The following is a 142,745-nucleotide window of genomic DNA, read 5'->3' as shown; positions in this document are numbered from 1 at the left end:
CAGCGCCCATTTCCACGGAGATCCACGTAAACGCAACAGCGATTGGAAATGGAGGAGCTACTGAACACGATGTTATGTGTCCGAGAAAGCTCAAAAACTCACTGGTCCTCCTGTTTTTTAATTGCAGTCCGGATGCAGGAGTTTTATCACTGAGTAGAAGTGTAAAATATTTTTTTACAGACATCTCCCTGAGAAACTAATCCCATAGGATAGGGCTAAAGACTGTATACACACACGCACACTCTCTCACTCACACACTTTCTCAGACACACACTCTCTCTCTCTCTCTCTCTCTCTCTCTCTCTCTCACAGACACTAGACCAGTTTGTCTCAATCCTGGTCCCACATGAGGCCCACACTGACCTGCACATTGTAGTGGAATCCTTACTTCAACAACCAGACAGTTACAGTGGCTTGCAAAATTACTCATACCCGTTGAACTTGAGGTTGTAAGTGATGGACCAACGTGGAATGAAAATGATACATGATTTTTAACATTTTATTCAAATAAAAATCTGAAAAGTGTGAAGTGCAAAAGTATTCAGCCCTACTATCAATATCAATACTATGTAGAGCCATCTGTCACTGCAATTACAGCTGCAGGTCTTTTGGGGTATGTTTCTATCAGCTTTGCACATCTAGAGACTTCTAGAGATGTATGTCTTTTTTTTTTTAATAGCTCAAGCTCAGCCACATTTGAGCAATATAGTGGGGGCCAAGTCAATACATTGAACTTTTCATTATGTTCCTTAAACTATTCCTAAACAACAGGCACCATGAAGCATCTCAGAGTATATGTGCTGATCTGTGATCAGATCTCATCAGGACATTTTTTTCTGAGTCAGGGTTATGTAAATGTAATGTACCCTACATTAATCTGTGCAGCTCTGTGCAGGTACAACCCTGGACTAATAACAGCAAGCGAACAAATCATTTACTGTACCGGTATTGTGAATGTGTCGCTGGAAATGAAAATGATCTGACTATAGAGCCAAGCCAAGCAGTTCACACATGGACAAAATGCTGCTAAACCTGTATCCATATGACTAAGCCAGCAATTAGTCAAACCTCTTCATGTCTTGGGCGTAATAAACCGTTACATTGTACCTACTTCGTTCTTTTTATTGACGTTGGAGGGATTTTATTTACACTTTATGGGAGGAACGTGACAACTATATGTATAAAAGTAACTACAATAAAATATAATATCAAAACTGCTGCACAAAATAAATAAGGCCACACAATTAGATATTTCACTTGCCCCCAGCATTGAGCTGTAGAGCAGGAGAACTGTGTTCTTTGGAATTATGGTGCTCCATCCAATACTGCTGGGATGAGTTGGGGATAAGCTTCCAACATCATGACCTCAATAAAGCACTTGTTACTGAATGCATTCAATGCTCCAGAACCTAGTAGAAACAGTCCCTGCACCCTTTTATGATAATAATAATAATAATAATAATAATAATAATAATAATAATAATAATAATAATAATAATAATAATAATAATAGTAATAATAAATCAGTAAAATAAAAGTTTAAAAAAATAGTTTTCAATTTTTTCTCAGACCTTTTCTCTCTTTTAAAAAAAGGTTAAATGTATATTCTATGCCTTATAATCTAAATTCTCACAATACAAAAACTTATAAAAACAATAAAAAGGGAGTAAAAAATAAATAAAAAAAATAAAATGCTAAATAAAAGTCCTTGTCGCCGTGTTTCCGGCCCCTGCTCCGCAGCCCCGTGTATATGCGCTGCGTGTTTCCGGTGGGCTCTCTCTTTTCAGGTCTCGGCTTCACCATGCCTGTAAGTGAGACTCCGCTATGGCGCCACATGGCCCGCTTTTAACCTCTCCCAGCTCATCCATTGCGGGCTTTATCGCGCTGCTGCGGGGTTTAATACTCGTGCTCTGCGTCGCCGTGCCCGGGACCGATAAACTCCGCTGAATTCGGAGTTTTTGGCGCTAAAACTCGGCGCTGACACGCGGGCTGATAAGATGGCTGCGTTAAAAACATGGGCGAGGGGTAGGAGCCGCGGACGCGTCGAGCTCAGACTGTTATATCTGTGATTATCTGTACAGTAGGTTCAGTTCCGAGTGATGTAGAGAGTTACACCTGGTTTGTTTGGATTGTTACAGATGATATCCGTGGTTTATTGTGCACTATAATGTTATATAGGTATAATGAAACTAGGTTAACCAACAAAGCAGCTTGACTAGCTAACGTTAACTAGTTAGCGTTTAGACTAAATTGTTTGTTCCACCTTAAATGATGCAGCAGTTTCAGTTTGGTTTCTGTTTATTCGATTATTAAACTGAGAAAAATCCCAATTAATTATTTTAATTTAATTTACAGTGTCAGTGGTTTATACAGTCTCTATCGAAAAGAAAGTAATTTGCAATAATTCTCTTTCCACCCTAAATGGTGCAACAGTTTTGTCATTTTGATGTATGTAAATTCGATTCTTAAAGTCGTTAAAACCCTGTGCCATTATTCATAGGGTTTATTGCCGTTCAAAAGCATCCGTTGTTTGGAAAGAGTCTACTGAAAAGATAGGAACTTGCTAAAATTTTCGTTCCACCTTAAATGGTGCAGCAGTTTCATTTTAGGGTCTGTAAATTCGTTTATTAAAACTTGTCTAAAGCCTATTTAATGAGTAATATTTTCTTTACGTTTAAATTAGCAACACTGGTTTAGAGTATTAAAAAAAGAAATTTTGTTCCACCTTAAATTGTGCATTAGTTTTGTCATTTGTGTCTAAATTCGATTATTAAACTTAACGTTACATGAAATGCATGATTTATCGGTGTTCTTTACGTTTAAAAAAAGTGACAGTTGTTTTCTTTTGAAAAGAACGGAACTTGCCAGAGTTTTCATTCCACCTTAAATGGTGCTGCAGTTTCATTTTGGTTTCTGTAAATTCGATTAATACATTTAGGAAGGCCTCAATGTATTATTTACATGTTTTCTTTACGTTTAATATACAGTGTCAGTGATTCATAGTGTTAAAAAGAAAGGAACTTTTCAGAACTTTCATTCGACCTTAAATTGTGCAGCAGTTTTGTCATTTTGGTGTCTGTAAATTCGAACTTTTGAACTCCAATACATAATTTAACGTTATAGGTTTTCTTTACATAAAAAAAAGTTTCAGTGGTTTTCAGAGAGCACTTAAAAGAGGAACCTAAAAAAGTTGCTCTTTCTATTCCACCTTAAATGGTGCAAAATTTTCCTTTTGAGGTCTATAAATTTGATTTTAACGTTATGATGATTCAAATTTGAAATTATTTCGGTTTAAAATAAAATATTAGTTTGGAGAGTGTATTTGAAAGAAATGGACTTGTCAAAAATTTTCCATCTTAAATTGGGCAGCACTGACAAACCTGTACAGTAAGAACACTTTCGGTAACCTTCAATAAAGCTAACCTATTTAATATATCTTACAGGCTTTGTTTACTTCAAGTTATCTTTTACTGACATGCTGCAGGCCCTGTGACTGGTTGTGGTATAGTCTGGACCCTGAAGCCTCAAATTATGAATAAAAATACAGCTGAGCTTTTCCATTATGGCTGATAAGTTAACTTGAACATTTTAAGGTGGAACAGAAAATTTAAAACTTAAGTGGTGTTTGCGTTGTTAGAGTTCCATTGTTAGCAATTCCACCAGAGGTATTTTTGTTCCTGTAACTCTGAATAGGGACTTGGCCTGCTCCCATTTTGTGTTTCACTTTAAATGGTGCAGGCAATACCCAACTCCACTTTGTTTGTAGGTTTATCAGTGTATAATTGATTAAGCTTGGACTTAAGACATTCAATTTAATGCTTTTCTTTATTCCATTTTAGCTCGCTAAAGACTTCCTGCACCCCACTCCAGAGGAGGAGAGGAGGAGGCACAAGAAGAAGCGACTGGTACAATGCCCCAACTCCTACTTCATGGACGTCAAATGCCCAGGTTGGTTTTTAATTTTGGCGGTTTTAAAAAGATTAAGGTCTAATCCCATTTCTCTCCTGTGTGCCTCTACCCCTTATTTTCAAGTGTAACTCTACCTCTTAAAACAGCATTAGAGAATTGGGACAAACCCTTAAGCACCTGATGCATCATCAGGAGAGCTAAAGTTCAGTGACCTAGCTGCTGCTGCTGCTTAACTAGTTAACTTTATTAGGGCTTTATCGTATGTCTTCAAAAAGGGGGCAGGTGACTATTATTGTCCATTCCTTAATTCCTCTATTATAGGAATCTAAATTCAGCATTTATTGGCTTTTTTCTTCTTTTTTGTTCCACCTTAAATGATTCAGCCTCTGCTGTCTGTTTCAGTGTTTAAGGTGGAATGGAAAACCTGGCTTGTTAGCTAGTATCTAAGAGAAACTTCTTGAGATCCCCCCCCCCCCCCTTTTTATGAAGATAATGGCCCCTATAACATTAAAACTACAAATTACAAAAGGAAAATGCACAAAAAACGAGAGTTTCTTTGGTGGCTTTGGCTACTATCTTTCCACGGATTCTCAAAGCCCAATTTTGGAGTGTGTCTCTGAAAAATCTTAGTTTAAAAGGCTGTATATCCTAACTTACACACAATAATCGGTACACCCCTCCCCTAGGCAAGCACAAGCAAAAGGGAGTCCAAGGGGTGAAATGGGATTGGGCCAAACTCTCTTCTAGTTGGACTCAAGTCTCATCACTTAGGACTTTAGGATACTTTGTGTTGTATAAATTCCATACTGCAAATAAAGTAGAGGCTAACTACACGTCCAAATGTTTTTAACCACCATCTTATTTGAACAAAAAAAAAAATCCAGATTTGCTGCTGTAATTTAAACATTTTGATCTTTCTGTCTGCAGGATGCTATAAGATCACTACAGTATTCAGCCATGCTCAGACGGTGGTGTTGTGTGTAGGATGCTCTACAGTGCTCTGCCAGCCCACCGGAGGGAAAGCACGTCTCACAGAAGGTACAACACTTCTACATTTCCATTCCTAGAATGTAGTGTTGGTCAAGTAATACATTATTAGCTTTACCTAACACACTTTCTGGGGTTTGAGTGGTGCTGCCCTCCTCATTTGACCCCAACATCAGAGTGTCGCAGTCATCTAAGGCTGGGGTCACAGAAAGCACAAAATGCCTTGCTCTTTCTGGATGGGGTCTGTTACAATTGGCAGTTTTTTTTTTGTTTGTTTTCTAAGCATATTTAACTATTTTTGAAGTCAATCGACGGCTGATATTGAAGCTGCTTCCTGTTTGGAAGAACAAGACCATCTCGTCACAATAATATAATATAATAAATATAATTAAATATAATAATATTCTGACATTTAGTGGTATTTTTGCGTTAACGATACTCTTTGCAATATGACAAAACACCCCTAACTGATATTAAAAAATCTAAGTTTTATCAGATTTGTAACAGAAGTCAATGATCCAGTCATGATACTGACAGTGCACTCCAAATATCTCCATATATCCAGGATTAAAGTTAAATTAATGATAGTGGACAGATATAATCTGTCTCTAGTAGATATATAATGGGAAATCAGAACAGCGTGTGTGTGGGTTTTTTTTTTTTTTTTTTTTTTGCTAAAAACAGTAATACAAAATTAGATATTTCAGGGTATAATATTCATAATATTAAAAAAAAAAAAGTTGGCGGTATTATTGTGCATGATACGATATGGCACACGCCTAGCTGGCAGTCACATCATGGTCACACCCCTTTAAATATTACTAAATAGCTCCTGTAAAGTGTTCAAAACTTCTTCCTGCCAGTTCACTAGCATAGCTAATTTTCCATCCAGCACTAAACACCATTGGGATTAGGAAAAGACTAGAATTGGGGGCATTTGGGCTAAATTAAATTTGCTTTGGACTGTGTTGAAACAGGACTGTACAATGTTGAAATTTAATACAAAAAAATAATTGAGAAATGAAGGCGCTTTTATAGATGCCATTACACGTATTTCATTCACCTTGTTTTTGGCACAGTCAAGTCAAGAGGCTTTTATTGTCATTACATCTGAGTACAGGTACACAGTGTGATGAAATTACGTTCCTCCGGAACCATGGTGCAACATAGAACCACAAGCAATAGACAACATAAAGTGCAGGAGTGACGACAGTGCAACATAAAATTATAAAATTATAACACTAAATAACAATAAATACAAAAGACGAGACAATCTAAAGACAGGACAGTGCAGTACCGATACGGTATAATAAAGTGTATAGTGGGGATAAGGTGCAGAGATGTGACATACTGTAACATATAGAACATATATAATCACAGCAGTTACTGAGGTAGAGTTTATAGTTTTTAAGAGTGCAGCAAATAAAGTCATGTCAGCCTCTGTGTGCTGACTGGGTGTGTGTGTGGGTGAAGTTCAGTTCTTTGTGAGTGTAAAGGGGGGGGGTGAACAGTTTAGTTTTGTGCGAGTGTGTTGGGTGAGTGGTGGGTGGGGTGGGGGTTCAGTTCTGTCTCTGTGCGTTGAGAAGTCTGACTGCCTGGTGGATGAAGCTGTTGCAGAGTCTAGTAGTGGAGGCTCGGATGCTCCTGTATCTTCTGCCGGACGGCATCAGAGCGAAGAGTCAGGAGACTTTAAGAGAAATTGTAGTTCAGTTTTTGGGCTAGCCTAGCTCAGTTGTTAACTTCACCATTAGATCATTTGAAAGATTAACTTTGCCCATAAAATCTTAATTTTCTAACAAGGTTTATTTTAAAGGAAGGGTTTGATAAAAAATGTAAAACATGAATGATCTGTGACAGAAGGTACAGTGGCACAGCTAAGACCTGTTTGATATATGCTGTATGCATGCCTCTTTAGTTTATAATTTAAGTGAAGTGTTTTTAAGTTGCAGTGCATGTTGTGGTTGTTGTTACTCTAAACTCTAAATTGTTGTGCGTAATTATACATAGGTGCATCTCAAGAAAATTAAATATTGAAAAGTTACTTTGTTCAGTAACTTAGTTTAAAATGTAAAATGTTTTATCTGGTTTATTTTTCATGATTATGTTACAGCCAATGAAAACCCAAAAAAATCAGTGTCTCCAAAAAATTAGAATATTTAAATAAAACCGATTGGTACTTTTGGCAGTGTGCCAAATCCTGCTGGAAAATGAAATCCGCATCTGGAAGCATAAAGTGCTGTAAGATGTTGGACTTGATAAAAACACAGCAGATGATATGGATAGTTAGCTAATCTATCTAACTGAAGTAATGGGGGTGTCTCGTTCTCTCTGCAGGATGCTCATTCAGGAGAAAGCAGCACTAGTCTCTCTAATCTCTGAACTAAGATGAGGGAGACCAAGTAGGGGAGACTGGATTGGACCTCAGCTTTTCAGTGCCTGTCCAAGGTGGACCTGCAGCTCTGACCTGAATTGGTGTGAAGCTGAAGGCCGGATTAGGAAAGACCTCAACGTGATGCTGAAGTCGCTGTAAAGCTTAACTGCCAGTGCTGTCTCACTTTTAATTGTTAAATAAAGACTGGTTTTTGGCTACATTTGGTTCTTGTTTTTGTGTAGCACGCTCTATTCTTCCTAACGGTTCCTAGATGCTTTGGTTCTCCAGCGTTAAACACTAGCCAATTTTAGGGTAAATAGTGTGCAAGTCTACTCCAGAGGCTAAATAAAAAAATAACTATGAAGAATTGAACACTTTAATTTTCATGAGAGTATTCTTACAGGCTTCGTACGGTCATGAAAAACCTGGAAAAGTCATGGAATTTAAAAATAAAAATTTTCAGGCCTGGATAGGTTTGGGAAAATTAAAATACCCCATGAAGTTTTAGAACAAATTAATGGAATTGTGCTCTACAAATCTTAGCTAACCTCAGCTCAGAGTTAATTTAGCCTTGCACAGTGGAGCTCTCAGGATCGCACACATTTTTATTAAAAATTATCATTAATTTTAGTCCTACTGTAATTTTTTATTTATAGTTTTAGTTTATTTTTCTGTTTTATTGTCCATGTCTGCACTGATGTTTTAAAAATCATGGTCAAATTTTCTTTGAAGGCATGGGAAGTCATAAACATAATGGAAATGTATTGGTCAAAAAGTGTATGAACCTTGTTCTTAAATGGAGTTTTTCAGAAATATATATATTTTAATTTCACTACTTTCTTCAAGTCTATCAATTTTAACAAAGCCTTTTGTGTTTTACTGATCTGAGGTTTAGATTTAATTTTTTTCTTTCACGGGAATCTGTGCAGGATGTGACCAAATATGGCTAAGAGGTTGAAAAATGATCCTTGCAAATGAAACATGGGTGTGGCTTGATATCCAGACAAAAAAAATTAAAACTAGTTTTGGGACTACTTTTACATTTTACTCTACACCTTATCCATGTCTTGGAAAATGTCCCTTTAAATTCTGAGAAGTGAGTGCTGTTAAAAAAAGCCTTTCAACAAATACCAAAATATTATTTTCTGTTTTGTGAGATCAGTTATTTTTCTTTTTACATAAAAAAGCACAATAGCACTTGTATTGAAACTTTTATTTCTTCAGTTGTGGATAAAAACATCAAATCTGTAGGTGTGTAAAAGCAAGGAAATCCCTTAAGATGGATGATGGTCAAGAATGTCTAACTCCAGTGTGATCTTTTAAAGAATGTTACTGTCAGAATGAGGTAATGTTTCAGACTGGCGCAGAGAGTAAACTCGTCTGTGGAGAGGATTTGATCTGCTTGTTGCTGCTGGGAAGAAGCAGACCAGAAAATAGTTTAGTTAAAATGGAAAATACCATCTTTACACCAAAGCTAATTGGTGGTTGCATTAATGTTTGCCTGCAGCATGGAAGAAAATCACTTTAGTGTTGGGGACAGAGGGGGTTGTGTGTGTGTGTATGTATTAGGGCTGTGACGATAATTTTATTACCGCAATACCGCGGTTATGGGACGTCACCGCGGTGATGAGCTCATTACCGCATTTTTTTATGGCTGTCAGATCTGATTGACTGCGTTTTGAGCGGTAGTAAAATGCTCCATATAAGCACAACTGTGGTGAATTCAGTATTAATATGTCAAGTGTAAGTCCTACACTATAGGGCTGTGCAATATATCAAATATATTTTGATCGCGATAGATATTGGTGTCAAACGATCTCAAAATCTTCATAATATCGAATATAAAAATTTTGGTCATTTATCTGTGCTGCCGCTGCACTGGCGCGGCAGCGAATGGGTTAAGCAAAACGCGGTGCGTGGTACTCATTGAGGTCAGAACAGCTCTGGAGTCTCCTGCTCACTTCGTCTCCATTGAGGCTGCTGAAGAGAGTGAAGATTAGCAGCACTAATATTGGCTCGGAAATGGAAGCTACAGGGCAGGCTCAGTAAGTTGAGAAAAAAGGAAGAAAAAGACTCAGAACAGAAGAGAATCATCTGCAAGATTTGCCGGAAAGTGGTGTCTGCACCTCTCGCCAACACATCAAACTAATTCACCCACCTCAAGGTAAACCATAGAGCCATGTAAGGTGTTCCGTGGTCACATTTTGAGAAAGTAAAATATATTAATTCATTGTCTGGCTGCTGGCTGTTCTGCGTGAGCACCGCGGAGAACGCGCGGCATTGCGCCTTAGTCTTGGTAAAAATAGTAAGGTTGGTTGAAGTGTAGTTCAAACAGCAAAGCAATGATATAAAACTATAACCACCATCTTTACTGAAATGTTGTTATCTGACCAAGTCTGAGGTAAAATGCGCTGCGCCTTGTCTCTTTCACAGCACGCGGAACTGAGTTCAGAACCGCTACAAATATAACCATATAAAACTCAGTTCAGATAAATAAACTTCAGATGAGTAAGGACACGTAAAGTGAAACAAAAATTGTCAAACATAAAGGACAGGTTTCTATTATTTTAAAATGGAACTAATGTCTTTTTTTTGGTCGGTTGTCTCTTGCGAGCCGATTTCTTAACGTCACGACATTTTAATCAACATATTATATGACGCGGGTCCCGTCAGGATATCTTGCGGCACAGACAGAACTGAATTGTTATTGGCGGGAACAGGAGTTTAATCAATCCAGAGGATGTGGGAGCACATAATAAATAGTTAAGAAAATTGTAATAATCACGCAGTGATTCTCATGCACGCAACAAAAAAACCCTAAGCACAAAAAAGGAGCGGAGAATGGACCGACACGCGCACACACACACCGATTTCTTTTTGTAATGTGGTAAGAAACGTGACCGCACTATTCAGTGCGGTTTTAATAAATATTTTTTTTAATTTTAAGCACTAAATGTAATTTATTAAATTTATTTAGGACCGCGGGGCAGGTGCGGCAAAACTGTGTATGTGGCGGGCTGATGCGGGATTAAAAGAAGGATTTTTTTTGCGGAACGGTAACGGGACAAAAAAGAAATGATGTCTGAATTAATTTCCTCCAATCGAATATAATTTAACAGGGTTTAAGAATATAAAATAATTTATAAACAAACGAAATATTTAATATTGAGCTAATAGCCCAAGTGCAAAAATACAAAATCTGTAATACTCTGCACAGCACAATTCAAACGAAATAGCCGTAACGCAGCTGCGCTCCTGCCCTGCGATGCAGCCGAAGCCTGGTGTGAGGCAGCAGAAATTCTGGGGTGAAAACTACATAACTACACAACATAAGGAGACATAATGCACTCCAAATATTCAGGAGGGAAGTGAAATAAATGATACTGTACAGATATAATCTGTATCTAGTAGATATTTAATGAGAAATAAGAAGAGTGTGAATAAAAAAAAAAACAGACGCCTATCACAGACTTCTTGAGCCTTGAGCCCGAACGGCCCGAGGAAAGGGGTGAGAAATATATTTTTTTCGGGGCCGGGGGTCAGTGGAACATTTTGCTGTGGATTAATTCGTCTTTTTTTTTTAAACGAATATTAGAATATTCGCTACCAATTACTGCCGAATATCCTGAGCTCAAAACCGCTATTCGGGCCAGCCCTAAAATAGATCTATGGATGGAGAAGGGGGAGGCGGACAAGCTCCTCCTTCAAAAAGTCTGCTCGGAAAAAGACAGGTTAGCTGTACAATGACGAATTATACAGGCAGCATATGTTCACTTGTTATGCTGTATTTATGGTTTATGTAGAGGTTGTATGTAGGCTGTATGGTTTGAAGAATAAAGATTTGTTACCAATAAATTTGTGGTGTTTTTTTTTTTTTTTTTTTGGGGGGGGGGGGGGGGTGTTTTGGGGTCTCGCGGTTAACCGCAATATCGCGGTGATGCATTAGTTTTTTACCGCGGTTATAAAAAATCAATACCGCCCCAGCCCTAGTATGTATGTATATATGTGTATGTATGTATATATATATGTGTGTGTATATATATATATATATATATATATCAGTTAAAATTTATTTCAATGCTCTGTAAGTATAATTAGAAAAATATAAATATTACTAAATTATAGGATAGTTTTAAATAACAATTAAATGTCAAATGAAAAATGTAAAGTAAATTTGTAACATGCTAAAAGTTGTAGTACAGTATATTAAAATATATTTTGATACCTAACAAAGTAGACCAGAAGTGTGCTACTTACAAGAAGCATATATATATATTTGTACTCTAATGTAAATAGATCACATATATTTAACATCAATTCTTAGTACATTCCTAATATATTGAGTGTATAATAAATAGTGGATACAGTTGTAATACATATGAAATGTATTCATATATAAATTTACTGTGAGCATATTTAAAATATGGGGATATATATATATATATATATATATATATATTAGTGTACATGAAGTAGTTTAAATGTTTAAGTATATTTAAAATAGCTCCATTTTAGTACAGTTAAGTACACTTAGCACAATTTAAGTAACTTTTGTACTATTTTATACTGTAATTAAAGTATAATAAGTATAAAAAAGTTGTTATATTTTAGCACTCTTTAAATATACTGATTAATAATAATTAATGTGGCTACAAGAACATTTCTGTGCACTATAGCATAATAATAATAATGCTTAGTATACTTTAATCGAAGTTTTTTTCACTAGAGCAGCACTGCTGGTAGATCCTGAAACATGCTCAATTGATGCACATCCTCCCAAAACAAGTCGCTCATCTCCCAATCTCTTGTCTTGTCTCTTGTCTGTTGATTACACTGCTTTTTTCACGCTGCTTTAGAAACGCAGAACAATAATTATGTGTAACACAGCATTAGATCTACAGTAAATGTGATCTGAGGGAGGGTCTCCTGCAGCTGCTAATGTCCCAGCAGTGCAGCGAGAGCAGATAATGTTAAGTAAAGCCTGCAGGAGACAAAAGCAACAGCGCAGCAGCCGTATGATTTTATTGCACATCGCGCTGAAAGAGATGAAGGCAATATAATCTGAGCTATATTCGGAGGGAGGCCTGAGGCAGTATCATTTACATTCTCATATGCTGCACGCCAAATTATACCACACAGATTCTGACTGCTTCATCCATCAGCTTTAGCCAGTTTTAGATGGTGTAATATGTGCTTAATTCTATGCCATTATCTGTATTTGGATTTTTTAGATATTAGTTGCCAGATTTCAGTGATTTATTCCAAAAATTTCAGATGCTGTGGACCATCAATGGTTGCAAAAGTACAAAAAACTGACTTTAAACTCTCCAGTTCAGAGACACCACATTAGAAGTGACATTTATTTAGTATTTTAAGCTGTTTTTTGATGTGCAGTATACATAGCACAGGTGTGTACACAGTTACACAAGAAAAAAAGTGTTTAAAAAATTCTGTAATTGCCTGGATTTTGACTAATTACACCAATTACAATGTGTTACAATTACAGTTGAATGTCAATTAAAATACATTAGTATGTTTTTCATCTTCTCATCGTTCAATAAAAACCCTATCCAGATCTAAATCTCTCCATCCAGAGAGGGAAATTTAGTTTTACACTAGCTAAAAATCGTTAGTACTGTACAGCTATTTATGTTCATAAATAGACAGAAACTAGCCTTTGTTTCATTTTCAAAAGTAATTTAAAACTTTATATAACTCTACATAAATCTTTACTGTACATGAAATAAAAAAATAAATAAAAATAATGTGTATGAAATGTTTGAAGACAGGGGGAGTACAGAGAAAGGACAGAAAAAGAGGAAAGACAGAGGGAGGACAGAAGGAGAGGAAAAACAGAGAGAGGACAGAAGGAGATGGAAAGACAGAGAGAGGACAGAAGGAGCTGGAGGGCAGAGGGAGGGCAAAAGGAGATAGAAGACAGAGGCAGGACAGAAGGAGAGAGAAAAAAGGGAAGACAGAGGGAAAAGGGGGAAGAGGGAGGAGAGAGTTAAGACAGGGAGGACAGAGGGAGATAGAAGGCAGAAGGAGGGCAGAAGGAGAAAGAAAAAAGGGAAGACAGAAGGAGAGGGAGGGCAGAAGGAAAGAGAAGACAGAGGGAGGACAGAATGAGAGAGAAAAAAGGGAAGACAGAGGGAAGACAGAGGGAAGAAAGAGGGAGAGAAGGACAGAGGGAGGACAGAAGTAGTGGGAAGACAGAGGGAAGACAGGACAAGAGCAGGATAAAAGTTTCTAGATGCATGTGGTGACTGTGAGGGAGATTAAACTGTCCAATTGCTCCCCCTTCTGGTGAAACACTGATAACTGCAAAACTGTCCCTCTACTGGTGGATAGAGGGAACTGAGGGACAGAAAGAAAAAGCAAGAAAGAGAGAATGAATTAGAAGAGTGTGTGAGGTGATGTTTACAAACATCTGATTAAACAAATAAAATTCATTTAAATAAATAAAAATCCTTTCTCTCTCTCTCTCTCTCTCTCTCTCTCTCTCTCTCTCTCTCTCTCTCTCTCTCTCTCTCTCTCTCTCTCTCTCTCTCTCTCTCAGAGGATGGTTGTTAAAGTTGTTTTCTGCCGAATATGGAACAAGAGTCTTTCTCTCTCTCTCTCTCTTTCTCTCACACACACACACACACAGCTCATGATGCAGGTATGCTGTTACTATGGCAACTGACAACTTTTTTATCATGGATGTCACTCAGTTGCTGAACTGAAGTGGTAGGGGACGTGAGCGACTGAGTGAGCGAGAGAGGAGTACTCAAAACTGAGGCGACGACGAGAGAGAGAGAGAGAAAGAGAGAGAGCACCAGACTGCTGGTTGTAGCATAACAGCCTTAACACTCGGAGGAAAGCGCAGCGACTCGGTTCTGATACATCAGCTCACAGACGCAGCCTTGTGCTGATCCACATCACCCTAGGAGTGATGAGGGGAAAGAAGAGCACCATCTACTGTCTGTACCCACCCAGAGAGAGCAAGGACGGTTGTGTTCTCTCAGGGCTCTGGCAGCTGATGGCAAGCTGCATGATCGGGATTCGAACCAGAGATCATACCCAATCATATTGGTAGCATTTTCAGTATTTTATGAATAGAAAATGTGATTAAGATGCCTTTTATTGCCAGGGATTTAGACATTAATTGTATATATTTAAATTAAATGGCAAATTTACACTGTTATACAAGTAAACAAAATAAATATCTTTACCATTGCAATAAATGGGAAAATAAGAATATGGCCGAAAGCATGTTCAGTCTGAATCCACTGAGCTACACACAATTCAGTCATTTATAACATCTACATCAGTGATTGGTTCTCCCATTTCTTAGCGCTGCTGCAGTTCTGCGCCCCCCCACTTCTGATTCATTTCACATGTGAAGTACCTGCAGAGCTGAATCAGATTCATTAGAGCAGGGAAATCACATAACTGTGCAGCTATGAGCTTCCTGGAGCTGTTATTAAGAAGCACTGCTCTACACTCTGACCGTGGACCTGGCCTTACAGCATCAATTTACTCAACCATCTAGTTTACATAATGTCCTCCTTTCCCCCAATTGTAATAGATCAGCCAGAACACGTGCAGCGCACACTGCTGATGCAGCTAACACGAAATAAAAGCTTACAGCCATCAATTAGCTTTACACAAACTGCACGATTGTATTGATCCAGCCTCACCTCAGACAAAATTCTGCTGTTAAATAGTAGTAGTAGTAATATATACTAATATATACAGGAGTTGGACAATAAAACTGAAACACCTGGTTTTAGAGCACAATAATTGATTGTGGTGACGGACAGTTTTGGTGAAAACAGGAGAGTTGAGGTGCACATTGAATTCTGAATTCGTGATTTGATCAGCCGTGGTTTTATGTTTTTTTTGGATACAATCCTGGTTAGCACCCGAACATCCCTTTCAGACAGCTTCCTCTTACAGCGTCCACAGTTAATCCTGTTGGATGTGGTTGCTCCTTCTTGGTGATATGCTGACGTTACCCTGGATACCGTGGCTCTTGATGCATCACAAAGACTTGCTGTCTTGGTCACAGATGCTCCAGCAAGACGTGCACCAACAATTTGTCCTCTTTTGAACTCTGGTATGTCACATAATACCATAATGTTGTGTACATTGCAATATTTAGAGCAGAACTGTGCTCTTACCCTGCTAATTGAACCAACCTTCACACTCTGCTCTTACTGGTGCAATGTGTAATTAATGATTAAAGATTGGCCACCAGGCTGCTCCAATTTAGCCGTGAAACCTGAAATCCCACACTAAAATGATGACAGGTGTTTCAGTTTTAATTGTCCAACCCCTGTATGTATATATATAAAAGTATCCCTTATGAAAAAGCCGTCCTGATGCACGGACATAATACAAATGCTGACAGCATCTGCAGGACTGATTAGTCAAACAGAAAACCCTGGAGAAATAAAACAACTAAATATAATTTAAAAAAAAACTTTTTGACCTAAAGTGCTCCTGTGTAGGACGGAGAGGGACAGTGGAAGGAAAGGATGTACCTGATGTAAGTGAGAAGACGCCTGCTGGTTTAGAGTGGACGTGCAGAGATGTCCAGAACTGGCAGAAGGTCTCCAATTTCCTTCCTGTGAGAGCGTGACTGAATCCAAGTGAGGGTCATTTAGTATAACAGGGTCACTGTGTTCCTGAAGGTGTGTGTCAGAGTATACCAGCATATCTCAAAATATTACTTTATTTCAGTAATTCAGTTCAAAATGTGAAACTCTCTCACATCTAGATATTGTATAAATGTATTAAACACACAGAGTGATCTATTTTAAGTTTTTATTTATTTTATTGTTGTTTATTATTATGGCTTACAGCCAATGAAAGCCCATAAGACCAATTGATACTTTTGGCAGTACTGTGGGCAGCGTGCCAAGTCCTGCTGGAAAATGAAATCCACCTCTCCATAAAAGTTGTCAGCAGAGGAAAGCAAACCATGTCATCATCAACAATAAAAAAAAAAACATGTCATCACCAACAATCAATATTTGGTGGAATAACCCTGGTTGGTTTTTAATCACAGTTTTTTTTTTCATGCATCTTGGCATCACGTTCTCCTCCTCCACCAGTCTTACACACTGCTTTTGGATAACTTTATGCTGCTTTACTCCTGGTGCAAAAAATCAAGCAGTTCAGTTTGGTGGTTTGATGGCTTGTGATCATCCATCTTCCTCTTGATAATATTCCAGAGTTTTTCAATTTGGTCAAATCAAAGAAACTCATCATTTTTAAGTGCTCTCTTATTTTTTTCAGAGCTGTATATGGATGAAAACCTGACTGACATTTCTGTCCGGTTCTCATACACATATAGGAATGATTTGGGTTGAGAGCATCATCTACCCACCGATCAGAAAAAAACAAAGCTAACCGTGCTCTCTCTCAGACTCCGGCTGCTGATGGCCCCTTCATTTACCTAATTGTTTCAGGTGAGCTACTATTGGTTCCAAATATGTATGGATGTAACTTTATTTAGTACCACTTTAAAATAAGACTACCTTTATAAAGGGTTTATAAATGGTTTATGATTAGTTTACTAAGGTTAGGTTGTAAATGTCTTACAAATCATTAATAATCATTTATAACACATACGTACAGTAGAAAGGGCAACAATGAAAACCTGTTGTTTGCTAAATAGTGAACTATATTACACAGCCATCTATATTGTTGCCCTTTCTACGTATATGTGTTATAACTGATTATTAATGATTTTGAAGGCATTTAAAACCTAATTAGTAACCATTAATAAACTAGTTGTAAACTATTTATAAACCTTTATAAAGGTAGTCTTATTTTAAAGAGGTACCCTTTATTTGTATATTGAGTCACTAGATAGCACTGTATCTGTATAGACTTCTGTATAGATTACAATTATATCTCTACCACATGTCTTCTTTGTTTTTTTTTTTTTTGGTTACTAGAAACTTTTTTTTTTTTGGTTAATATCCTAATGTTCTGCTAGTTCAACACTTTTTCTTTGTCCTAGTTTTTTTTAAAGTGTATCCCTCAGTTCTTGAACAATGCACAAGATGCACCTAATGAAGGCTTGCTGTGGGTCTGTTTAATAGAGCCAGGTGTTTTTTTTTTTTTGTGGATTATGTCTGAACTACATCAGAACCACGGTTAGAACTGATATTCTGATATTATAATAAATGAATTGCAGAGCTACTGTCGTCAGCATGCTCAGCTAATGCTCCCCTGTTGATTCAAGCCTTCTAAATGGGACATGGATAACAGCCAAAACCACTACAGAGCGCTCACAAGTGCCACCCTCCACATTCTGTGTCTGTGGTTTTTTTTGTGTGGTGTTTTTTTACCCAACCAAATGCTTGGTGAAGTGGATTTCTGGCATCTGAAGCCTCGATGCCAGCACTGCGACATTTACTCTCACACTGTCCCAGTTTACAGTGCCACAGCCTCCTTATATCTACAAACACAGAGACAAACCAAAATTCTGGTTATAAAATATATAAAATATTTAAAATATGACCACATTCTCTGGTTTTAACCCTTGTGTGGTGTTCATATTTTTGTTACTCGTTTACTTTGTTATTTGTATTTAATTCAGCAAAATTAAGCAATTTTACATTAAAATGCTTTACACATGCTCGCTTCACCTAAATTGCAAGCAATATAAACAGCTTACATGGTTAATATTTGCCCTTTACCTTTCTTATGTTACATTTCTTCCAAAAAGTGCCACTTTTTTTTTATTAGTTTTTAATAAAATGTAAAAAAAAAAATGAATTAAACTCAAAATATGAGTAGAAAATTTGTTTAGTTTCAAATTTACAAATGAAGCAATGTTTATTAGCAATTGGCCAAACATACTGTATGTAATATAAATGTGTAGGGGGGGGGGGTGTACAGTGTGTGTTTATCGAAAATGTGTTTTGATATATGTTTTTCACAAAAATTGAGCCAATGGCAATGAGTTTGAGTTAGAAAAAATATTTTTTTAGTATCATTTGATGAAAAAAATGAAAACGGGTCCCACAGACCCGAACACCACACAAGGGTTAAAGGAGAACTCTGGTGTAAAATGGACTTTAGTTGTAGTAAAACATGATAAAAAGTTCTTATCTTTAATGAATAGCACACCTCCGTTCTCCCACTGCGTTCAGAGATCCAGACATTTTAACAGTTTGTCCAAAAAACCCTTCAGACTGGGCGTCATGGAGCATAATTTTCACCGATAAGTCCAATAAAGCTTTTTACACCGTTATCCAGCAGCTCAAAGTAGCTCCACACCTCCTTACTAGATTCTGGAGAGCCCTGACTTTTTTGAAACGAGGCATTAGTAACTTAAAAATTGAAAACCTATAATCAAGAATATAATAAAGAGGAAGATGGATGATCACAAGCCATCAAACCACCAAACTGAACTGCTTGAAATAGATTTTTTTGCATCAGGAGTAAAGCAGCATAAAGTTATCCAAAAGCAGTGTGTAAGACTGGTGGAGGAGAGAGAACATGATGCCAAGATGCAAATAGCAGAGAAACTCAGAGAAAATGATTCAGAAACTGAGGTGGTCTCTTAATTTTTTTCCAGAGAATATACACACACGTGTGTGTGTGTGTGTGTGTGTGTGTGTTACTTGTGTAAACAGGCTAGTTCTGCACGGCGTGAATTGAGGTATATCCTGCCGTGTGCGGCTGCACCAGGTGGCTGCAGAGATTAGGGAAGAGTCCAGGATGGCAGGGTGGCGAATTTGTCACACGGTTTCACCGCCATCATCACGTACTGCAGAGAGCGAGAGGAGAGGAGGCAGGTGAAGAGACTCACATGGAGAAAAAAGACAGCCGGCCGCTAACAGATCCAGTGCGTCAGAGCAGTCTGTGTTTAGAAAGGAAATGCTGTTGTGTCTTTTCTTTAAGCTGTTTCAGTTCAGTCAACACAGAAGCTGATAGTTTGAATCATCTTTCACATAATGCTAGCTTCTTTTTACAGCATTCAAATCATGTATATCTATATACATACATGTATACATCTATTTACATACAGATTTCTTTCGCTTTTTTGTTTACACTGTTCAGACCATCAGAAAAGCATTTTTAACCCTTGTGTGGTGTTCATATTTTTGTTACTCGTTTACTTTGTTACTTGTATTTAATTCAGCAAAATTAAGCAATTTTACATTAAAATGCTTTACACATGCTTGCTTCACCTAAATTGCAAGCAATATAAACAGCTTACATGGTTAATATTTGCCCTTTACCTTTCTTATGTTACATTTCTTTTAAAAAGTGCTACTCTTTTTTTATTAGTTTTTTTAATAAAATGTAAAAGAAAATGAATTAAACTCAAGATATGAGTAGAAAATTTGTTTAGTTTCAAATTTACAAATGAAGCAATGTTTATTAGCCCTTGGCCAAACATACTGTATGTAATATAAATGTGTAGGGGGGGGGGGGTGTACAGTGTGTGTTTATCGAAAATGTGTTTTGATATATGTTTTTCACAAAAAATGAGCCAATGCCAATGAGTTTGAGTTAGAAAAAATATTTTTTTAGTATCGTTTGATGAAAAATGTTCAAAACAAAAAAGATGCAGGACCTTCAGACACTAAATTTTAAGAGTTCAGAAATCAATATTTGGTTGAATAACCCTCGTTTTTAATCACAGTTTTTGTGCACCAGTCTTACCAGTCTTACATGTTCTCCTCCACCAGTCTTACACACTGCTTTTGGATAACGTTATGCTGCTTTACTCCTGGTGCAAAAATGATCATTTAAGCAGTTCAGTTTGGTGGTTTGATGGTTTGTGATCATCCATCTTCCTCTTGATTATATTCCAGAAGTTTCAATTTGGTAAAATCAAAGAAACTTGTATAGCTCTGCTCTGATTGGTTGTGCTCAGAGTCCCCATCAAACCCCTCTCATCTACCTCCTTTGAAGTGAACTGGAACGTGAACTGTGATCCATCTGTGTCTCAACCCCCCCCCCCCAGTGAAAGCCCCTAGTTCTCTAATGTGCTCGTGGATGGGACTGGATGGAAGAATTTGTGAAGAAGACACAGTGTGGTTATTAATATGGCTGCATTTAATTATGGCACAAAGCTACCATTAGTAAAACCATTAAGATAACCATTAGCGCTACCATTAGCCGTGCTATGATTGTAATTTTAAGCGATAATAAAAGCTGCACCTATGACAGATGAACCACATGGCCTGCGCTGTCGTGAACATGAACCATCAAACAATACTGTCGCCCATACCGTCTCCAACGCCCGTCTGTCTTATTACTCTTTTACTTTTTCCTTCTTTTACTGCTAAAAAAGAGACTGATTATTATTGAAGTCACAATTGTAGATATTTCTGAACAAACACTTATGTTTGTTGCTTGAGAAAACTGAGTAAACATCCACAGTGCAGGCTAGAAAAAGTAAGTGCAATAGAGACCCACAATTAATTTGTTAGTTTGTTTTATGTCGCATGTCCATGGATCGGATACGTATCCGACTTAGGACCACATATAAAAGTGACTAAAATCTGATTTGAATTAAAAAATGGATTTGGCACGTTCACACAGGCATGAAAAAATCAGATCTGAGCCACATTAAGCAAAAAAATCTGATTTCAGTAAACATTATTTATAAAAATTTATCATCATATCCAGACTATTAATTACTACAAATATGAATGTTTCAGTTCATTAATATCTCTGGCCTTGACTTACACAGCCCTCTCTTCAGATTTTGACACAGCATTTTAATAGCATAAAGTTCAGGACTCTAACTATTCAGGACTATTCTTTAGCTAATTTAGTTGAGGGTTTGGGTCATTGTCTTGTTACATGACCCAACATTTCTTCAGATTAAGTATTACTGCCCTCACATTGTTTCCTCAATTATTGCTAGGTGTCCAAGCCTATGCTTGATGCTCCCTCCACCATGCTTCACAGGTAGGCTGAGGTTTTGGCGCAGTGTGTAATGTTTTCTTTTTCTTCCAACCATAACAATGTGCAATTGTGGTAAAAATGCACACTTTTGTCCAAAGACACATTTCTGTCCATAGAACATGTTCCCATTTCACCTACATCAAAGTCTTAAAATGTCTTCTAAATATCTCAAAGTCTCGTCTGATAAATCCGTTCAGCTTTCGTCTGCTCGAAAGCAAAAGTCTGCAGCTAATGTGTTTACTAGCAGACAGATCTGAACATGCCTCAGGTGTGTTTTATGCTGAGTGCAGTGGTGGGTGTGCAGGTGCACGAGGGTCAGCTCACTCAGGTAGGTGGGCTCCACCACGTGCACATCAGAGCGAGGGAGGTGGGACACTGACTCATCCTGCACACCTGGGTCATCGCTCAGTTCAGGAGAACACAAAACAACACACTCGCCTCTTCAGCAGTGATAGGACAACTGCAGGGTCTTCATAGTGTGTGTGTGTGTGTGTGTGTGTGGAGTTTTTTTTTTACTGTATTTTAAATTAGTTTTAAAAATGTGAAAAGAAAATTGACAGTTTACATGCCTCTGCTAGTGTTTCAATAAAATGGTTTAAAACAACAAAAATCAATTTTTATTATTTAAGAAGTCCCACAAAAACAGGCTATTAAAACAATAACAATACAGTAAAGTTTTTTTTCCTTTAATTATTAAAGAGAAAAAAACATATTTACTTACTTTTTCTAATTAACAGTATCCAAACGATACATCTGATTTTTTTTCTGATCACTATTATAAAAAAGAATAAGGTCAAATATAATATAATATATTATACCTACTTGAACTACTGAGTGGACTAGTGAGTGAACTATTGCGTGGATTAATGGACTACTGAGCTGACGATTGAATTAGTGGACTACTGGACTATTTTGTGGGCTAGTGTTCTACTAAATGGACTATTGTGTGGACTAGTGGACTACTGAATGTACTATTAAATTAGCAGAACACTGAGTGGACTACTGAGTTGATAGTGGACTATTGTGTGGACTAGTGGACTACTCAGTGGACTACTAAATGGACTACTGAGTAGACTAGTGGATTACTGAGTTGATAGTGGACTATTGTGTGGACTAATGGACTACTAAATGGATTAGTGGACTACTGAGTAGACTAGTGGACTACCGAGTAAGTGAGTGTACTACTAAGTGGATTAGTGGACTACTAAGTGGAATAGTGGACAACTGAGTGGACTATTAAATTAGTAAACTACTGAATGGACTTCTAAGGGTACTAGTGGACCACTGAGTGGACTACTAAGTAGACTAGTGGACTACTAAGTGAACTATTAGACTATTGTGTAAACTAGTGGACTACTGAGTGGACTAGCGGACTACTGTATGGACTACTGTGTGCATTAGTGGACTACTGAGTGGACTAGTGGACTATTTTGTGGGCTAGTGGACTACTGAGTAGACTAGTGGATTACTGAGTTTGATAGTGGACTATTGTGTGGACTAATGGACTACTAAGTGGATTAGTAGACTACTTAATACTAAGTATAGTGTACTACTAAGTGGATTAGTGGACTACTAAATGTTGTGGACTACTGAGTAGACAAGTGTACAACTAAGTGGATTAGTAGACTACTAAATACTAAGTATAGTGGACTACTAAGTGGACTACTGAGTGGACTAGTGAGTGGGCTATAAGACTACTAAATGGACTTCTGAGAGTACTAGTGGACTACTGATCAGTGCAACATTCCACAGCTTCCACAGAACATTTCAAAAGTTATGGGACACAATACAAATTAACAAAGTTCCTGTCCCATAACTTTTGGCATGTTACTGTAGGTCTCAGTGGCGTACACTGACAATAAAACACACTATTTATCAGCCTGCTTCTTAAGAATATCCCATAAGTGAGAATAAAGAACACAGGGGGGGGGGGGGATGGGGGTTAAAAAGACGACGACACAGCACAGTGGTGTTATATAGATATATACTTTATTAATTCTCTCTGTTAAAATAAAATTACAAAATAATTTCAACCTCAAACTGAACCTCCCTTAGCAATAGTTAACGTTATTAAAGTCGGTATCGATATAGCGATCGTAGTTGTCATGACGAATGAGAAGAATGCTATAGTAGTATCGTAATAGTAAATATCGGCTAGAACTGCGTTAGTAATCATTAACGGTAAAAAAAAGTCGAGCGATACAAAGCTAGGTTTCATTTAACAGCATAATAATGTACAATTGTTTTTTTTTTTTTTTTTTTTTTTTTGTTTCGTTTTTGTTTCCAAGCGAGTTTAATTCAGTATTCCGGCCACAGGATGTCACTATGAGACAGGTCTTTTTGTTTTTTTTCCCGCAGAATGGTCTCAGTAGAAATGGGGTCAGCAGTAAAATAGTCTCTTATTCCAAGACACCATGATAACGGATTAAACTCCACTCACAGTAAAACTGACTCTCACATTCTACAGTTGAGCAGCTCTCCTGGTTCCACCTCCGGCGGGCAGTTTTTGTATGTATGATCAGTCCACTGGCTTCAGTTTCCTCTCCTTCTCTTTAAATGGCTGTGAGTCTTATCATCCAGATCCAAACCCCCCCTCTCTTCTTCTTCTCCTCCTTTCTTTTATAACATTCTTTAACATAACATTTACTTTTTTTCATTCATTTCTGTCCCTCTGATTGTTCTCGCCATCATCCCTCGCCTTGCCATGCCTTCCGCTTTCAGACCCCTTCACAGGCGAGGCTGGAGTCGGCTCCTCTTTATAATTCTCTATATAATGTACCATTACACCTTAAAGGAGAAGTCTGGTGTGAAATTAAATTGGGTTATATTGAAACATGATGACGAGTAGGAACCTTCATAGAATAGCCTACCTTCATTTACCCCAAGCATTCCCAAATACAGCACTTTTATCCAATGCTCCTGACAAACTTACAATGCTAGTGATTGGGGCATAAAGTTGCCCATGTAAAGAATATCACTACTTTAGAAATATATAATAATCCACAGAATTATTTTTGATAGTTAGTTTGGCTTAATTTCAAGATGACGATGCATTAAAGAAGTAACTACAGGTACTGTGTGTATAATCAGTGTAATGGACACTTAATAGTGTGTGATATTTCTTCTTTCTTGTGTATTCTTTCACTTCACACAGATTGATAGCTATTTTTGCACCAGAATAAATAATTATTAGCCAATCAAACAGCAGATTAGCCCAACCCACTGCAGTGGAAAACTAAAAATCAGCACACTGAAGTAAAGCATGGTAGCATCCCAGCTAATGTGGCAGAGTAAAAACATTTTCCCACATTTGTGAAAATATATATAAATATATATTTATATATTGCCTCGTTTTACATGTCAGAGCTCTCAGAATTTTACCAATAAAATATTTAACTATTTTGAGCATGCTAATGCTGTAAAATGGTGATTTTTTTTGCATGGGTAATTCTATGCCCCAATCACTAGCATTGTAAACCTATTGGGAGCATCGGCTAAAAGTGCTGTATTTGGGAGTGCTGGGGGAGAATGAAGGTAAGATATTCAACAAAAGTTTGTACTCGTTATCATGTTTCACTAAAACCCAAGTCAATTCCTCACCGGAGTTCTCCTTTAAAGGACTAGTTCAGAAAAAAAAAATTGAATGGAAATGATTCATCGTTGACCCCCCAGATCCAGGTCCATCATCCAAGACATGTTTGAGGTCTGACCTGTGCCTTTGAAGTTTAGAACGGGAGATTGGTGTTAGGCTAATTCTGCTAACAAACACTGGAATTAGGATGCTATAAAATGTAGCACTGGAAATACACACTAAAAATGTCTCTTTATTCAATTAAACTGCATCTAGATTGTCTTCATTTCCGTGGCACAGGCAAATTCAATGTGGTTTAAAACATCTTAAAGCCCTAAAGAACCTAAATCTGAGGTTTATTTTAATATATGTTGATCTGGCTCTGTTGGTAAAATCACAAAGTATGATTTATAAATATAAATATCTATATAAAATTAAAAATCAAGACGTTGCGTCACCCTATCTTTGAGTCTGAGCAACTTGGAAAGCAGGAAGGCTGATGCTAAACAAAAAGATGAAGAGCAGAAGCTAAAGAAAGCTGGAGAGATAAAGCTAAAGATAAAGTTAAAGTAGAAGGGCTAAAGCTAAATCTAGAGAGCTAAAGTTAAAGCTACATCTGGAGAACTAAAGTTAAAGTTAAAACTGGAGAACTAATAATACAGCTAAAGCTTGGGAGCTAACGCTAAATCTAGAGAGCTAAAGCTAAAGCTGGAGAGCTAAAGTTAACAAAACAAAACTGAGCTAAAACTAAACTTGCCAATCTAAAATTAAAGACAAAGCTAAACCTGGAGAGGAAGTGAGAGGGCTAAATCTAAATCTGGAGAGATAAAGTTAAAGCTAAACCTGGAAAGCTAAAGCTAAACTTGGCAAGCTAAAGTTAAAGACAAAGCTAAAGAGGGAGAGCTAAATTAAAGCTAAAGCTTGAGAGTTACAGATAAAGCTGGGGAGCTGAAGTTAAAAAAAAAAAAAAAAAAAAAAAAGCATTTTTTGTCATGTACTTAAAGAAATCCAAGTTCAAGTCCAGTGTTTGTTTGTTTGTTTGTTAGCAATATTAGCTTTACATCTCCCATTTAGAACTAAAGTAGACTCTAACTTAGTGCAGATATTAGATGTTAATAGACGATTGATCGTATTAGAGAATCTTATTGAATCATCTGGGTGCATCTGGGAGGAGTGATTAATCATGTTCATTTGATATATATATCTATATATATATTTTTTTTTTTAACCAAACTGATCATTTAAAGAAAGGAAAGTTTTGAAAGGAAAATTTCGTAGCAGCTCCAGCTTCGCCCCATTTGTAGACAGAGCACTTTGGTAGCAGGTATAATTAGAGAATGTGTAATTGTATGTTTGTGTGTGTGTGTGTGTGTGTGTGTATTGTGTGTGTATTGTGTGTGTGTGTAGACAGACAGTAAGACTGTGTTGTGTGTGTATGTGTGTGTGTGTGTGTGTTTGCATGTATACATTCATGAGAACAGTGTGTAACAGTTGTCTTTCATGTGGAATTACATGAAATATGGCAGTTTCTTCTTTAGCGTTCCTGTGCAGGTGAGCGTCTTCTCCTCGAGGAACGAGCTATCTGGCAGTGTTCCGTGGTGTGACTTTAGTGCATCGTTCGTTTGCGTGTGTGTGTGTGTGTGTGTGTGTGTGTGTGTGTGAGTGTGTGTATGCCTCTGACACACAGTGGATTCCGTCTCCCGTGTCTCTAAGAGCAGGCATCACGTGTGTCTCCGTGTCTAAGCATTTTCAGTGTTTCGTATTATTTATTTGTTATTTTATTTTTTTTTATTTTTGGACAGTGCAGAGTGCCACTAGTCACGTGGTATTGATTGGAACTCTCGTTAAAGGGATGCTCGTTAATACACAATTAGCAGTTAAGATAGAAAATACGTCGTAAAGATACAAAGTCACTGCGGTTAGTTTTCCTGATGGAGGGAGAGACACCTTTTCCTCTAATTAGTGCAGATTCCATTAAAGTATTTGCCATTCATTTAATTACTGCCTCTTATCTCTCTCTCTCTCTTTCTCTCTCGCGCGCGCTCTCTCTCGCTCCCTTGCTTGCTCTCCCTTAATTTTACCCCCCCTCACCCCCATGCCTCATACACACCATCCTCCTCTCCCCCTCGTCACCCTCTTATCTCTCTGTGCAATTCATTTATGCAATTACCACCTTCGCAAACTCTCTCAACTCTTCTTCCAACCTGAATTTTCTCTATCTATCTCTCTCTCACACACCTTTTATTAATACCCATGCGTTCATTTCCAGCTCGGCTAAGGCTAATCTCTCCTTTCACTCCATTCGTTCCCCCTTTCAGGCAGGTTCCACACTGTAATCGAATAGCCGCTCAGTCAACAAAGCTAATGTTGCTTAGAATGAATAAGACTGAGGTCATGCCAATTGGTGGTGGCTACTTTACCATGTCCAAAAGTGTGTAGACATCCCTTCTAATCAGTGGATTCCCAATTTATTGATGAAAGACCTAAAAAATAAAAAGGCATTGCTTGTTTAAGCAATAGAACTTGAAAGGGAATGTGTTATCGTGGATAACATCGCGACCTTGAGTGTTCTATCGCTTTTATACAGCAGCTTTTTTTTACTAATTGAAGAAACAACATAAATAAATAATTTCTAATGAATATGCTTTAATACGGACTAAGCCTTCCGCCAAAAAGTAGTTCCATAACAAGTTCTGCCTGTTAGCTGGGTGGTGATGTTTAGCTAGCTGTGCCTGTAGGACTGTGGTTAGGTTAGCGCAGCTTGCTTTAGCTTAGCATTAGCTTAGCTTAGTTTAACCTGGCTGGTTAACGTTCCGGCTATCAGACTGCGCTGTGGGCGAGTGTGCCTTGGCTGGGCGCTAGCCTGTGCTAAGCTAATGTTACTTGTCTTGTGTGTAACGTTACATGCCGTTACTCAGCAATGCGTTCGTGGAGTGGTACAGATTTAGTGTGAGAAGGCCGTGCTGTTATCTCAAATATCAACACGGTTAAAACACTTCTCAACCAATCAGATTGAGAGGAAGGAGCTAACTGTTGTATAAATAACAAGATGCCATACGACAGCTAGAGTCACTTTCTTTGAGTATAGTTTTATCCTTTATCCTTCATATCCCTCCAATTTAAAAGTAACAAAAAGTTATCAATATATTATCTATTTTCTCTCTCTGTGTTTGCGTACTTTCCAAATATATGAAATATTGCCGAAAATATCTGTTTGCATCAAATTTGATGCTTGGATGTGAACCGCCATAACCAAAGCTAGCACTAGTGCTAATGCTGCTGCACCCAGCCTTAGTGGAAATCTGGAAATCTAAGCCTACTGTAAATAAACGGAAGCATTTTTCTCACCCAAATAAATGGTTTTCAGGAGATAAATCTGTGTAGATTAACATCCCCTGTTCCTTACTAGTGACGAATAATGCGCCTCATAATCTGGTGCGCCTTATAGTGCGAAAAACATGGTAATTAAATTACAGCAATGTAATGTAATTGAGTGAATATAAGCTGTTCCCTGAGCAGAGTGCAGGTGAACTACACACTTCTGGACAAACAGTTTAGTAGTTTCTATTAGTAATTAGCCATGTTGGAGCTGATCTGATTGAGATATTGAACTATTCCACCACTTTGGCTCTGGCTCCTGCCTCTCTCTCTCTCTCTCTCTCTCTCTCTTTCCTTTTTGTCTCTTTTTCTCTTGTTTATTCAGATTCTACACTTCAATACCCGTGCATTCCTTTTTTTTCCGAGTTTGGTTGAGGCTCCACCTCCCTCTCAATCTTTCTTTCTTTCTTTCAGTCAGGCTCTTTTTTTCTTCTTATTTTGGCCCCTCCTACAACTCTGTTTCAGCCATTTTCCACATTTTGCCATGGCCAAATCCGAGACCCCACCCTTCTCTCTTTCTTTCTCTCTTTCTCTCTCTTTTTCAGCCAAGTTCCTCACCATAACACCCATGCATTTCTCCCCAGCTTGGCTGAGGCTCCACCTCCCTCTCTTTCTTTCTTTCTTTCTTTCTTTCTTTCTTTCTTTCTTTCAGTTTGCCTTGGCCAAGTCCGAGACCCCACCCCTCTCTCTTTCTCTCTCTCTCTCATTCTCTTTCTCTTTTTCAGCCAGGTTCCTCACCATAACACCCATGCATTTCTCCCCAGCTTGGCTGAGGCTCCGCCCCTCTCTCAGCAGCTGGAGGTGCTGGTGTTGGGGTTGTCCTCTTTAGAGGCTGTTGTGGGGACAGTTGTGGGTGGGACGGGGGCAGGGGCAGGTGTGAGGAGGGCAGTGGGCGTGACCGGACTCAGGGCCTTGGCGTCTCGCTCCTGCAGCAGGTGGACGAGTGCGGCGTGCTGAGCGCTGAGCGTGGCCGTCAGGTGGGCGGGCAGAGCGCTGAACCCGGCCGTCAGCTGCTCCACCCTCTGCTCCAGACTCAACATCTGCCGCTCCAGGTCCTCGCTGCGGTCGTTCAGCTCCGACATCAGCTCGTACATCACACTCTGCATCTGTGAACAGAGACAGAGAGACTTTGATTTTACCAAATTAAAAAACCTTGATGGATGATCACAATCCATCAAACCAAGCTGAACTGCATGAAGTTTTGCACCAGGAGTGAAGCAGCATAAAGTTATCCAAAAGCAGTGTGTAAGACTGGTGGAGGAGAACATGATGCCAAGAAAAAACAGGGTTTATCACATCAGGGTACTACTTTTTTGCTGTTTTTAGCATTTTCCTTTATATATCTACTAGAGACTAGACTAGAGATTATATCTGTCCAGTATCATTTATTTTACTTTAATATATGGATATATGGAGATATTTGGAGTCCATTATTAGTATTATTAGTATCATGACATTCTGGATCATTGACTTCTGTTACAAATCTAATACAATTCTTCTATTTTTTTAATATCTCAGTTAGGGGTGTGCCATATCCTATAGGGGTGTGTATCATATTGTATGCAATAATAAAATGTAATTTTTATTTTGTTACACAGCAGTGTATTCTTGAAATATATATATATAAGTGTTTTGTCATAAAAAAAAAAATCTTGAAAAAAATACCATGCAATATTGTGAGAAATGGTGTGTAACTGATTTAGAGAAAATGTATTTGTTTTTAAGCATTTAAATCAGCACCGCACTACAGTGACATCTAGCGGCCTCAATCTGTCCTCAATATAGCACAGTGTGTAGTGCAGACTGCTCCCAAGTTCTGCACTCAGTTTTCTATTTTCGATTTTAGCCTTAAATTATCAGACAGTTGAATTTATAATTGAACGTTACACAGACCAGACTAGCCAGTGTAAACAATAGTGCAATATAAAAGTATAAAAGTATACAGGCTGATTAAGTAAATAAGCACACCAGTTCTTTATAGTTCGGCATTGGTAGGGGGGTTAAAGTGTGTGAAATGTGAATGACAGTAGCAGTAAAACACAATAACATTGTACTTCAAAGTACAATAGACAATTAAAGTGAATTTTAACAATGCTTTTTTTGCGTATTCTGAACTTATGTGGTAAAATATGTTGCTGTTATAAAATGTAAACATATATTTCCGAATAACAACTTTTCAGATTTTAAAAATCTGATCCAAAAATTCAAATCTGATTAAAATTTAGACAAAAGTGGAAGATTAAAGGTATGTATCTAAAACTGATTGCACACTTTCTGTAAAATCTATAGTGTAATTTCACTTCACTCCTCAAATATCTCAAATATATTCACCTGCTATATGATATATTTAGCTGAAACTGCTGATTTGAAAAAAAAAACAAACAAAAAAAAAAAACTATGATTTATAAAGAAAAATCATGAAAATTTTCAGGGGTGCCCAAACTATTTCATACCACTGTAGATAAATACTAGGGGTGTCACGATTCTCTAAATCCTTGATTCGATTTTATTTTCGATTTTAGGGTCACGATTCGATTCGATTCTCGATTTTCTTTTTCTACAGCAGAGAGGCCTATACCAGTTTTAGATTAGTCTATGGTCAGCCATTGGTTTGATTCATCAAATTTACAATATATTATTTCAAAAGGTGGGCTTGACATAAGTGATGCAAAGTGATACAAGTGATCTGTAATACACCACATTAGGCACTAATGGTCAAATTTAAATAATTTAATTAAGATATATATGTAATGCCATCTAGTGGCTTTTTTGGTAGCAGCAGTGTGCGCTATTAAAACAGCAATGTGCAACATAACAAAATAAATAATAAAAAAACTCTATCCTACTATAACAGTTACACATAAAAAATAAGACTTTTTCGGTCCCTGAGAATGAGACGTTTTTTTCTTTAATAAAGATATATTATTAACTTTATCTGAGAGAAAGATGCTCCTTAAGGTACCAAAACTATTAACATATTTGAGGCTAGACAAAAAAACTGTGATTTTGTTATTAATGTCATTCTCTGGAGGAAGGGCTGCTCTTTAAGCTACAGTGCACTGCGCCATTTGCGGAAGGGATCGTCGACCCTCTTTTTGACTTCGAGGCTCGAGACCATGACATAATTTCGATCGATTTCGATGAAAGTATCGAAATTGTGACACCCCCAATAAATACTGATTTAAGTTTATCAATTTTGTATCGCACTTATTACTATTATCAATAACATTATATTAGTTCACTGTGATTCTGGATGTTCTTTTGATGGAGGAACAGCAGTTTATAAGGTTCACTCCATGTCTCGAACTCTTATTATTCAACGATACCAAGAAAACACACAGTTTGACTCGTCAGGATGTGTAAGACTGACCCGTGTGACAGCTGTCGCTAACGCAGGGTTTATCCAGCAGCCTCTCTGCTTATCGTGACTGAACGCTTGACAGCGCTGCTGCTAATTGGAACCTCGCTGCACTTTTGTCAGGGGAACCTGAACCATTAGAGTACAGAAGGACAGATGAAGAACATGCGGAGTCTCAGACGGTACAGTATGTTATTGCAGACGCCCCGTGGGAGGCCGCCGCAGCGCGACCGTTTTCGGCCTCTACTGTAGATAGAGCACTTTGAAGAGGAGAAGAGGAGATTATGCGATGGTTATGAATAGTCTCCGGTGGGCGGAGCCTGTCGCTCTCGTCGTCTGACACACGTTATCACACGTAGGCCTGTATTGCTTTGGTTTCTGCATATGTATCTGCAATTATCAGATTTTTCAGACTATAAAGCTCACCAGATTATAGGGCGCATTAGTAAGCGACACTAGTAAGGATGCCTAGATTGAAGAGAACAAGGGTGTCGCCATGTTCCCTTTAATAGGGCCTAAAAAACTGTAATTCTTAAAAAAAAAATTAAAAACATTTTCTTTTAAAAGTCAAATCGAGTGCTGAATGTTAATCTACACAGATTTCTCTCCTGAAACAACATTTATTTGGGTGAGAAAAAAGGCGTTTCCTTTTATTAACAGTTTTAAATGAAGTTTCTCCAGCACTAAGGCTGGGTGCAGCATTAGCATTAGCATTAGATAATTACCGCATTGCTAGAGGTTCATCCCACGTAGCTTGTTTTAACACGATAAACACACAGACTACAGTCAAATATATTCGCTTCTGAGCGACGAAAGAGCTAGCAGTTAGCGCTGTGGTTAGCAGCTAATGCTATTGCTGCTGCACCTAGCCTTAGTGCTGGAGAAACTTCACTGAAAACTCACTTTTATAATGCTGTACTTCAACAGAGTGGCTTTACTGCTCCTTAATACCTGACTGGTAGAATTCATACTTAAGACGCACTGTCGATTTTTGGGAAAATGTAGATTTTCTGTGCACCTTATAGTCTGAAAAAATGATATTTCTTCCATGTTCTTGGTTAACATTATGTTTCTTCATTAAGTTCCTTTTTAAACCTAGGTATACTGTACTTAAACCCAATGTTTTTCTTTGTTCTGTGTAGAGACCTCCAGAGACCTTGCTAATGCATCATCGTGCAGAGCTTCTGTAATGTGCCATCTCTCAAAATATGTAAGAAACGTACTTCACTTTTTTACTTTTGGTGGTGGTTGATTAAATGTAGTCTAAAACAGTTTTTTCGTTTATTTGTAAAACAGTTTTGTGTGGTAGTTAGTGGTGTTTGTTAATAGCTAATGCCTGTATGAGCTGAATAATTGAGCACTCTTGAGAGGGGTATCCATTCATTGGTATTTAACGTCTATTACTCCATGAGTTGTTATACCTGTATACATACACACTACCATTTAATATCTGTCTATGTTTTGTTGTCTCACACTTTCTACGACCGACCTCTCATTCTCTCACTCTAATCATGTCTCTATCTGTCTCTGTGTACCTCTCTCTGTATCTCTTTCTCTCTCTTCCTCTCTACCTCTTTCTCCCTCTCTCTCCACACTCCCACAGTCGTCCCTCTTTTTAACACTTGTTCCGGTTGCTAGGAGACGAAAAGCCACGGAAACAAACGGGTCAAACGGGAGGAGTAGAACGCTGAGATATATTTGGGCAGGCAGAGGTATGTGTGTGTCGTCAGGTATTAGCGAGCTACAGTATGGATCACTGTGGTGCGTGTTCTATTTTGAAGATAGTAAAAGGACATTACGCACAGGCCTGACTATAAACCATGACTATAAACCACTCACTCTGCTGTGTGTGATTGAGTGTGTTTGACTGTGTGTGTATTAATGCCGGTGTGCACACGGCGTGAGCGTACGTGTGGGCGTCGACCGTCTCTCGACACACGTAATGTGTGTGGGCTGCTGTGTGAAACGTACGCAATGGTACGCATGTGTGCTCTCACCTTGGAAAGGTCCACCAGTGTGTTGGCCTGGTCACTGAGCTTTCTCTGCTCCATTTTTACACTTCGCAGCCTGAAAACACACAAATATACAAAGTATAAAGTCATATATACATTTCCAAGTAATAACATATGATATATTTTTTTTAGATTTAAAAAAATCAGATCCAAAAAGTCAAATCTAATTGATTAAAAACTCAGAAATACAGATTTAGACAAATTTAGAAGGTGAAACAATAGATAGATTTAAAGGTATGTATCTAAAACTAAAAGCATCACGCCCCCTGTAGTAAAGGAGGTTTTAATATTTAGATATCAATTCATTTTTAATATAATTTTTCTGTTGGGGTGCCCAAATTTATGCACCTGCCTAATTTATTTGTATTAATTTATTATAATTAATGCTAACTTTCTGTAAATCCTATAAACTTCATTTTACTCCTCAAATATCACTGTGTTCGTCTGCCATATGATATATTTAATTAAATCGTGATTCAGGTTTATCAATTTTGTGTCTCACTTATTACTATTGTCAATAAAATTTTACTATATTTTTTTAAATGTACAAAAAAATGTAAATTTTTTTAAATTTTACACTTCGCAGCCTGCAGTCACAGTGCATTATTAGATATGCCTCTACCTTGAATGTATATATATATATATATATATATATATATATATATATATATATTTTTTTTTTTTTTTTTTAATGCATATATAATTTCTTTATAAATATAATATTTGTTACAGAATCATTTAATTTTCACTAAAATCAACAGTGTGCCTTATAATCTGGTGCTCCTTATGTATGAATTCTACCAGTCAGAAATTAAAAAGCAGTAAAGCCACTCCACTTAAGTACAGAGTTATACAGGAGTTTCAGTTTAGTTCTCCAGCAGTATTAGCATTAGCTGCTAACCGCGCTAAGTGCTAGCTCTTTTGACGTTGTTCAGAGGTGAGTATTATCAGCCTGTAGCCTGCTGCTAGCCCCGGTTAGCACTGCTGGAGCAGCATTAGCATTACCGTTAGTGGTTAGCCACTAATGCTAATCCTCCAGCTGTAGTTGAAATCTCGAAATCTAAGCTTACTGTAAAAAAAACGGAAGCGCTTTACTCATCCGACTGAACAGTTTTTAGGGGGGAAATCTGTGGAGATTAATATCCAGCACTCGTCTGACTTTTCTGAAATGTTGTTTTTTTTAGGATTACAGTTTTGTTTACTTAACTTAGCTTAGCTTTACAGGTCTCGCCAAGCAGCGATGAGACCTGCTGAATTAGAAGGGAAACTGCTGAATTGCGACACTCCTGTTCTTTACTAGTGTTGCATAAAATGCGCCTTATAATCCGGTGCGCCTTATAGTGTGAAAAATATGGTATGTTTACTATATTTCAAGTCAAAACAACCAATAAATGCAACCAATTAATTTAAAAAATGATTGAAAAAAGATACAGAAAAAAATTCAATCTTTACAGCTATATGCAAGGCTATGCAACCCACTGTAACACCTGTTAGACCACCAACACTTTTAACAGATGCATATTTCACACATTATTTCACAAATTATTTACAGATACAGAGAAAATGAGAACCCTAAATACCTGGTCCCTTTAAAGACCTGGTAGACATTTAAAGGGACCCTGTAGGAGACCCCACCCACATATCCCATAGGTCTGTGCAGCATTCTGTAGTTTTCTATTAGCTTCTCTATTATTCCTAGTCTTATTAATGTTGTAATGTCAAAAAGATCTTGATGGGCGTTTTTTCTTTTTTTTTTTTTATTTATTTCCCATTTGTTCCCATTCCCCCTCCTCCCAATTTATCTAAGTATGTCAGCTGCATATCCCCCATCACTAGTGATGCCAAAACACAAGCACACGCCTCCTCAGACACACGTGAAGTCAGACTCCACCTCTTTTTGAAGCAGCTGCTGATGCAGCATTGCTGAGTAGCATCACAGCGCTAACGCTCGCAGGAAAGTGCAGCAACTCGATTCTGATACATCAGCTCACAGATGCAGCCTTGTGCTGATCCACATCACCCTAGAAGTGATGAGGGGAAAGAGAGAGCGCCATCTACTCTACTGTACCCACCCAGAGAGAGCAAGGCCAACTGTGCTCTCTCGGGGCTCCGGCAGCTGATGGCAAGCTGCATGACCGGGATTCGAAATAGCAATTTCCCGATCATAGTGGCAGCGCTTTAGACTGCTGGACCACGCATGCTAAAATGATGATGATATTGATAATTTAAGTCATTCAGTTATTGCATCATTCTATAAATATGCTTTCATGCCTGAGTCCAACTTCTTACCATCCTACTATGACACATATGTCTCATTAACCTCATTAACATCCTGCCTGTGTTTTCATTTCCTTTATTATGTTTGCTGATGTGAATTCCTCTCAATGGAGACATCAGCATTAACCCACACTTACGATAGAGCTAAACATTCAGCAAACAGGCTTATGAGCCTGTGGGCTTCCTCCGCACGCTTACAACAAAAAGGATTGAAGCCATTTAGAGAGGATGCTCTCGGCTGGTGTCTGGATCCAAAAACAGGCCACCAACAAGGGGATTAAAGCCCTAAAAAATATGCGTTTGGCAGCTAGGAGACAGGCAGGGGAGGACGGACACACTAGGCTAACAAGTTAACTTAGCAAGGAGAGCGTGATGAGCCAGGCAGGACAGCCAATGTAAGCATTCCCGAGATGAGCCATCCATCAGCATAGCGGGTGGCGTAATAGCCGCCGCTGTGTGAGCCTAGCCCTGTCTGCTTTCAAAAAGAGAAAGTCTAGGCGTAGGTCCAAATAACATAGGAGGTGACCCATTTTTATTGAAGGGTAGCTACCAAAAAGCTTCATGACGCATTCATAAGTATTAAAAAGTGCATATATAGAGTGAAACACTATATCACCAAGAGTATTCGCTCACCCATCCAAATCACTGAACCAAATCACTGTCATCTTTGGCAATATAGTCTTTTTCCATTATTCCAGTGCTGCGAAAAATATATATTTACCCTCTTACAGATATATTTTGTTTTTGTTTTTATGTCATACTTACATTTTACTTACATTTTGCAGATTATTAAACAAATTTAAACATAAGACAAAGACATCCTGTATGAGGCGCTTAAAGAGACACTAGTAAGGACTAGTAATTACACTAGTAAGGATGAAAAAAGTCATTCTTAACAATTTGCACAAAAAAAGGGCTGGATCTTGATCTATGCATATTTCTCTTCTGAAAACAGTTTATTTGGATGAGTAAAGCGCTTCCTTTTTTTTTACAGTAAGCTTAGATTTCCCATATTATTTTGCTAAGGGTGAGTTTTCAGTGAAGTTTCTCCAGCACTAAGGCTGGGTGCAGCAGCATTAGCAGTAGCTGCTAACTGCAGTGCTAGTGGGACGTAAATGCTGCCCAATAGCACTAGACAGAGGAACTTTTTTCCAGAGTTTTTTGGAAACCCAGGGCGCTGAATACAGTCCAATATACTCACCTCTAAATGGCTAAAAAGCTAGCGCAGTGGTTAGCGGCTAAAGCTAATGCTGCTGCACCCAGCCTTAGTGCTGGAGAAACTTCAAAGAAAAATCACCCTTATAATGCTGTACTTTAACAGAGTGGCTTTATTGCTCCTACATACCTGACTAGTAGAATTTATACATAAGGTGCACTGGATTATAATTATGTTATATATCGATTTTTTGAAAAATGAAAGGATTTTAAGTGCGTCTTATATCTGTTTTAAATGATGATTTCATTTATTAAGGGAAAAAAAGCTAATAAAATAATAAAACATACAAAGTCAGTCTGGAAAAGGTTACAATCCCATTTCTAGAAGGTTATAGTAGAAAAGTTAATACACACATTTTATCAAAAGCCGTTTTTGCTTTGTTTCTGCTCTAGTTTGCTAAAGGATTGCTGCTGCTAAACAGTGCTAATTCTCACAGTAGGCTAGGCTAATCCACACGGCCTCCTCACACAGACATGGTGTTAGGCCCCCGCTGTCCTGTAGGTGCCAATGGACTGACAATTAGCTGGCAGGAGCTAAATCCAATGCTCTCAGGCACCTGAGGGCTTGGCTAGGTCAGCCGAGCTAACTGCTGTGAAAACCACTCTACACAACTGGTGCACGGCGCTCGCTGCATGTTCTGAAGCCCAGATGGTCACAGCTAAAGCTCAGAATTAGCAGACTAGATCCAGCCACACGGTCAGCCGGGATGTGGTCGTCATCGCTGTGAGGTTATTTTGTCTGTTGCATGTGAAGGGCATAACGGAATCAGTCGATACAGCTGTATTTATATTATTATTATGCTACAAGTGGGCTCAGAGTCACTGTCTTGTTGCATGACCTACTTATAGTTAAGCTTCAACCCTTAGATCCTACATCTTACAGGAGAATGTCCTGGTACAGTCCAGAATTCATAGATCCATCTATAAATAGCATAGCAAGGTGTGTTGGACATAAGGCATCAGAGCAGTCTCAAGCTCTAATGCTCCCACCCCCATGTTTAACAGCTGGGAAGTGGTTCTTATATTGGAATGCAATACAAACATAACACTCCTGTAGTGTTTTTTGTCACATTTTTAGGTCCTGTTTGGACAGGATCATGATTTATTCAATTTTTCTCAAGTTTGTAAGTTCTTGATGAGGTATTTTAATGCGAGGCAAAGAAGATAAAGTATTAGGGGATGTGAAAATGCAAAAAATGTACCTCTGTTGCCATGGAAGCGATGGGAACACCTGAATTCTATGACTTGGATGGATAAGTGAATACCTTTAGTAGTATTAGCATAAATCATCACCTTCAAATTAGATAACCATATTTTTCAGACTATAAGGCGCACCATCTTATAAGATATACTATCAATGAAATTTATTTTCATACATGAGGTGCACCGGATTATAAGGCACACTGTCAATTTTTGGGAAAATGAAAGGATTTTAAGTGCACCTTATAGTGCGAAAAATACGGTAAATCATTAACTTTGTGCTCAGGGTCATTGTCTTGTTGCATGGCCCACGTACAGTTATGCTTCAGTCCTCAGACACATATGCTATAACATTTTCTTCTAGGATTTTTTAGGATGTCAGAGCCCTGACACAGTCCAGAACTTTTTTATTTTATATCTGAAACCATTTTTAAATCATCCATCATGGTGGATTGATGTTGTTTTAATCTCCCTCTCGGTGGCTGTAATGCAGCACCACTCGGAAGCTGATAAACACCTCAGAGTGAGAGAGTCAGCCAGGCTAAAATAGAGCCTCCTCACAGGGGGTTAGTTTAAAACATGCCTTAAACATAATGACTTAATGGCTGTGTATAAGCAAAGACAGCACAGCGCAACATCCATCAAAGCTCATAACATAACTCCGCTGGCTGGTTTCAGTATGATATGATATGTAACTCTCTTTTTTTCTCCTCTTGACTGTCTTTCCATCTCCAGTGTACCAGTGTATTCATAAGTCCAAGCTATATTGGCATCCCAGCAGTCTTAAGCTCTAATACTCCCGCCCCCATGCTTAACAGTTATTGGAATGCAGTATAAACATTATGCTTTTCATTTGTCTGCCTTTCTATCATGCTTCTGTGTTCTTTCTGAGAGTATTGTCCTTATTTGTGCTAATATTATTCTTCACAGGTCATTATTTTTTTAAGGTCTGTTTGAATAGAATTTTAAAAATAATTTTCATGTTAATTTTCTCAAGTTCCTCAGGGGTGTCCAAACTACGGCCCGCGGGCCATTTGCGGCCCCTTTTCCTTTTTTGTACCGGCCTGCGAGGTATTTTAGAAATAGAATGAAAGTTGTTAAGCAGGTTTTTATAATGTGAGATTCAAAGTTTGAACGCTAGGTGTCAGAAACGGGCCAAAGAGTCTAAAAGCAGAGAGTGTGCATTTCTAGCGCAGAAAAACAGGCCAAAGAGTCTAAAAGCGGAGAGTGTGCATTTCTAGCGCAGAAAAACAGGCCAAAGAGTCTAAAAGCGGAGAGAGTGTGCATTTCTAGAGCAGAAAAACAGGCCAAAGAGTCTAAAAGCGGAGAGTGTGCATTTCTAGCGCAGAAAAACAGGCCAAATAGTCTAAAAGCGGAGAGAGTGCGCATTTCTAGCGCAGAAAAACAGGCCAAAGAGTCTAAAAGCGGAGAGAGTGCGCATTTCTAGCGCAGAAAAACGGGGCAAAGAGTCTAAAAGCGGAGAGAGTGCGCAGTTCTAGCGCAGAAAAACGGGCCAAAGAGTCTAAAAGCGGAGAGAGTGCGCAAGTTGCCGTAATTAAGGAGTTTAATATTAAGAGACATCATGAAATGAAACATCAATTTGAAAAATCTTAGATTACACAACACTGTCAAAGATAAAGATAGTAAGTCAAGTAAAATGGTGTGTAAATGAAATAATCAGGAAGATGTATTATTTAAAGTGGTATATTTCATTATTTGTTTTATTACAGAGTCTGTGGCCCGTGACTTCAAATATATTTCTCCTTCTGGCCCCCAACAAAAAAAGTTTGGACACCCCTGGCCTAGGCCCTAAAAGAGGCATTTTGCAGGTTCTTAAATTTTTTTGGAAGAGGAAATCTCAATATAAGTAGAAGAGATGTGCGTGGTTACAAAATCAATGCACATATAACCTCCAACAGTATCTTGTGGCCACAGATAAAGAGGTTTGTTCACATGCCTAACATTATGGGCTCTATTGGTACCAATTGGTCTTATATAATATTTTAATTATTTGAGCCATAATCATTAACACAGTAATCTATATAATATATGAGTTTTACAGTTTAAACTGAATTAGTATAAAGTGCCTGGAAAAAGTATTCATACCCCTTTTATTGTATCACATTTTTTCTTGTTACACCCACAAATTTAAATGTGTTTTATTGGGATTTAATGTGATAGACTCGAACAAAGTAATGCATAATTGTGAAGTAACAAGAAAAAGACAAATGAATAGTTTTTGAAAGTGATGCTATGGATGGAATGGCTATGTACTGGCTGCACTCACTGGTGGATGGCTTGCAGGAACTTCCTCTGGTGCTTGCGGACGCGGGAGTGGTCAATTTTCTTCATCAGCTTCGTGTGTTTGTAGATGAGCCAGGTCTCCCGGAGAACGTTGGCCGCCGCATTTTTTATCTGTGGGGAAAGTCAGCAAAACAATGGCGTTAGCAACAGTCCCCCCTGAGGCCTCCATATTCCCCAGAGCCACGAATACAAACATTCACCAGCCCAAAAACACTCCTCCTCTTGAGTGATGGTGTCCCTCAGGGCTAACTCCTTGAAGTCCACGCTTATTAGGGAGTTATTAGTCCTGACCTCGCTCTACATAGTGAAATTTTGATGCAACATCAACTGCTTGAAACTGGTGTTGCATAATATAATAATATAAGACCTTGCTGCAAACCACCTGAGTATTTACTGATAGTTACAGTATCTTACTAAAGTCAGTACCCTGCTCACATTTGTGTAAATTGTGTAGTTTATTATATTGCTTCATTGGATTGAACACCAAATGTACAGGGGTTGAACAATGAAACAGAAACACCTGGTTTTAGAGCACAATATTATAATTTATTGTGGTGACGGACAGTTCTAGTGGAAACAGGAGAGCATCCACAGTTAATCCTGTTGGATGTGGTCGGTCCTTCATGGTGGTATGCTGACATTACCCTGGATACCGTGGCTCTTGATGCATCACAAAGACTTGCTGTCTTGGTCACAGATGCGCCAGCAAGACGTGCACCAACAATTTGTCCTCTTTTGAACTTTTGAACTCTGGTATGTCACCCATAATGTTGTGTGCATTGCAATATGCAAATATTTAGAGCAGAACTGTGCTCTTACCCTGCTAATTGAACCAACCTTCACACTCTGCTCTTACTGGTGCAATGTGCAATTAATGATTAAAGATCGGTCACCAGGCTGCTCCAATTTAGCCATGAAACCTAAAATCCCACACTAAAATGAGACAGGTGTTTCATTTTCAGCTCTCGGCTTACGTAGCTTTACTGCGATATCCAGTCCCCGGTCTACAACACCCAGGATGCACCACACACTGACATCACTCTCGTTCACAATCACATGACACTGCACCCGGAAGCCCATCACCTGAATATTGACTTCTTGATTTCACCTGTTACACAGACTATACTTTTATACTTTTAGTAGTTTTAAAACCAGAACTTTTACAGTTTTACTTGAGTTAAAAGCTCGATACTGAGTTGATACTTTAACTTTTACAGAAGTATTTTAAAACTCTTGCATCTATACTTCTACCTGACCCCAATACAAAGCGAGACATTCCACGAACTTCCTTTAGCCCAGCTAAAGTCATACCCTACACCCATTCCTGGTTGTTGTTTTTTTTTCAGCTGGAAAACAATTTACTTTATAATTTATTTAATTTTTTATTTGATTTAATTTCTACGGGTTAAGTGCAAACCATTTCCTTCACAAGTTCTGATTGAATTTTGGTACAGAGGATTCCAAGTGATGAAGCTTTTCAGGTGTTTTTTTGTTCTAATCTTGCAGGAAACACAGTTTGCACAGGTGTACCACAGTACAGGTAAGAACTGCTGTCGCCATACCTTTTTTTTCTAGTTTAAAGAAATGAATGGACCTCTCTGATGTCTAAGGTTTGGCCCTGTAATGCAGGAATGTATGTATTTAAATAAATTAAATAAACCAAGAATAAATGCTAAATATATTGGGCTGATGCTGTCTGCAATCTAACACAAGTTAAAGAAATGTAAGAAGCACTGTTTTGTTCTTGGAGCTGTATATATATATATATATATATATATATATATATATATATATATATATATATATATATATATATATAAAAAAGCTATTGATTTCACTGTAAAAGTGAAAAAAGACCCGCTTTTCGAGTTCAAGGGAGCAGATTTGCTCACCGATCATGTCTGCGGCAGATCTTTTTAACCATGCACTTCCCCTCGCCAGATAAAAGCAGATCAGCCATATCGAGCCAGAATTCCCGGAGGGCAGGAACCTCTCACAGCTGTGATATCCAGCATGGCAGTTTCATTCATTATGAAAGCAACCGAGTGAGGGCGGGGGTTCTGGAGGGGGGGGGGCTTCTGTAAGAATCTTTGAAAACATGACTACTGGTTCGAGTCAAATGTCAAGGCAGATTTAAGTCTCTTTACTGTGCTGAGTGTGTCAGCGCTAAAGCTAGAGCTAGAGCTTTCGCAACTCTTACATGTGGCACGAGACAAAAAAGAGAACGAAAAAAGGTGAGAAATGGGGGTTTGAAATAGAAATGATCGTGGAACTTCAAAGGGGTGCCACTCCGAGAGGAAAGAACAATTACATTCCTCGCTCTGCGGCGCAGCGAGGACGAGCCTTCCCGCTTTTTAATAAGCTCCTGATTTGACGGCGCACCTCCGGCCATCGGGCAGCAGGAAGGCATGCCTAATATATTTTCCAGGCCAGCAGCTTCAGGTAATGTTCACATTAAACCATCAGAGTGGAGAATAAATGTATAAATGTGATCTCAGTGGTTTTGAGCATGGTGTGATTGTTGGTGTCAGAAGGGGCTGGTTTGGGTTTGAGCATTTATAGAATCCGTCTGCTGATCTTCTGAGATTTTTAGCTCTACAGTCTCTAGAACATGTTTACTTAAAGTGATGTAATAAAAAACACACATACAGTGAGCATTAGATCTGCTAAAGGAAGCACCTTAAGAGATTTAAGAGTTGGATCTGACAAAAAGGCTACAGTAGCTCAGATAAATACTCTGTACAATTGTGGTGAGAAAAACAGCTCTGTGCTCTTATTTTTTTTTTATATTTATTGATTTTATTTCCCCTAATTTCTCCCCAATTTTGCTTAGCCAATTACCCACTATTAGTGATCCCCCAACACCAGGAGGGTAAAGACTAGCAAACACCTCCTCCGACATATGTGAAGTCAGACTCCGCCTCCGAGTAGCATCACAACGCTAACACTCAGAGTTAAAAGCGCAGTGACTCGGTTCTGATACATCAGCTCACAGACGCAGCCTTGTGCTGATTGACATCACTCCAAGAGTTTATGCGGGGAAAGAGCGCCATCTGCTGTACTGTACCCACCCAGAGTAAGAGCAAGACCAGTTGTGCTCTCTCAGGGCTCTGGCAACTGACGGCAAGCTGCATGACCTGGATTCAAACCTGCAATCTCCCAATCATATTGGCAGCAATTTAAACCACTGGACCACTCTGTGTCCCATATTTTACAACTCTTACAGTTGTGGACATGCTCTATGTGACTGGCTGGGTAGATGGCACTGGCATCTGTTGGCTGATGTTTCCAAAGCTGTGGATCTGGTGCTTTCTTTTGAGTGTAATGAGAGCATTGCAACTGATAGGAGGAGCCCTTCTAAAAAAGTGAGGTAATTGGCTCAGCTAATTTAGGGGAAAATATTAGGTAAAAATTACAAAAAAAGAAAGCAAAACATGCCCAACCCTGCGGAAGATGGTCTACAACAGCATGAGACCAGATCAGGTTTAATTTCTTTCAGCCAAGAACAGAAAGCTGAGGCTGCAGTGGAGACAGGTTCACAAGAACTAGACAGTTAAAGACCAGAGAAACAGAGAAGAATCATGATTTCTACTGAGGCTCACAGATGGAAGGGTCAGAATTTGGTACAAACAGCTTGCGTCCATGGATCCAACCATCAAGAGTCAAATGTCAAGGCTAATTTGAGTCTCTCTTCCATGTCTGTGTAACTTCAAAGGGGTGCCACTCGATACAGGAAGAACAATTACAGTCCTCTGTCTGCAGTAAGGGGAGGACAGCGCCTTCCCGTTTTTAATAAGCTCCTGATTTGACGGCACACCTCCGGCCATTGGACAGCATGAAGGCAGGCGAGCGTTTTTTGTTTTTTTTCCCAGGCTCCAGATTTAGCACGGCAGCGTTTTGATTAATTAGCAGAGGTCAGTGTTTTTAATAAAACAAGTGTGAGAGTTCTGCCCCCGACCGCAACAGAGGTTTAATTTAAGAGAGAGAGAGAGCGCGAGAGAGAGAGAGAGCGAGAGAGAGCGCGAGAGGAAGAGAGAGAGAGAGAGATGGATTATAGAATCATCAGGTCCATATTAACAGCTACTCAAGAGCAATCCCTGGGAGCTTCTAGACACCGGTCCCAATGCAATTGTTCTATGAATAGCTGGATGATTTGTTTTCCAAAATGCAATATACCACAGACTCACAACACATTAAGCTACCATATGAACACCCTAACGTTTTCATTGCATTTGTTTTATCTAAAGCTCACCACAGAAATTAATGAACCATTATTCAGTAAATATCCCAGCACAGGACATTTACAGTGACGTTTTTTTTCTGAAGGCATAGAGAGACGCTTTTACTCACAACAGTAAAACAACTGCAGTAGGGATGAAGTAGGGATGCACCAAAATAAGACGTTTTGTCCAAAAGAAAATGAAGCATTTTTCGATTTTTTAATTGTTTTCATTAGACTCCAGCATAAATAGTTTTTTGGTTTTGCTTCTAAAAGAAAGGCATTTAAACTATTTATTAAAAAACACTTAGGACCCTATTGTATACCCTGCATAAGGCACGTCACAATGCTCTTTGCTACCTTACACCCCATCAACAGTCTATTTTCACACCTTGCGACTGCACTGTTACAATAGCGGCAGAGTTTAGGAATAAATCTACACTGATGGCCGTGGTGTTCTGGAAGTATCTTGGCAGTGGAAACACAGGAGCTCCACTGACTGATTAAAACCCTGACAACAGTCAATCATTAGAGTTCATTCCTATAGGTGCTTCCCGCGCTCGTACACACACAAAGACACGGACGCATTGTAGAGCGCAAACTCGACTTTTAACTCAACAATAAATGGAATAAAGTATAAAATAACATTGCTGTTCCTTTAATTAAATGAGCTGCTGGTGTATCTTAACAGTGTGAACGAGCAGCTCAGTATCTGTCTCTGCTGAGACAAAGCACGAAAGTGGCGCGCTGTTAAGATACGAACGTGCCAAAGTCAGAGCTCACCCGGCTCTTAAAGGGAATGAAAGCTGGCACACTGATTGGTTTATTTAACGTTACGCCCAAAACACACAATCCTCAATTGAGTGGTGCATTATAGATCACTAAAATAGAGCCCAAATATATATTATACTTTTAATATACTGATAGATAAACCTACAAAGCACAATACAATGGTTGTAGGAACGTGTAATGTGGACTGATAAAAAGACTAATATTAAAGGAAACACTGCAATATGATTTAAAATAAATATTTTCGGATTTCAACAAATATTCACTGCATCTCTTTTTTTCTTAGTGCTGGGAATCAAAATGTGAATGTTGGTAGGAAATCTCACGTTTAAGTTTTACGCCTTCACTCCAGCTCCACTCCAAAATGATGACTTTTTTAATTTTACGATTTTACAGTGATCACAAAAATGCTTAACAAACCAAAAATATATTTATTTTTCAGATTCCTCAAGATAACCCCCCTCCTTCCGCTGGAGCTTCACACAGTCTTGGCATTCTCTCAAGCAGTTTCATCAGCAGCCACCTGGGATGCTTCTCCAGCAGACTTGAAAAAGATACTCAGAGGCTTTCTAAGACCTTGCTGGCTGCTGAAAAGGATGTCTTGGACGATGTTTAAAAAAAGACGTGTTTTTCCCACTGAGATAAACTCATACCTAGACGTAAACAATTGTCCAGATTTTAAAAGGCTTGAGTCTTTGGGTCAAAATTCATTCAGACAGGTTGCTCAGGATGGTTGCGATGAAATCTTATGTGAAGTGAAATTTTGAAATTGAAATCTTATGTGAATTACAACATGGAACAGAACATCCTTGCTATTCATGACTATCTTATGAGAAATTGCTGTCAAAATTTGAGGTAAGATCATTAAATATTAACTAACTCTGCTGTTTCTAAGCATTAAGAAAGTCTCGCACCAATGGGAGATCCTTCAAATGTAATGAATTTGACAAAAAATGGTTCAAATGTAACAACCACAGGGGTTGGACAATGAAACTGAAACATCTAATAATTGATTGTGGTGACGGACAGTTCTGGTGGAAACAGGAGAGTTGAGGTGCACATTGAATTCTGCGTGATTTGATCAGCCGTGGTTTTATGTTTTTTGGATACAATCCGGGTTAGCACCCGAACATCCCTTTCAGACAGCTTCCTCTTACAGCGTCCACAGTTAATCCTGTTGTGGTTGATCCTTCTTGGTGGTATCTCGCTGACATTACCCTGGATACCGTGGCTCTTGATGCATCACAAAGACTTGCTGTCTTGGTCACAGATGCACCAGCAAGACGTGCACCAACAATTTGTCCTCTTTTGAGCTCTGGTATGTCACATAATACCATAATGTTGTGTGCATTGCATTATTTAGAGCAGAACTGTGCTCTTACCCTGCTAATTGAACCAAACTTCACACTCTGCTCTTACTGGTGCAATAATGTGCAATTAATGATTAAAGATTGGCCACCAAGCTGCTCCAATTTAGCCATGAAACCTAAAATCCCACACTAAAATGATGACAGGTGTTTCAGTTCCATTGTCCAACCCCTGTATGTATATGATTGTCTATGACTGAGAGATCATCGCTGGATTGAATCCCGGTCATGCAGCTTGCCATCATATTTTAAAGTATGATTTTATTTATTAAGGTAAAAAAGCTATTTAAACAAACCTGGCCCTCAGTGAAAAAGTAATCACTTAAGTAAAAACATTTGCACAGACAAAAGATTAGTTAGATTAATCGGAAAAAAAAAATACTCATTAGGAGAGCCAAGTGGTCCAGGGGTCTAAAGTGTTGCAACTATGATTGGAAGATCGCTGGTTCGAATCCCGGTCATGCGGCTTGCCATCAGCTGCCAGAGCCCTGAGAGAGCAAAGTTGGTCTTGCTCTCTCTGAGTGGGTACAGTACAGTAGATGGTGCTCTTTCCCCTTTTCATCACTTCTAGGGTGATGTGGATCAGCACAAGGCTGCGTCTGTGAGCTGATGTATCGGAACCTAGTTCAAAAAATGGGTGGAGTCTGACTTCACCTAAAAGTTTACCAAATATATATGAAATTATATAAAAAAATTAACTAATCATGGACGCTCCACACAAATGAGTCACTATTCAAATGTGAAGAAGTTATTAAGTGTTGTTGGAAGTAGGAATGCAGTTTAAAGAAAATATTTGGTCAGATATTGTCCGCAATTTTATGACAAACAAAGACAAATTTTAGGCTATATTACAGAGTTTCAATGTTATAGTGTAATGTAGAGTTTTTACAGTATACATTCCTTTTGAATTTAGTTTTTGAAACTGTTGTTTGTTTGTTTTCATTTTCTCACATTTACTTTCCAGCTGCAAGAGGATGTGAATAGCTTTGCTCTCTTTCAGAAATAATGAAAGCTAACATACTCATATTGAATTAAATGTCGCTGCAAATGCTGATAAATGGATCTAAAGAGGACTGTACATAAGCTGTGTTTATCTGTCGCTTCTATTCCGCTGTAAAAGCTCGTTAAATGGGTTCAATCAGATTAAAGGACAACTAAATAAAGAAAACTAAATCTGAAATTAAAGAAAAAAAGGATGAGACAAACAAATTGATTTATCAACAGCGTTCGGTGCAAAAATAACTCACAGCAGGGACCTCGCCACTCCCCGTGAGGAAGATGAGAGTGTCAGATTGACAGGAAATGATCCATTACGCATTGCACAGCAGTGAATTAGCACAGAGAGTGCTGAATTAAACACACTCAGTCCTACAGACTCTACATTTACAGTGAATAACTGTAACAACACATTGCATGCATATGGCTTTTTAAAATATGAATGACGGCAGTTTACCAACAGTAATCATAGCATTTTTTTTTCTTATTTAACCCTATTAAATCTATTATTCAATATAGTAAATTATTCAACATCTACTGTAGATTATAATTGAGAAATTACTCAAAACCAAGAATATTTAATAACCCCTATAAGTAAGTCGAAGTCTATTATGCATTTTAGTGCTAAATCTGGCAACCGGGCAGGCCCAGTATATGTTGCAATTTTGTGAACTCTAATGTTGGAAGTCCTGCCATAAGAGGCAACACATGTGTTCTGTATTACATATGTTCTGTGCATATATAAGCATATATGCTTAGCTTTGAATGTTGCATACGATTATGACTCCCAAGATTATTAAACCAGAAGTTGGGTCAGTGTGTTGCTCTACAGCTAAGGAAGAATTGAAATGCTCACTACGAGGTCTATAAGGCACTATAAGGCGCATTATGCAACACTAATAAGGTACACTGGTGTCTTCATATTTTTCTTGTAATTCAGGGGGGGGGGGGGGTTCTACCATTAACTAAGTTCAGTAAGGCTAAGCTTAGTAACCAAAACTGTAATTCTTAAAAAACATTTTCTTTTAAATTCAAACGAAATTTCTCTCCTGAAAACTTACAGTAAGGTTAGATTTCCCGATTTCAACTAAGGCTGTGTGCAGCAGCATTAACATTAGTGGCTAACTGTGATATTAGCTAGCAGTTTGTCACACGTAGCTTGTTTTAACATGGAAAACACGCAGACTGCAGTCCAATATACTCACCTCTGGAGAGTGAAAGAGACATTATGACATTTTTAGGGCGTGTTAAGAGGTTAAAATCTGTCAACTGGGCAAAATGTGTTTGAGCGCACTGTAGTGGCATGTCTTGCAGTCACTGATCTCTCACCAGGAGGTACACTACCCAAAAGTAGCCTCTGAGATGCTACTGTTATAGGTCAGTGAAGAGCTCCCTCTGTTGCTGGATGCTGGTAATGCAGTTTGAATTCACTGTTTATTTTTCACTGCATTTTTACAGCACTTTCGGTGAGTTTATAATAAAATATCGCATCACGATAAGGATAAAAATATGATGAATCATACAGCCCTACTCTGAACTTTGGGATGCTCCACATCGTTTCTTATTGGCTCGTTCTCCGGAGCGGCTTCAGGCCCAGAGCTTCATGCGAGCTGGTGAGTCCTCGCTGAACGCCGAGAGACGAGAGGAAGGAAACACCCACCATTTTGTCACGCAGTTCAAGATAAACACACTGCGCCTCGCCGTCGCCACGGCAACAGGTCCGTCCGTGAGGTAATCATTCCATTATTCAAAGTTCCAGCGTTTTTTTTTTTATTTTACCCGAACAGTTACGGATGCTCGTAACCATAGTAGCGGCGGACTCTGTGCTATGAAGTGGAGGAGTGCAGAAACACTACACACACCACATATCGATCTCACACACACTCTCAGCGTTAATCCACCAGACTCGCTCGGAGGAGTAGGATAATGAACTTTTCAAGAATTCTCTTCCCTTCATCTCTCCCTCCATCGCTCACATCCCTCATGCAGAAATCTGACATATGTCAATGCGTAGATTTAAAAATAAATAAATAAAAGACCACTTTAGTTTCTGAATCAGTTTTGCTTTCAATTTTGCTATTTATAGGTTTATGTTTGAGTAAAATGAACATTTTCTTTTTATTCTATAAACTACAGACAACATTTCTCTCAAATTCCAAATAAAAATAGTATCATTTACAGCATTTATTTAATTGCAGAAAATGAGAAATGGCTGAAATAACAAAAAAAAAGATGCAGAGCTTTCAGACCTCAAATTATTCAGCAGGTCTCACCACTGGGTGGCAATGGTGGGGCCGTAGCATGTAGCAAGTAAAGATAAGCTAAGCTAAGTAAGCAAAACTGTAATTCTTAACAAACAACTTAATAAACTTTTAAAGTCAAATCCAGAGCACTGGATATTAATCTACACAGATGTCTCTCCTAAAAACTGTTTATTTAACTGAATAAAATGCTTCTGTTATTTACAGTAAGCTTAAAAAGCTTAGCATTAGGGGCTAACTGCTAGCGCTAGCACTCCACTAAGGAACGCAAAGTGTTCCAGTAAGCCAGAGCAATATTAGCAAGCGGTTTGTCCCACGTAGCTTGTTTTAGCATGGTAAACGCACAGGCTACAGTCCAATATACTCGCCTCTAATGCTAATGCTGCTCCAGCAGTGGTGGCTGGGGTTATCAGCAGGCTACACACCAAAATACTCACCTCTGAATGGTGAAAGAGCTTGTGCTTAGCGGCTAATGCTAATACTGCTCCTGCCTCAGTGCTGGAGATCTTAACTGAAATACCTGTATAACTCTGTACTTCAGCAGATTGGCTTTACTGCTCCTTAATACCTGACTGGTAGATTTCATGTTCATGTTCTCCTCCACCAGTCTTACACACTGCTTTTGGATAACTTTATGCTGCTTTACTCCTGGTGCAAAAACTCAAGCAGTTCAGTTTGGTTTGATGGCTTGTGATCATCCACCTTCCTAATAATTTTCAAGTGGCCTCTTTTGCCTAAGAATGCTAAAGAATGCTGCATTATGGGATATGTGGATTATGTGGATGTGATTTCTGAGTTGCTTGTCTGTTCACACCGACAATTTTAGCCGGAAGATGGTCACGATTATCACCACCCACTGCAATATTCACAGTGGGTGGTGATGCCTTTTATGATGTATTCCAGGAACACCCGTTACACTGTGGTTAGAGAAAGGATAAATGCCTGCACAAGTTCACAATTGGGATGTTCCTTCCATCTGACTCCCACTGTCAGGCCTCGCTCTTATTCTGATCACGGTCAGTAGTGATTTTTGTCTTGGAACTCTCCCATTGAGACAATTTTCACCCAGTTTCTTTCATATTATCGAATCATAAGAATCATAACCCTCATCTAAAGTCCTGTAGTTCTTGTAAATGTTGTTCTGGGTTCTTTTGTGACCTCCTGGATGAGATGTCCATGCCCTTTTGGAGTAATTTCAGTAGGCCGGTCGCAATTTTGTGAGTTTACTCTTACTTTGATTTCTTGGTTCTGCTTCAGATCTGGTCTGGTCAATCAGGTCTGGTTGTGGCTAGTAAAATTATTGAATATTTGAATATTATCAAATGTTTACACATGACAGTTATCAGCGTGAATCTTCATATTCAGAATTGTTAAAAAATAAATGATTAGCTTATCAGAATTTAAACACTAATAAATTGCTAGTTAGAATTAAGAATTTTAAACCTGACAAACGTTTATCAATCGCAGATCATGTTTGCCAATGTGTTCATTAGCATTTACAAATATGTTAGCAACTTTTCAGTTCCTTAAAATGTGAAAAACTGGGGCGCAGAGTGGTCCAGCGGTCTAAAGCGCTGCCACTATGAGTGGGAGGTCGCAGGTTCGAACCCCCGCTCATGCAGCTTTGCCATTAAGCTGCCGGCCACAAATTGGCCCTGCTCCCTCTGAGTGGGTAGATGGCGCTCTCTCTCTCCCCACATCACTAAAGGGTGATGTCCACAGCACAGGGCATCTGTGAGCTGATGTATCAGAACCGAGACGCTGCGCTTTCCTCCGAGCGTTAGCGCTGTGATGCTGCTCGGCAATGCTACAGCATCAGCAGCAGCTCGAAAAGAAGCGGTGGCTGACTTCACATGTATCAGAGGAAGCATGTGTTAGCATATAATGTATTATATTATATATTAATAATTGTATATATTATGATATGAAAATGTGTTTAATAATCAAAAAAAGTATGACAACAGAGCACATTCTGGCCTATTCTGTCTATCAGACATCAACCCCCCCCACTGCCCCCCCTTCACTCGGAGGGTATTTAAGGCATTTAGCACTCCCTCTTGAGGAGCGTTCCACTACCCACCCAGGAGCACTTCCGCACTTTCCTTTTTTTTCCGTAATTATTGATCACCGGCTCTCCTCGCCGTCTACAGCGCGGCCATGATGTAGCCTACATATTTGATAGGGAGAGCTATTTTTGAAACTTGGGACTTTCAAGTGCATGAAAAATTGAAAAGGACCTAGAGAGAGGGAGAGAGGGATGGATGGAGGGATGGAGGGAGGAAGAGAGAGAGAGAGAGAGAGAGAGAGCACTAGCGGCTGTTACGCAATGCTATGATCTAACTGAAAGATTGGTTTGGACTGTTGTCTTCACAACACATCACTTCATGAGCCGGGTTTGATGTGCACACACTGCTCCCGGAGCTCACGGGCGAGACGTGCGGGTGCTAGCGTGAGTGTGAGAGTGTGTGTGAGGGTGTGTGAGGGTGAGTTTTGTTTTGGGGTAGTCGTAATCGGATTTACACAGTTCCCTGCTCAGCCCAAAAGCAGCCCATCAGCTATGAGTGTGTGTTGTTGGTGCCTGTTGCTTCCTTAGGCTAGTGATATACTCGCTGTTTTGGCCTCAAGTTTGCCTAGACAACCAGTTGCACTGTGAACCTAACTGTTCAAATGCAGTGTATCGCTTCTGCTTTTCATGGAAAACACTGACAACGAAACTGAAACACCTGGTTTTAGAGCACAATAATTGATTGTGGTGACGGACAGTTCTGGTGGAAACAGGAGAGTTGAGGTGCACATTGAATTCTGCGTGATTTGATCAGCCGTGGTTTTATGTTTTTTGGATACAATCCGGGTTAGCACCCGAACATTCCTTTCAGACAGCTTCCTCTTACAGCGTCCACAGTTAATCCTGTTGGATGTGGTTGGTCCTTCTTGGTGGTATGCTGACATTACCCTGGATACCGTGGCTCTTCATGCATCACAAAGACTTGCTGTCTTGGTCACAGATGCTCCAGCAAGACGTGCACCAACAATTTGTCCTCTTTTGAACTCTGAACACCCATAATGTTGTGTGCATTGCAATATTTTGAGCAGAACTGTGCTCTTACCCTGCTAATTGAACCAACCTTCACACTCTGCTCTTACTGGTGCAATGTGCAATTAATGATTAAAGATTGGTCACCAGGCTGCTCCAATTTAGCCATGAAACCTAAAATCCCACACTAAAATGATGACAGGTGTTTCAGTTTCTTTTTCCAACCCCTGTAGAAGGCCCCTTCGTATGCAGTTTAATTTGAAGGACGCGACTGATGTATCCTTCACAGTCTTTGGTTAACCACAATTCTTTGCACATGTACACAAAGCCCAGCCCAGCAGTCAGGGTGCATGCTATTTTCTATAAACATGTGTAAAAATACACTGCACTGAATGTGTTGCTTATACATGCAATACCCAGGATACCCATCTCGAGAGTATACTGTAGTTTAGAGAGTTTAGAGAGTATTAGTACACTAACCAGATTCCCATCTTGAGAGTCCAGGTGGTTGTTATGGTATACCCTTAGTGGTTGTTATCATATTCCATGTGCTTGCTAAGTTGTTGCTTGGTGCTAACAAAGATGTTGCTAAGGAGCTGCTATGGTATCCCATACATAAGTGTGTGTGTGTGTGTTTATAGATATATGTATGTATGTATGTATAATATGTTTGAGTGTACCCGTTTGGTGAGCTGTGTATCCATCATGAAGTTGTGCACATGCTTCTCGGCCTTGGTCAGCTCCAGCTTCCTTGCTACCACAGCAACGACCAATGCTGTGCAGCCTGCGCCCTGAAAGACATGAAGACAGAGGGAAAGAGAAAAAAAGAGAGAGAGAGAGATGAGAGATAAGAAGTGAACAAAGGACAAAGAGCAAACAAGCAAGAGAATATGTCCAAAGGAAGGAACAGTAGAAAGTGCTTTTGATTTCTCTTGACAGGGGTCCTAGACTAAGGACGCAGACAGGAAGGAGGGCGCGAGAGAAGGACGGCAGTGAGAGTTGACAGTAAGAATCAGTGTTAAGAGTGCAGTTGCGCAGTTTTTGCATTAAGGCTTCCAATGTCTGCTTAAAAAAACTGCCAAAAACTATGACCCTTTAAGCCTAAATCTCTTTGTAGCAAAAGTAATGGTACTGAATTTAGCCTAGCCTGGATACTGTGTAAACTGTAGGCCTAAAACATCACACATTTCCCTCAAACTGTGTATAATATACTCACCTTTGAGACTTCTGACATTTAATGCCATACTATTTTCTATAAATACAGGTAAAATACATTGCACTTAATGTGTTGCTCATATCGTTTTACTCAAACCTCGAGAATATATATCACTAAGTACAGTGAGTATCAGGACACTAACCAGATACCCCTCTCAAGAGTAGATTACTTATCCCAGTACAGTGAGTATCCTCAGAACACTAACCAGATATAACCCTCAAGAGTCCATCCCTCAACATAGTATAGTGAGTATCCTCAAAACACTAACCGGATACTCCTCTCGAGAGTATATCACTCAGACCAGCACAGTGAGTATAAGGACACTAACCGGATATTGCTCTCAAGAGTCCATCACTCAGCATATTATAGTAAGTATCCTCAGAACACTAAACAGATTCCCCTCTTGAGAGTATGTCTCTCAGCTTAATACAGTGAGTATCCTCAAAACACTAACCAGATACCCCTCTCGAGAGTATATCACTCAGCCTAGTACAGTGAGTATCATCACACTAACTGGATACCCCTCTTGAGAGTATACAACAGTACAGTGAGTATCCTCAGAACACTAACCAGATACTACTCTCGAGAGTCCATCATTTAGCGTAGTATAATGAGTATCAGAACACTAACCAGATACTACCCCTCTTGAGAGTTCAGGTGGTTGTTATGGTACCCTTTGTGGTTGCTCTTATATCCCAGGTGCTTGCTAAGTTGTTGCTAAGTGGTTACTAGGGTGTTCCTAAGCAGTTGTGATGACATTCTACGTTTTTATTACATTGTAGTGATTAAGTTGTAGTGCTAGGTGACTGACGGTGTTTGTTCAGTTGCTGTCATATCCCAGGTGGTAGATGAGGTGTTGCTAGATGGTTGCTATGGTGTTCTGTGTGGTTGCTTAGGTGTCGCTAAGAAGCTGCTTTGGTATCCCACGTGATTACTAGGCATAGATAAGACAGCAGCCATGCAGGACCTACATTAAGAGTTTTTTGAGTTATTAATGGATTACTAACTAGATACCCCTCTTGAAAGTCCATTATTTAGTACATTCCAGGAGCCCTGCACGATGAAGCATTGTCAATTTTGCCCAGAAAGGTTAATGTGACATCTAGCCTCGCCCTTTATCAGCGTCAGCAATCAGCCAATCAGCTGAAAGATGACTGCCAATCAGTATCAACCTATAAAAACATTGATTGTCGTCTAATTGAAAATTACCCAAATGTGAAAAACTCACTTAAAATCACTTCGTAGCTTGTAGCTCCAGTGCTAATCTAAAAAAAGCAAAGTTCAGACACCTTGTTTTTGCGTTTGGTTGTTCTGCAGTCAGATTAAGCTCTACTGTACCCCTGTTCCTCCGAGCTCTGAGGCATCTGCTTGGATCAGAGTGATTAAGATGCCTCTGCTCACTTCAGAATTCATCCAGCAGCTTCTGCTATCAGTCACGTCATCAATAAAGATGAACGATGCGGTTCCACTGGCAGCCAGACGAGCCCATGTAGCATGCTTTATAGATGAGGTGCTTTGGTCTGGATCATGAGCCGTTCTTTTTTCTTCTCCACACTTTCCTCTTTCCATCATGGAGGCAGAAGTTAATCTTCATTTGCTGGGTTAGTAAGTGGCCCGCCCAGAACTCTACAGACCTTAAATGAACTTTGATTTGATTATCCGTAGGTTTTCTGTTCTTTTTGTTTTGTTTCTTGACCAGTGTACCAGTGGTTCACAGTGGTTCAACATAACTTCATGAGGCATTAAACCGCATCAAATACCCAATATCTGTGCATTTGCATCATCAGTTCACACTTTACAGTTCTGCAACCACCAGGTGCTGAGGGGGAACAGATTTTCTTGGCTGGTTGTCTGGTTCAAATTGGGGTCTGGTTCTAAATTTGGCATCAACATTGCTTCAGGCAAAGCCAGAACAGTACCTGCACTTTTCCTCTTTTGCAGCGATGCTTTTGTAAGGTGTGTAGCATGTGGTTTTGCATTGTCCTGTTGAAATGATACATTATTATCCCATTATACATACATGCTTTATGCTTTTCAGATGAAATTCAGAGCAGATTGTAACAGATGCCATCTTTAATTGGTTGGTACTTTTTTCTTTTTTTGGGAATGTTCAGTTTTAGTAAAAGTTTGGAGTTTTTTTTCCTGAACTGTTGATTGAAGGTGTCAGACTGTGCTCTTTTGCTATTATGTAATGAATCTGGATTTTAAATCTGATGCAAAATGCTATTTTAAAGCATTCTACTGAAGAACATACAATATGGCTATAGTATTTTCAGAACATTTATTTGATTTGTGGAAGATCATATTTGAAAAAATAGGGACGAGGGATGGATCTATAGTACGTGAATTTTTATGGATAAAATTTTCGATCACAAAACAACAAGAGTTTTTCAAAATAAATTTTTTTACAATTCACAGAAAAACAATTCATGTTAACAAGAAACATCTTGAGATATGAATTGTTCGTCATATCGCCTATTTAAAGCTAGCTACTTTATTCCAAGTGGTTGCTAAGGTGTTCAAATTATACCAATTGTAAGTTCCGACCCTGCAATGTGATTGGCCTAGAGGCGTTCTATGAGTGCCGTTATCAGCTGGTAATGCACTGTAACCGAAGCTCTCCGTGTATTACTCCGCCACATACAGTACAGGTAACCAAGCAACGATGCAGCAGCGCTTACAAGCCAAACAGCGCAGCTACAAACAAAGCAAAGCAGCAATGGAATTTTAACTCGCAGAGTTAAGCGTTTTTAACCAAACAGATCACTCAGATTTTCTCGTCCTCTTTAACTCTTTTAAAATCTTTCAATAAACAGTGGTAATTAAACTGTCTTATAATCTCAATAAACGTTATAGCACTCCCTCTCGTTTATTATTGCTTAATTATATACAGTCATAGTAGCCGTGCCATTTACAAGACCTATATATAACTAAGTTTAAACTAAGTTTCTACATTAAGCCTTTTTTTGAGTTGATAATCCTGGAGGAAAAAGAAGAAGAAGAAGAAGAAGGAGAAGTCAAACTGATAACTCCACCAACTCCACCAAGAAGAACGGTCAAATGTTCAACCGGAAAAAAAGGTGTAAGAAGAGAATGACAGGGGATTTCTGGAGTAAAAGGAGTAAGATAATGCCAGAGGGAGAAAATGAGGAAAAGAAAAGCATGTCAGAAGGAGGAGATAAAGCGACAGAGCACCAGAGTGGGTGGTAATGAGGTCACCAAACTGATAAGACGTGAATTTGGATTAAAAAGTGGCGACGCAGACTTTGGGTACACTCTGAACCTTGAGAGGACACGTATAGGGCCGGCGTGTGCGCGTGTGTTCGGGCGCACGTGAGCTCTTGGCAGATTAATGGACGATGAGCTCTGGACGCCACTTGTAGGACGTGTACAGAAGCTCTTCCACCAGTAATCGCAGAGAGAAAGAGAGAGAGAGAGAAACGAAAACAAAACAAAAAGCCTCTTTTTCTGGAGCACTCTGTCCGTATATTCCGTATAGAGCGCTAAATAAATCATGATGCAGAAAACCCTTCCAGGCCCTTTCTGTGTATAGGAGGCTACTGTGCCACGAAGAATCGCCTGCCGGAGAAGGATTTCCCTCAGTCTTCAGAGACCAAACACTTTCCCAGTCCAGAGCTGCCAAATTTTACAGTTGTGTTGGACTCAGACTGAAGTGGGTACTAAGCAGCAGCATCACTGCTTTGTTAAACACTTCAGAAAAAAAATGGTGAATTATGGGAGACTGGGGAATGAGGTTAAATAGGACAGTTTCGTAATTTAGGGACTAACAAATATTTTTGCTAACTTCTAGTTTTAATATTTTCCTTATGTCATAAATGCTAAAAAAAACTGTCAAGAGGAAGATGGATGATCACAAGCCATCAAACCAAACTGACCTGCTTGAATTAATTTTTGCACCAGGAGTAAAGCAGCATAAATTATCCAAAAGCAGTGTGCAAGACTGGTGGAGGAGAACATTAAACCAAGATACATGAGAACTGTGATTAAAATATTGATTTCTGAACTCTGAATTCTGAAAACTTTATGAATATGAACTTATTTTCTTGGCATTATTTGAGGTCTGAAAGCTCCGCATCTTTTTTGTTATTTTCATTTCTCATTTTCTGCAAATAAATGCTTTTTATTTGGAATTTGGGAGAAATGTTGTCTGTAGTTTCTAGAATAAAACAACAATGTTCATTTTACTCAAACATAAACCTATACATTCAGAAACTGTGAAAGTGGTCTCTTCATTTTTTTTACAGAGCTGTATATACCATGTGCCCAATCATAAAAATCCATACAAGACTAAATTGCACAAATGAACACAATCTGGGCTTGTATGCAGTTTTATGATCAAGCAAGTTTTTTTTTCTCAGAATTTCTGCTCCGATACTTGAGCTAACAGATGCCTGTGTTGACTCACATCACACTGAAAGAGCATGGCCAGCTGTTCTCTCTCTCGGACTCCGGCTGCTGATGGCAATCAGCATGATCTGGCTTATCCTCAGATCAATGGCAGCACCTTATTCCACTCAAACACTTTGAGCCCCTGTTGAAGATCATTTTAATACTTGAAACCAGAAGGCTGATCTGCTCTGTGTTCTGATCATCATTATTTTTAGCACAGTTTCAGGCCTTCTGTCGTAATTCATGCAACAATGCTCTTCAACGCTCGTATTATATACATCGTAGACATGCATGTATGCAGCTGCACATTGTCTATAACCCTCTGGTTGAAGCGAGTGTGACGTCAGAACAGATGAGAAGATCATAAGATCATAAGCTGTACTTCATCAAAGCTTCTGGACATACTAGTGCATCTAAAAAAAATATAATACATAGTTTATTTCAGTAATTCAGTTGAAAATGTATATAATAACTCATATTATATACATGCATTAAACACAGAGTGATCTATTTTCAGTGTCTCAGAAAATTTGAATATTATATTAGACCAAGCGTTGCCATTGTGCCAAGTCCTGCTGGAAAATGAAATCTGTATCTTCATAACAAAGTGGACCAACACCAGCAGATGTTAAGAAATCTCTCCATTAAAGCATCACTGATTGGTAGAAACTTCACATCACTAGACCTCAAGCAGTTTGGGCTGTGTGTCTCTCCACTCTTCCTCCAGACTCTGCTCCATTGATTTACAAATAAAATACAAATTAAAAAATGTACTGATGATCAGTGATGGTTTGGAGAGTCATGTCTGTCATCTGCTGGTGTTGATCCACTGTGTTTTATTATTGAATCCAAAGTCAGTACATCTTTTATGGAGATGCGGATTTCATTTTCCAGCAGGACTTGGCACACTGCCCACACTGTGCCAAAAGTACCAATTGGTACTTTTTATAATATAATATTCTAATTTTCTTGAGACACTGATTTTTGGGTTTTCATTGGCTGTAAGCCATCATAATCATCAACAATAAAAGAAATAAACTCTTAAATAGATCACTCTGTGTGTTTAATACATCTATATAATATATATGAGTTTCACATTTTTAGACTGAATTACTGAAATAAAGTTTTTTTTTATGTTTTTTTTTTTCTTGAGATCTAGCTCTAATTAGGGGTGGGCAATATTATATCGTATACAATATATCGTGACACAGAAATATCATGATATTAAAAATCCATATCGTGATAATAGAGCTGTTCTATCTTAAAAGTAGTCTATTATTTACTGTGAAGCTTTAGGTGTATTTATTGTATAATTGTTTTAGTTTGCAGTTTATATGCATGCACTAAATATTCTGCAATATTATTTGCTGCATTATATTATTTTATGCTATATTATTTATTTTGCCACATTATGATTATTCTGTTATACTATTATACTATATTCCTGAAATGAATGGATTATTTTAGTTTTCCTTTATCACCAAGTATATCGTTATCGCCAAAATACCCTGAAATATTGTGATATTATTTTAGAGCCATATCGCCCACCCCTAGCTCTAATATGATGGGAAGTTTTATCGCCGACTCTGGTCAGCCTGGACATCACCTCTTCCAACCACCTCCCTCTGGTAGAAGACTCACCATCAAAGCCTGCAGAGCTAGACATGCTAACAGCTTAATCCCCCGGAGCTGTGGCATACATCAGCCGCAGTGGACCCATCACACTTTAAATGGAACTGTGGAAACCCAGGAAACCCAGCTTACTACAGACCAGAAATCTAGTATACCACACACAGCTACACTACATGGACACAAGTTTGTGGAAAGCAGCTTATTTCAATATTTTAGCTGAAATCAAGGGTTAAAAATGAGGACTTTGACCCCAATTTGCTGTAGTTTTTTGTCTCTACTGTTCTCTAGTTTAATTTTTACACGTATGTGCACAATGTAAAAAATTATAAGGTCATATCTGCTAGTATGTTCATTTTTTCCATGCCTTAGACTACAGCAATACATACATTTCCCTCTGGGATCATAAAAAAAAAAACACTCTGCCCAACTGATGGAGTGATGATATAGGGGCCATCCATATGATTTGGGTTTCCAAGAAATTGTGACTTGTCTTTCTGGATAGGTGGGTTGGCAATCAGATGATCAAAGTTGTCCTAGTGGGTTTAACTAAGATAAAAACAGCACAAAAAATGATCTCCCCATCTGCTGACTAGCCACGGACAATAGGTATAGATCCCTCCCTCAGAAGAAGTCTGTTAGCTCAGCATCTCAGACACTGTGCTCAACCAAATCCAAAGTCCAAAATGTTGGATCTTTAACTGATCTAGTGGGTGGGGCTCTGGTTCGAGTTGGTTGGTGCCAGGGAGGTTCTATGCACGTTTCCTCATTGTGATATCACAATAATGGAGCCACTCATATGACTTATAATAGCATATGATTCCTGACACCAAACATAACTTTTTTAATTGATTCACAGAAAACGGATGGATTTGTATGTCCCCTTTAAAAAAGTTATTTTTTTAATCCTTTTCCAGTAACGGCCATTTTTAAACAGTTTAAAACACCATAAATGACAATGAACAAAATTAATTATAAGAAGTGTTATCATGCAATCAAAGCCAAGAGTAATAAAAGTGATGACTCAGTAAATCTAAGAGAAAGAACTTTATACCTGTATAATTTAGTCAAATATTTGAGAGGTTTTTGACATCTTTTGCTTCTTTACATCCATCTATCCATCTACTGAGATTCATTGATTAATTAATCTTGAAGGAATTAAATGAAGCTCCATCACTCCAGAGATTTGTGGTTGATTTTGTGGTTCAAATCAAATGCTGGGCACTTTATATCCCTCTACCCTCTGCTTGGCACCAGGCCACAGAGTGACTGTCATAGCTTATCTCATTCTGTTGTTAATAATATTGTTGTGTATGGAGAGTAAGTATAAGCTGTGTATGCCCTTGACCAACTTTCAGCGTTTCAGAAACGTATGTCGAGCACCAAAGGATGTCAAATAATTCTTGGATGTTCGACTAAATTAAAGCTAAATTACTTTCTTTAAGATTTGCTGAGCCATCGCTTTCATTCTTGGCAGTAATTGCACCCAAGAACTTCTTATAATTATTATCAATGACTAGATCCACCTATATGATGAGCATTTGACCTGCTCTTTCATTTATAGCTGCTTTTTTCTATGCTTTGAACTGTTGGAAATGGCATTAAATGGGTCTAGTTTTACGAAAAACATTTTTAGTCTATTTAATTTCCCAAACACTTTCTAGGACTACTTTTAAGGATTATCTGATTGCCACCCCACCAATCCAGAGAGACAGAGGCCGATTATTCTCTCAGACTCTCGGTCACAGAGGACTCTGGTATTACCTGGGATTAAACTCAAAATCTCCTGATGTTAATAAAATATGTTCTTTGTTTTTTTTGCATTTTCTTGTAATATATTTATTAATTCCTGGGAAACTCCTGCTGTGTTTGGGTGAGCATTACCACACTGAATGCCAGCCCTGTTAATGTCTCTCCTATTATTATTATTACTGTATTTTTCGCACTATAAAGCGAACTAAGCGGATTATAAAGTGCACTATTCATAAACGTCTATTTTCTGGTGACAATTTTAATACATAAGGTGCATAAGGTCCAGATTTTAAGGCACATTTTATGCAACACTAGTAACTTTTATGCAACACTAGTAAGTAGGAACAGCCGTGTCTCCAAGTTTTCCTTCGGTAAAGCTAAGCTAAGCTAAGTAAACAAAACTGTAATTCTTAAAAAAATACATTTCAAACAAGTCATACAATTCAAAAGTGCGCTGGATGTTAATCTACACAGATTTCTCTCCTAAAAAATTGTTTATTTGGGTGAGCTAAGATTGTCAGCTTCCACTAAAGCTAGAGCATTAGCATTAGCATTAGAACTATACACTGAGTGTTCTGGTAAGCCAGGGCGATATTAGCTAGTGGTTCATCCCTCGTAGCTTGTTTTAACATGGTAAACATGAAGGCTACAGTCTGATATACTCGCCTCTGAACAGCAAAAGAGCTAGCACTTAGTGTGCTTAGCTAATGCTAAAGCTAAGCAGTGCTAGCCAGGGTTAGCAGCAGGCTACAGGCTGATTATACTCATCTCTGGATGACCAAATAGCTAGCGCTTAGTGTGGTTATAGGCTAATGCTGATGCTGCTCCAGCAGTGCTAGCCAGGGTTAGCAGCGTGGTACAGACCAATAATACTCCCCTCTGAATGGCCCAAGAGCTAGCACTTAAGTGCTTTGGTTAGAGGCTAATGCTAATGCTGCTCCAGCAGTGCTAGTCAGGGTTAACAGCAGGCTACAGGTTGATGATATTCACCTTTGAACGGCCAAAGAACTAGCACTTAGCATGATTAGCGTGGCTAATGCTAATACTGCTGGAGAACTGAACTGAAACTCCTGTATAACTCTGTATTTCAGCGATTTTACTGCTCCTTAATACCTGACTGGTAAAATTCATATATAAGGAGCATCAAATTATAAGGCACACTGAACATTTTGGGGAAAATTAAAGTTTAAATTTTAAATGCACCTTATAGTGCGAAAAACTGCGGCAAGACTGAGTTTCTTTTTGCAGAGTTTTGCAGCAACCCAAGATACGTACGATAATACTCAATAAATACATAAATAAAATTAAATCAATTAAAAATAGCAAACTTAGTGATCTGAAACTGTATCAGAATAAAATAAAAATATTCTATATCAGTAAAATTAGAGACTCCATGATGCAACAAATCACGTTCCAGAAGAAATATCAAGAATCGAACGGCTGCGAGGTCTGAGGATTTACGTCAGCAGCGCTGTCGGAAAACGAAGAACAAAAGAGGAGAGAAAACGAGACATGAAAGGCAGAACTGGACGCATGGTTTCGAGTCCATCTTACCAAACAGAACAGATTTCCCTGGCATTCCCCTCTTCCTGGCACCCAAATCCAAGCACCAACCTGCCCCTCCTCACCAGCCATTACAATCACTTTCAACAAGGATAGAAATCACATTCTACAGTCTCTCCCTCTTCATCTCTCCCTCTCTCTTTCTCTCGCTCTCTCTATTTGTCTGTCTCCCTCTCTCCCTCTTTCTCTCTACTTGTCTCTCCCTCTTCTGCTCTCGCTCTTCCTCTCACACTATCATTCCCTCTGTCTCTTTCCCCATCTGACTCTTTTTCATTCTCTCTGTTATTACTTATTCTCTCTCTGTTCGTCTCTCTCCCTCCCTCTTCCTCTCTTTCTACATCTCTCTCGTTCTCTCTCTTTCTCTATTTGTCCTTCTTCATCTCTTTTTTCCTATTTGTCTCTCTACTTGTCTCTCCCTCTTCCTCTTACTCTGTCATTCCCTCTGTCTCTTTCTCTCTATCTGCCTCTTTCTCCGTCTTTTTTCCTCTCTGTTTCTTACACTCTTTCTTCACCTCTCTCATTCTTTCTATCTGTCCCCTTCTCTTTCCCTCCCTCTTCATCTCTCTCTCTCTTTCTCTCTGTACCTGTCTCTCCTGCTTTCTCTCTCTTTCTCTTTCGCTATTTGTCTCTCTCCCTCTTTATCTCTCTCCCTCTCACTTTCTCTCTGTTTGTCTCTCTCCCTCTTCCTCTACCTTTGTCCCTCTTTCTCTCTCTCTTGGTCTCTCTTCTTCTCTCACTACATGTCTCTCTCCCTCTTCCTCTTTTACTTTTCCTCTTAAACTATCCTTCCTTCTGTCTGTTTTTCTCTATCTGCCTTTCTTTCTCCCTTCTTTTTTATCTCTTTGTCTGTTGTTCTCTTTCTTCATCTCTCTATATGTCCCTTTCTCTTTCCCTCCCTCTTTCTCTCTGTCTGCCTCTCTTCCTCCTTCTTTTTCCTTCTCTATCTCTCGCTCTCTTTCTTCATCTTGTTCATTCTCTCTATCTGCCCCTTTTTGCTTTTCTCTCCCTATCTTTTTCTCTCTCTCTATCTGTCTTTCTTCCTCTTCCACTTCTCTCTTTCCATCTCTTTATTTCTCTCCCTCCCTCTCTCTCTCTCTCTCTCTCTCTCTCTCTCTCTTTCACTTTGACTTCTTGCTTTCAATCAGGATGTTATTCCTCCCTTTAGCCACACTTCTATTTCTTACGCTTTTCTGAACTGTGCACACACACACACACACACACACACACACACGAGAAAGGATGGAACATGCGCATCCTGAAAAATTCTGAAACCCTTCCAAGTTGTAGTTTCTCTTTGATCTATGTAGGTCTGTGTGTGTGTGTGTATTGGTGTGTGAGTGTGTGTGTGTGTGTGTGTGTGTGTGTGTGTGTGTGTGTGTGTGTGTGCATGCTAGCGTTTGTGTGTGGGAGAAGTAGGAGAGGAGGGTGGAGAGTCTGTGTGTCAAGGTGTGTGTTTGTGTGTGTGTGTGTGTGTGTGTGTGTGTGTGCACTTGTATATATACACTTCCTGGTCAAAAAAAAAGCAAAGCAAGTAGGAAAGAGCCTCCCATTGGATAATAATTACCACATGGGTGATTTGCTTATGTTTTATCTGGCAACAAGTTATTTAACCCTAACCGATGCAGGGAGTAGCTTCTCACTGGTTAAACAACCATGTGGAAAGCGGTTTACACACACACACACACACACACACACATTAGCAGCCTGTTCGTGAGAGTGTGTTTACCATGATGCCGGTCAGCAGACACACTCCTTTGCCACAGTAGGTGTGAGGTACCATGTCTCCATAGCCTATGGAGAGGAAGGTGATGGAGATGAGCCACATGGCTCCCAGGAAGTTGCTGGTCACGTCCTGAGCATCATGGTACCTGAGAGAGAGAAAGAGAGAGATAGAGATTAGTTATTTTAGTTATGAACACACCAAAACACCAGGTTCTAATACAGAGATAATTATATAGGTCAGGGGTTGGCAATTAAGTTTGGCACACGGGCCACAAAAAAAAAATCTGTTTTGTAAAGTGAAGTGTAATGGGATGGAGTGCAACAGACTAGTAGCTCTCCAGCCCAGAGGGTTGTTGAACCCAAAAGCAGAACAGTTGATCTCAAAGCAGGTAAACTCAAGAAAAAAAATATATATATATGTCGTTAGGGTCGCGGTCCAATACACTACCGCTGCCCCGGCTAGTGAATTGGGACACAGCAGGGAAAAAAATGCCCTAATAAAGAGATATGGAGCCCAAGAACGAGCGGAAAAACGAGAACGGATGGAAACTAAGAGAGACAGGGGAGGAATGTAAACAAAAGCTCACCAGAGAAGCAATTTATTATTTATTTTTTTTCATTATCGTTCATTATAGGTTACACACCGTCAAGGGCCAGACATTTCATGCTTGCTTGTGCCTATGGTCTGACCCCTGATATAAATCATAAATCAATTACAATGGTAATTAATGTCTAATTAACCTTAGCAAATTGTTTATGTGTATATGAACTGTTTATGTATGCACTGATGTTAATTGATCAATTGTTGTTCTTTTTTTCAATTATTCAATTCATTAATTCATGCTTTGGCAATACTGTAATTTACTATATAAAGCTATATAAAGAGAGAGAGAGAAAGAGAGAAAGGGAGAGAGAGAGAGAGATTTACAGTGCAATGTTGTTACTAAAGTAGTTCTTGCTGCACACATCTAGAAACACAGGTCAATAAGCAATTCAGGTGGCGCATGATTAGAGAACAGCTTCAACTCTGGGATGTTGGTGGATTTCCTCACATTAACTGCTCACTTTAGGTCCTCCCCCGACATTTCCATTGGATTAAGGTCAAGACTTTGACTTGGCCCCATTCCAAAAGGGTCCAGCATTTTTAAAGCACTGTCACTATTATCGGGAGGCCGCTATTATCGCTGGCCGCTTCGAATCCCGGTCATGCAGCTTGCCATCAGGTGCCGGAGTCCTGAAAAAGCACAATTGTTCTTGCTCTCTCTAGGGTGGTACAGTAGATGGCACTCTTTCCCCTCATCACTCCTAGGGTGATGTCGATCAGCACAAGGTGTCTGTGGGATGGTGTATTAACTAATGTAATGATGGTAGGCCACACCTTCTACAGATTTTAGCTCTGTCCCAGTACTTGGTGGGATACTGTCACTGTAAAAGCTCCAAACCTGCTCTGAAACCAGTCCTCAGGGACATCCAGGAGATTGACATTAGTGCTGTCCCTGTCTTTTTGTTTGTTTTTTGAGTTGGATTTGAGTTGGAGCAGTTTAAAAACCACTGTATGAGAATCCAAACTAGCAGGATGAAATCGACTATGGCGACTTTGGGAAGAAAGATTGGGAAAAATCCAAATAATTCATTGTAAAATAATTCTAAACAATAATAATAATGAGGAGGAACTTCGGAGGGAACAGGCTAAAAAAGGATTAGGTATAAAAGGGAGTTCAAATACTGGAACATCCTCACTCCCGCGAGAAGGGGAACCCCTGATTGTGTTTACTCTTTACTCCCTACTGACTCCAGCCTTTCTGTAGATAGACAGTAATGGCAGTGGTATCGCCACGCTGTTTAATTTCCCAATTCCCAATTCCCACGCGGCTTACTTTACTTGATTTGTTTTCTCACAGACGGTGCGCACTGTTCTTTCATCTTCAGCCCCAGAGTGCACGGGGGCTCCGATCCTGTCTTCCTGTGAGTTCCAGCCTGAGTCTGAGCATCACGTCCGAGCCCCCCGAGCAACGGCACCTCCAGGACGAGGCGAGGAAGCTTTGCTGAGGGCTGGTGGGGGGCTTGCTGGGTGGATGGAGGGGGGTTGGAAGCAGAACGAGTGAAATTAGAGCACATCCCTGCAGACAAGTCTGGCCAAGGTGTCTCTATAATTGGATGGGAAAATTCTAATGAGATCATATATATATATTCCATATATACAGTGCTGTAGAAAAAGTATTTACACCATACAGATTTCTTTATTTTTCGCTTTTTTGTCATTCGAATACTTTAAATAACGATTAAAAATAAAAACTCACGTAACCACTTAAATAGAACCTTTTGCACACACCAAGATTACACAAAAGATTAGTTACATTAATCAGCCAATAGAAAAATACTTTCGATTAAGGGGTGCAAAATGGTCATGCAATCTAAAGCATTGCAGCTATGATCAGGAAGTTGTTGGTTCAAATCCCGGTCATACAGCTTGCCATCAGCTGCCAGAGCCCTGAGAGAGCACAATACTTCTTGCTCTCTCTCTGGGTGGGTACAGTACAGTAGATGGCGCTCTTTCCCTCGTCACTCCCAGGGTGATGTGGATCAGCACAAGGGTGCGTCTGTGAGCTGATGTATCAGAACCGTTTCGCTGCGCTTTCCTCCGAGCGTTAGCGCTGTGATGCCACTCGGCAAAGTTCAAAAAGAGCCGGGACAAATAGATCATTTCAAATTATAATTTAAGAACTGCTTTTTATATTTATATTTCTTTTGTCTGGTGTTAAAACGTGTTTGTTAATCTGACAATCTGACATGTAAGTATGATATGTTGTGACTCAAAACACAAATTACACTTTCCAAATTGTTCAATGTGTTCAACAATTATGTTTAAAAGAAAAGAGAAAATCTATAAAAAATGGATAATTACATTTATATACTATGTTATTAATAAAAAGGCAAAACAAATAAAATAAGCTAAAGCAAACAAGAGATTCCAGCAGCAAAATCCACAAAAAAAAACACACGCAAAATCACAACAATGAAAGCACTTTGTTATATATTTTTTTTCTGTTTTGAACATATATATTTGTTTTGATTCTTAAAATTTGAATTGCTTTACTTGATTTTATTTTCTGTATAAAACGTTTGGAACAAAATGAACTCTTTTTAAGAGTTAAGCTGTTTAAATTACATTCAAGTGTTTGAACAGGATGTAATTGGTGAAATAATGCCTGTCTTCTCTAAGTATATTGTGGCCCCTAGATCCACCACTGGATAATATAAAATGAAGTTAAGCAAATAAAATTTAGCAGGAGTGTGAGGGGGGAGGGCCTTATGGGAAAAGAATACTGTGTCTCCTAACACCTTTGGAATATATTTTTATATTTAAAACAAATATGTAAATAATTTGACCAGTAGTGTAAAGTAGGTATGCATGCTATTGTTTACATCCCGCCCCACAGCAGCAGCAGCAGCAGCAGCATCTACTCACTTCCTGCTTTAACCTGGGGAATCCTCTGCTTTCTAATTAATGCACCTACAGTGTAACAAGCACTCTGTTGCTATAGCAACACCCCGGCACAGGCAGGGACACCTACGCTATGGCCTGGGGGCCTGATTCAGCCTGCAACCTTTTTAAACGGCAACATGGGAAATATGGGCAAAGCGAGACACGGGATTGGCTGACAAGTTGGAATGCGTTCATGTTCGCAGCAGAATGTAATGTTACAGGCATCTCTAAAAGCATTCTCTCTCTCTCTCTCTCTCTCTCTCTCTCTTTTTGTCCATCTCTCTCTCTCTCTCTCTCTCTCCCATCTCTTGCTCACTCACTCTCTGTGCCTCTCTCTTTCACTCCTTTTCCACCTCTCCCTACATGTCTGCCTTTCTCACTTACCATCTCTCGCTTTCTCACTCTTTCTCTCTACATGTCTCTCTCTCTCTCAGTCTCTTTCTCTCTAAAAGTCTCTCTTTCTCTCTCTATCTCTTTTTCTCATTCTCTCTCTCCATCTCTCCATATTAGTCTCACTCACTCTGTCTCTCTCTCACTCTCTTACTCACTCCTTTTGCAATTCTCTCCATCTCTTGCTCTCTCCCTCTTTCCTCCTTCATGTCTCTCTCTCTCTCCATCTCTGGCTCACTCACTCTCTCATCTCTTTCTCTCTAAAAGTCTCTCTCTTTCTCTCTCTATTCCTCTCTCACTGTCACGTTCTCTCTCTCCATCTCTCGCTCTCTCACCCTCTCAGTCTCTTTCTCTCTACCAGTCTCTGTCTCTTTCTCTCTCCCCCTCTCTCTCCATCTCTCGCTCTCCTCTCTTTCTCTCCACATGTTTCTCTCTTTCTCTTCATTTCTCTTTACAGCTCTTTCTACATTTCTGTTTACATGTCTCTATCTTTTTCTTTCTCTCTCTCACACACACTATCTCTCTCTCTCTCTCTCTCTCTCTCTCTCTCTCTCTCACCTCTCTCTCTGTCTCTCCCCCAATCTCTCTCTCTCTCTCTCTCTCTCTCTCTCTCTCTCTCTCTCTCACCTCTCGCACACTCGTACGGTCCAGGCCGCGATGATCCACAGGGAGATGCTGAAGACCAGCAGCACTGTACCCGGGCAGATGGTCATCAGGGTCTTCATCACAAACCGTGTGTTAAAGTGCACCTAGTGACAGAAACACACAAACACACACAATCATCAGTAACCGTAACACAACTGCACAACACTTTCTCATCTACTCAGGTCTTTGTATTTTTGATAAAGGCAATAATATAAACAATTTGTGTTCTTTTTCTTTTAAAAAAGCCGTAATTTTGAAACATAGGGTGGAATCATTTTTTGGTAAATGACTTTGTATGAGATCTAATGATATTTTAAATAGAATTTACATAGAGTCTTTAAATAATGGTCTGTTTAGTGATGTGAAAAAGTACAATTGTTTTGTCAAAAATTATAATATCATTAAAAAGTTACTTTATTTCAGTAATATAGTTTAAAATGTCTAGTTCATCTCATATATTATAGATTTATTACATACAAAGTGATCTATTTTAGGTTAATTATTTATTTAATTGTTGGTGATTATAAGCTTATAAGCCAATTAAAACCCAAAAATCAGTGTCTCAGAAAATTAGAATATTATATACGAGCAAGTGTTTCTTTTGGCAGTGTGGGCAGTGTGCCAACTCCTGCTGGAAAATGAAATCTGCGTCTCCATAAAAGTTGTCAGTAGCAGAGGGAAGCTGTAAGATATGAAGTGCTGTAAGATTTTGTGGGAAAACAAAACTGCACTGACTTTAGACTTGAAAAAAAAAACCCAAAGTGGATCAACACCAGCAGATGTCAGACATGTCTCTCTTTATCCAAACCATCACTGATTGGTGGAAACTTCACACTAGACCTCGAGCAGTTTGGACTGTGTGTCTCTCCACTCTTCCTCCAGACTCTACTCCCTTGATTTTTTTTAAATGAAATGTAAAATTTACTGATGATCAGTGATGGAAGTTTTGTTTTCTCACAAAATCTTACAGCACTTCATGCTTCCCTCTGCTACTGACAACTTTTATGGAGATGCGAATTTCATTTTCCAGCAGGACTTGGCACACTGCCCATACTGTCAAAAGTACCAATTGGTTTTATATAATATTCTAATTTTTTTAACTTGCCTATAAGCTCACTCTAAGCACTGCAGTGTCAAAGACAATACGTTGGAGTCGGCCATATCAGTCTAAATCATTCTTTAAATCAAGTCTTTATCTAAAATGTATTTATTGTTCTTGGTAATCTGGTGTCTTCCCTCAGAATAGTACAGCAATCTCAACACTCAACACTAGAAACTTGCTTTTGGGTCCAAAATATTTTATGACTATTTATTTTTTACGATGAGTGTGTAAAAAATAATGCCTCAGGTAAAGTCTTAAAGCTCATGACCCCCCTCATTGTTTAAAAGCAGAGTTTATATGAGGCTGAACAGTCAGAGAACACTCTCTCTCCAGTCAGGATCAGCAGCAACATGCTAACTGCAGGGCACGCGAGGTTCGCTAAGGACAGCCCTCCGACTCCATCACATCACAGAGCTGCCGGACGGGGCCGGTCGTTTATCACCGTGTCTTAAAGACTTCAAACAAGCACGTGCGATGATGGAAACCATCAATCACTCGTCTCAACAAGGAGTCTGACAGAAGCTAACCTACTGAAAACAAGCCCGGCCATCAATCACCCAATCACTCATAGCTGGAAAAATAGGCCTCCGCTCCATAAATCATGTAGCGTTTCTGAGCACAACTAAGTTCAACTCAATTAACTCTCCCCGCTGACACTGACCTCGCATACAAACGCTCAAAAGGCTTTAAAAGGTTCATTTGGCTCAAAAATGTTACTTACAGTTCCTACATTTTACACCATATGCAGCCAATCCGCTGAAAGAACGTGCTGCCTGAAGGTCTTTAGTTCTGCAAATCTTTAGATTCACAGTGGAGCTACAAGGCCAGTTAATATACAATCAGGGTTTGGACATATTGAAAAGATTTGTGCAGAAAAAGGAGAAATAGAGGCGTGGCCAGACCAAGGCTGACCAGCTTAGTTCTTGACGAACACAAGGTATTACAAGGTTTTAATTTGAGTTGATGGTTTAGCTGGTATCCCATGATGATGTTCAACCTGACCAATATGACCAAGACTACAGTACCAAGATTACCAATAGGGTCGAACTGCACGATTAGTACCACCAAGGTGGCTGACCAGCATTTTGTCACCTTAAAACCACAAACTTTCTAAAACAATTACAATTATGATTTTCATTAATGTAATGCTTAACCCGAAATCCTCAAGATTTAGTGCTGTAATGTGAGGCAGACTATTGTTGCCTGTTTAATGGGGTTACATTTCATACAAACACGGTTTAATATATATATATATTATATATATTATATATATTTTTTCAAAGTCTTGTGGTATATTTTTTTCTGTGGTACAGTTTAAATTACCACATGAATCAGACAGAAACTCTCAGTATGACAGGAAACAAACACTCGATTCTGTGGTAAAATACCACTGAATTAATGAGCTGTGTGGTCAAGCCTCGGCAAATTACCATAAAACAGGAAAACTAAGCAGTGAATCATGACTGAACAAGAAATTTACGTAGTAAATTATCATAAAACTGGAGAGTTTTACCAACATTGATCAATCAAACAATAATACCGCCAACAATCTGGGTCTTATTGCTATCAGAGGCACACAGCCAATCAGCTATTTCTCCCTCCTGCCCCACCCCTAAACCCATACATCACCCAGTGCCCCTCCCAAACTTTCCCTTCCATTTTTTTTGCCTTTTTCAAATTTGAGCAAGTACATCTCTACCAGCTTTCCACATCTAGAGACTTTTTTTTTGGTTTATTTCCCTATTCTTCTTTACAAAACAGCTCAAGCTCAGCCCTGTTGGATGGGATTTAGGGATTTAGGTCAAGACTTTGACCAACACATAAATATTATTTGGTCAAAACCATTCCACTGTAGCTCTGTAGCTCTGGCTGTATGTTTAGGGTCATTGTCTTGCTGGAAGGTCAACCTCCATCCCTTTTTTAAGTCTTTTGCAGCCTCCAACAGTTTTTCTTTTTTAGGATTGCCCTGTATTTATCTCCATCCATCTTCCCATCAAGAAGAAAAGCATCCCCACAGCATGAGGCTGCCACCACCATGTTTCACAGTGGTGGATGATGGGTTCACATGCAGCTGAGTGTTACTTTTTTTTCCGCAACAAGGTTTGCATTTTTTCCGCCAAATTGGGCTTGTTTGGAAATTTGCAGATGAAAATTCTGGGGTGGCGGGATGCATTTTTTTTGGGCTACTTTTATCTCAGCCACCAAAAAAAAAAAAAAAAAAAAAAAATCACAATGTAACCAGATGTTAAAAAAATAAATAAAAAAATTAAAGAGCAGAGAAGAGAGCTCAAGAGTGGCAAGAACAGATATGTAAATAAGTAAAAGTAATTTTTTTGCTAATTATTTTAGTATTAAATGTTCTTGACTGGAAAATAAAACTAATAATAATAATAATACAATAACTAATAAAATAATATAATAATAATAACTAATAAAATATTAATGTTACAATATTATTAATAACTAAGTTGTACACTCATTTGATTCGAAGGTGTAACACACAGCTTCTGAAGGGCGGGTTTTAGACTGACTTTGGGCTGGATATTTTTGTTGAACCTGGCAACCCTGATGCTTAGCCATGGCGAGCATTAGCAGTTCCTGTTTTGTGTTCCCAAGAAAAGCTGACCTTGACAAAAAGTTTTGGGAGTTAAATGTACAGCATTTGCTCTGAAAATAAGGAAAGAAAAATGATAATTTAAATGTAATTTTAGAATCACATTTTAGAAAACAATAAAACATGAGCAGAAACAATTTCTACTTAAATCATTCCTAAACCTCTTTTTCACTAAATTCCCACATAATAATTATTATTATTATTGTTTTCTCTAACTGTTTTCCTAATATATCTTGTTATTTTGAGCAATGGCTGCTTATTGTTTTGTTACACAATGCAGTCAATTATTGTAGTTAATTAATTAATGTGGATTATTTCACTATAAAAGAGTTTAGGGTGTGTAACTGCCACCAGTGGAAATGTTGCTGGTCTGCGCTGCTGCTGCTGCTGCTGCTGGATTTAGCTGATAAAGCTCTGCAGAGAAAATGTGTCATTAGTCTTTATATGATTCCTTATATAGAGGTAATTTGTAATTTATGGGTGTGGATTAGAGGTGGGACAAAATATCGATATCACGATATATTGTATAATTTCGATTTGCGATAATGTTTGTATATAAAAATGAATATTTATATGTTGATATTCACCACATTATCATTACTGATTAACTTTTTGTATTGTTGTATTTGCTTAGAAAAAAATAAGAAAAAAATAAGAGAGCACTTAAAAATGATGAGTTTCTTTGATTTTACCAAATAAAAAAACCTCTGGAATATAATCAAGAGGAAGATGGATGATCACAAACCATCAAACCATCAAACTGAACTGCTTGAATTTTTGCACCAGGAGTAAAGCAGCATAAAGTTATCCAAAAGCAGTGTGTAAGACTGGTGGAGGAGAACATGATGCCAAGATGCATGAAAAAAAAACTGTGATTAAAATCAAGATTATTCCACTAAATATTGACTTATTGACTTATTAACTTTATAATAATTATTATTATTATTATAATTATTTAAGGTAAATAAAACAACCATGTTTATTTTACTTAAACATAAACCTATAAATAGCAAAATCAGAGAAACTCTCTTAGTCATTATTATCATTATTATCACCATAATGTATTATTTATATCAGTTATTCTAGTTATTACAGTTTTTGTTGTCTTGCATATTTATATATTTTTTTGTTTTTATCAAAGGTAATTAAATAATGTTTTTATTTTTAAATTCAAATCCATGTTCATTGGAAATGCTTGCCTAGTTTAAGGCAAAATAAACATTGATTGATTCATTGATTGATTGACTGAGTGCCCTATTGATTGATTGATTGTGATCACTGTGTTCACTAGCTGTACAAGATGATTAGCAGTGACCCCTCAGCAGAAATAATTTTCTCAGAACCCGGAGTTCTCCGGTTCTCAGGAGTTGTGTCCCCGGCTGCTGACCTTGTTGAGGGCCCCTATGCTCCGTGAGGAGGCGTCGGTGAAGAGCTTGCTGTGGAGGAGCATGACGCGGGCGATGAGGTAGAGTCGGAGGAACATGGGCACAGACAGCACCATGTCCAGGTCTGCCTCCGCCTGCGAGGGGATGTAGGTGAAGGCCAGGCGCGCTCGCCACACGAACTTGAAGTCGCCCGGCACCGGGTGCACCGCCGACACCAGCAGCTCCAGAGCGATGAGCAGCACCCGCTCCATCGTCATGGCGATGCGCCAGTCGTCCGCCCCGTTGTCGATGACGAAGAGCTAAAAGGAAAAGAGAGAGAGGAAGGTGAGGGTTAATAAACATGAAGGTGGTGTTTCTTTTATTTACAGCATTTATCTGACACTCTTATCCAGAGCATCTTACAAGTTTATTCCTGTTACAGAGCGGGAATTGAACCCCAGTCTCCCATATGATGGAGTAGCTCTGCGCCACACCAACCACCACTGCGCCACACCAACAGCAAAGACTGTCTGGGATATTGATAAAGAGGGACGCAAGGTAAAATACCAAATAATATCGTCATATAATTAATGCAAGTTGAGCGTAAAAATGAACTTAAACCTGCCATTTTTCTTATCTTTGCCAGCTACTTCCCATCTCTGATACACAGTCAGGTAAAGAGCAGTTCGAGTTTAAATCTGCTGCTGCTACTGAAACATCCTAACATTATCAGAAAGCTTATTGATCACAGGGTTGTGGGTTCAATACCTGTGTTCAATTAATTGCAACTGTTGGTCCTTCAGAAAGACCCTTAACCTCTCTGCTTCATGGTGCTGTAGAATTGTTGACCCTGTTCTCTGGATTGTAAGGTTCGCTATCAATTTCGAACGTCTATTTTCTGGTCTATTTTCATATATAAGGTCCACCAGATTACAAGGGGCATTAAGCCACACTAGTAAGGATGCCTACATCGAAGTGAGCAAGGGCGTCGCCATGTTTCCCTTCTAATGGGGAAGAGCTGGAGGAAGCACCTAAGTTAACAAAACTATAATTCGTAAAAAAACATTTTCTTTCAAAGTCAAACGAGCACTGAATGTTAATCTACACAGATTTATCTCCTGAAAACTCTTTATTTGCGTGAGTAAAGCGCTTCTGTTTATGTACAGTAAGTTTAGATTTACAATATTTTGTAAAAGGGTGAGTTTTCATTGAAGTTTCTCCAGCACTATGGCTGGGTGCAGCAGCATTAGCATTAGTCGCTAACTGAAGTGCTAGCTGGATGTAAATGCAATTCGATAATTGTTTTAATCCAATGTACTCACCTCTGAGCAGCAAAAGAGCTAGTGCTATGGTTAGCGGCTAATGCTAATGCTGATGCATCCACCCTTAGTGCTGGAGAAACTTCACTGAAAATGTACCCTTATAACTCTGTACTTCAGTGGAGTGACCTTACTGCTCCTTAATACCTGACTGGTTGAACTTATACACAAGGTTATAAGGCGCACTGAACATTTTTTGGAAAATTAAAGGATTTTAAGAGCCTTATATTCTGAAAAATACAATACATAACATTATTAGATCAAACAAGACACATAAACAAGAAGATAACAGCCCAAATGTTCATATCTATTTAAATGTCAGTAACAAGCTTGTTAAAAGATAATTTATATCAAAAGCACAAGGATGAAGGTGCAAATTTAATATCAGCTCAGTGCTTTTTTTCCTCACGTATTGGTGTAAAAGCATTGTAATATTGATATTAAAATATTGGAATTGAATGAGATATTTTGCCCTGTATGCGCACAGACACAGAGCAGAAAATTGGCATGTCAGACACATCCTATTATGAAATACCATCCTCGTTTGGAGGCACCATTAAAACCTTTTTTAATAGTAAAGCGTTACCACTGGAATCCCGGTCATGCAGCTTGCCATCATCTGCCGGAGCCCTGAGAGAGCACAATTGGCCTTGCTCTCTCTGGGTGGGTACAGTACAGTAGATGACGCTCTTTCTGCTCATCACTCCTAGGGTGATGTGGATCAGCACAAGGCTGCGTCTGTGAGCTGATGTATCAGTGCAAAAAAGTTCAGCTGGAATGAGCGGTGTGTATTCCGAATTCGAATTTTAACGCACCTCATCAGAGCCCCGAAAAGGGCGGAGAAAAAAGAGAAATGGGAGTGAGCGCTTACATAAACACCCTCCGAGCCAAATCATCCATTACACTTTTAATGGAGACTTCAAGATTCGGAATTAATAATTCAATTCGACTAATCAAAATACTCATTAAACGGTGCTTATGAAATTAAAAAAGGGGAACACTAAAGCGCTTGCTCTGTGGCGGCGCAAGTAAAGCAGATTGATGGGAACTCGCTGTCGGGGCCTTCTTCCATCTTCCCTCCAGAAAACCAAACAGGCCGACGAATATGCAAACATAATTCTCTTATTGTAATATTCTGAGACAGTTATATCACCTACTGTCTCTCTCTCTCTGTGTCTGTCTCTCTCTCTCTCTGTCTGTGTCTCTCCTGGTTCTCTCGGTGTCTTCAGCCCTGGGTCAGGCGCTGACTGAGGAAGCTAATTGTGCCGCTCGCCACTGTAGCCATGCTTAGCGGTAATTGCGAGAGCTAAAGTGGTTTGTTTAGCTGATGTGCGGAGAGGGAGAGGGTTTTTCCCTCCGCCTTTTGCACACACACACCTTTTTTTACACACACGCACACACATCTATACACACACACACACACTAGCAGCAGAAATGCTAATGATTACGGGGGAGTCCTGAGAGCCGTGTGACGGGGCTGATCTCCATACAGGCGTTACTGTATTGTTTTGATTAGCTTTGTCTTGTTAGTGTAGTTGTGTATTAGTCGTCTGTCAGCATTCACACACACACACACACTAAACACATCTAAACACACAAACACACACACACACACGCATCTCAAGGGGTCTCTTTGGCATGTAGGTGGAGTATGTTTCATCACTTCACTCATGCTTGGTAGCCAAATCTGTGTGTGTGTGTGTGTGTTTAGATGTGTTTAGTGTGTGTGTGTGTGTGCTAATTAAAATGCTATGTTCTGGAACACACCTTACGTGTGTGTGTGTGTGTGTTTAGGGGGGGGCAAGCACTGTACTGTACTGTCATACAGCTATAATGTGTGTGTGTGTGTGTGTGTGTGTGTGTGTGTATATATGTGTGTGTGTGTTTTCTGGAAAAGCCAGCCTTGTCATGGTGACTGTTGCCTAGGCGACAACATCAAAGACCAGCCAAGCTTAATTAGGGTCCCTAGTGAGGGAGAGAGAGAATGACTGAGTGTGTGTGTTAGTGTGTGTGTGTGTGGGTGAGAGAGAGAGAGAGATATGAAGGAAAGTGAACAGGAGAACAGAGAAAAAGAAAGGAGAGAAGCAGGAAAAGGAGAGACAGAAAGATAAGGAGAGAGGAGGAGAAGAGGAGAAGGTAAAAGGAAAAAGGAAAAAGAAAGAAAGATGGAGAGGTGAGGAGGGCGAAAGGACAGAGATAAAGTGAGAGAAAGAACATCATAAAAAGGGGGTTAAGAGGGAGAGAGAGAGATTGAAGAGAGGAATTGGAGGGAAAGTAAACGTAAAAAGAGAGAGAGAAGTGAAAGAAGTTTGAGACTGAGACAGAGAGAGAGAATAGAGAGAGAGAGAAAAGAGAGGGGAAGGTAAACAGCTAAGAAAAGAGAGATAGAGAGAGACAGAACAGGAAAAAATAGTTTGATAGAAAGAGAGAGTGAACAGGAAATACACTGAGAGAGAGAGAGAAATAGAAAGAGAGAGAGAGTGCAGGGGAAAGGAGAGGTGGAGTGAAAATAGAATGTTGAAGAAGAAAAGGAGTAGAGGAGAGATGGAGAGTGAGGCAGGGCATGAATGTGTGTGTGAGTGTGTGAGAGAGAGAGTGAAAGAGAGAGAGAGAGAGAGAGAGAGAGTGGGTGGGTTATGATAGAGAGAGGAAGGGAATGTTCTTTCATTCTGAGTGTGTGGGTGTGCAGGAGTTTGGATCAATGAATTGTGAATGTGTGTGTGAGTGTGTGTGTGTGTGTGTGTGTGTGTGTTTTACAACATCTGCCGTGCTGCTGGAGTGTGTGTCGTGTGCTGAGCTGAAGTGCAGGAGAGAGAGAGAGAGAGAATCAGAGAATCAGAGCGGAGCGGAGAGAGAAGATGAAGCTCCATCGTCCATCATCATCCTCCTCTCCTCCTCTCGCCTCTGTCCCTGCACTCGTCCCTCTCGCGCTCCCCGCTCCTCCCTCTTTCCTGTCGTTCCTTTTTTGGGGCCCGATCGCCACCGGGATACGCTTAATTATTAAATTCCATTAGTGAAGGTAATCGGTCAATGTGAACGACAGAACCGGCCCACCTTCCTCCATCATCACTGAGAGAGAGAGAGAGAAAAAGAGAAAGAAAGAGAAAAAGAGAGAAAGAGAGAGAGAGAGAAAGCCAGGCCCTCCCATTAAATAAAGGCCAGAGCCAATTAGGAAAAATTGGGAGAGAAAGGTACAGACCAGAGGCAGGACGAGCGAGGGAGCAAGGGAGAGAGAGAAAGTAGGAAAGAAAAAGAGGGAGAGAGAGAGATTGGGGTGGAAATGGAAAAGATTAATGGAAATAAATGAGGAAGAGAGAAAAGGTGGGCCTGAAAAAGGAGTAAGAGAAAGAGTGAGAGAGCAAGAGACAGAAAGAGACAAGAACAAACAAGTGAAATTAAGGAAAGAAAGGATATAAAGAGAGATGAAGACAGAGAGTGGAGAGAAAGAAAGAGAGAGAAGAACAGATGAAAGAAAGGTAATTGAAGAAAAGATATTAAATGAAGAAGAGGTAGAGAAAAAAGATAAATAAAAAAATTGAGAGAAAGAATAGAGCAAGAGAGAGATAGGGAGAGAAATGGAAAGAGAGAGAACGGAAGAAAAAGAGAGAGAGTAGGGTGGAAATGTGAAAGATTAATGGAAATAAATAAGGAAGAAAAAAGGAGTAAGAGGAAGAGCGAGAGACAGGAAGAGTCAGAGAACAGGTGAAAGAAAGGATATGGAAGAATGATAAAAGGATAAGAGAAGGATAAAAGAATAAATAGAGAGAGAGAAGAAAGTAAAAGAGGGAAAGAAAGAGAAAGACAGATTAAATTAGAGAATTATTTGATGAGAAAAATAGAGTTAAAGGCAAAAAGAGGGCAATGAAAAACAGAAGAGAGAGAAGACAGAGAGGAAAGGAAAGAGCGAGAGAGTAAGAGCTGAAAAGAGACGGAAAACAGATGAATTGAAGGAAAGAAAGGATATGAAAAAGGGTAAGAGAGACGCATAAAAGAATGAATAGTGAAAAGAAAGTAAAGAAAGGACTTAGAAAGAGAGAAGAAAGACAGAAAAAGTAGGAAGAACAAATGAATGAAAGAGAATTGAAGGAAAAATATTAGATGAAGGAGAGAAAAAGAGAGCAATAAAAAACAGAAGCGAGAAAAGAAAGAGAGGAAAGGACAGAGTGAGAGAACAAGGGATATAGAGAGACAGAGAACAGGTGAAATGAGGAAAAGAGGATATAAAACAGAAAGGGAGGAAAGGACATAGAAAGAGAGAAGAAACAAAGAAAAACAGGAACAAAGTGGAAAAAAAGGGAGAGAAGAACAGATGAATGAAAAAGAACTCAAGCAAATATTATATGAAGAAGAGGTATTTAGAATAAGAGGGCAAAAAAAACAGAAGAGAGAGAGAGAGGAAAGAGAGAAAAGAGCAGAGCAAGGGTAGGAGGGAGAGAGAAGGAAAGAAAGAGAGGGAGGGGTAGAAATGTGAAAGATTAATGGAAACAATTAAAGGAAGAGAAGAGAATTAGGCTTGAAAACAGAGTAAGAGAAAGACAGAGAACATGGTGAGAGAGAGACCCATAAAAGAGAGGAAAGTGAAAAGAAAGGGAGGAAAGGACGAGAGAAAGAGAGAAGAAAGAAAGAAAAACAGGAAGAAAGTGGAAAAGAGAGAGAAGAAGAACAGAGGGATGAAATATATAAAGAAAGAACAAAAATATATTAGATGAAGGAGAGGTAGGTAGAGAGGAAAAGAGAGCAATAAGAGAGAGAGAAGAACGAGTGGAAAGGATAGAGTGAGAGAGCATGAGAGGAAGAGAGAGAGAGAAGGAAAGAAAGGGAGAGGTAAAAGGGTGGAAGGACATGGAGAAGAGAGAGAGAGAGGGGGAACAGGAAAAAAGGGTAGAGAAGGAGATAAAAGGAGAGTGTAAAGAAAAAGTGTAAAAGAGATGAAGGAGTGAATAGAGGGAGATAAAGAGAGATAAAGAGAGAGAGAAGAGTTTGTTTTCATGGTCTTGCTCTGTTCTGTCAGAGATGGACACCTCTGTTGTGATAAAGGAACAGAACTCCCCAGAGCATCACAGCCCAGTAATCAGTCAAACACAAACACACACACACACACACACAAACACACACACAAACACACACACTCACACACACATTAAAATCCCTGAAATGTAAAGCTGAAGAGGTGCCAGGTATTCCTAATCAACCCAGAATACCAATGAGGACAGTCCTGATATCTCTGCACATTCAGCACAGTAACACACACACACACACACACACACAGCGCCAAGCTGGACCCTGGTGTGTATCCAAACACAGCTTTACTTGAACACGTTCCAAACCCAAACACAGCCCGACCCGACCTCACTGAGTCAAACCAAATTCTGTCTGAACTCAACCCTACCACATCATCAAGACAGCGCAACGAGCGCCGAACCCCGCCTGACTCAACCTGCGTCATCACGTTAAAACCTTACCTGACCTGAAGCTCCGAGTCTGAACCTTAACTGAACTGACCCGCGGCATCACATTATAAACTTTTTGAGTACAAACCCTACTGGACCCAATCCACGTCATCAGGCTGTAGGTTTAAGACCTAACAGATCCAATCCACATCATCAGGTTGTAGATTTGAACCCTAACTGACCCAACCCACATCATCAAGTTCAGAGGTGGAATTCTACCCAACCTCAAGTTCTGAGTCTGAGCCTTACGCAATCTGATCCATCAGGTTGTAGGTTCAAGCCCTAACTGACACAATCCACATCATCAGGTTGTAGGTTTAAGCACTAACTGACCCAATCCACATCATCAGGTTGTAGGTTTAAGCACTAACTGACCCAATCCACAGCATCAGGTTGTAGGTTTGAGCCTTAACTGACCCAACCCACATCACCAAGTTCAGAAGTGGAATTCTATCCAACCTCAAATTCTGAGTCTGAACCTTACGCAATCTGATGCATCAGGTTGTAGGTTTGAGCCCTAACTGACCCAATCCATATCATCATGCTGTAGGTTTAAGACCTAACTGGCCCAATTTACATCATCAAGTTTAGAGGTAGAATTGATATGCAACCTCAAGTTCTGGGTCTAAAACTTAAACAGTCTGACCCACAGCATCAAGTTCTGAACACAAACCCTAACTGACCCAACACCAGGGTCACTAAGCATCAGGTTGTAGGTTTGAGCTTTAACTGACCCAATCCACATCACCAGGTTTTATGTTTAAGCTCTAACTGACCAACTCCACATCATCAGATTGTAGGTTTGAGCCCTAACTGTCCAACTCCACATCATCAGGTTGTAGGTTAAAGCCCTAACTGATCCAACCCACATCACCAAATTCAGAAGTGGAATTCTATCCAAGTTCTAAGTCTGAACCTTATGCAATCTGATCCATCAGGTTGTAGGTTTGAGCCCTAACTGACCAAACACACATCATCAATTTCAGAGATGAAATTCTACCCGAACTCAAGTTCTAAATATGAACCTTACACAATCTGAACCACAGCATCAAGTTCTAGTTTTAAACCTAAGTTGACCTGACCTGCAGCATGAGGTTTTAAATACAAACCCTACCTGACCCAATCCACATCACTAAGTTCTGAAGCAGAAAACCAGAAAGCATGTGGAGGTGTTAGTCCCACATATACAGATTACAGTTTTCCGAATCCCATGCAATTCTAGTATGTTAAATATATATATATATATATTGTTTTACTATCCAAAAATATTGTACGTGTTGTGAACAAACGCTTTACGCCGTGTTTAGTAAACCTATAAATCTGTGTCTCAGGTTTAATGAACAATGTCAACCAGATGCAAGTTGTAAGCTTCCTCCTCAGCTGAAATCATTTCTCAGGAGCTCAATAAAAGCAGGGTTGCTATTTCAGTTTTTTTCCATGCCCGGACGCACTGTTTTCTCCCTCTGACGAATAATTGGCTTTAAGCCTGACTGGATGGGATTTGGGCGGGAAACTTTCTCTGTAATTGCTTCATTTACAAGCGAGACATTGCCAATAAAAGTTAATAAAACATCATTTACAGGCTTAGGCTGGAAAAGATGTAAACTACAGTGCATGCGTGAGATACATTGATCACTAGCAATAACATAGTGCCATCCCATTGAGAGACTGTAGAAACAATGTAGGTACTAAATCATTGCATAGGTCATATTTCACGCATTGCAAGCATTTTCATATACTAGTGCATCTCATATATTATATAGATGTACTACGCAATTATTTATTTTATTGTTGATGATTATGATTTACAGCCACTAATCTGTATCTTAGACCATTAGAACATTATATACAGTAAGACCAATTGGTACTTTTGGTGGCAGTGTGGGCAGTGTGCTAAGGTAATCCTGCTGGAAAATGAAATCCACATCTCCATAAAACACTGCACTGACTTTGGACTTGATAATAAAACACAGTGGATCAACACCAGCAGATATCAGACATGTCTCTCCAAACCATCACTGATTGGTGGAAACTTCACACTAGACCTCGAGCAGTTTGGACTGTGTGTCTCTCCACTCTTCCTCCAGACTCCGCTCCCTTGATTTTTATAAATAAAATGTCAAATTTACTGATGATCACTGATGGTTTGGAGAGACATGTCAAGGTGACTGCAGCATGGCCTCTATCCACATGGTTGGGCACGTGCTTGTAAACGTGAGGATGTGTGGAAAGCTGTGCTCCTCAGTCCAGCACAGTTTTGCACAGCAGATATTTCCAGTTACAGCTGAATTCACGCTTTTAATCCCAGAAACAAATGCTCTTATTTACATTTTAAAAAGCCATTTAAATGCCTGATTAAAGGGCAGATTACTGTTGTTTTGCCCCATAAACTGGCTGTTTTCGGGCGGTTTGAATGAGCGAAATATGATCAGAATTATGTTAATTAACACTGTAACATAGAAGCATAGAACAATTTTTTTATTTAAATAATTTTTAAGAACAGCTACACACAGTGCTGCAAGTCAAACGCAGAGGAGTTCACGTGCGAGAGAGAGAGGGAGAGACACAGAGACAGAGAGAGAGAGAGACAGAGAGAGACAGAGAGAGAGAGAGAGAGAGAGAGAGACTTGTTGTGCCGAATCCAACTCCCTGCTAAATCCGATTCCCGCTTCGTGGACAGAATCGGCACAAATAAACAGCGACTATAAATAAATTATTTTTTTCACTTACAGTTTTCGTATTTGGTTCGTTTTCGTTAACAATAATAAATGGTTACTTAGCAACAATGTGATTTAAAATGACTGAAATCACAATAACCCTAAATAATACACAGTTAGTTCCATGTATCGAGGAAAAGTCCACATTCAAGGTAATTCACTGTGGAATTATGCAATTGATCAAATCGATCTAAAAATAGCAATGCTAACTACTGACGCCTAAAAAAGTTTCTCTTCAAATTTCACTTAATAACAGTCTCTAACAGTCTTTTTTTCAATTTTAACAAGATTTTTGCTAGTATTTCCCCACGCCCTTGACTGAAGGGAAGGAAAAGAGAGGAGTAAGGGCGTGGATCAAACTCCCAAATTTACGTTATAAAACTCCACTAATGAGAAGGAAGACTGATGCACAAAACAGCCCTCGGAAACGGCAATCATCCGCACGGGCTGCTTCCAAAAATCCTTTCCCAGCCCAACCTTGCACTCAAAGATAATTATGAAATTGGCTTCTTGTAACGCCAATGATTCACCAAACCGTTTAATAGGCTTTAGCTGAGGCCGTGAGGCTCATGAATCTCTTTCAATGTCACTCTGTAAGGATCAAGGAGGAGCGGCGGGAGGGGGAGCGTAAACTTAGCTCAAGTTACGGCGCCGCTGGGCGCTGAAGGAGGGACCGCTACTTCAAAAAGGTAAACAGATTTATGTTGTTTTTTCTTTAGTTGTAAATCTCAAAAAGACCCGCTTACGTAGTTTCTAACACTGTATGACAACTGGATCCAACCAGAAACCTCCTCCTCATGACTCTGTGACGGAGGCCTCTCGACTGCGATTGGTTATAATTAGCACTTCAGTACATTCTGAGATTTCCTCCTCTGCTGTAATTAAAACCCTCTTTTCACTCTGATTGGTTTCGTACACCACCTTGTTTGTTCTGAGACCTCCCACTGCCTGCGATTGGTTCTAATTGCCACTGTGTTCGTTCTGAAATCTTCCCCTCCATGTGATTGGTTGCAATTACTGTGACTGCGGGGGTGCTTTTGGTGTTTTTAAACATGGCGGTGTCACTGCTGGACTGAGAAGAGACCACCCACAAGCTTCTTGTGGGCATTATGCTATTACCAATAAAGAAGAACTAGAGGATAAGTGCTAGATATCGAAATTTCGATAAAAAAAGCACAGACCGAAATGTCTTGGTACTAACGAGTACTGGAAAGTAAAAAAAAAAAATAAGAAATTGGTGTTTTTAAATCACACTACACTATTATTACTGTCCTTTTACAACAATACTGAGAAATCCCAGCATAAAAAAATTAATCATGATTTAATATTTAGTAATATAACTTAATTTTGTCAATCTAACGCTAATATTTCTTAAAAATAACTCAAACACTGAAATGCATCCAGTAATATGCTTCAGGAAAAATATGTTAAAGTAATATCCGGTACCGGATTATATAAAATATTGCATATATTGCTATACTGTAAGCAAGCCGATACATTGCGATTTTTATTTTAATAAAAAATCATATCATATTCATAAAATTTGACTTAAATAAGAAAAAATATATTTTGTATGTAAGAACAGTAGGATGTAATGAAAGACACCACTGCCATCTAGTGGGTGGGGTTTTAACACAACTCTAAATGAACCACTGTCTTATACTAATTTTTATTATTTTTTTTCTATGTAAACTATGTATTAAAAAATCGAAACTAACTGTAGTTTTTGAAAATCGATATAGTTTTTTATAGTTTAAATTTTGCAATACCTAAATATATCAATATATTCTTACACCCCACAGTGCAGGAGTACATTATGCTGACTGGAAGCTATAAAAAGGATGATTTAAGTTCTAGGTCAATCCAGGTGGGATTAGTTTCTAAGGGGTACGTCTGTAAAAAATATTTCACACTTCTACTCAGTGATAAAACCCCTGCATTCGGACTGCAAATGAAAAGAAAAAAAACAGCAGGACCAGTGAGTTTTGGGCTTTCTCGGTCACATGACATGGTGTTCAGTAGCTCCTCCATTTCCACTCGCTGTTGTGTTTTTAATGTGTATCTCTGTGGAAACACGTACCCAAAGTGTAATTATGGTGCGTGGCAAAGAACCAATAGCAATTTTATTATTATAAGTGAGGTGATGAAACTCAGAGGTGTGCGTCCGGACAGGAGTAAAATTACTGGAGGACCACAAAAAAAAAATCAGCGAAAAACATTAGATAATTCAGCCTGTAATTTTTTCCTCAGAGGGAGTCTGAGAAAAAGACGTACATGGTCGTTCTGGACAGGAATAAAATCACAGAGGACGCCCCTTAGAACCTCCTGAGAAACGAATCCCTCCCAAAGAGACACAATTAGTTTGTTGATGGGCTATTTTTGGATTAAGGGTGATAATAAATTAGATTTTTTGACGACACACGGCTCCTTCAAAGCATCAAGTCTTGTATTTATAAGCTGCTTCTAAATGTCCACTTCCACTGTCACAGCATGACACCTGTTATTGATGGCCGTGTTCTTTCAGAACCGATCAATAATCTATATCTAATCATGTGATTCTTCCTCCTGATTGTCTCTTCCTCCGTCTCGCTCTCCGCCGCCTGCTGCTGATGATATTCTCCCCGACTTCAACACGACGCTCCTTCTGCCATCATCCATGCTCTCATTTTCATTCAACCAGGTCACACACACACACACACACACACACACACACACACACACACACACACACTCTCTCATCCTCCCTCCAGAAGTGAGCTGACAGCATCTGAGTCAAACCCAGGAACAGGGACTCATCACCAAGGAAACACATCACACACACACACACACACAGTCACAGGAAATACACCATCCAGCTAAATGAGCTCTACACACACACACACACACACACACACACATACGTAGGTGCACCAGTTTTACTTAATATGAGGATAAAGCTAATCATGAGTAATCATGATTTAACATTGCCAGAGTTAAGGTTGGGTTAGGATTAACATTGGGATTAACATGAAGATTATAATGAGGATTAAGGTATAGTTTAGAAATAAGACTAAAATTAAGACAAAGTATGATTATGTTCCAGGTTAGGACAGGATTAAGGTTAAGGTTAAGGTTAGGTTAAGATTAGTATGTTTAGGACTGGGATTAAGATTAGGGTTAAATAAGGTTAATTATAAAGATAAACATTAGTATGATTATGTCATGGGTTAGGATAGAATTAGATTAAATTTAAGGTTAGGTTAAGATAAGTATGATTACAGTTAGGATAGGATAAAGATTAGGATTAAAATGAGAATTAAAATTAGGGTCAAGATTAGGTTAGAAATAGGACTAGAATAAGGATAAAGTGTAGTATGGTTATGGGTAAAATAATGTTAGTATTAAAATTAGGTTTAAGGTTATATTCAGAATAGTATGGTTAGGATTAGGTTTTAACAAATTTACAGTTAGCATTAGTGAGTTAGCCTTCTTAAAATTAGCCTGTTTCTTTTTTATCACATCTGCAGTTAGCATATAAGTGAGTTAGCTTTCTTAAAATTAGCCTGGTAGATTTTTTTTAACACATTTGAGTTAGCATATTAGTGAGTTAACCTTTCATAAAATTAGCCTGTTAGTTTTTTTTACCACATTTGAGTTAGCATATTAGTGAGTTAGCTTTCTTAAAATTAGCCTGGTAGATTTTTTTTAACACATTTGAGTTAGCATATTAGTGAGTTAACCTTTCATAAAATTAGCCTGTTAGTTATATTTTAACGCATTTGTAGTTAGCATATTAGTGAGTTAGCCTTTCATAATTTTAGCCTGTTAGTTTTTTTTTAACACATTTGAGTTAGCATATTAGTGAGTTAGCCTTTCATAAAATTAGCCTGTTAGTTTTTTTTAACACATTTGCAGTTAGCATATTAGTGAGTTAGCCTTTCATAAAATTAGCCTGTTAGTTATATTTTAACGCATTTGTAGTTAGCATATTAGTGAGTTAGCTTTCTTAAAATTAGCCTGGTAGATTTTTTTTAACACATTTGAGTTAGCATATTAGTGAGTTAGACTTTCATAAAATTAGCCTGTTAGTTTTATTTTAACACATTTGAGTTAGCATATTAGTGAGTTAGACTTTCATAATTTTAGCCTGTTAGTTTTTAAAAAACATTTAACATTACAATATAAGTTAGTTAGCTTTTTTAAGTTTAGCCTGTTACTTTTTTAAAACCTTTAACATTTATTTACTAGATAGTTAGCGTTCTTAAAGTTAGTTTTTAGTCTTTTTTTAAACATTTAATGTTAGCATATTAGTAAGTTAGCATTTTTAAAGAGACTTAAAGTTTAAAGTCTATTCTTAGAATCGGTTTATTTAGTTAATTTAGAATAAAGTTGTATATTAAATAATCAACTTAAATATAAGTCTCTATTAACTTTGTGTTTTGATTTAAGGACTATGATTTTTGTATGAGAGCTGTAAAAAATACTGTAGTATCTATAGCAACACTGCTGTCAAAAATTAACAATCACACCCCCCCCCCCCCCCAACACACACACACTTACACACACTTATTACATTTATTTTATACACTGCTGAAGTAAATGATGGTGTGATACAGAGCGATACACAGTAATTAGGTGTCTATTATCCTAAAGCTTCTCATTTAAAAAAAATGAAAAAATCATGAGGAAAAAAAAAATCCTTAATAAAGTGATTCTTACAGTCAAACCCTGTCAAACCCACAGTCAGCCTCATTTCTCTTTATAGGCTACGTATTATAAACCCTGGGGGCCAAATCCAATATGATACGCTAGACTGCGCATGAGAAAAAGACTTGTTTCTCGTAAAAAGCAATTATTATTTCAGAGGGAAACTTGTTTGTGATTGCTATTGCATTTCATACAGATGAATATACAGAAAATATCATCAAACTGACTGAATAAAAACGGGTATTATAAGCGCGAGCCACCATGTGCATTAATGAGAAGAGTAATGAGGGGCTTAAAACAGTTAAACAGGTGCAAATATGTGTATTAACTGCTGTTTCTGCTGACCTTTTTAATTTATGACCGGCACTGATAAGGGTTAATATTAAAAATGTCTAATTTTATTTATTTATTTATTTTTTCAATACTTCCCAATTTAGCTAGGCCAATTGTCCCACCCATTTATCTGCTAGTCAGCTGAATATTTTCCATCACTAGTGATGCCACAACAAAAGGAGGGTGAAAACAAAGCACATGTCTCCTCCGACACATGTGAAGTCAGACTCCGCCTCTTTTTAAACTGCTGTTGATGCTGATGCAGCATTGCCGAGTAGCAGAACAGAGTGCTAAAGCTCGGAGGAAAGCGCAGCGACTCTGGTGGTTCTGATACATCAGCTCACAGATGCAGCCTCGTGCTGATCCACATCAACCTAGGAGTGATGAGGGGAAAGAGAGAGGACCATCTACTCTACTGTACCCACCCAGAGAGAGCAAGGCGAATTGTGCTCACTCCGTCAGCTGATGGCAAGCTGCATGACAGGGATTCGATGGGATTCGAACCAGTGATATCCCGATCTCCAAAATCCTGATTTTGTAACTTAGCAAAAAGAAATAAAATGATGAAATCATTTATCTTATCACAATATTTGCCAAGGCGAATTTTTAGCCAGTTCTTATTTTTCAGAACAAAAACTAACTGTACTGAACTGAGACACAACCCTATTCCATTATATCAAATTCTGACTTTGGGGGTGTGAACCCACAACCCTGGGATCAGTATGTCTTTGCAAATACAGTACCAGCGTTAGAAAGTCATTATTGTTAGAGCACAGCACACCTGGAATTTAGAGAGTTAATGGCATTGCTCAAGAGTACAACACTGCAAGCTTAGCGAACCCGGGAATTGAACCCACAACCCTAGGACTAGCATCCCTTTGCATATATAGTATCAGCTTAAGAAAGTCATTGTCAGAGCAAAGTGCCCAAAGGAACTTATAGAGTTATTGGCATTGCTTAAGTGTACAACACTGCAAGCTTAGAGGACTTGGGAATTGAACCCACAACCCTAGGACTAGCATATATATATCCCTTTGCATATATAGTATCAGCTTTAGAAAGCCGTCATTGTCAGAGCAAAGTGCCCCAGGAATTCATAGAGTTATTGGCATTGTTCAAGAGTACAACACTGCAAGCTTAGCAAACCTGGGAATTGAACCCACAACCCTAGGACTAGCATATATATATATCCCTTTGCATACATAGTATCAGCTTTAGAAAGTCATTATTGTTAGAGCTCAGCACACCTGGAATTTAGAGAGTTAATGGCATTGCTCAAGAGTACAACACTGCAAGCTTAGCAAACCTGGGAATTGAACCCACAACCCTAGGACTAGCATATATAGATATATCCCTTTGCATATATAGTATCAGCTTTAGAAACTTGTCATTGTCAGAGCAAAGTGCCCCAGGAATTTATAGAGTTATTGGCATTGCTCAAGAGTACAACATTGCAAGCTTAGCGAACCTGGGAATTGAACCCACAACCCTAGGACTAGCATATATATCCCTTTGCATATATAGTATCAGCTTTAGAAAGCCGCCATTGTCAGGAAAGTGCCCCAGGAATTTATAGAGTTATTGGCATTGCTCAAGAGTACAACACTGCAAGCTTATCGAACCTGGGAATTGAACCCACAACCCTAGGACTAGCATATATATCCCTTTGCATATATAGTATCAGCTTTAGAAAGCCGTCATTGTCAGAGCAAAGTGCCCCAGGAATTCATAGAATTGGGCATTGAACCCACAACCCTGGGATCAATATATCTCCTTGCATATACAGTTCCAACTTAAGAAAATTGTTGTGATCAGAGCAAAGCGCCCCTTTTAGAGAGTTCAGAGAGTTAATGGCATTGCTCAACACTGCAAGCTTATTAGACATGGGTATGGAACCCACAACCACCACACCTCCCCCATATTAATGCAACACACATTTTTATCCAATCCTTATTTTTTCAGAACCAAAACTATACTGAGCTGAGACACAATTATATTCCATTATATCAAATTCTGACCTTGGGGATGTGATCACGCTGAGCTACTCTAGCTCTAGCTTTTTACTGTCTAAACTTGTGCTGATAGTTATACTGATAGTTTAAACACGTCCTCATGACAAAGACGGAGTCAGGCAGGCATAAAGTGATAACGTGAGGATTTACACAGGAAGTGACTAATGGTAAATGTCTCTCTGTCAAGAACTTCACTTCATTAGGAGGATCATTCCAGAGAGATTAGCATAGAGATTAGCATACAGTGTTTTATCTCTCGTTCTCTCTCTCTCTCTCGTTCTCTCTCTTGCTTTCTCTCTCCTTCATGGCTGTACATCATTCTCGTGTTTCTGTGTGTGTGTGTTGTGTATGTGTGTGTTAGACACTGAGTCATCTGGGAATTATGTGACATTTTATCTACAGGAAGGCGCACGAGTGTCCTTTATCAATGAAAACATCTGCACGGCTAGCATTCATAAATGCCGTGTGTGTGTGTGTGTATATATGTGTGTGTGAGACAGAGAGAGACAGAGAGAGAGAGAAAAAAAAGTGTGTGTGTCTCAGTGTGTGTGTCTCAGTGTGTGTGTACTGGCTGACTGCTTGCATGTCTCTCCTCTCCACAAGGCCTTTTCAGAGCCAGCGCTCCTATTAGCATAACGCTAACGTTCAGCTAAACTGACTGGAACTTCGCTAAAGGCAAAAGCCCTAAAACAGCGTGACTCAACAGTCCTCTCCTTCACCACTGAAACAAAAGGCAACATGACTCAGGCCAAAAATAATAAAAAAAAAAAGCATAACTCTCTGAAAAATTTGAAGAAAAGAGTGGATTTCTTTCCCCTGCGTGGATCTCGAACCGCGGGGACGAGCACCGGTAACGGAGTGAGGATGGGTTCAACACGGGGTTCCAAACATCAGCTGTTTGTTTCTCTAATCTGTTTGTTCGCTCGTTTTTTTTTTTCTCTGTTGTTTGTTTTCCGCAGCTTCTCTTCGCTGTTTTACAGAACGAGGCCGGCGTTAATTTCTCCGTATCTCTTTGATCCAGCCTCTTTCCGCAGGCCCTCGAGTGGACGAGTGAAGTTTCTGACGTTTTATTGTGATCTGCTTTCCTCTATTAATAACAGGATGCCCGGCTGTTGCCGCTGTGTTTACTCAATAAGTAACAGAAATGATTTAACAAAGCCCGAATTGTTTTAATAGAAAAGGTTTTGTAATTTGTAAATGTCAGAAACTCACCACACGAATAGGAATGTAAATCACGCTGGTTTTATTTTTCAGCAATAAAAAAAAACAAAAAACATTATTTTATTGGGCTCAATCAGCCCGGAGCTTCTTTTCTTTCGATTAAACCAGAGACTGTAAAAAAAGATGGACGCCATGTCGCCGTTCCCATTCGTTTAATTAAAAAATGAAGCCAAAATCTTCCGCCATGTTGGCGATCCTGAAACCCGAGTCTGTAGAGCGCAGTAGAGACCAGAGGAGGGAGAATAAGACTGTGGAGAGAGACAGCCTACTCATTTAAATAACCCCGCCCCTGAGGGCTGCCTCCATAGAGCTATACACAGTCTATGGTCCCACCCCGGCTAGGTGTAACCCAGCCCTTTTACACACCAATAACCACACCTTTTTAAATAGAACTGAATAACGTTTTTAAAAAACGTTAAAAACCCGAATTCTGTGGAGATATAAAAAATTAAATAATAGAGGTAGAATTACAGTATATTGAAAAAAAAAAAAACGTGAATGAAATTTGTCTGTTTTGCCTGTTTTTGAAACCTATGGGGATGGGTGGGGTTACACAGCGTTCTGCAACCGAACAGCAGGGGGCGCCCGACCTGTGGTGGCTTCACTTTTGAGAGACGATGCTCTGTCCAGATATACACAGTCTATGAATTAAACCTAGGCTAGAGAGATGCTAAGCTAACATTTTATACTAACAAACACTTGGACCTAATTTAATCACTACATTTCCCAGAATCCTCAGCACAGGGATCCAAACATCGGCTTTTCCTCTAATCTATTTGCTCTGTTGTACTGTACCAATATCTTCCTAAACTAGGTTATACAGCTCTGAAAAAAAGTTTCTGAATTATTTTCTCTGATTTTGCTATTTATAGGTTTATGTTTGAGTAAAATGAACATTGTTGTTTTATTCTATAAACTACAGACAACATTTCTCCCAAATTCCAAATAAAAATATTTTAGTCATTTAGAGCATTTTTTTTAGCAGAAAATGAGAAATGGCTGAAATAACATAAAAAGATGCAGAGCTTTCAGACCTCAAATAATGCAAAGTAAACAAAATCATATTCATATTCATAAAGTTTTAAGAGTTAAAAAATCAATATTTGGTAAAATAACCCTGTTTTTAATCACAGTTTTTTCATGCATCTTGGCATCATGTTCTCCTCCACCAGTCTTACACACTGCTTTTGGATAACTTTATGCTGCTTTACTCCCGGTGCAAAAATTCAAGCAGTTCAGTTTGGTGGTTTGATGGTTTGTGATCATCCATCTTCCTCTTGATTATATTCCAGAGGATTTTAATTTGGTAAGATCAAAGAAACTCATATTTTTTAGGGGTGTCTTATTTTTTCCAAAGCTGTATATCCAGATTGACCATGCTAACTCTTGCTAGTTAGCTTTGGGACTTGAATCCTCAACACGGGGTTGCAAAAATCATCAAAATTATAGCACTAGGCTGCATATTCACTACAGTCAGAAATAGCTGCACCTTAATCACTAATGTGCATTACATACATTTATATGTATTTATTGTATTGATTGTATTGACTGTCTGTGTCTGCTGTACTTGTTGTATATGCACCTTGTGTTTTGTCTCACACTGATGCATATTTAATGTCTGTCTCTGAACTAATGTCTATCTAATGTCTGTCTGTTACTGCACTGGAGATCAAGCTAATAATAATAATAATAATAATAATAAGGTTATGTTGAATTAAATTAAATTTGGTATCTGATCTTGTTTTGCTTTGTCTGTTTGGTTGTCTGGTTTTGTTTTGCTTGTAATTTTTTTTTTACTTTTAGTGCTCTGATTGGTGCCTAATCCTACCTATACCTTCATTATTTTAAATATTAGAAAATATACCACAGTTAGTCCCGACCCTGCAATGTGATTGGCTGAGAGGCGTTCTATGAGTACCATTATCAGCCGGTAATGCACTGTAACCAAAGCTCTCCATGTATTACTCCACCACATACAGCACAGGTAACCTAGCAACGATGCAGCAGCGCTTACAAACCAAACAGCGCAGCTACAAACAGAGCAGCAATGGAACTATTTTAACTTGTGGAGTTTTTATAACCAAACATATTGTTTTTTCCCTACTTTTTAACTCAAAATATTTTAATAAATAGCGATAATAAAACTGTGGTATAATCACAATAATACACTTGAGGTTTTGGGCTATAATGTGTAATATTGGTACTGCTGTGCTGCAGTCGTAGACAATTACTGAAATACTGAAAGATATTGAATAAAGATATTTTAATTTTTTGAGATGCACTCGTATACTGTGTCCTGTGTGTATCTCTGTGTGTATTTCTGTGTATATGTGTGTGTGTGTGTGTGTGTGTGTGTGTGTGTGTGTATGTGCATGGACTTTTACCTGCACCTCTCGAGCATGGTAAGCAATGATGAGGCCGAGGAGGATGATGGTGGAGAGGCTGATAAGACACTTCAGCGCCAGAGAGTACATGGAGCTCTGCAAAACACATTACACACACTGTTAGTCATGTTCACACACACACAGACACACACACACAGTAAAGAGCAGAATTCAGAGAACTCCTTTCACAAGTTTAGTTTCTGGCTTAAGTAGCCTTTTAAGTTCTCTTTAGGGGTTGGACAATAAAACTTCTGAAACATCTATTAATGTATTGTGGTGACGGACAGTTCTGGTGGAAACAGGAGAGTTGAGGTGCACATTGAATTCTGCCGTGATTTGATCAGCCGTGGTTTTATGTTTTTTTGGATACAATCCGGGTTAACACCCAAACATCCCTTTCAGACAGCTTCCTCTTACAGCGTCCACAGTTAATCCTGTTGGATGTGGTTGGTCCTTCTTGGTGGTATGCTGACATTACCCTGGATACCGTGGCTTTTGATGCATCACAAAGACTTGCTGTCTTGGTCACAGATGCTCCAGCAAGAAGTGCACCAACAATTTGTCCTCTTTTGAACTCTGGTATTTCACCCATACTGTCGTGTGTATTTCTCTTACCCTGCTAATTGAACCTTCACACTCTGCTCTTACTGGTGCAATAATGTGCAATTAATGAAGATTGGCCACCAGGCTGCTCCAATTTAGCCGTGAAACTTCCCACACTAAAATGACAGGAGTTCATTTCAGTTTCATTGTCCAACCCCTGTAATGTAATATAATGTGATAATTAGAAATTTCTGCAGATAAATTTAATAAAGCATCCAAAGCACATTGCAGAACAAAAATTGGAGAAAATTGCAATTTAACATGCATTTTTCCAACCAACGTCTTCCAATCTCTGACTCTGACAAATGAAAAACGTGTACCTAATGGCTGTATTGACTGGACATCTAATGACTTTTGCACTGTACCATACATCTTCCAATCGTCCTCCACCCCCCACAAAATATATATATATATATATAGTACATGTCTTCCACACATAAACACACCAACACACACACATAACCCCCACACACACATAACACACACACACACAAGGTCGGTGTCCTGTGGTTCCTCTAATAGTCGCCATGATTGCTCCGGTCTCGTCTTGATAAACGCAACAGTGATGTCTGCACCACATATCAGCAGGGGTCCAAATAAATCACCCCCCCCACCCCACTCCGACCGACAAACACACATTCTCACGCCCACACACTCTGCTACACACACTCCTGTACACACACACAGATAGAGAGAGAGATTGGGTCATCTAGCATCTCTCTCTCTGCTCATCTGACAGAAGCGGAGGTGATATATCATTTCCTGCCCGAGCCCCAGAAGCTTCCCAGTTGAACTCCAGATAATATTAGAATGGCCACCTGTGGGCCTAATTTAAAGCTTTGTTTCAGAAGCCATTATTCTGCCGCCGGCCGCAGAAGCGCCGCCGCTCCGGGGAGCTCAGGGCACTCCGACTCTACACACTACACTCCCCATAAAAAAATAATCCCCCCCTTTCCTCTTGTTTTCCTCACATTTGGATCGTTAGCGCCTCAAGTTCCCCGCTCTTAAACGAGACCATTCTTCATGGGGATGTCAGGCCTCGGTTATACGGGAGGTTTGTTAGTCCTGGATGCTCGTATTGCTCGACGAGTGGTGGGGAAAATGGTGCTGTTTTATCGTGATCATGGTCAATAACATGCCTGAAAAATGAAAGCAATGGTGCAAAATAGGGCAATGTTACATTAACGTACTGTTATTGGTATCAAATACACATTTAAAAGTGAAAATATGGTGCAAAATGAGAATATTTTGTTGTTATGGTGATCAATATAAACATATAAACAATGGTGCAAAACACAAAGTACATTTTACCTCAATCATGATCAGCCACAGGCTTAGAAACAATACTGGTGCAAAATTACTACTATTTTATTGTTATGATGATCAATATCAGGCTTAAAAATGGAAAAGGTGGTGTAAAATGAGTATATTTTTTTCAATCATGATCAGCAACAGGCTAAGAAATAACGATGATGCAAAATTACTATATTTTATTGTTATAATGATCAATATCAGGTTTAAAAATGGTAATATTTGGATAAAATGGTTTGGATGACTTTAGTATTAATCTACTATGAAGAATATAAAAAAAAAGAAAAAACACGGAATTTAAAGTGTGTCCATACTTTTGGTACTGTTTCCATGATGAAGTACATGATGAATGCCGCAATAGAAATGCTCGTAATTAAAAAAAACAAAAGCACACGACGATTAGAAATGATTATTGTTCTGTTCACTGTAGTCTTGTTTGTTCCACAACCTCCCAATGTTTTGATTTTAACATATTTTTGTATTTACACACTGAAATCAGTGAAAACAGAAAGTGGATTGGATTAGGAAAATGTTTTTGCTGTTTTTGTGTGTGTGTGTGTAAATTAAACATGCTATTGTTAAGACTTTACTGCTTAATTACCACACTTCAGGCTGTATTAACTACTATGGGGTGGGCGATATGACCATAAAATAATATCATGATATTACATGATATTTTCGCGATAACAATACTCTTGGTGATATAACAAAAATGAACACTGAATAAAAAAAAAATTATAATACGATATAATCTGTCTCTAGTATACAGTGTGCAAAAAAAAAGCAAAAAAGCATTTTTTCTGGGTATAATATCATGATATTGTTCACGATATAAAAAAAAAATTGGCCAAATATGATATGGCACACTTCTATTAACTAAATCAGGGGGAGCGTTAAATGGCATCAGATGGAGCAAAATATATTTTACACAATGTCTGTTCAAATTAAATGAAAAAAAAAACAATGGGGTAATCTTATTTTTTTATCTTGTATTATAAACTGTGCACCTGCACCATAAACCCTGACGTCCAATCAAACCAAGCCATTTTGAAGAACATTACACAAGTGATATAAAAGAGAGATATGAAGAGAAATACAGAAAGAGAGAGAGAGAGAGACTGAGATAGAGACAGAAAGAGATAGACAACTATACTGTGTTTTTTATGCAAACCCAATATTGTGTAAATAAATAAGAGTGTCAGAAAAGCAGTGACTAGAGGGTTTTCCATCCACCAAGTTTTTGCGCATTTTGAAAATGCGCATGAAAAAAGCTGGATGGAAAAAGTCAAAAATTCGAAAAAAAACCCCAAATATCGCAAAACGATTTTTACGCTAGGAGGGGGTGGAAAAGTTAGAATATCGCATCGGCAAAATTCGGAAAAACTGGATGGAAAAGGGTTTTTCGCATAAAAAATGACGTATCACCTGTGGTATATGGTGCGCCGCGTTATTGCGCTGTGCTATTTCTCGCGCCTCCGTCGCGTCCGGTAATGCAATGTACCGGTTCATTAGTTTTATTCGTATTGCTTGGCATACAGCGTACACACAACGATGGACTGTTGTTACGCTTACACCAAATGTTTCACCCACTACTCTGTACTCAGCACAGGTGGCCAGCTTGTATATGGCGATGGCGATTCTCTTATCAGTTGGCACAGGTGGGCGATGACTGGAAATACGTGGCCCTACATATGGTCCAATCATGACGCACATCTTTTCAAACGTTGTTTTGGACATTCTAAAATGCCGAATCCAAAGCTGATCAGAAAAATGGCTCTGAACGATGTTCTCCCAGAACAGTTTGTTTCGTTTGCGCTCCCAGGTATACGGTGGCTGTCGCCGTGGTCGCGCCGAGATTTCCGCCCTTAATAACGGTTCCAGTGCTCGTCCTGCCCGGCGTCTTTGAACAGCAAACACCATCACCATGTAGAGATGGCAAATGGACACGAAAATAATTCTGCACAGAGCAAAAAGAATCAAACCTCTCCATGCTTGTTTGGCGTCCTCTCCCACGTTATCTAAAGTTTATTCGCATAACTGTAGTGAATGGAAACACGGCTTAATTCGCATTTTTTTCTGCCGAAATTTGGAAATTGCGCATTCTTTTTTCGAAAGGTTTGGATGGAAACCTGCCTACTGAAAGTAATTCAGTCTTTTCTGCTTTAATTATACAGTTTTCTACTGAAAGAACTGTTCCATTTCTCACAAAACCACACCTGCGCTCTATTCTTCACCACGTTTTAAAGTAAAGCACTGTTTCTCTGCTCAGGAATTGCTCTCGCTACACTCAGAGAAAACCATCAATCCACAATACACCTTTCATCCTGACACTTTCTGCTTGTTTATCACAAACAAGACGATAGATGTTTTCTTAATCGATCAGCGCAGAGGGAGAAATGTGGAGCCCTGCAGTTTAAACAGCATCCCAGTGTCCCAGTGTCCAGGGTTTGGTTTAATGTATACAAGTTTCTTTAATATATATACAGCTCTGGAAAAAAAGACCACTTAAAATGATGAGTTTCTTTGATTTTACCAAATTAAAAACCTTTGGAATATAATCAAGAGGAAGATGGATGGTCACAAACCATCAAACTGAACTGCTTGAATGAATATTTTAGAAATAGAATGAAAGTTGGCCCGCTGTTTAGCAGGTTTTTATAATGTAAGATTCAAAGTTTGAACGCTAGGTGTCAGAAACGGGCCAAAGAGTCTAAAAGCGAAGAGAGTGCTCAGTTGTAGCTCAGAAAAACGGGCCAAAGAGTCTAAAAGCGGAGAGAGTGTGCATTTCTTGCGCAGAAAAACGGGTCAAAGAGTCTAAAAGCGAAGAGAGTGCTCAGTTGTAGTGCAGAAAAACAGGCCAAAGAGTCTAAAAGTGGAGAGAGTGCTCAGTTGTAGCGCAGAAAAACGGGCCAAAGAGTCTAAAAGCGGAGAGAGTGTGCATTTCTTGCGCAGAAAAACGGGTCAAAGAGTCTAAAAGCGAAGAGAGTGCTCAGTTGTAGTGCAGAAAAACGGGCCAAAGAGTCTAAAAGTGGAGAGAGTGCTCAGTTGTAGCGCAGAAAAACGGGCCAAAGAGTCTAAAAGCGGAGAGAGTGCTCAGTTGTAGTGCAGAAAAACGGGCCAAAGAGTCTAAAAGCGGAGAGAGTGCGCATTTCTTGCGCAGAAAAACGGGTCAAAGAGCCTACAAGCGGAGAGAGTGCTCAATTGTAGCGCAGAAAAACGGGGCAAAGAGTCTAAAAGCGGAGAGAGTGCGCATTTCTAGCGCAGAAAACGGGCCAAAGAGTCTAAAAGTTGCTGTAATTAAGGAGTTTAATATTAAGAAACATCATGAAATTAAACATCAATTTGAGTAATTTTAGTTTACACAACACTGTCAAATATAGATAAAGATAGTAAGTCAAGTAAAATTGTGTGTAAATGAAATAATCAGAAATAATGTATTATTTAAAGTGGTATATTTCATTATTTGTTTTATTACAGAGTCTGTGGTCCGTGACTTCAAATATATTTCTCCTTCTGGCCCCCAACAAAAAAAGTTTGGACACCCCTGATGTAATGAGTTTAAAAAAAGGACAAATTGGACTGTCTAACAACTATGATGTTAACAAAAGGTGAACATCTTGATAGAGGACAGATACTTTGTCTAATTACTGCAGGAAGTTGGCCGAAGTGTTGGACTATTACGGGCCTCAGTGTTCTGCCAACAGTCTGGCCGTCAGAGTTCCAGCTTCAGCCGCTCCTCCTCTCCTTTCATCCCTCCATTCCCGCCTCATCTCTTCTCCTGCCAGACGAGGCCATATATCATCCTCTCCTCTTTTCTCCTCTGGACTCGAGTGAGATTGCACATTTACGTGGGCAATCCGACAGTCTTCTGCTGCCAGTGACGTTATAATGCGCTTTTCAGAGGATATTACAAGTCCTCAAAAATCTTCTGAAACACTGAAGTAGACTAAAGTATTTTAAAGTAAGAATTTACAGTGGTGCGGTTGCCAGTTTTCAGCTAACTACGCATATGAGTTTATATTTTTCATATTTTATATTTGTAGAAGAGAAACGAAAGTTAGTTATATAAAAGGAATAATTCTAGTTCCAATATTTGTAATATTATTTTGCAAAAAATAGAGTCAGATTTTTCCATCACTTTAATTTAGAAATGTATTTTTTTTATTAAAATGTATTTATTACATATACCAAAAAAACAAATAACTTATGCAAACATTACATACAAAAATTGCTAAATAATGGACAAAATTGCAAAACTAGGACACTGACATTAAAAAAAAAAAACTTTTCTCTTCATTTTTCACACAATTCGATTAAGAACAAGGTACTTGAGGTACCTGAAACAAAAACGTTATCTTTTGTCATTCTTGATCTTGTTTTCCATATTTTTTGTTGTTATTGTTTTTGCACTGTTGTAAAAACGTAAGCTATTGTTCTCATATTTATTTATTTTTAAATTTATTTTATTACCGGTTTCTTTTGATCTATAGCTTTGAAAAAGGAAGTATTCTAGCGTTTCCTCTTCTTCACAATTTGGCACAGGGCATTTATTTATTTTTACATACCAACTTTTAATTTTAAGAGCCAAATGGTTTATATGAATCTGAAAAAAAAAAAAATAGAATATCATTGAAAAAAGTTACTTTATTATATACAAAAGTAATCTATTTTAAGCTTTTTTTATTTATTTATTTTATTGTGGATGATTATGGCTTACAAAGAAGCAATTAGTACTTTTGGCAGTGTGGGCAGTGTGCCAAGTCCTGCTGGAAAATGAAATCTGCATCTCTGTAAAAGTTGTCAGTAGCAGAGGGAAGCTGTAAGATATGAAGTGCTGTAAGATTTTGTGGGAAAACAAAACTGCACTGACTTTAGACTTGATAATAAAACACAGTGGATCAACACCAGCAGATGACAGACATGACTCTCCAAACCATCACTGATTGGTGGAAAATTCACATCACTAGACCTTGAGCAGTTTGGACTGTGTGTCTCTCCACTCTTCCTCCAGACTCTGATCCCTTGATTTTTATAAATGAAATGTAAAATTTACTGGTGATCAGTGATGGTTTGATGGAGAGTCATGTCTGTCATCTGCTGGTGTTGATCCACTGTGTTTTATTATCAAGTCTAAAGTCAGTGCAGTTTTGTTTTCCCACAAAATCTTACAGCACTTCATATCTTACAGCTTCCCTCTGCTACTGACAACAACTTTTATGGAGATGCAGATTTCATTTTCCAGCAGGAGTTGGCACACTGCCCACACTGCCAAAAGTACCAATATATATGTTAAAGCCGTCTCACCTTGCTGGTCTCTTTCAGCAAAGAGTGTCATTTGAAGTGACACTAAATTAGACACCAAAGAGAATGTGTGAGAGTGTGTGTGTGTGTGTGTGTGTGTGAAAGAGAGGAAGTCATGGATAGATTAGTGGTTATTGATCCAGGCTTTGATGGACACCATGCAGAGCTAATAGGCATTCTGAGCTCAATCCATTCAGCCCAAGCCGACAGAGACACATGCCCTCTCTTTCTCTCTCTCTCTCTCTTTCTCTTCATTCTCTTCTTCAGTCTTTCGCGCTGTGTTCCTCCTGCAGCGGCGAATCTGCTGTGACATCTGAATACACACAGCCTACTCATCTATGATTGCACACACACACACACTCTCACACACACACACACAAACAAACTCTCGCGCACACAGTCTCGATGTATCTACCGCAAGCCATACAGACGCAGACATGCAAACTCTCACACACACACTTACGCACACACACACACACACACACACACTCCCAGAGTCATCTGTGATTCTAATGTAATTACTTCCTCTTGTTTTAATCCTGTGGCTGAGCGCTGATGCTGGATTCAGCATTCGCAGGTTGTTAGTATGGAGTCTAAAAAACGAGACGCACCAACCCGACAACCAGACAACGCCTTTCACAACTCGTTCCTACCACTTAGCGCTATCCCTCTCCTTTGTTTTGCACTTCTTTTGCACTTTTGTTCACTTCTGGGTTTATTGTGTCCTGATTCTTGTTAGTGTTAGTGTGGAGGGGAAGGTTAGGAGAAGTTTTAGGGGTATATGACCCTTCAAACTGAGTTTTTTCAGAGTCACACTCAAAACAGAGGGCTAAGAAAATCACTGGCAACATGGCACTGCCACAAGCGACCAAACAAACTTTTGGTCCAAAGACCAAAGAAACTTCCCTGTTAAAATGATGATAATCACAATATTAAATGAAGCAAAGCTAAGCTAAGCTAAGTAAACAAAACTGTATTTCTAAAAAAAAAAACAACAAAAAAAACATTTTCTTTTAAAGTCAGACGAGTGCTGGATGTTAGATAGATAGATAGATAGATAGATAGATAGATAGATAGATAGATAGATAGATAGATAGATAGATAGATAGATAGATAGATAGATAGATAGATAGATAGATAGATAGATAGATAGATAGATAGATAGATAGATAGATAGATAGATAGATAGATAGATAGATAGATAGATACTTTATTGATCCCGAAGGAAATTTAGCAGCCAGTAGCAGTTACACAACACAGTCGAAACAAACAGTACACAGTAGAAACAAACAATAAGTATTATAAAATAAAATAAAAGAGCACAGTGAGGAATATAAGACTCTAAACTATAAAATTATAAACTGAGACTTAAAAATATATACATAAATATATAAATACAAAAAAACTATACAAAGTGTGAAAGTAATCAGTCATAGATATGAGGTAGTGCAGTAAAATAATAATTTAAGTATAGAAGGTATCAGCAGATATGACAATATTAAACATAAACCTGTGCAAGTATTGTATTTAAGTAAGGTGCGTAGTGTAGTGTCCAGGAGTGCAAAAGTACAGGATGTACAGTAAAGTGACAAAGTGTCCAGGGGTGCAAATGTACAAGATGTACAGTAAAGTGTCCAGGAGTGAAAAGGTACAGAGTGTACAGTAAAGTGCCAAGTGTCCAGGGATGCAAATGAACAGTATATACAGTAAAAAGGCAAAAGAGTCCCAGGGTGTAGATGTGTAGGGTGCTTTCCAGTACAGATAAAAAAAGGCTGATTAAGAAAGCACATATTGAGACTCGTTCCTCATCTGTCCTCTCTCTTCCGGCTCCACTGGGAGGAGTTGAAGAGTCTGATGGCTCTCGGAACGAACGATCTTCTCGGAACGAACAATCTTCGTTCCGATCAGTCTGACTTTAAAAGAAAATATATTTATTATATATTTTTTTTAGAAATACAGTTTTGTTTACTTAGCTTAGCTTAGCTGTGCTTCATTTAATATTGTGATTATCTCTTCTGAAACTATTTATTTAGGTGAGTAAAACCCTTCCGTTTATTTACAGTAAGCTTAGATTTCCGAGAGTTAGCGGCTAATGCCGCCCAACAGTGCTACACTAAGGAAGCCTGAGTGTTCCGGTAAGCCAGGGCAATATTAGCTAGTGGTCTGTCCCATGTAAAATGATTTAATAATGCAAACATGCAGACTACAGTCCGATATACTCACCTCTGATTGGTGAAAGAGCTAGAGCTTAGCAAGGTTAGCAGCTAATGCTAATGCTGCTCCAGCAGTGCTAGCCGGGGTTAGCAGAAGACTACAGGCTGATAATACTCACCTCAGTGGAGTGGCTTTACTGCTCCTTAATGCCTGACTGTATAAAATACATACATAAGGCTCACTGAATTTTTAAGTGCGCATTTTATTGCGAAAAATACAGTACGTTGGTCTTTTAGACCAATTCCAGGAAGTTCAGAAAGGGTGTCATCACCCGTTAAACAACAGAAGAAGAAAAAGAATGGGTGTTGTGCCAAAATTACATGCATACGGAACATGCTTCAGTATCTACTGAAACTATTAACTTAAATCAGAAATAAAAAATACAGGGTAATCTGTTACACATAATTAAATACAATGAAAGACAGAATCTTTGAATCTGTTGATGTACAGTTTGTGTTGATCATCCTCTAGTCTTTCATTAGTGTAATAAAATAATAATATCTGCTCTGTGGTGGTTTTTATTACTATACATTATTATACATTATAAGGTGTCGTATATGCTAAATAGACACTGGGTGTAAAAACAAGAAGGAGGTCATAATGTTTTACTTTATCAGTGAATATAAATGCACGAAGAGTATTTCACACACACTGACACGTTTAAAACATTCAAAACACGCCACGCGCTCATTGTTCTTTAATAATTACTTATTTACTTGAAGGTTAATTGAACGATTATCATATAATCGCTGTCATATTGAAACCTCTTTCCCTGTTTTGAACTCTAGCTCTTTTTTTTTCAGCTGAAAACACAAGCTGGCCTTTACACTGTTCAAAACACATCTTGAATATGTTGGCCAGTCAATTAAAATTAATGAGCAGTGAAAAAGGTGACGCATTCAAAACCCAATTCCCCCAGTGCTGCTCGGAAGCACCATTATCAGGACCGAACTTCAGCTATTTTAACATGAAACTTTTAGATAATAAAAAAAAGCCCCCATAAGAGCAAACAGTAGCAGCTTGGGCCCCGGTTGCCACTCACACATTATAAAGTATTAGGGCTGCAACGATTAGTCGATACTAGGGGTGTCAAGATTCTCTAAATCCTCGATTCTATTTTATTTCCGATTTTAGTGTCACGATTCGATTCGATTCGATTCGTTTCGATTCTCGATTTTCTTTTCTTTTTTTTTTTTACAGTAGAGAGGCCTATATCAGTTTTAGATTAGTCTATGATCAGTCATCGATTTGATTCATCAAATTTACAATATCTTATTTCAAAAGCTGGGCTTGATATAAGTGATGCAAAGTGATACAAGTGATCTGTAATACACCACATTAGGCTCTAAGGGTCAAATTTAAATAATTTAATCAAGATATATATGTAATGCCATCTAGTGGCTTTTTTTGGTAGCAGCAGTGTGCACTATTAAAACAGCAATGTGCAACATAACAAAATAAATAATAAAAGAACTCTATCCTATTATAACAGTTAAGCATGAAAAATAAGATACATATGGAGATATTTGGAGTTCATTATTGTTTTTATTAGTATCATGACTATATTCTGGATTATTGACTTCTGTTACGAATCTGATAAAATCCTTGTATTGTTTAATATCTCAGTTAGGGGTGTGCCATATTATATTGTATGCAGTAATAACATTAAATTTAATTTTGTTGCAGTAGTGTATTCTTGAAACATTTTTTTTAAAAATCAGTGATTTGTCATATCCCCAAGAGTATCCTTCTATCATCATAAAATACCATGAAATATCATGATATTATTTTAGGGCCATATCACCCACCACTATTGCCAACCATAGTTTTCTTTCTGTGTTCGATAAACCTTAGTCATTGTTTTACATAGAAAAGCATCTGGTTTATTTTTAATCATTGTTACGTGCACAGTATGATAATTGACATCCCAAGCTCAATAATACTTTTATAATTTAGTATTTTATTTAGTATTTTTACAGGAAACATTCTCTCCAAAAGCAATTGAGAGAATGATGTTTATTTTTTTAAACAGCATCATCAGATTAAACGATTAAGATTAGGAGTAAATTAGCTTGTATCATGTAACTTTGTTCTGTTTTAATGATATAAAATGTTACTGTCAGCATTGTGAACTAATTAACCTTGTTTTACAATATCTGATTATCCAACGTCATGCAATATCTCAATTTTTGGCCATATTGTGCGCTCCAGTTACTAACTAAAATATTGGAATGCACACACACACACACACATGCTAAGTAAGAACCTGCAGCTGGTTAATGCATGATAGAAATTCTATTAAAGAAACTCTCCATCCCCAGAGTTCCTAAAGGCATCAGACCAACCTACACACCAAACTAATCACACTCAGTAATGCTCTCAGTTATCTACCATGACCAGCAGCACTCACTCCTCTGAGCACTCACACACACACACATATATATATATATATATATATATATATATATATATATATATATATATATATACAGCTCTGGAAAAAAATAAGAGATCACTTCAGTTTCTGAATCAGTTTCTCTGATTTTGCTATTTATAGGTTTATATTTGAGTAAAATGAACATTGTTGTTTTATTCTATAAACTACAGACAACATTTCTCCCAAATTCCAAATAAAAATATTATTTAGCTTTCAGACCTCAAATAGTGCAAAGAAAACAAGTTCATATTCATAAAGTTTTAAGATTTAAGAAATCAATATTTGGTGGAATAACCCTGGTTTTTAATCACAGTTTTTTTCATGCATCTTGGCATCATGTTCTCCTCCTCCACCAGTCTTACACACTGCTTTTGGATAACTTTATGCTGCTTTACTCCTGGTGCAAAAATTCAAGCAGTTCAGTTTGGTGGTTTGATGGTTTGTGATCATCCATCTTCCTCTTGATTATATTCCAGAGGTTTTTGGTAAAATCAAAGAAACTCATCATTTTTGAGCTCTCTCTTATTTTTTTTTTCTAGAGCTGTATATATATTTTATCACCTGCACACAATTTCTTTGAGGCAAGTAAAGACCACCACATACACTATGGATTCTGGAAAAAGATACAGGAGTATGAGGTGCAGGACCACCAGGTTCTGTAACATGTTTTTCCCCCAAGCTATTAGACTGTTAAACTCCAAACACCTTGGTCAATTTAAGGAAACTTTGAGTCATATGCCAAACTGAGTACTAGTTATTTACTTTTACATATTTTTACATATTTCTAACTTCACAAGTCACTTTATTTATAGATGTTTATGCTACTATCATAGAGGTGTGTATATTTTTGCAGATGTACATAGAGATGTGGATTTAATTTTCCAGCAGGATTTGGCACACTGCCCACAGTAGTGCCAAAAGTACCAACTGGTCTTATATAATAGTCAAATTTTCTAAAACACTGACTTTAACATTCAACGTGTAATTTACATTGTTTCATAATGTAAATATGTCAGTTTATTGTGTCACCATTTCAAAAGTGATGCACCAATAGACATGCATGCTGCATGTTAATCGATTAATCATAAAGAATCAATAATTATCACTAGGTAGCAGGAACTTCACTGTTTAGTTCCGGCTCAGTTTAACATGATTAAACTCTCATTTATACTAGAACTCTTCCTATACCAGACTAAGATCTCTTGTCTGTTGAGATCCTACATAAACAAGAAGCAGAAACTGCTGCTCTGCAACAAAATCCTCAATTCTTCATACAGAAAAGTGAACACATCAGCATCTTTATGTATGATAATTGGCCATTACTGGCTAATGTGTCGTTCCTCTGTCTGAAGATAAATGCTGCACTGTACGCTCACTGTCCACATTATGAGCATCATCCTCCTTATATGTTCCCTATAAGAGGATAAAGTTACAGACTGTAATCTTCCTGCACAATTTACCCTCCTCCTACTCCTCCTTTCACCAGGATTCAGTTCAAAACTACAGAACCGCTGCTGAACAGATGCTACACATGCCAACAATCTGATGCCTAGTATTAGTAGATAATGTTCATAATGAATAACTGCAAGCAATATATATATATATATATATATATATATATATATATATATATATATATATATATATATATATATATATATATATATATATATATAATTTGGCTCAATAACATGTACATTAAATAAATTAATATGGCACATTTCTGTTTAGAACAAGTTTGATACAACAGGGAAATTGCATCAAATACATCCAAAACCATTTATATTTTAGTGGTGTTAATCGATTAAAAAAATGTAACCAATTAATCACAACAATAATCTGTGACTAACTTTATAACTTTATATTGCTGGAGTCAATATAGTTAAAATACAATTTATATACTTGTACAGCTCTGGAAAAAAAATTAGGAGACCTTATGTTTGAGTAATATGAACATTGTTGTTTTATTCTATAAACTATAAACGAAACATTTCTCCCAAATTCCAAATAAAAATATTGTGATTTAAAGCATTTATTTGCAGAAAATTAGAAATAAGAGTTCATAAATCAATATTTGGTGGAATAACCCTGGTTTTGGTTTTAAATCACAGTTTTTTCGTCATGCATCTTGGCATCATGTTCTCCTCCACCAGTCTTACACACTGCTTTTGGATAACTTTATGCTGCTTTACTCCTGGTGCAGAAATTCAAGCAGTTCAGTTTGGTGGTTTGATAACTTGTGATCATCCATCTTCCTCTTGATTATATTCTAAAGAAACTCATCATTTTTAAGTGATCTCTTATTTTTTTTCCAGAGCTGTAATTATTATTATTTTTTTAATTAAATAGCGGCAAAAATAACATATGACTAGTGTACTCAGTATATAATGAGTGCAAATGTATATAATTTTAACTACAAACAAGTAGTTTTTAAAGACCTATTTCAGCATAATTTAAGTATACTTTTATTCCACAAGGGCATGTGTAATATATCACTAATAAAAATCTGAATTAGAAACAAAGTGTGACTTTTTAGCTCAAAAACTGAAAAAAAAGCTTTATACCTTAAAACTCCCAGAAAAAAAATCACAGCATCCATGACTGATAAAAAAAAAACAAATAATCAGATATGTATGGGTTAATTTAAACATCAGAATAATGAAATATCGAGACATGAAAACTAATGAGCAGTAAAAAGAAATAAATAAATAAAAAAGGTTCAGAGTTCAGAGAGAAATGAAATCCCAGTTGTGTGGTGCACCAGTATCGCTCATAATAGACAACCTTAATGATTTTACCATTAAAATTCAGATGTACTCTGGTGCTCTCTGAGACTGAGGCTGTGAAATTATTGGAGTTCAATAACTATGCAAATTAGAGCCATGCCCAAAAAGCTCCTTTGAGACCCGACATCTATTATAATTAGAGATAGACTGATGAGTTTTTCTCAGGCCAGTACCGATCGCCTTCCTGTACATCTGGCCGGTTGCCTGTACCGACGGAGGGCGGAGCTGGAGGCCGCATTAACCTTTCCAGGCAAACTTGGTAATGCATCAGCATGCGTTCTGTTCTGAGCATCATAATAATATTAATCTCACAAGAGGGAAAGTACTTTACTTTTTTGGAAATTATCACATTTAAAATGATTCAATGAATTCCTGTATAAAACTGTGTGCAAAATAAGTTTACTACCTGATTCCTTATGTGTTCTTTTATAGTCTGGATGACTTCAGTATATATTAATAATGTAGGGAAAAAATAAATCATTGAATGAGTGTGAAGTGAAGGTGTGTCCCAATTTTAACTGGTACTAAATATCATCCCAAAATCTCCAAAACAGCAACTTTACAGGAGAGAGAGAGAAAAATTCTAAACTTTCATTGGAAGTCAATGTATTGTAAAAAAAAAAAAAAAAAAAAAAATATATATATATATATATATATATTTCAGGTCATTTTGATTGAATTTTATTTGAATTTCTATTGGTCAATTCTTAAAAGAAATGTTGGCACTACATTATGTAGTAACAAAAAATAGCTTTGCGAGACAGTAGGTGAGCTCCGCGAGACAGTAGGTGAGCTCAGCGAGACAGTTAAAGAGCTCTGCGCGAGAGTATGTGAGCTCCGCGAGACAATTGAAGAGCTCCGCGAGACAATTGAAGAGCTCCGCGAGACAATTGAAGAGCTCAGCGAGACAGTTGAAGAGCTACGCGAGACAGTTGAAGAGCTCCGCGCGACAGTAGGTGAGCTCTACGAGACAGTTAAAGAGCTCCGCGCGACAGTAGGTGAGCTCTACGAGACAGTTAAAGAGCTCCGCGCGACAGTAGGTGAGCTCTGCGAGACAGTTAAAGAGCTCCGCGCGACAGTAGGTGAGCTCTACATAAGTTTGTAAGTAAGTTTGAGCTCTATTATTTGCACTATATAAGACCTAGAAAAGTTTTATTTTTATTTTTTATTCTTCTTCTTATTTCTATTTCTTATAGAATCAATATGTGAGAGAAACCAGTTTGTTAAGTTTGCGTTTTATGATTTTGTCAAATAAAACTTTCAAGCCATTTTTCTTTTTTGATGTTTTCTTTTCATTTTTATTTTAAAATCTCGTCTCGTTCTCGTGAACCCATTATCGTGTCTCGTCTCGTCTCGTGATATTAGTGTCTCGACACAGCCCTACTGGATTGTGTTTGTTTTCCATGTTTAAGATCTAAAAACCTTCAGTTTTATCTCATGTTTGTAACATGTGATAGCAGCATTAGCATCACAGCTACAGCTAAAGATCTAAAGATGCCAGACTGATGGACTGCATGCCTGCCCGGCCCTCCCACTCCCACAGCAACAGCGCTAAACATCTGACACAGCCGTGTGTCACTCTCCACTGAATCAATACGTCATTTTCACTCTGCCTTGGGGGGCGGTGGGGATGTGTGTGTGTGTGTGTTGTGTGTGTGTCTGTGTTGTGTGTTGTGTATGTGTGTGTAAGAATGTGCAGCTGCTCCTACTGACCACCTGTTGTGCCAAGCTTTGGGTTCAAAGATGGCTGTGTGTGTGTGTGTGTGTGTGTGTGTGTGTGTGTGTGTGTGTGTGTGTGTGTGTGTATGTGTGTGTTTGTGTGTGTGGTCCCAGCCCACCACAATAACTTCAAAGAATCAAGGGGGAGGAGGTGCATCAATTTGAACTGACTCCACTTAATTTAAAAGCCTTTCGTGTGTGTGTGTGTGTGTGTGTGTGTGTGTGTGTGTGTGTGTGTGTGTGTGTGTGTGTGAACATGTGTGTGTGTGTGTGTGTGTGTGTGTGTTTTTCCTCCTCTTTCCCCCCCTCTGCCTCCGAGTGTACACTGTAATTGGGTTTTCAGCAGTGTAATGGCGTATGTCGGAGTGTAATCAGCTGTGCGTGTACACGTCAGTCAGGGTGTAATTGAGCTTATCAGTGCAGGGTGTGTGTGTGTGTGTGTGTGTGTATTAATTAACTGTGGGTCATGAGCACTTTGGGTTTTTTGCGCTTAATGTACTCAGAGCTGGTAGCATTTACATGCTGGACACCAGCCACTGTTATGTATTTTTCTCTTTTTATTATTAAACTAATTAATCAATTTAATGAAACACCTGATTTTAGAACACAATAATTGATTGTGGTGACGGACAGTTCTGGTGGAAACAGGAGAGTTGAGGTGCACATTGAATTCTGCCGTGATTTGATCAGCCGTGGTTTTATGTTTTTGGATACACTCTGAAAAAAAACATCCCTTTCAGACAGCTTCCTCTAACAGCATCCACAGTTAATCCTGTTGGATGTGGTTGGTTCTTCTTGGTGGTATCTCGCTGACATTACCCTGGATATCGTGGCTCTTGATGCATCACAAAGACTTGCTGTCTTGGTCACAGATGCTCCAGCAAGACGTGCACCAACAATTTGTCCTCTTTTGAACTCTGGTGTGTCACCCATAATGTTATAGTCAAAGTCAAAGTCAAAGTCAAAGTGGTTTTTATTGTCATTTCAGCTATATACAGAGTACACAGTGAAACGAAACAACGTTCCTCCAAGGACCATGGTGCACATAAACACAGTGTAGACAGAACAATAGTGCAACAGTACAAAAGTGCAGACAGACAATACAACACCATACAGACAAAGAATAATAAATAACAAGACAATGTGCAAATTTTGCAGTGTGCAAAAAGGACCAGGTGAGGTAGTTATTACTCTATTACACAGTGTGCAATAGAGTCCAGTGAGGTAGTAGGGTTTTTAGTGCTTTCCATTTTCTGGGGTAAGAGGGGTAAGAGTGTGTGTGCATGTACAGCAAAACCATCAGTTCAGTCTCTGCAGTTAAGGAGTCTGATGGCTTGGGGGTAGAAGCTGTTGCAGAATCTGGTCGTGCTCGACCGGATGCTGCGGTACCTTCTTCCCGAAGGCAGGAGGGAGAACAGTTCGTGTGAGGGATGGGTGGGGTCATTCACAATGCTGGTTGCTTTGCGGATGCTGCGGGTGGTGTAAATGTCCGTGATGGAGGGGAGAGAGACGCCGATGATCCTCTCAGCTGTCCTCACAATACGCTGGAGGGTCTTGCGGTCAGAGACGGTGCAGGTCCCAAACCAGGCAGTGATGCAGCTGCTCAGGATGCTCTCAATGGTCCCTCTATAGAAGAGTGTGAGGATGGGTGGAGGGAGACGGGCCTTTCTCAGCTTCCGGAGGAAGTAGAGACACTGCTGGGCTTTCTTGGCTGTAGAGCTGGTGTTCAGGGTCCAGGTGAGGTTATCTGCTAAGTGGACACCAAGGAACTTGGTGCTCTTAACAATCTCCACAGAGGACCCGTCGATGTTGAGTGGAGAGTGGGTGTGTTGTGCTCTCCTGAAGTCAACAACCATTTCCTTTGTCTTGTCCACATTCAGGTGAAGGTTGTTGACTGTACACCAGTCTGTCAGCCGCTGCACCTCCTCTCTGTATGCTGACTCGTCGCCTTTGGTGATGAGACCCAGCACGGTTGTATCATCGGCGAACTTGATAAAGCTGTTAGAACTGTGTTTTGCAGCACAGTCATGAGTCAGCAGGGTGAACAGCAGAGGACTCAGGACACTGCCCTGGGAGGCCCCAGTGTTCAGTGTGATGGTGCTGGAGGTGCTGCCCCCGAACCGGACTGATTGGGGTCTCCCCGTCAGAAAGTCCAGGATCCAGTTGCAGAGGGGGGTGTTGAGGCCGAGCGAGCTTAGCTTCCTGATGAGGTTCTGTGGGATGATGGTGTTGAATGCTGAACTGAAGTCTATAAACAGCATTCTGACGTAAGTGTCCTTCTTCTCCAGGTGGGTGAGGGAGAGATGAAGGGTGGTGGTGATGGCATCGTCCGTGGAGCGATTGGGACGATACGCAAACTGCAGGGGGTCCAGTGAAGAGGGCAGTTGTGTCTTGATGTTCCTCATGACTAGCCTCTCGAAACACTTCATGATGATGGGTGTAAGTGCAACGGGATATAGTGTGCATTGCAGTATTTTGAGTAAAACTGTGCTCTTACCCTGCTAATTGAACCTTCACACTCTGCTCTTACTGGTGCAATGTGCAATTAATGATTAAAGATTGGCCACCAGGCTGCTCCAATTTAGCCATGAATCCTAAAATCCCACACTAAAATGATGACAGGTGTTTCAGTTTCATTGTGCAAACCCTGTACGTTTTCTGATGTATAAACAGTAAGTATGTGGCTACGTGACATAACATGATTAACTGTGATTATTACATAAACACTGTAAAGTAGAAGTAGTCACAATTAACTACAGAAAAGGATGAATAAGTGTGCCAAGTCCTGCTGGAAAATGAAATCCGCATCCCCATAAAAGTTGTCAGTAGCAAGATTTTCATAGATTTCATTGATAGAACACAGTGGATCAACACCAGCAGATGACGTGTCTCTCCAAACCATCACTGATCATCAGTAAATTTTACATTTCATTTGTAAATCAAGGGAGCAGAGTCTGGAGGGAGAGTGGAGAGACACACAGTCCAAACTGCTCGAGGTCTGGAGTGAAGTTTCCACCAATCAGTGATGGTTTGGAGAGACATGTAAGTGAGGCAGAACATGGTAAAGTAAGGTTCAGAGAGGTACAGTGTTACTGCACAGTGTATTATGTATCCATATCGTACAGCCCTACTGTCAGAATACTCTTCATGAGAACGTTCTGATGAAGTCCTCACTCCTCTCCTCGCCTGGTTTGGCGAGTGGACACTTCTGTGACGCTGGTTACTGAAACAGGACCCGTGACTCAGACTCTCTCATTCTAATACAGCCTTTAAGCTGTTATTGAGGCTCTTGATGAGTTATTTTCAGCTTTCGCTACACTGTGAAGCTCGTTGATGAATCCAAAACCATTAAACCGACAAACTTCCCCTTCCCATGAGCCTCTGCTGCAGCACGAATCCACAGCGAGAGTCACCGAGCATCTCAAACAAACGCCACTAACTACACGATATAACAGGATCAACTGCGATTACTACACAAACAACGTGAAGGACAAATAAACTGATCACAATTAACTACAAAAACTGATGTGATTAATCTACAATAAAAGGGGTTCGATTAATCGCTATAACCTATACAAAACCAACTCGTTAAAATTCAATTAATTACTAACTCATGCAAATAATCCCAAACAGTTGCACATAAACAACTCAACTGGTTGCAAATAATTGCAAATAATAATCAAATTATGATAATTATATATTTATATAACTGTATGAACGTTCTAGTCCCTACAAGTATGTTTGGCTTTACAAAGTGAGATTTAGAGAGGTAAATCGAGGTAGAACATGGTAAAGTGAGGTAGAACACAGTCAAGTGAGGTTTAAAGAGGTAAAGTGAGGTAGAACATGGAAAAGTGAGGTAAAAGATGGTAAAGTGAGGTTCAGAGAGGTAAAGTGAGGTAGAACACGGCAAAGTAAGACAGAAAGTAAAGTAAAGCAAAAGACAGAAAAGTGAGGTAGAACACGGTGAAGTGAGGTTTAGAGAGGTAAAGTGTGGCAAAACAGGGTAAAGTGAGGTAGAACATGGTAAAGTAAGATAGTAAGTAAAGTGAGGCAAAAGAGAGAAAAGTGAGGTAGAACACGGTAAAGTGAGGTAGAACACAGTAAAGTGAGGTTCAGAGAGGTAAAGTGAGGTAGAACATGGAAAAGTGAGGTTGATCACAATAAAGTGAGGTAGAACACGGTAAAGTGAGGTAGAACATGGTAAAGTGAGGTAGAACACGGTAAAGTGAGGTTGATCACAATAAAGTGAGGTAGAACACGGTAAAGTGAGGTTCAGAGAGGTAAAGTGAGGTAAAACACGGTAAAGTGAGGTAAAAGATGGTAAAGTGACGTAAAAGACGGTAAAGTGAGGTAAAACACAGTAACGTGAGGCAAAACAGGGTAAAGTGAGGTAAAAGACGGTAAAGTGAGGTTCATAAAAAACTCAATGGATAAAATTGAGCAAATAATTGCTCAAACTATACAAATAATCAAAAGTAACTGCACACAGTCTGATTATTCACAGAGCTCTTTAAAGAGCACCTACTCTCCTAACACCTCTAACTAACTAAATACTTCTAACCTCATTTCCTTCTTCCCCTCCTTTCCTGCTCTGTCCCATTATTTCTCTTCGGCCTCCTTTAGATCCTGTCTAAAATGTTTTTTTGTTTTTTTTTTACATTAAACTTCTATTACTAAATGTGCCAAATGTAATCTAATGTAATGATATTTAAACTGTATATCTCTAGTGCTTAAATTTTTTATATTAAGTTTTTTTTTATAATTGTCTGTTTTCACTGCAGTTCAGAACTGAAGATAATCAGGAGGAAATGTAAAATGTGTTAATATGAAAGTTCTAGCGTTCACTTGTGTAAAGAAGTTGTGGCGAGGAAGCGCTGGAGAATCTGATGCATCCCTGCCTGTGATTCACTCTCTCCGCACCTCAGCCTGCGTTCTTCCCCGTCTCCCTCACTTCTGCTGGTGTTACCTGTCTATTTTAGGAAAGAGGGATGTGCCGGGAGTGCGAATGAAGAAGGGATCTCCTGAGAAACACACACACGCATACACACCAGCACTTTTTGTATTCCTATCTTTGCAGGGGTATTTCGATTGGTTTTAGTGTGAGTGTACTTCAAATTTGTAGTTCTTTTAGTTTTTCTGATAAAATGCAAAAATGATGTCCACGCAATCTCATTCCTCATTCCCTTTTTTATTGCACTGATATGTATTGGTTGAATAAGATATTTTTTTATGATACATTTATTTCAACAAAAATATATATTTTTTTACACGACTGCACAGATGTTTCAGATATCTGTGGAAAATTTGAATTACACTAATTAAGCCTTTTTTTTAGGTGGCATGTGTTTAATGTTTATTTCAAGTCTGTCTCCCTCCCACACTCTACCTGCAATCTTTAGCCTCTGAACTACGATTCCCAGAATGCACCACACACTGTCACTCCCTTACATGATCACATAAGACTGCACATAGCACTACCAGGAAGCTCATCACCAGAATATTGAACACACCTGTTTCACCTCCTATATATACACCCGCACTTTACTCTTCACTCTTTCCTGAATATTGTTGGTTTTTCACAATTAGCTCTCTCATTCTGACCTTGTTTTGTACCTTTTGAGCTTGATTTGTGCCTGTGTATCACCATTGGTCAATTTATTGTGTTTGGTATGTTTACTCCCACCTGCTGTTGTTTACCATATGACTCCAAGAGCCTATCAGAAAAAAGCAAGGAAATATCCTCATGTTGCACAGAAAAAAATTTGGGAGGCAATACCCCCCTCAGAATTCCCTTACTCCTTCACATGATCACATAGGACTGCACATAGCACTACCAGGAAGCTCATCACCAGAGTATTAAACACACCTATATTAAACAAATCGCATAAAAACTGTAGTTTGAATTAACCGAATTAATCGTGAAAATCGCCCAGCACTTTAAGCAAGTAACACTGAGCAACACATCATCACAGTTTAGCAAATGTTACATATGAAATATCTTCATGTTGCACAGCAAAATGGGTTTTCGTAGTTGATTCAGAGATTTTTTCAGAAATAAAAGAAAAGAATAGTCGTTGCCCTTGAAACTGGCCTTGATAACACGTTACTGATTTCAAATTAATCTTATGTGTTAATGCTTTAATATTGACAGTCCTAATTAATAGACGTTAAACTGACTCTTTTATACATCATGGTGCTTTGCTGCACACTGATAGTGAAATAATGCTTACTCTTCCATTCCCCTCACTCGCTCCCCCTTAAAAATATATATTTACATGACTCTGGAGAAGTTTTAGATATCTGTGGAATTAAATTAAATTTGAACCTTTGAGCCTTTGAACTACGATACCCAGAATGCACCACACACTGACATCACTCCCTCACATGATCACATAAGACTGCACATAGCACTACCAGGAAGCTCATCACCTGAATAATGAACACACCTATGTTAAACAAATCGCATTAAAACTGTAGTTTGAATTAACCAAAAAAATAAAAGTACTAATTTATGGACACTATTACACTGACTCTTTTTTATACATCATGGTGCTCTGCTGCACACTGATGGTGAATTAATGCTCACCCTTCCATTCCCCTCCCTCGTTCCCTCGCTCCCCATTAAAGAAAGGAAGAGAGAGAGGTGAGGATATTCTTACAGACATTAGGCCGTCTCAAAAGGAATTTCCTGTCTCCTTCCACTCAAAAGCAGCTGACACACACACACACACACACACACACTTACACACACTCACTCAGCTCCAGAAGAGGAATAAAAGCGCTCATCAGGAGCTGGAGTGTGTGTGTAGGAGGGCAAGCGTGTGTGGGTGGACGATTACCAATAATCAATACAGGAGGTCGCTCACTGAACCGTGGCCGAGACAAGTGTGAAAGAAGACCAACGCCGTATCACTCTAATCGCCATCACACACTATTTCTCTCTCTCTCTCTTTCTCTCTTTCTCTGGCTTTCTCTTTCTGAACGAGGGTGTGTGCTGTTTAAACATCATCAACCCTGTCATCAGCATATACAGCATATAACAGCAACCAGGGGCTACAAAAACTTATAATACAAATACAGCCATTTTTATCTCTGGGTATGGGTATGTAGGATGGCCCTCCCTCTCCCCCCTCAACACTTAACAGTATGACGCTAGTATGACACCAGTGCTGACGGCAGAACTTTGTGGAACTGACAGAACTGGCAGTTCGTGGAGACCAAATTTGATTAATTTTGAAATACGTATGGGATTTTTCATTTTACGGATAAAGTCCTTTTTTTAGTCAGTCAGCTTGGTGATTTCCCCATAAGCAGAGGACTCCCCCATCTCTCCCCACACTTTGAGAGTCTGTATGGTAGAGTAATGCAGAAGAAGCCTTTTCTGTGCACACGCCACAAACAGAGTCGCTTCAGGTATGCTAAAGCTAAAGCACATTTAACCCTTGTGTGGTGTTCGGGTCTGTGGGACCCGTTTTCATTTTTCATCAAATGATACTAAAAATATATAACTCAAAATATATAACTCAAACTCATTGGCATTGGCTCATTTTTTGTGAAAAACATATATCAAAACACATTTTCGATAAACACACACTGTACACCCCCCCCAAACACACACACACATTTATATTACATACAGTCTGTTTGGCCAAGGGCTAATAAACATTGCTTCATTTGTAAATTTGAAACTTAACAAATGTTCTACTCATATCTTGAGTTTAATTCATTTTCTTTTACATTTTATTAAAAAAAAAACTAATAAAAAAAGAGTAGCACTTTTTGAAAGAAATGTAACATAAGAAAGGTAAAGGGCAAATATTAACCATGTAAGCTGTTTATATTGCTTGCAGTTTAGGTGAAGCGCGCATGTGTAAAGCATTTTAATGTAGAATTGCTTAATTTTGCTGAATTAAATACAAGTAACAAAGTAAACAAGTAACAAAAATATGAACACCACACAAGGGTTAAACAAACCAGCTTCATTTTGGAATAAGGTGCTGTGTGTGGACTGATGAAACTAAAATGATTCAGATTTATTTGGAGGGTGGTTATTTATGCATGGTGAAAAAAGAACACAGCATTCCAAGACAAACACTTGTAAAACACAGAGTAAAATTTAGTGAAGGTTCCATCATGCTGTGGGTCTGTGGGACCCGTGCAGGTACTGGGAATCTTTCTAAAGTTAAAGTTTGCATGGATTCCAGTCAATATCAGCAGATTCTTCAGAACAATGTTAAAGAATCAGTGAGAAAGTTGAAGTTAAAGCTGTGCCGGGGCTGGATACTTCAACAAGACAACGACCCTAAACACCTAAACCCTAAACACTGCTCAAAATCTACTAAAGCGCTAAAGCATTCATGCAGAGGAACACAATCAGAAACCTGAATCAAACCTGACTAAACTGGAGATGTTTTGAAAAGAAGAATGGAACAAAATACCTTCAACCTTTAACCAGAAGCTTCAACCAGACTCTCATTGGAAGATATAGGAAGTGTTTAGAGGCTGTTATTTCTGCAAAAGGAGGATCTACTAAATATTGACGTAATTTTTCTGTTGCCCAAATTTATGCACCTTCCTGATTTAGTTTAAATAATTATTGCACACTTTCTGTAAACCCTATAAACTTAATTTCATGTCTCAAATATCACTGTGTTCATCTGCTGTATGATATATTTAACTGAAATTGCTGATCTGAACAGCCAATTATTTATAAAGGAAAATCCTGATAATTATCAGGGCTGCCCGAATTATTTCATATCACTGTATATTTGCTATGCTATCAGGACACTTAAGTAAAGGTAAATTTGATGTCCCAGTTTTCACTTTTTTGACAGGAATGCTCTTTCTCATTGCATCCGTCCATCTCTCTGATCAGGAATGTTTTATTTTTTATATTATTATTATGATATAATACAGAAATTAATAGGAAAATACTAATACGCAGACAAACCAAGTCTCCCTGAAGCTGCGGGAGTCTCCCGCATTTGGGTAGTGGCTCCCTGATGCCCGCGAGTCACATATAATCTCCCGGAATTCAGAACGAGCGCCCCAAACGCGCACACAGGCCACAGACTTTTATTCTCTAATCGCGTGTGGGAAGGAGAGAGAGAAAACAGAGAGGGTTCTGATTGGCTGAAGAGTCTGTGAGACAGCCAATCAGTTTTTAGTGTGGGCGGGCAGTTCAGTGAGTGAGAGAAAGCAGATCATGGCGGAGGCAATATTAATAATTATTGTAATATGATATGAAATGTTTTTGATGTTGTGCAATTTTTTGTGATATTGTTACTGTCAATTTTTGTGAAATAAAGGCTTTTTCCCAAAAAAAAAAAAAAAAAAGGAAAGCAGAGGCAGGGCCTTCCAAAAAGAAAAAAAGATAAAACTCATTTAACCTCTGAAAAAAAAGTAAAATTAATTAATATAAAAGTAAAGTTTCGTTATCCTTTGGTGTGTGTGCAAGTTTTTTTTGTTTTGTTTTGTTTTGTCATGGGTAATGGGTAACCTCCCTGAAATCAACTTTTGCAACTTGGGATGTCTGAATACGAGAGAATGGTGGGAAAGATGGGTGAAATACGGTAGTTTCCCGGCCAAAACCAGAAACTTGACAGGTATGTGTTATTAGCATTTTAGCATGTTAGCACCTTTTTTTTTTGGTGAAAAAAAAAGCGCTACACTAGAAAGCATATCATTACTGCGTTGTATGTAATCGAATTGCAAATGTTGTGAATCCCTACATCCCCACAGAGGTGGCTCTTCAGCTGTCCATGTGTGTGTTCACCTCCGCTAATGCTGATTCCACAGGGACGAGGGTTACCTAATTAGAATTTCAGCCTCTCTGAATCTCGGCTAGTCGCTTCGTATTAATATCAAAGTCTAATTTCTGGCGTCCTGACACCTCGGCGCACAGAGCGCGTCAGGTGTTGCCTGCAAGACACACACTCGCTGGGACGCTCGGGCCGTAATGCACTGGGAGAAAGCCCTTTAATTGCTGTGAGAGGCGACGTGGCACTAACAGCCTCCTTTTGTGTTGTTTTATAATGGCTATAATGGTATACAATCACCGCCACCATTATTCATGTGCAGGCTTGACTCACTCCGTCGTTTTTCCCGATCTCAAATAAAGAGATTTTATTACAGCCTTTCATTTCATCTCTCCTCACACTCACTCGCTTTTCTCTCCCTCTCCAATAACACTCCCCCGTTCGCCCGCCCACTACAATAACAGAGAGAGAGAGAGAGAGAGAGAGATGCAGAAAGAGAGAGAGAGAGAGAGAGAGAGAGAGTTTCAGAAGGGGGATACAAGAGACAGCTAACATAGGGTTGGGTATAAGTAGAAGAAGAAGTGAGTGAGTGTGAGAAAAAGAGAGAAGGAGGCCGGGAATAATTATCAGGAGATGAGGAAAGGAATCCTCGGAGAGAACCAGAGCAGGAGAGAGAAAACGAGTGGGTGAGACAGAGAGAGAAGAGAGGAATAAAAGCATCAGAAGGAAAAGAAAGGGAGAGAAATGTAGCGAGAGAAAACGAGCTAAAGGTCGGACAGGCGCGAGAAAAAGAGAGAGAGAGAGGGAAAGAGAGAAGGAGAAAGAGAGAGAGAGACACAGACACAGAGAGAGATTTGCTTTGCTCTGTTTTTATTATTTTATTGTAATTTGAATGTTTCTTTTCCTAATCAATATTAACAACATTAATATTATGCTTTCTATTCATTGCTTTGGCAGCACTGGTTAATTATGATTCGTGCCAATGAAGCTATTTGAATTGATCTGATCAGATCTGAACTGAATTTGGACAGAAATACAAAGAGAGAGAGAGAGAGAGAGAGAGAGAGAGAGAGAGAGAGAGAGAGAGAGAAAGAGTGAAAAGAAACAAATAATAAATAAACAGGTGGCTCAATACTTTAGTTTATACCATCGCCGTTCATTGAAAAATATGTATCTCCAAAATTGCAGTTTTACAGGAGAAAGATAAAACTTTTTTTAAACTTTTAATGGAAGTCAGTGTAAAGAGTTTATTTTAGGCTATTTTAGATTTCATTTCTATTGGTTCATTCATCCAGAAATGTTCAAATTATGCAATAAATTAAAAATCAACAAAAATGAAGATGTTTGTTTTTTTTCATTGGACCGAGACAATAATAGATACTGTGTGTGTGTGTGTGTGTGTGTGTGTGTGTGTGTGTGTGTGTGTGTGTGTGTGTGTATGTGTGTGTTTGTGAAAGTTTTAAAGACAGTTTACAAAATGAAGCACTGTTGAGTATGGCTGCTGTTCTGTCTTTTAGCATTGTAGCTCCAACCTTGCTGAGACTAGCTGTTAGCACTGCGGCTAACCGACTTGAACCCTGTAATATTAGCTTGTGGCTAGTCTGTTAGCATGAGGGTTGCAGATTATAGAGCATTATACTGAAGCGTTATATAAAACTTTGAGTTTTGGATTTAAAAATAAGGAACATTTCCACCGCCAGATTTTAGCAGTTCCACCAGCCCAACTGAGGTTCAGTATCCCTTAAATGTTATTTTAGAGTTTATTTCAGGTCATTTTAGAGAATTTATTGTGGTCCTTTCATCAAGAAATTTTAAAACAGTGCAAAGGACACTGAAATTATGCATTAAACTAAAAATGAACAAAAATGAAGATGCTTGTTTTTTTTTCATTGGACCGAGACAATAATAGATAGTGTGTGTGTGTGTGTGTGTTTGTCAAAGTTTTAAAGACAGTTTACAAAATGAAGCACTGTTGAGTATGGCTGCTGTTCTGTCTTTTAGCATTGTAGCTCCAACCTTGCTGAGACCAGCTGTTAGCATTGCGGCTAACCCACTTCAACCCTGTTATATTAGCTTGTGGCTAGTGTGTTAGCATGAGGGTTGCAGATTATAGAGCATTATACTGAAGCGTTATATAAAACGTTGGTTTCAAATATCGTATTTTAGTAATGTTGGATGCTCTGAAAACTGAGTTTTGGATTTAAAAATAAGGGAAATTTTCCGCCGCCAGATTTGAGCTGTTACACCAGCCCAACTGAGGTTCAGTATCCCTTATCTTTTATTTCAGAGTTTATTTCAGGTCATTTTAGAGAATTTATTGCGGTCCATTCATCAAGAAATTTTAATTGTGGGTTCAAATTATGCATTAAACTAAAAATCAAGTTTTAAAGACAGTTTACAAAATTAAACACTGTTGAGTATTTTAGCTCCGACCTTGCTGAGACCAGCTGTTAGCATTGCAGCTAACCCACTACAACCCTGTTTAGTCTGGCTGCTGTCTGCTAGCTCACGAGTTTGCATTCTTTTTGTGTTTTAGTTTTTCCTAACAGGTATACTCTAACACAGTTTTTATGATGTTAAGTTGCACAGCTGCTTGAAAACAGTTAGCATAGTTGTAACTTTGGTGATTTGCAAAGTGCTAGAAGTAGAAATAGTAGAAGAAGGACTGTTCCTCAAAATCGTCCATGTTTGTTTTACAGCACACATCTTTTTCTCTGACCTATAGCACACTCTTCATCGGATAGCATCTTCATCCACAGAGTTCACACAGCTGTCATGTGAAAGACACGGTAAGCGAGGCCTCTGAGCACCGAAGTCGGGCAAACATCATTTCTACAAAAAGTGGGCCTAAATGTAGCTGAGTGGCTGAGGGGGCCACTGAGCACCATACACCACCCAGCCTGCGTCCCTGAGAAACGGCCACAGTAGCTACAATATAAAATATAAATATAAAAAAATATATACAGCTCTGGAGACCAGTTTCTCTGATTTTGCTATTTAAAGTTCTCTCAGACATTTCTCCCAAATTGCAAAACCAGGGTTATTCCACCAAATATTGATTTATTTGGGGTCTGAAAACTTTTTTTTTTGCATCTTTTCTGTTATTTCAGCCATTTCTCTGCCATTTTCTGCACATAAATGCTCTAAATGACAATTATTTTTATTTGTAATTTGGGAGAAATGTTGTCTGTAGTTTATAGAATAAAACAACAATGTTCATTTTACTCAAACATAAACCTATAAATAGCAAAATCAGAGAAACTGATTCAGAAACTGAAGTGCTCTCTTCATTTTTTCCAGAGCTGTAGATGTCAGTGATGGGAGCCATTAGAGTCAGTGATGAGACCTGAAGGGTTAAACAGGGTTTAATTAAGTTACTTTCTAAGTTATTTTTAAGTTACTGTCGCCTCAACCTAACAGTTATGGCAAAACTCACTTTACTGGAAGCTTCGCTCCACCTTTGGGACTTGTTCTGTAAGTGTGCTGCTGAGGGAACAAGCAACCTTAATATGACCAACTTTATCTCATACAAACTCAGAATAGTGTCCAGCTAGAAAACATGCATCTCTCTCCTTCCTCCAGTGTTTGTGTCGCTGCATGGTGTAATATGTGTGTTGTGTGTGTGTGTGAGTGTGTGTGTGTGTGTGTGTGAGGTGGAGGAAAAGGGGGGCTCGCTGTGTCAGTGTGTGTTAAATGCTAGTGCTAGTTTTAGCCTGTTAGCTAAATTATACCCTGAAATATGGTGCCATATCACCCACCCCTAATTATCACATCAGGGTTTTATTTTTATGCTGTTTTTAGCAAAAGAAAAATTCACACTGTTCCCATTATATATCTACTAGAGACTAGAGATTATATCTGTCAAGTAATATATATTTTTACTTTAATCCTGAGTATTTGGAGATAATTGGAGTGCATTATTATTAGTATTTATGACTATATTCTGGATCATTGACTTCTGTTACAAATCTGAAAAATTCTTGTATTTTTTATATCTCAGTTAGGGGTGTGCCATATCATATCTTATCATATTATATCATATCATATGCAATCATTTTCATTTTGTTATGTAATGTAACAGTATGTAACAGTAATGTATTCTTGAATTTTTTAAGTCAGTGTTTTGTGTATCACCAACAGTATCGTTAAATAGTATCGAAAATACAAAAAAAATATTGTGATATTATTTTAGGGCCATATCGCCCACCCCTAACTAGTATAAGCAAAAGCGTATGCTTTATTCATTCACTAAATATTCACATAATATGGAAGAGATGAATTAATACCTGATATTACTGCAAGTTTAACTACACTACAGAACCACTATAGAAGCCACTCCAGAGTCTGATAATTCAGATTTGCTATTTTCAAGTAATCCTACAAGCAGCATCTTCTTTGTTTTCAGACCTCGACTTGACCTCCACTGTTCCTGTTAAATGACATTTCTTAATTATATTATGAACAGAGGAAACACCCGTTCCTTTTTTCCACTCTAAAGCTGTACAAAACAAAACCAATGGAGAATTAGATCATCTCCTACTCACTTTACTACTTTACTAATCACAGTAACTGATACTTTCACCAGCATTAATTACAATAAATCATACAGTAATCCATCACTGATTGGTGGAAACTTCACCCTAGACCTGAAGCAGTTTGGACTGTGTGTCTCTCCACTCTTCCTCCAGACTCTGATCCCTTGATTTTTTTATAAATTAAATGTAAAATTTACTGATGATCAGTGATGGTTTAGAGGAGAGTCATGTCTGTCATCTGCTGGTGTTGATCCACTGTGTTTTATTATCAAGTCTATAGTCAGTGCAGTTTTGTTTTCCCACAAAATCTTACAGCACTTCATATCTTACAGCTTCCCTCTGCTACTGACAACTTTTATGGAGATTTGAAATAGGATTTCATTTTTCAGCAGGACTTGGCACACTGCCCACACTGCCAAAAGTACCAATTGGTCTTATATAATATTCCAATTTTTGGATACAATCCGGGTTAGCACCCGAACATCCCTTTCAGACAGCTTCCTCTTACAGCGTCCACAGTTAATCCTGTTGGATGTGGTTGGTCCTTCTTGGTGGTATCTCGCTGACATTAGCCTGGATACCGTGGCTCTTGATGCGTCACAAAGACTTGCTGTCTTGGTCACAGATGCTCCAGCAAGACGTGCACCAACAATTTGTCCTCTTACCCTGCTAATTGAACCAACCTTCACACTCTGCTCTTACTGGTGCAATGTGCAATTAATGATTAAAGATTGGCCACCAGGCTGCTCCAATTTAGCCATGAAACCTAAAATCCCACACTAAAATGATGACAGGTGTTTCATTTTCATTGTCCAACCCCTGTATATAAGTTATATATATAAGTTTAACATTTTGAACTGAACTACTGAAACTAAGTAACTTTTTAACGATGCATTGCTCGACTGCTTATAGCTTCACAAAGCAGATAACAGCATATACACATATAGGAGGGTGTGCAACTGACTTCCTACTTCATTCACTACATATTTACACAGAAATCAGTTGTTAACCCCCATATATATATATATATTTAAAATATATTTAAACCTTTAAATATCACCAAGGCTTTTGCACAGAGCAACATTCCATTCTAAAAAGCTCCTTAACACATTCACCACACACACCCAGGCACACACACACACAAATATATACACACACAAACCTAGACATAATCTCAATGCATTGTTGATGATAACACACACCTATCATCATTTTCTTTTTGCTCTGCTCTCTCTCTTTCTCTCTCACACACACACACACACACACACACACACACACACACACACACACACACACACACACACAAATTCAATTTCATTCTAACCTGATATATTTATAATATAAGGCAGCTAGTTTGCATTATACTGGAGGGAATATTGACTTGATTAATATTAATATCATATTAAAGTATCGCATGGCAATACTGAGTGTGTTTCAGTGCTGTTTAATATTTCATAAAACATATGTTTATGTATAGGGAGCACAATCACCCCCTTCCTCTCTCTCTCTTTCTCTCTCTCTCTCTCACACACACACACACACACACCACCGCTAACATCTGACAACACATCTCCAAGAGTTTCCTCCTTATTGCAACTAATGCATAATTACACAGCTAAAGGTTAAAGACAGATTAGGACTGCTTACCACTTCAGGCAATTTAAAAGATCTTCCTAAACACCCCTGAAGCTACACACACACACACACACACACACACACAGCGAGAACAACTCTATTCCAGCTGTCAGACACCCAATACCCCCCATCAATGCCACGCTCTTTAAAATACCACCACTATTCACAGCAACAATATCTGGCCTTACATGCCAAACACACAGGGTCATGAATGTAGATCCAGCACTTCCATCAAAAATACACACACACACACTAGGGCTGGACAATATAACTATATATATGATACAATATATTGAAAGCCTTACAAAGTATATGGTTTAAAATATCAGTATGTATTTGTAACACCATAAATAAAACATATGGTTTATTTATATTAGTGAATTTCTAGCTGTATAGCTAATTAGGGTTTTGCTATTTATAGATATATTTTTAAATAAAATGAAAATTGTTGTTTTATTCTATAAACTACAGACAACATTTCTCCCAAATTCCAAATAACAATATTGTCATTTAGAGCATTTATTTTGGCTATAATAACACAAAAATGCAGAGCTTTCAGACCTCAAATAACGCAAAGAAAAGAAAACAAGTTCATATTAATAAAGTTTTAAGAGTTCAGAAATCAATATTTGGTGGAATAACCCTGTATTTTTAACCACAGTTTTTTTATGCATCTTGGCATCATGTTCTCCTCCACCAGTCTTACACACTGCTTTTGGAGAACTTTATGCTGCTTTACTCCTGGTGCAAAAATTCAAGCAGTTCAGCTTTATGGTTTGGTTTAATGGCTTGTGATCATCCATCTTCCTCTTCATTATATTCCAGAGGTTTTCAATTTGGTAAAATCAAAGAAACTCATAATTTTTAAGTGCTCTTCTATTTTTTTCCAGAGCTGTATATTAAGAATTTGACAACAAATCCAATCTAAATGACTGACATTACATCTTAAGCTTCATTGAGTTAAATTTACTGATATGCACGATATGGACAAAACTTGTATTGCAATATATATTTTTTACTTTTGGCCAATATAGTCAATTCCGATATCAAAATGAACTATTCAAAAGTGTAATCACACACTGAAAGAGCTGGGCGAGCAAAATAATAGTAAAAATATTATGAGATTTACAGTGAATGCAATATAATAGATAGTACTATCAAAAAACAACACCATCAAAAACAACACAAGATTTTCTTGTACCACCCATCGGACACATGTACAACCCATTCGTCCAATCAAAATGCCTTGTCTCGATTGTTTCCAGCTACTGTAGGTTCATCCGAACACTCACCTTACTATAGACGCCCCAGGACAGCTCCGTCTCAATCACCATTACCACGATGCCGAACATGCCGAAGATGAGCGCGTAGTCGCTAAGTCTCTTCCTCTTCTCAAACAGCGCCCTACGATGGCCGAGTTTGTAGCCAATGTTCTGGTTCTTGCGTTTTGGGGCCTTCAAGGCTGTCCTCCCGGTGCCAGCCCCGCCCCCTCGCCGCCCATTGCTTCCGCCCCCGGCCATCCCAAGTGTGGCCCTGCTTTCGGAGAGCGTGTGGTTCTGATGGTATATGGACATCTGATTGGCTGATGGCTCCAGCTCGTAGACGTGTCCGTAGGGAGGGTCCTCTTTAGAGGAAATGACGATTTCCGGTGGGTTCTGCTGCGGCTGCTGCTGCGGGGTCTGACTGTGGTGCTGTAGGGAGGAGGACGAGGAAGGCGGTGGCGGCGGTGGCCCTGCCCCCTGCCCGCCTACAGCCCCGCTCCCGCCCTCTTTGGTGTCACTTCCGCTGTCTGACTCGATGAGGTTCCGCCGCGAGGCGCTGAGGCGACTGAGCGGCTTCATCACGCCGCCGCTGTACTTGCACGAGCTCATGGCAATCTCCGTGAAGGGGTTACTGTCTCGCCGGTGAACCAAGGGACTAGCCTGCCTGTGCTTGCAGCCCCTGTCCCTTTCCCGGTCCCTATCTCGCTCTCGATCGGATGAAGGGGAATGTGAGGAGTAGAAGAGGGCGTTATAGATGGGTGGCGCCTCCCCACTCAAGCTGTGCTGGCTGCCCAGGCAAGAGGACAGCGGGGTGCTGGTGGGGTGCAAGGCGTTAGGGATAGGCGTGGGCAGCTGGGGTGTTGTGGCCAGTGGCAGCTTGGGCAGGGACGCCGGCGGGAGGCTCGGGCCGCTGGGCGACGGGGTCCCGTTGAGGCGCTCCAGGCTGCTGGTCCCGCCGGTGTGGTTGGAGTGGTTGTTGCCGGGGTACGTGCCGGCGAGCGAGGAAGCATGGGAGATGCCACTCAGAGGGAGTGGAGGGCGCTGATCTTCTTCCTCGCTCCCTGCAAGAAGGGACAAACTCAAGGAGGGAGGGGGATCCATGGCAACCAGGAAACTCCAGCAGTTTTGGGCGTGTTCTCCTCGTCTTCCTCCTCCTCCTCCTCCTCCTGGACTCTGCACAGACAAACAGAGAGAGAGAAAGAGATGGGAGAACAGAAAGATGGGATCTTTAGATAGTGTTCTTTAGAGAAGAAGGTGAATCTGATGGATTCTGTCGCTGTTGTCACTTCTAGGTGCGAGCGGAGGGATGCCTAAAGGAAAAGAAAGATGGAGCTGTTTAAAAGAGATGAGCTGCAGGCTTGCTAGATAAACATGATGCAAGGAAAGTTGATGTAAACATCTTCAGACTGAAGTTTATGGCATCGGAAATTTAAAAAATATGATAGATGTCACTGGGGTGGTATCCCACTTGTCGCTGGGATGGTACCTACCCTTGATGGTTCGTCTTTAGTGCTATAGATTAAGGGATTAAGATTGAGGGTTTTTCCTACATTTACTTTTAAAGCCTTAAAGTATCGTGTTGTACCTTTGAGAGGGGTACATTTGCACTGTTTACACTGTCTGTACTTTTTGTACCTTGCCTTTTTTCTGACAGTCCAACAGGATTTATGGATCTAAGGGTGGGTGAAGGTGGGCTTCAGTGTACGACGAGGTTTCTTGAGGAGTACTTGAGTTGTTGAACAGCTCCTACAAAAGATGATGAAGGAACCTCTGAATACCTGAAGCCCTGAAGGATCCTTGTCACTTGTCTTGTCTAGCTCTTTAAGCTATATACCCTACCCTCCCACATGCCAATCTCATCATGCCAGCTATTTGTGCCACAAAAATGCAACCCACCCTTATACCCTTCCTCCCATCACCACCACCATCACCACCACCCAATCTGTGTATCATTATTCACTTATTATTCACTTCAACTTATGTGCCAAGTGCAAGTGCTTGCGGTTAGTCTACTGGGCAGAAGATCTGTAAGAGATAAGATAGAAAAGATAGATAAGATAGATAAGAGATGATGATGGTGGGTGAGATAGATAGAACACGTGAAATCAAAACAACAAAAGACAAGAGATATCTTTAGGCTTTAGCCTTATATCTTGATTCCAAATTTAGCTCGAGCTCTTCTTCTCCAGACACCTGTCTCTTCTTCATCATCTCTTCCTTCCTCCCTCTCTCTCTCTCTTTTTTTTTTCTCTCTCTCTATCTCTCCCTCCCAATCTTTAACCAAACCTTACCTCCTCTCTCCTGCTGTCTGGCTGGATCTCTCCCCGGGTTCAGGCGTGCACTCGACGGCAGGGACACCTTAATCCTCCACACTTTTTCTTTTTCATGTTGTCACGATCAGTCCATCCTCGCTCTGCTCGCGCGTCTCCTCCATCAGCTGAGAGGCGTCTCTCTATCAGATCAGAGGGAGCAGCAACCTGTCTCCTCCTCAGCGCTTCAATAAAATCCCGCTTTTCTCCCCTAAAAAAATCCCTTCTTGAACTCAGGGATCCACCTCACGCCTTTTTCTGCAGAAAACCACCCATAAAAACAAAATAAAAAAGGTAAAAAAATAGAAAATAAAGAAATAAACCTCCACACAGACCGAGGCTGGAGGGATGCTGAGGGCTACATAACCCGCACGCTCATCAGAGAGGGCTCGCGCCGCTCATCCGGATCCAAACTCCCGGTCAAAACAAGCCAAAGCAAACGGAGAGAATAAACACAGAAAACACCACCAGCGCCTTCATTTTCACTGCTTTTCCTCCCCAGACTCCTCAGCTCCCTCTCTCTCTCTCTCTCTCTCTCTCACTAACTTCTGTCACTCTGTCCGCCCCTTGACCACGCCCCCTCGCCTCTGATTGGCCAAACAAGCGAAACAAGCTAAGCACCAAAACAAAATAGGAAGAAACAATTGTATACATAAACTGAAGATAAAACAAAAACAATAATAAAGAAAGAAAGGACAGAAAACACAGCCAAAGTAACAATAACTAAAAAAATACGATAAAAAAGCAACAATAATCATAATATATAAGTAAATAAAGGTGATCATTATTAAAACAAATATTAACAAGGCACCAAAAAAAATTATAAAAAGAATAATTTAAAACACACAGCTAAAAAAAAAAACATTAGTATTAACTGAATAAAGATATATAAGAAATAATATATTGGTATGGTGACCACGCCCGCTCGTCTCTGATTGGTCAGATTAATTGTAATAAAAATAAATAAAATCAACAAATTAAAAATACAAAAAATAATGTCATAAACCCATTAAATACCACTTTTTTTTGTTTGCGTTTTTGATTTGATGTGTTTGTGATGTTTACACCAATTACAATAAAAGCATCAATAATTAAATAAATAACTGAATAAAGATATAAATAAAAGCTTTGGCAAATATATATATATATATATATATATATATATATATATATATATATATATATATATATATATATATATATATATATATATATATATATATTCAAATGGGAATAAACAATTGCATACATACTGAAGATAAAAGCAATATTTTCTTTATTCAGACATATACAATTATATACACTTACTGACTAATTTTCGACAAATGAATATTATTATAAAATGTCATAAATTCAGTCAATATTTTGAAGCAACAGCAGCAACACTGTAGTACCTTAGGCTGCTGCATTAAATACCCTTCTATTAACCTTCTATGGCATGATGTTGCCTTCAGACAACAAACCTTTTTATTATTATTATATCACTGTCCCTTTATTTTTACAACAAGTAAACAAGTATTTGAAAGCCTATTCTTGGCTATTTTTTTTTTTATCCTAAAACATTTTAAGTTAAAATTAGATATAAACAGGGACCCACACGCTTCTAAAAAGTGGTCTGATTTTTCACTTTATGCTATTACAGTATCCAGCAGTTTGGACTGTGTGTCTCTCCACTCTTCCTCCAGATGGTTTGGAGAGACATGTCTGTCATCTGCTGGTGTTGATCCACTGTGTTTTATTATCAAGTCTAAAGTCAGTATAGCTGTGTTTTCCCACACAAAATCTTACAGCACTTCATGCTTCCCTCTGCTACTGACAACTTTTATAGAGATGCAGATTTCATTTCCAGCAGGACTTATATTAAAAATACTTATATTAAAAAAGTCTGAGACACTGATTTTTGGGTTTTAAAATAGATCACTCTGTGTGCACTGAAATAAAGTAACTTTTCAATTATATTCTATTCTATTTTTTAAGATGCACTAGTACAGTATGTCGAATCAAGGCCTCATCATATCGTACCAAGCTTTAAATCCTCTGAATCGCTGGATGGCTCATTGCAATTCACTAGAGACAACTCTGACACATGCCTTCAGTTAGCCTGATCACTTAGCAGCCAGAATCTGCAGCGGGTCAGCTGGAGGCCCCTCCTAACAGGCGGCCAGCATCATTACACAAACTGAAATGCATCAGAGCGCCCATCCGACCACTGAAAACTCAATCTCAATGATGCCCATCCCGGAAACCAGAGAGAAAAGCTCTGACGATGCAAAAGAGTGAGTGAGAGAGAATCAGAGAAGTGCAGGCTAATGAAGTTGGCTGACCAGCCGGCGCATCTCCAGCGGTTGCTGTGGTCGCTGATTGCATCTGCGCAGACTGATCTCTCTGGGCCAGAACGAACCTCAAACACCAAGCTAAAAGCCCTGCGGAGTCTGGCCCATCTGCAGTATAATAGTTTAGTATAGTAATAGTACAGTAAGTATGGGCTGGAGGATTCTATGCCATGCTAATGCACCTTGTTAGCAACCCCGCTAAAGGCTAAAAGATGGAACACGGTTTTGCAAGGCCCCTTTCAGACAACATCCCTTTCAGACAGCTTCCTCTTACAGCGTCCACAGTTAATCCTGTTGGATGTGGTTGGTCCTTCTTGGTGGTATGCTGACATTACACTGGAAACCATGGCTTTTGTTGCATCACAAAGACTTGCTGTCTTGGTCACAGATGCTCCAGCAAGACGTGTACCAACAATTTGTCCTCTTTTGAACTCTGGTATGGCCCCCATAATGTTGTGTGCATTGCAATAAAGAAGCTCAATGGGATTTAGGTCTTTAGGACTTTGACTGGGCCATTCTAACATCACATGAATATTCTTTAATTCTAAACCATTCCACTGTAGCTCTATAGCTCTGGCTTTATGTTTAGCTGTATGTATGTATTGCTGGAAGGAGAATCTCCTTCCCAGTTTCTAGTCTTTTGCCGCTTCCAACAGGTTTTCTTACTTCAGTTGTCTTATATTTACCTCTATCCATCTTTCTATTAACTCTGACCTCACTCTGACCTCTGAACTCAATGCTGCCACCACCATGTTTCATGGGCATGGTGTGTTCATCGTAGAACTTTGTAATTAGTCTCATCTCATATGTGGAGAATGAATTGTATTGTGACACAGTGTTTGTCTGATTTTTAAACAGCTATTTTGCTGAAATATAAGGCATGTAATATTTACTTAACATTTAATACCTTTCTGCCGCTCGAGGACGCTTACAAATACATTGCATACACACTCAACACACCAGTGAAAAGCTGCAGCCAATCGCTCACAGCATACCCTCAGCCGGAAATGACTGTCCACCTGGAGGACTGCATCAGGCACTGAGGAGTTGCCAATCAATATCCGGGAATACAGTCACACACCAGTATCAATTTTTTTTTTTGGACAATTTAGAATGTCCAATTTTACTTAATCTCCATGTTTACGGACTGTGGGAGGAAACAGGAGTCCTGGAGGAAACCCACATAGACACTGGGAGACCATGGATACTCCAAACAGATAGAGACTTGAACCCAAGACCCCAGCGCTGAGAGGCTAAAAAAAATGATAACCGCTAAGCCAATGGTGCCAAATAGTGCCGATACTGACCCATTAGCTTTTAGCCTTACCGGTATAAACCCAGTTTAACATTCTAGGACGCCTTTAATTCTCTGTACTTTGTTTAAAGCGCTGGATGAGCAGGTGTCCCTGAACCTTTCAGTGAGGAATGCCATGACTGTCAGTGAATTATCTCTACAGCAGCTGAACTCTCTTCAGAAGACCTCGGTCAGATGGAGCACTGGACTTACGCTGATCTCTGCAGAATGCCAGATCTACAGGGCTAAACAGGTGCTAAAACACACGCACTCAGGAATGAAACTGGGTGGGTAGTCATGTCAGACTGTCATGGAGTGACTCAGAATGGTAGTGGATCATATTCAGTGACGAGTGTCGCTTTTAGTACCAAGATCAAGGCCATGAGTCAAATGTTCAGAAGGCCTGGTGTTATGGCCTGGACTCGGTTCCGATACATCAGCTCACAGACGCAGCCTTGTGCTGATCCACATCACCCTAGAAGTGATGAGGGGAAAGAGCGCCATATACTGTCTGTACTGTAAGTCCAATTGTGCTTTCTCAGGGCTCCAGCAGCTGATGGCAAGCTGCATGACCAGGATTCGAACAAGCGATCTCCCGATCATAGTGGCAGCGCATTAGCGCGCAAGACCACTCGGTGCCCCCAAGAGTGTTTTGAAGTATTATTTATTAATATTAGTACTGTTATTAATTATATCATTAATTAGACTGTTGTATTTATGTTATTTAATAGTTAGTTTAAACTTAATTTTTTTATATATATATATTGATTTTTTAAATCAATTTGATCTTTTTTTTATTCAAACTGTTTTGTTTTTTTCAGTCATAATTCTCAGATTAGCTTCTTTTCCATTTTTATACTTTCTTTATTCTTTTTTAAATTCTTAATTTTATCATTCTGTATAGTCATTTGCACTTTTATGTCCTTTAATGTTTTTTTTTTTGCTTTTATCTAACTTGATTACATTTTGTTTTTATCTTGTCACGTCCAATTCTTGTTGCTGTAAATGCTAGGCTGCGCTGAGAATAGGAGTCACCCTTAATTATCACATTATTTATCTCTGTGTTATATTTATTTTGTCATTATTTTATTATTCTAACTTACTGATTACATCATAATTTGGTAAATGTATCAAATCATTTACTCTTAATCTTATAATCTTATCTCATTGTTTTTTTAATATATTTACTAATATATTTAATAATTACTAGTTAAATTAGGTCAAATTAAATAAATATTATTATTTTTTTCTATTTTATTCCCTGTTATGTACAAATGCTCAGCTGCAGTGAAAATGAGGGTCACCCTCAGTCAGTGCAGATCTGAGTGAAAACAAAGGTTGACTGGTTGATGGATTGAAAGAAGTGACCCAGCAGCTGTTGGTGACTCCGCTGCTGTTCACAGGTGGTAATAGAGGTTATAGAAGACGCCCCCCACCAGCCCACCGATGGGATTATGTTATCAGGCAGGCCTGGGGGGAAAAAATGAAATCAGCATGTCGTCTGGAGATGATTTTCTGGGATTTAAGGGCTATTACTGCACCTGCCATATGTCTCCCGCATGATGCTGCCAGCACCCATGGTCCAGCACTGTAGCCATGACGATAGTGCCAGTGATGATGATGATGATGAGGATGATGAGGATGAGGATGAAGGGTCACGTTTCCGGAGGATGGGTCCATGCACAGAGGCAGTAACACAGAGGAGGAGAGGTTATTAAGGCTATAAGAGAGAAAAAGAAAGAGAGAGAGAATATTAAAGCACAGAGCTTCATTCGGCCACCAGTGGACAGAGGCCATCGGTCTGGTCAGAGGTCAGATAACAGTGATATAACCAGAGGCAGCTGCTGGATAGAGCTGAAAAAAAAAAAACAGCAGAAAAGGGACTTGTTTTAGTGATAGTTTTGCTTTAACAGAAAAACTAAACACTAAACCATATTTTAATATTTTTATATTTTTATCCTTTAATAGCTGAAATGTGTTTATTAGAAGTAATGAAACACACCAGTTCTGGTTAACATTTTTATAAACATTTCCTAACCACTTTTATTGTGCTTTTTAGCCAATTTCTTTTCCCTTTACTTTAGTCTCTAGACAAATCGCAATACGCTGATCTGTCTATCAACAGCTGACGTCTGGGACTCATCATCTGGGTCTCATCGCACAAAGCCAATCAGCTCTCTCTCCTGCCCCACCTCTAAACCCATACATCACCCAGTGCCCCTCCCAATCTTCCCCTCTCCTCGGCTGCTTTAAATAGCTCATATACACTACAGCTCAAAAGTTCAGGATCACTTGCAAATCAGAAAAACACATTTTCATGCAATTCACAAACAATATTGTCCATTTCACAATTGATTTAATTGTATCAGATTATTTTTAAAGAATAAAAACTTTTGTACTAAAGCCTATTTTTGCATATAGTCCTATTGTCAGAAACTCTCAGTCCTCTGCCTAAATCTCCTGGTAATATCTGACCATGCTGTTATAACTACTCCCTTCAAAGAGTGACACAAACTGGCTCTAACAAGAACAGAAAAAGGAGTGGGAGGCCCTGATGCACAACTGTGTGATCAATTGTTTCATGTAGGTTTTTTAAATATTAGAAAGACAGACAGACAGACAGACAGACAGACAGATAGATAGATAGATAGATAGATAGATAGATAGATAGATAGATAGATAGATAGATAGATAGATAGATAGATAGATAGATAGATAGATAGATAGATAGATTTAGTTTTTATGAAAATATTAAAACCAAAACCTCTAGGAAAAGGATTGACTCTCAACAGATTGACAGTCAAGCTTTTTTTTAGTTTTGTTTGGTTTTTTAGTCTTTGGATATTTTATCCAAAATTATGTGTTAAAATTAAGATTTATTAGGCATATTATATTATAGCATATTATAGTATATAGCATAGTAAGAGAGTTTAGCAAACATATACCTCATATTTCTTCTGATTATTAAAAAATTAATTGAAAAAATGATCAAATAACAAGATTGAACTTGAAAAAAAAATGACAGGGTTGTCACTGGTCAGTGTGCTCATGGCAAGGCGTGGACACAAATGGGATTATGGGAGTTGGAGTGTTGGAATGTGGTCTGACAGAGGTTGTCGGATGGATGGGACTTTCCATTTTTGAAGAAGTAGCCTAGAAAAATGAAGGGTTGCCTTGATTTGATGGTGTTAATAATCAGTCAATAAAATCTGACAGTAAGGATAATTATATTTTTTGTTTAAGATTTTTAATTAAACCTAATTTAAAAGGGTTAAGTGTGAACTGGATTCAGGTGAGTCAGGTGTGTGATGGTTTAAGCAGCTTGCATGTCATCCACTGAGACCGATATCTCTTAAACGTGCAGAAAAAAGACACTGAGGGAGGAAATATATTGAGAATAATAATAGAGGTAAACAGAGGCGAAACGTGTCGTTATCTCTCCCGCAGCATCCCGAGAGCCTGAAGGAACGGAGGGATGGAGCGTAAATGAGTGCTTTTGTTCCTATTGTGAATGGAAAAGGTTAGAAACGTCCCCAAAAGGACAAATCTGAGAAAGAGAGAGAGAGAGAGAGAGAGAGAGTAAGAGAGAGTAGATATATATTTATATATATTTATATACAGACATGCTTTATGACAAAAGAAGCAGAGACACAGTTACCATGCCAACCCCCGAGTACACACACGGTTCCCCCTCTCTCCACTGGACAGAACCATCTTCTCTGAGTGGAACCCAAAGTGCATGTCCAGGACCCTTTCTCTCTCTCTCTCTCTCTCTCCTTGTCTCTTCTTCTCTCCCTCTATCTTTCATACTCTCTCTCTTACTGTCTCTCTTTCTCTTCTCTGTTCATCTATTCTTCAAGAATCCCTTTCTCTCTTTATCTCTCTCTCTCTCCTTTTTGCTCTTCATTGCTTCCTCTCCTTTCTCTCACTCATTCTTGCTCTCTTAATTCTTCATTCTTTCTCTTCTTTCCATTCCTTGTTTATCTCTCCTTCAAGTCTCTCTTTATCTCTTCTGCTCTCTCTTTCTTTCTCTCTCTCTCTCTCTCTCTCTCTCTCTCTCTCCTTTTCGCTATCCTTTTCTTTCTCTCTTCCACTCTATTGCTCGCTTTATTTCTTCACTCTTTCTCTTCTTCCCATTTCGTTCCTCTGTTGTCCAAGAATCACTTTCTCTTTATCTCTCTTTCTCGCTCTCTCTGTCTCTCTCCTTTTTGCTCTCCATTTATTTATTCACTCTGGCTCTCCTTTTCATTTTCTCATTCTCTCTTCATCTTTCCGCCAAATCTCTTCTGCTCTCTCTCTCTCTCTCCTTTTCACTCTCCTTCATCCCTCTCTTCTTTCAATCATTCATGCTGTTTTTATTCATTCACTTTTTCGCTCCTTTCCCATTCTTTGTTTATCTCTTTCTCTGTCTTTCTCTATCTCTCTCTCATTTTGCTCTCCTTTCCTTTCTCTCCTACTTTCTCTCACTGATTCTGTCTCTTCTTCCCATTCTATTCCTCTCTTTTCCAAGAATCTCTTTCCCTTTATCTCTCTCTACCTCTCTGTCTATTCTTTTCTCTTCTCTCTCCCTCATTCTTACTCTCTTTATTTCTTTGTTCTTTCTCTTCTGCCCATTCTCTGTTTCTCTCAGCTTCAAGACTCTCTTTCTCTCTTTCTCTCTCTCTCCTTTTTTCACCTTCCAATTCTCTCATCTCTCCTCCAAGTCTTTCTTTATCTCTTCTGCCTTCTCTTTCATTTTATTTCTCTCTTCCACTCTATTACTCATTCTTATTCTCTTTATTTCTTTGTTCTTTCTCTTCTGCCCATTCCCTGTTTATCTTTATATATATTGATTTCTCTTTTTATCTCTCTATATCCTGTAATCTTCCTTTTCTCTGGATATTACTCTTTATTTATTTATTTCTCTCTCTTTCTCTATCTCTTTTTTCTCTTTCCTTTTCTTTGCTCTTCAATCAAACTCCATCTCTGTATTATTTTTGTTCACTGATTGAAAAAAACGATTCTATGTTCTTTGTATTAGAATAAAACTTGTTATGAATATGTGAATATGAGGATGATACATATGAGTGATTAAAATATTAGAGTGAAAACTTATATTTTGTCATCTTTCTCTCCCTATTTCCATCTTTCTCTTCATCTTTCGATCTTTCTCTTTCTACTGCTTGTTTTATTTCTCAAAGTATCCCTCTCTTCCCTCTCTTACTTTCTCTCTAACTTTCTCTCTCTTTGTTTTACTCCCTCTCTCTCTCTCTTTCTCTATCTCTCCCTCTGAGACCCCCCTCCGCCCCCCCCCCCCCCCCCCCCGCTCTGTCGTTCACAGTTGGCCTGGAACTTTTGATTCATGACTCTGTGACGCTGTCAAACGGATGCTCCAGCAAGTCGTAAAGCAACCCTGCACCTCCACACACACACACACACACACACACACACAGTCACACAAACACACAGTCACACACACACACAAACACACAGTCACACACACACACATTAGTGCTGATCAATAGTAGTCCGACATCACTCAGTGGGCAGAAATGAGAAAACAAACCCACTTTATTTACCACGGATGTGAGCTCAGCAATACTAATGCTGCTCTGCTCATCATTCATCGTTCGTCTGTCCGTGACACACACACATAGACACACACACACACACACACACACACACACACCGTTATTTAAGGGTGTTGTCACACCTATAGTTGGTTGCTTCTGGTGTGAATCAGCTAACAAGTCTGTAAACTTGGAGCATTTTCACCTTTGGTTTGGTTTGGTTTGTTTTCACACATAGTAAAAGGGAAAAGAGCAGAAAAGTAAATACAGGAAGAAGGTCCTCTGCTCTGGAAATCTGTTCTGAAAAGTACACCTCATGGCAATTTAATCAGGTTCGAAAGTGTGATTTTGCCCTAAATACAATAATTCTGACAAAAATAAACTAGTATTAATCTGCAATTCCCACTTTTAAAAATGTTTGGCCTCTGTTTGCCCTGGAAAAATTTTCCCAAATTGTGGTGGGCTGTTTTACACACTGGTTAAGCTAAAGCAGTAAATTATAATACCATTTATTGCTTTAGTTTTATTTTGCCAATCCCTTTATTTCTGCAGTGGAATAAAAACATTTGAGTTTGACATTAAATTATGAGTATGAGACAAAATTTCAACATTTTAGCTTTTATTTACATAAAAAGCTTGCATTCGCTTTTTCATTTTTGTCATTTTTTTGCAATTGCAATTTTTTTGCAACAAGCAACTGTGAAGCTGTAAGAGAATAAGAGAAGATATAAAAAAACAAGAGATTAACAAGAGCCAATGCACAGATATTGTCCACAGACAGTACGACTGTTTGGAACGTCCAGAAGAAGAAAGTCGTCACTGGTGTACTAAGTATCTAAGAATCTAATCTACAGTATTACATTATCACAAAGCTAATCTTTACATCTTATCTGTGTCCACATATGTTATTAGACAATAACAAATGTTATTACCAGATGTGCTACATGCTACTAGACTGATCACTGTTGACACCAGACATCAAAACTATAAATCGAGGAAATAAGAAGCAGATTTCAGACAGTAAACCTGAAGTCTCAGCTGATGGTCAGATGGTTTTAGTGGGGATAAGGAGGGAGTATACACTTGTTTTTGGTCAAATCCTACCTTTAAACTACCTTTAAATCAGTGTGAAAGCGTGCTCCGACTCCGTGACCTGTATGATTCAGTGTGATCCGGCGCTGCTGAACGCTCGGTGACGTGGGCTGAGATCTCCTGTTCACAGCAGCTCCATTAAGCTCCATTAAAGGGCCGAAATAAGCACCTTGACGGCGAGCTGCTGGACGCTCCCGCCATAATTTCAGCCTCCTTTCAATCATTTACACACTTACTCCCGCTCTGTAACTCACTCATACCTGCACTTTCTGCTACACTGCTGTTCAAAAGTTTAGAATCACATTAAACCGTAGTGGAGTGCACGGAACAAACTGGGCTCGCTTTAGCCAGAAGAAAAAATACAATGCATTTATACTATATATTTACTTTACTGACCATTATTACAAGTAATTATCATGATGCTTCAGGGCTCTGTTTTAGTGATCTATAGCTCACTGGTCAATTGCACATTTTGCAGCTGGATTTACTTTACAAGACTTTAATTAATGTATTAGTATATATTTCTTATTTTAATAAACGCTAGAACGCTAAAATACAACTTTATAGATCTGTGTATTTAACATTTTTTTTACGTTTTGTATTTGTATTTATTTTTGGGCAGCATGAGACACAAGAACTTTTATGTTTTTCAAATATAAAAAAATATATATTTAAGTTAAATAATAGCGAAGTGAAATAAATTAATAAATGTATGTTTAGTCTAAGTGCTTTGTTCTTTTCAATTTTTTTAGCAAAACTGCAGGATGAGAGAGAGAGAGAGAATGAGTGAGAATGAGCATCTGTCAAATTCTCAAACAAAAGAATGACTGCAAAATTTGCTTTGTTAAGCAACAATTATTAAGTCTGTGTACTGAACATAAATCTAAAAAAATATATGAATAATAAAGTATATTTTAGTTTATTTTATAGTTTATTGCTGAAGGTTCTTGGTGATGTGTTTATTTTTTTTGGCATGTGGTATAATTTGCTTGACTGTTGTCAGGGTATTAATCAGTCAGTAGCGCATCTGTGTTTCCTGCCACGAAGACTTTTTAAGTTATTAATGCCTCGTTTTATATGTCAGGGCTCTCCGGATTCTACCAAGGAGGTGTGGAGCGACTTTGAGCTGAATAACGGTGTAAAAAGCTAGATTTATCAGGGTAAATTATGCCCTGTATCACCCAGTCTGAAGGGTGTTTTGGACAAACTGTTAAAATTTCTGTGGATGAATGGAGCTTTTTACCATGTTTTACTACAACAAAAGTCCATTTTACACCAGAGTTCTCCTTTAAAAGCTAATATGAAGATTGCTTTCTCTGCATAGATTTATAAACATAGTACTGATTGAAATGTTAAAATTCACAACCTCCTCAGGATTTCTCCACTTGTTTGAATAATCTATGAGGTAGAA

At 38.8% G+C, this 142,745-nt stretch overlaps 2 protein-coding genes and 1 long non-coding RNA gene across 4 annotated transcripts; 2 read left to right on the top strand and 1 right to left on the bottom strand.

Moving 5' to 3' along the window:
* The first annotated feature begins 1,724 nt into the window (after positions 1-1,724).
* rps27.2 (ribosomal protein S27, isoform 2) lies at positions 1,725-7,485 on the top strand. Its single transcript, XM_007231150.3, has 4 exons — positions 1,725-1,807; positions 3,840-3,948; positions 4,837-4,947; positions 7,231-7,485. Exons 1-4 carry the CDS (start codon positions 1,751-1,753, stop codon positions 7,257-7,259), a joined length of 306 nt encoding a protein of 101 aa, XP_007231212.1. The 5' UTR covers positions 1,725-1,750; the 3' UTR covers positions 7,260-7,485.
* Positions 7,486-23,168: 15,683 nt separating this feature from the next.
* On the bottom strand, positions 23,169-131,583 carry kcnn3 (potassium intermediate/small conductance calcium-activated channel, subfamily N, member 3). The gene is made up of 10 exons (XM_022674225.2): positions 131,049-131,583; positions 128,788-129,930; positions 95,194-95,289; positions 75,095-75,391; positions 69,974-70,095; positions 65,474-65,615; positions 53,858-53,968; positions 40,495-40,622; positions 33,501-33,570; positions 23,169-29,251 (listed from the first exon to the last, which is right to left on the bottom strand). Exons 2-10 carry the CDS (start codon positions 129,856-129,858, stop codon positions 28,934-28,936), a joined length of 2,355 nt encoding a protein of 784 aa, XP_022529946.1. The 5' UTR covers positions 129,859-129,930; positions 131,049-131,583; the 3' UTR covers positions 23,169-28,933.
* LOC111193434 (uncharacterized) lies at positions 32,587-46,846 on the top strand. 2 transcript variants are annotated; one of them, XR_007439398.1, is made up of 4 exons: positions 32,587-32,713; positions 33,107-33,215; positions 42,018-42,051; positions 45,962-46,846. It is a non-coding gene; the product is annotated as an uncharacterized LOC111193434 (long non-coding RNA). The 2 variants fall into 2 exon arrangements; XR_007439397.1 differs by lacking the exon at positions 33,107-33,215.
* Positions 131,584-142,745: the final 11,162 nt, after the last annotated feature.

Source organism: Astyanax mexicanus, chromosome 6, assembly GCF_023375975.1.
Source record: "Astyanax mexicanus isolate ESR-SI-001 chromosome 6, AstMex3_surface, whole genome shotgun sequence".
NCBI lineage: Eukaryota > Metazoa > Chordata > Actinopteri > Characiformes > Acestrorhamphidae > Astyanax > Astyanax mexicanus.
Note: the sequence above shows the minus strand (reverse complement) of the source record. Positions and strands in the feature narration are given on the sequence as shown.

What these genes read in the sequence shown, in the direction of transcription:
- kcnn3 (XM_022674225.2), bottom strand. Translation starts at nt 129,858, where the DNA reads ATGGATCCCCCTCCCTCCTTGAGTTTGTCCCTTCTTGCAGGGAGCGAG. An exon ending in CCTGGGGCGTCTATAGTAAG is followed by an intron (nt 95,290 to 128,787) that starts GTGAGTGTTCGG and finishes TGTGTTTTGCAG; the next exon opens with AGCTCCATGTACTCTCTGGC. An exon ending in CACTGGTGGACCTTTCCAAG is followed by an intron (nt 29,252 to 33,500) that starts GTGAGAGCACAC and finishes CTCTGTTCACAG; the next exon opens with ATGCAGAGTGTGATGTACGA.
- rps27.2 (XM_007231150.3), top strand. Translation starts at nt 1,751, where the DNA reads ATGCGCTGCGTGTTTCCGGTGGGCTCTCTCTTTTCAGGTCTCGGCTTC. An exon ending in GTCTCGGCTTCACCATGCCT is followed by an intron (nt 1,808 to 3,839) that starts GTAAGTGAGACT and finishes ATTCCATTTTAG; the next exon opens with CTCGCTAAAGACTTCCTGCA. An exon ending in GAAAGCACGTCTCACAGAAG is followed by an intron (nt 4,948 to 7,230) that starts GTACAACACTTC and finishes TTCTCTCTGCAG; the next exon opens with GATGCTCATTCAGGAGAAAG.